This window comes from Neoarius graeffei, chromosome 5, assembly GCF_027579695.1.
Source record: "Neoarius graeffei isolate fNeoGra1 chromosome 5, fNeoGra1.pri, whole genome shotgun sequence".
Lineage (NCBI taxonomy): Eukaryota > Metazoa > Chordata > Actinopteri > Siluriformes > Ariidae > Neoarius > Neoarius graeffei.
In genome coordinates this window covers 32,109,656-32,253,834 of record NC_083573.1, presented here as the reverse complement: position 1 = coordinate 32,253,834, position 144,179 = coordinate 32,109,656, and the positions used below count along the sequence as shown (strand labels likewise).

The window sequence follows — 144,179 nt, the reverse complement described above, 5'->3', positions numbered from 1 at the left end:
TCAGCAAAACGTCAGTCAATTTGTATGAAACCATTAACTTGACACCAAACCTGGAGTCTACTTCAGTGTTCCATGGACAAGTAAAACCAAATTAAAACAGTCCATGAGATACGGAAGACTATAGGGATGTTGTAGGAGAGCAACATGTCCATGTTATATTTATAAAATTATTATACATACGGGCCACTTTTTCCATGGAATAAAAACATGTATTCTATTCCCTTCTAGCGGGTTTATCGATAACATGCAATATTATCATATTTATCCTCCATGTATTACGCCACACTCCCCAATGGAGAATGAGTGCAATATTGTTACAATATTGCACGTTGTCATGACAATGTGCAATATGCGAACATCCAATGACAAAACTTTTCTGCTGCGCATGCACACAATCATTTCTTTGTCGGCCGGGAGAGAGAAGACGACAGGGTTAATTCAGTGCTCAGTTTAAGCACTAAATAAATAAACTGAAACTAAAAAGACGCGCTGAACGCCTGAAAGGCTACCAAAACTTCATTAGATATTCTTCATGCATATTTACAAGAGAAAAACAGACCAACCAACATAAAAAAAAAAAACTGGAAAAGAGACACATCAGAGATGTAAAACTTCCATGCTAGCAAGTGACTGATAGTTTGTAAATAAACATGGCAGTGAGGTTTGCTTCATTAAAAGCGGAAGATTTAAAGAGACGGACGTGCTGAACACCTGAAAGGCTACCAAAACGTCACTGGATATTCTTCACGCATATTTACAAGAGAAAAACAGACCAATGGACATCGAAAAACTGGAAAAGAGAGCAATAGCAGAAATAAAGTTCTACTTGGAGGTGAGGAAAAGTGATGGAGACTTTTACAAGAGGACTTCACTCGTGGATTTCACTCAGAAAAACCCTTTTGTTTTGAACAACTGCGATGTAACAATTAACTACGACCAAAAGTAACTGAACTTGAACTGTCGACCTGGATATAGCTTGTATACAAGTTAGGTGGTTGTTCAGGCTTTTTGGACTTGTGCCATTTTTATTGTTAGAACTTTGACTTTGTACATTGGATTGACAGAACATTGAATTACATTCGATCAGAATCAGCATTGGTAAGTTACCCCCCTGTTCTTAACTTTCTGTAAAATCTATCATTGTTCCATCGAATGTGTATGAATAATAATAATAATAATAATAGGCTTTTTTCGTGGTCTATCAGATATATTCCATTCAGCTAATCGTCTTCAACTTGTTCAATATCATGCTAGCTGAATGAAATATATCTGATAGACCGCTCAGTGCCAGCCAATATTATTTAAATATATTTGTGCGTCAGCCTGGGGAAAAAACTCTTCACATGGTGAAATTTTATTCGACATATAGTTCTGAAAATTACAAGTTTTCCTGAAATATTTGTTTTTCTTAACCAGAAACACTCACAACTAGCACCGCTATGTGTCTCCCCCCCCTTTCTGGTTAACCCCAAAAGTGGGGGAAAAAAAAATTTAATAAAAATTCCAGCCATTTTCAGTCAGTATAGAGATCTTACAGTCATGTGACCGGAAAGTACACAACCGCCATCTTGTCGGTCAAAAACACCACTGAATACTGCTGCACTTGTGTACAGAATGGATCAATTTCAACCGACGGACTACACGGCTCATTTTTCTAATGAGCAGATAACTAGATACATGTCTAAAATAAACGATCTACAGATTTGTGACCCTTATGGCTTACCAGACGGAGTTTTCACGACCGTGTCAGTGGATATTGAACTGCCAGCGGAATACCCAGACGTGTATAATTACCTCATCAACTTTCCCTCGCTGTTCAGTGGTGAAGCACTGCGTGCCTATAAATCTCTGGACAGTTATCTTTACAGAAATTCAGGATTTGTCAGCGACTCAGATGTGGCATCTTGTAAACAAGATTCCTCATTGGATGGGTAAGTCACTTAAGTATTGAGTATAGCACTGACCAGCCGATTATAGAACAGAATAAGGTAATTCCAGATGTAATTCCAAATCGTCCGTCTTGTTTACATGGATCTGGCGTTGGAGAGGTAGAGGCTTGGCAGTGGAGGTTTGAGTGGCTGTTTTCTGAGCTTAGTCAACAGGCCGGCTCTGCCTGTAGCCTCGCTTTTGCTTCCGCTCCCGGCTCCGCCTCCTTCGCTTTGCTTCCGATAACAATCCACAGAGACCCCGCTGGTCTCACCATCTCGTCCGGAATGTTTTTTTTTTTTCCTCTCGTCTGGAATGTTGTGCATGCGATGGAAATCGCTACAAACCGTCATTTTCTGCTGGAAACCAATGTCCAGTAAGTCCATACGGTTGTAGTGGATATTGAAGTCCGGTACAGACGAACAACACGCAAAAATACACACAAAAAACATAAAAAACGTGCACAGGTCGGGAGAGCTTGTAGCCGCAGCCGTTGTAGTAGAATTGTATATAGTAGGTTTTTCCAGAAGAAAAGGCAGAAGTAACAGTAGAAGTAGAAGGCGGAATATGGCGTTTGACCGACAAGATGGCGTCTGTCACAATCTGGATCGGCTGTGACGTCACATGCAAGTGCTCCATCGGAAGTGAATATTTGATATTTGTCAGAAGGTGGTCAGAAAATTTAAAATCATAAATAAAATGTCCACTGCATTTTGGTGAAATATATTGGTGGTTTCTTAAAGCTGTACTGCCTTTCAGATTTTTCAAGCATAGGTCATAAAAAGAATTTACAAGACACCCAATTATTTTTGTTTAGTGGACCGAAAGCTACTGAATTCAAATCACACACTTCCAAATTATTTTTTTTCTAATAGAACAATTAATGAATTTAAGGCCACGTGGCCCTAAATTCTCTATTTTTTCCTGCTTCACCGTGACGCAATACAAGATACTACGTCATGCATCACATGGTGGGCTTTCCCCGTTTGTGCAAGGCATTGTGGGATACAAATTTGAAACAGGAGAGAAAGATGGAGGACGCGAGTGTGCGAATGAAACATGAAAGACCGACTACAGTAATGGAAAGCGAGAAAAAAATAAAAGATGTTAATGTTATATATGAAGGAAAGGAAACGGAGGACCAAACTAATAAATATCGGCGGTCAGCGAGCACCTCGGTGTGATCAGCTGTTCGTTTAGCAACAATGATGTAACTGTCGGTGCACGGTCAAAGGTAAACCTGCGCATGCGCACACGAACTTCCTCTGCCTGCTTGACTGCATGAAGCGAGCGATTTCATGCACGTTATTTGCTCGGGAATACACTCAAATTAAAATAACTTCCCAGCCACAGAATGGCCTGTTTTTAAGTTATTGCAGAAATAAACATATCACAATGACCAAATTTCAGAGGGAACTATATTTCAGCGATTTTATGAAATCGAAAGGCCGTCTAAAAGTTGAGGGGCTGGACAATGTCATAGGCAGGAAAACAAAAATGAAGAAATACAAGAACAATTTTGCTCAAAAACTGTTTGCCAGAATTTAAATCATCTGACAACAACTCCATGCCTCTCTCACACTGGCTCATGTTAATGTTCATGAGTCCACCATCAGGAGATCACTGAACAGCAATGGTGTGTATGACAGAGTTGCACGGAGGAAAGCTACTGCTTGCCAAAAAGAACACTGCTGCCCAACTACAGTTCACTAAAGATCACATGGACATGGAGCAGACTACTGGAAAAATTGTCTTGACAGAGGAGACAAAATAGAACTTTATGGCTTAAATGAGAAGCATTACGTTTAGGGAAGGGAAAATCCTGCATGCCAGCACAAAAACCTTATCCCATCTGTGAAACATGGTGGTGGTAGTACCATGTTTGGGCCTGGTTTGCTGCATCTGGGACAGGATGAATTACCATCATTGATGGAACAATGAATTCTGAATTATTCCAGCAAGTTCTAAAGGAAAATATCAGGACATCTGTCTGTGACCTGAATCTGAAGAGAAAGTGGGTCATGCAGCAAGACAATGACCCAAAGCACACAAGTCGTTCTACCAAAAAATGGTTAAAGAAGAATAACAATAAATGTTTTGGAATGGCCAAGTCAAAGTCCTGACCTTCATCAATAGAAAATGTGTGAGCAGTTCATGTGAGGAAACCCACCAATAATATCACAGAGTTGAAGGTGTTCCATACAGAGGAACGGGCTAAAACTCCTCCAGGCTGATGTACAGCACTGATCAACAGTTACAGGAAACATTTAGTTGCACAAGCGGCTCACGCCAGATACTAAAAGCAAAGGTTGACATACTTCTGCCACACACTGATCTGTAATATTGGATCACTTTCCAGTATAACAGGTGTATCAGATGCTCGCTGGCTGTGCTGTGAAAATTGTCCATGCAGACGCTCATCTAAGTTCCCAAAATCGGTCACTGCTTATCTCATCTCTAGCCGCTTTATCCTGTTCTACAGGGTCGCAGGCAAGCTGGAGCCTATCCCAGCTGACTACGGGCGAAAGGCGGGGTACACCCTGGACAAGTCGCCAGGTCATCACAGGGCTGACACATAGACACAGACAACCATTCACACTCACATTCACACCTACGGTCAATTTAGAGTCACCAGTTAACCTAACCTGCATGTCTTTGGACTGTGGGGGAAACCGGAGCACCCGGAGGAAACCCACGCGGACACGGGGAGAACGTGCAAACCCCGCACAGAAAGGCCCTCGCCAGCCACGGGGCTCAAACCCGGACCTTCTTGCTGCGAGGCGACAGCGCTAACCACACCACCACCATGCCGCCCGGTCACTGCTTAACTCTTGAATATTTTCTATCATTAAAAAGATTTTTAATCTCTTCTTTCCAAAGAAACTTCTCATTCAGTACTTTGTGAGTAACAGCAGGTTGAAGTTGGTACAACAGAGTTCACACTCTGCTTGCGGGACGTCGGAGAAGCTGCCAGTGCTTTTTGAGTCACGGGAAAGCGCTCAGGCGCTCTCTCTCTCTCTTCTGATCGGTTTCCGACTGGATTACTCGTCAATATCAATCAGATATCTTTTATAGGGATGTTCTCTCACCGTTTCTGATTAAGTATTCAGCAAAATTTTCCATCTGCTAGTTTTGATGTTATGCTTCATGGGAGACTTGAGTGAGTTTGCATAGCTTTACCTACTTATTTTTTCAAATCAAACCGATTCCGGTAAACAAAATAACTAGTTTAGAATATAACTGGAGCTGTTTTGATGAAAAATATTGGAGATCTTAGTGGTCGGAATGAAATCTAAAAAAACCGGAAGTTGGAAACATGAGCGTCAATTTCAGTTCAGTTAATGTGAATCTCTCAGCTTTTTCGAGGTTCGCCTTGAAAGCTGTTAATATTTATATTCTTTCATATAAACACTAGCAGGCTCTACTTTTGAGAAATACAAAGGCCTACAGAGTGCAAAGAGGGGATTAGAAATAATCTTTTATTACTTTTTTTAATTGAGCGTACTGATTTAACATTTTTACCTAATTAACAATCAATACCAACTAAATACTAATTTGCATGATTTGTTTTTATACATTTTTTTAAAATTTTGTATTCAATATACAACCGTCTATGTTCCTGCCAATTTCCATGTAAATAATATTAAGAAAAAAAACATTTGATCTCATTGGTTAATGAGGCCCATTTTGGACCATGTGATCGTCAGACACAATATTACTGCAGTTTTCTAAAAATTAAACCGTTCCTTCAAATCTTTGATTTGTAATACCTCAAGAACGGATAAACGTATTTCAGTTATGTAAAAAGTATGTTGTTCTGCCTTCAATTCTGCATTCAATGAGAGCAGTTTCAAGCACTTTGGATTGAATTTTCACCTGATATGCCTAAGGCCAAAAAAAAAAAAAAAGTGTGTTTTTTTTTTTCCGGTTACCCGACCGACCCTAATCCGTACCGCCCGACCCTAAACTTTTTTTTCGTTTTTTTCCCCCCAGTCGCGACTTTTACATATAACCCAACCACGTGAACCGGAAGCTTTTGTCACTCACTGGGAAAATCAGGGCTTTCCACAAGCGCCGGCTGCCGGCCATACAGCCGACTACACAATTAAGTCCGGCCGGCTACTTTAATGACTTATTTTTGTAGCCCACAGGCTCTAAATATTAATTTTCGATTTTAATAAAATTAAATGTTTATCTAACGGACTGACAATGTCAAACTGAACCGCACTCATTTAAGTTGTGATTCGCGCTGTTTGTACCGATAATAATCACAAATTCCCCGCAGACTTTGTTGATCAGGAGAGAGTAACTCATCCGCGGCCCCGACATGCGGTGTGCGCGCGCGCACTCGGCGGAGCCAGTAGTGTGTCAGGGCCGGCGGAGGGAACAGAAGCAGAGAGAACACTTATTTTGTCTTTCACCTAGAGACGATTCAAACTTTAAAACGGAGACAAAATTCTCCTGTGTGGATCTGGCATTCAACTTTTTTGCTAGGTTCTATACTTTTTGATCAGTCACAGATCAAACACCATGATCGCACCTGGAGAAATTCAGACTTTATAATGGGTGTCTATTGCGTTACACACCAGCGGCGCTCAGGAGTTTAGAGTGTAGGCAGCTTGAAAAAAAAAAAGCTCCAACTTTCTCATTTAAACTCTTTTCTCAGCCACAATTTTCACTCTACACACACAATTTTCTCAAAAGTTGTAGTCACACTTGTCTTGATTCACACAATGTGTCTCCCTGAGCGATAGGATTTACAGTTTTTGAATGAGAAGCCTGAAAGTAAGGAGAGGACAGCCGCGCTGCCCCATAGACTCCCATTATAAACGTGGCAGCGCTTTTACTGCAAAATCAGAAAAGTCACTTGTTTTTAACTCGCTCTAGTGTCCACATTTTTTACACTAGGGACAAAAAAATTACATGTGTGTTCATGGGAGCCTTGTAGCACTCAATGTGAAAGAATTTTGTGAATAGCTCCTTTCGTTTCCGTGTAAATCAGCGTTGTTCGAGGAGAGGGAACTCTGAGAAAAAGCGCTCTTTGCTTGTTATATTGTGTCTTTTCCCTGCACCGTTACCAAGGCGACGAGCTGCACTCAGGGAGCAGAGAGGGGCGGGGCTGCTCTCTCTCTCTCATGGTGTATTGAGCTGTTATATTTACAGAAAAATTCATGTTAAAAGGTGTCTCATGCTGCATCAGATTCATCAGAAGGTGGTAACTTAGGTGACCTGCAAAGAAATTCATTAAATTTTGTGAAATTATTCCTGTCTAAATATAGGTTATGGCAGCCATCTTGAAAAAAAAAAATTCCAAAAAAAAAAAAAAATGCCTGCCTACCGACCCTAGTTTTGAAATCTCCGTAACCGGAAACACATTTTTTTTTTTGGCCTAATAGGTTGGTCTCGTTTTTACCTCCACCAACTGTGCTGGAGGACGCCATGTTTCCCCTTCACTTGTTTGTCTATTCTCAACGTAACTCAAACAGTAGTGAACGGATTTTGATGAAATTTGGAGGAAAGGTGAGCCATGGGCCAAGGAACAATTGATTCGATTTTGATGCAAATCTGGATAGGAATGTGGATCCAGGATTTTTTTCCCCTCTGTTCCCAACGTAACTCAAAGTAGTGAGCGGATTTTGATGAAATTTGCTGTACAGCTTTAGTATTATCCTGGGTTCAAGAGATTTGGTTTTGATGTTGATAAGTGGCTTGGTGGAGGTATACACTCTACTGAATGCCCTTCTAGGTTTAACTGGGTTCTCTAGGACTTGTGTGAAAATCTGATATTTTCGCTCAAATTTATGCAAAAATTTGAAATGGTTCACAAACTTTCTAGCACCACTGTAAATCTGTAACTACATTCCTGCTACGTGTTATCTGATTATGTTGCATGGCAGTGTGTGAGAGCACGCATTACCTGACGATGTGGCATGGCAGTGCTCGTACTGAATTCAGCAGACTGTCTGCTGCTCCTCTGTGTCTGGGCTCTGGCTTCAGCAGGGAAACGCCTGCCGTCGAAAACTTCCTGTCAACATGGGAAGACCCCCATCATCAAGCCCAGGAAGTCAAGCTTAAACATACACATACACGTATGACAACCATACATATAACTTACGGATTGCTGACTTCTCTCCAGCTGAAATCGACTGGCCAATGTGAGAAGCTAAAGTCATAACTGGCGAGTTTTTTCTAAACAGGACGGAGCACAAACAGCGCCAGTAGAGGCATAATTACATCAGAGCCGATTGCATCAGTATACTGGTCTCAGTAGGAATGTTGCTAGGACATGCTCATGACCTCACCTTGTTGCTGATTGTGTGGTTCTTCTTGGTCTCCTCCAGAATGGTGATGAACTGGTGATACTCAGGGTTTCTCCAGCGACCCCAGCCTAGCAACAAGCCAACAAAAACACATGCTGATAATTACAACTCTGCCTTCTTCTGCTGGTACAGGATAGCACCATGGAGTTAAAAAACATGTACGTCAGAAGCATTCGAGTAGAAAAGGTGATTTAACAGGACTTAATTATACTTCAGGTCAAACTGAACAGCTCACCCCTCAGACACGCTACTCCCACTAAACACACCAGCACCGTGCCAACGTACTGGCTGACAGGAATGAGTTTAGTGCTGCAGATATAACCTGAAACAGAAACAAGACAATATTTCACACGTTTAACGCAGAAACTTCCGAATGGTACATTGTCTTGCAAAAGCATTCACCCCCTGTGTGTTTGTCCTGTTTTGTTGCATCGCAAGCTGGATTTAAAAAAGATTTTTGGACTGTTAGCACCATTTGATTTACACAACATGCCTACAACTTTAAAAGTGAAAAATTGTTGTTTTATTGTGACACAAACAATAAAGATGAAAAAACAGAAACCTGGAGTGTGCATAGGTATTCACCCCCTTTCATATGAAACCCCTCAATAAGAGCTGGTCCAACCAATTCACATAATTAGTTGATTAAGATCCACCTGTGAGCAATCAAAGTGTCACATGATCCGTCACATGATGTCTGTATAAAATCAACCTGTTCTGGAAGGACCCTGACTCTGCGACTCTACGAAGTGAGTAACATGAAAACCAAGGAGCCTCCAAACAGGTCAGAGACAAAGTTGTGGAGAAGTATAGCTCAGGGCTGGGTTATACAAAATATCCCAAACTTTGAATATCCCAGGGAGCGCCATTAAATCCATTATAGCAAAATGGAAAGAACATGGCACCACTACAAACCTGACAAGAGAAGGCCCCACCCAACAAAACTCAGACCAGGCAAGTAGGGCATTAATCAGAGATGCAACAAAGACACCAAAGAGAACACTGAAGGAGCTGCAAAGATCCACAGCAGAGATGGGAGTCTCTGCCCATAGGACCACTTTAAGCCATACACAGAAGAGTGGCCAGAAAAAAAGTCATTGCTTAAGAAAACATGTTTGGAGTTTGCCCAACAGCATGTGGCAGACTCCCCAAACACATGGAAGAAGATTATCTGGCCAAATGAAACCAAAATTGATCTTTTTGGCCATCATGGGAAATGCCAAGTGTGGCGCAAGAGGCGGCCACCCACCAAAACTCACAGATCGGGCAAGGAGGACATTAATCAGAGATGCAACAAAGACACCAAAGATAACACTTTACCATAAGGAGCTGCCAAGATCCACAGCGGAGATGGGAGTATCTGTCCATAGGACCACTTTAAGCCAGACACTCCACAGAGCAGGGCTTTATGGAAGAGTGGCCAGAAAAAAGCCAAAAACACGTTTGGAGTTTGCCCAACAGCATGTGGCAGACTCCCCAAACACCTGGTCAAATTAGACTAAAATTGATCTTTGTGGCCAACATGGGAAACATCATGTGTGGCGCAAACCCAACACCATTCCGACAGTGAAGCATGGTGGTGGCAGCATCATGTTGTGGGGATATTTTTAATCTGCATGGACAGAAAAGCTGGTCAGGACTGAAAGAAAGATGGATGGCACTAAATACAGGGCAATTCTGGAAGAAAACCTGTTTGAGTCAGGCAGAGGTTTGAGACTAGGACGAAGGTTCACATTCCAGCAGGAACATTTAAAATGTCTTGGAATGGCCTAGTCAATCCAATAGAGAATCTGTGGCATAACTTGAAGATTGCTGTACACCAACGCAACCCATCTAACTTGAAGGCGTTGGAGCAGTTTTGCCTTGAGGAATGGGCAAAAATCCCAGTGGCTAGGTGTGCTAAGCTAATAGAGACATACCCCAAGAGACTTGCAGCTGTAATTACAGCAAAAGGTGGCTCTACAAAATATTGACTTTGGGGCATGAATACCTATGCACGCTCCAGATTTCTGTTTTTTCATCTTGTGTCACAATAAAACAACAATTTGTACCTTTAAAACTGGTAGGAATGTTGTGTAAATCAAAATGGTGCTGACCCTCCAAATATCCATTTGCTTGTAACGCAATAAAACAGGACAAAACACTTTTGCAAGACATTATACATCGTCTTTTTCCTTACCCTTACTATACAGTTGTTAGCAGAACTTGCTAATCTCAAACCATAATAAACCTAAATGACTGTTACAAAGGCGGCACGGTGGTGTAGTGGTTAGCGCTGTCGCCTCACAGCAAGAAGGTCCTGGGTTCGAGCCCCGGGGCCGGCGAGGGCCTTTCTGTGTGGAGTTTGCATGTTCTCCCCGTGTCCGCGTGGGTTTCCTCCGGGTGCTCCGGTTTCCCCCACAGTCCAAAGACATGCAGGTTAGGTTAACTGGTGACTCTAAATTGACCGTAGGTGTGAATGTGAGTGTGAATGGTTGTCTGTGTCTATGTGTCGGCCCTGTGATGACCTGGCGACTTGTCCAGGGTGTACCCCGCCTTTCGCCCGTAGTCAGCTGGGATAGGCTCCAGCTTGCCTGCGACCCTGTAGAAGGATAAAGCGGCTAGAGATAATGAGATGAGATGGTTACAAAGCAGCTTCATTGAAATCCAGGTCTAGCTCCTGCTCCCCGAGAGGACGAGAGAAAATAACCGTGACAAGAACCAGACACGAGAGAACTCATCCTCTTCTGTGTGACGATAAATCATTAAAGTAGGCACTTGTGCAAGAGTAAATGGCAAAACTTAAGTGTGTTGAAAGGATATATTGTGAATAAGAGTCCTGCAAAGAGCCCAGGACAGTCTTCATTGCCCCTTCCACTGATGAAATACTTTTACCTCATACAGTAATGTATCATGGGATTGACAACAAGTTTTTCATTCCCACTCAGACTTCCATAACAGAAAAGTAACATATACATGTTCCAACCTGACTATACAGTGGTGCTTGAAAGTTTGTGAACCCTTTAGAATTTTCTACATTTCTGCATAAATATGACCTAAAACATCATCAGATTTTCACACAAGTCCTAAAAGTAGATAAAGGGAACCCAGTTAAACAAATGAGACAAAAATATTATACTTGGTCATTTATTTATTGAGGAAAATGATCCAATATTACACATCTGTGAGTGGCAAAAGTATTGCTTTCAGTATCTGGTGTGACCCCCTTGTCCAACAATAACTGCAACTAAACATTTCCGGTAACTGTTGATCAGTCCTGCACACCGGCTTGGAGGAATTTTAGCCCGTTCCTCCGTACAGAACAGCTTCAACTCTGGGATGTTGGTGGGTTTCCTCACATGAACTGCTCGCTTCAGGTCCTTCCACAACATTTCCATTGGATTAAGGTCAGGACTTTGACTTGGCCATTCCAAAACATTAACTTTATTCTTCTTTAACCATTCTTTGGTAGAACGACTTGTGTACGTGAACCTCTAGGATTAGCAGTTAATTTGAAGGTGAAATTAGAGTCAGGTGTTTGTCGCCCCATTGACTGAAATCAGCTGTGGATCTATCAAAGAACAGGGATCTATCAAAGTCTGATCTTCACAACACATGCTTGTGGAAGTGCATCATGACACAAACAAAGGAGATTTCTGAGGACCTCAGAAAAAGCGTTGTTGATGCTCATCAGGGTGGGAAAGGTTACAAAACCATCTCTAAAGAGTTTGGGCTCCACCAATCCACAGTCAGACAGATTGTGTACAAATGGAGGAAATTCAAGACCATTGTTACTCTCCCCAGGAGTGGTCAACCAACAAAGATCACTCCAAGAACAAGGCGTGTAATAGTTGGCGAGGTCACAAAGGACCCCAGGGTAACTTCTAAGCAACTGAAGGCCTCTCTCACATTGGCTAATGTTAATGTTCATGAGTCCACCATCAGGAGAACACTGAACAACAATGGTGTGCATGGCAGGGCTGCAAGGAGAAAGTCACTGCTCTCCAAAAATAACATTGCTGCTTGTCTGCAGTTTGCTAAAGATCACATGGACAAGCCAGAAGGCTATTGGAAAAATTTTTTGTGGACCGATGAGACCAAAATAGAACTTTTTGGTTTAAATGAGAAGCGTTATTTTTGGAGAAAGGAAAACACTGCATCCCAGAGTTGAAGCTGTTCTGTACGGAGGAACGGGCTAAAATTCCTCCAAGCCGGTGTGCAGAACTGATCAACAGTTACCGGAAACGTTTAGTTGCAGTTATTGCTGCACAAGGGGCTCACACCAGATACTGAAAGCAAAGGTTCACATACTTTTGCCACTCACAGATATGTAATATTGGATCATTTTCCTCAATAAATAAATGACCAAGTGTAATATTTTTGTCTCATTTGTTTAACTGGGTTCTTTTTATCTACTTTTAGGACTTGTCTGAAAATCCGATGGTGTTTTAGGTCATATATATGCAGAAATATAGAAAATTCTAAAGGGTTCTAAAGGGTTGTGCAAAGCCCAAGCTGAGACATTAGCTACTTAGCAACATGGCACAAGTTGAGCTGCATCACGTCTCTGTTGCGAGAGCTGACTTCCTGTTTCTGAACATTTGTTTTGTTCAAGCAAAGGCTGTTTATCAAATTTTTGCTTATATCTGCCAATGTCTTCCTTGCTTATTGCTTTGAGTTTGCCACCAGTTGCTTTACACTGAGGCAATGTGAGTAGTTCAGCCGCAATATCACTACATCATCCATTACATCACCACCAGTAACATCATGACAGATCACAACACAAAGCGTGGAAAGTGATGGTTCCAATTCCCACTAGAGCCATAACAAAACATTACTGTAAATTGTACTAGGTCGACATGGGATAGATTAACGTTTCAACTTTGCTAAATGTTTATATAGCAAACTTTTCAAGCGGATTTCTCCATTTCTGACTTTTCATAACAAGAGTGCTCGGAGAGCACAATATCCCCTGCTGGCAACTCTGCCATAACTCTGGTAAAACGCGACTGAATTGAACAAAATTGCAATATGCGTATTACCAATATATAACAAAGAATCCTGCCAAGTTTGGTGAAATTCCGCCACTAATTGTGAGAGGGAGTTGATTTCAGAAGGTGAGTATGCTTCCCGGGACAGACAGACAGACATCGCCACGACGTAATCCCCCTTCGGGCCTTTCAGCCAGCGAGGTATTAAAATTGTGAGGGAAGTTGATTTCAGAAAGCAAGCACACCTTGATGAAATTGCCAAAGTACAAGTTTGTTAATAATGAAGGGCAGAACTCTGGGAAAATCTGCCCAAATTAAACGCAATTTCAATCTGCGTATAACTGTCATACAACAAAGCCTTTTGCCAAGTTTGGTGAAATTCCGCCACTAATTGTGAGAGGAGTTGATTTCAGAAGAACGCACACCCTCATGAAATTGTCAAAGTACAAATTATTTAATCAAAGGGTCAAAACTCTGGGAAAATTTTCACAAACGAAATTAAATCGCAATCTGCGTATTACCGTCATATAACGAGACCTTTTGCCAAGCTTCAAGAAATCCATCCGAAAATTGTGAGAGGAGTTGATGTCAGAAGGCGAGTACACCTTCATGAAATTGTCAAAGCACAAGGTTGTTAATCAAGGGTCACATCTCTGGTAAAATGCGACCGAATTGAACAAAACACTATGACAAAGCACTAATGACAAAGCCTTTTGCCAAGTTTGGTGAAATTCCTCCACAAATTGTGAGAGGAGTTGATTTCAGAATGAAAACACACTCATGAAATTGTCAAAGTATAATTTTGTTAATCAAGGGCTGTAATTCTGGTAAAATGTGACCCAACTGAGCAAAATTGCAATATGCGCATTACCGACAAACAACAAACAAACAATCCTGCCAAGTTTCATGAAATTCCTCCAAAAATTGTAAGAGGAGGAGTTGATTTCAGAAGATGAGCACCCTTCCCGGGATGAACAGGCAGACGGACGGAAATTGCCACAACATAATCCCCCTTCAGGCCTTTCGGTATATTGATCAAATTTCTTGATCTGTGCATCAATGGAAAGCTTTTTTATGGCTTCCATGAAAACATAGTAACTTAATTGCGAAAATTTGAGCCATGTGACTGACAAATACGAACTCAGATCAACTATAATATTATATATATTTTTACACTTTATCCAAACAAATCCCCCAGCAAAGAAATGATTAATTTCTGATTAACTCTTTATTCATTCATGAATCAACTGACAACAGTACACACTCATCCAAATTACTTCCACGTGGTTATAGGCGTAATACGTTTGCTTTGTGGTGGTAAATCAACTATTAAAACACTATTAAACACCAAATTATTTTTGATTCACTGGAACTGTATACAAGTGGAGCTCTATTCCATGTCCACAACCACATTCTTTTAAAGGTCCCATGGCATGAAATTTTCACTTTCTGAGGTTTAACATTAAAATGAGTTCCTCTGACCTTCTTAAGTCACCCCAGTGGCTAGAAATTTCATAATGTGTAAACCAAACTATGCCCAACATTTGAGAATGGCGCGTTGATAAGCTCTTCCCTTTACTACGTCAGCAAGGGAGATGATCCCCATGGCCCCCCTCTGGATTCCCACCCACTGTATGGATTGCCCCGCCCAGTTGTAGTGAGGAGACCTTAGAGGACACAACATGACACCAGCTAAGCAAGCAAAACATGGAAATTGCGCTGTACATGGATGTGACAACACAGAAAAGAGTCTGTTTTTACTGCCGATGGGAGAGCCCCTGAAGACGCAGTGGCTTAATTTTATTTACTCCAATAATACGCCGTCGAGTCTACCTAAGACGGTGTATGTTTGTCGGAAGCATTTTCCTGAGGAATGTTTCCACAACTTGGGACAGTACAGGGCAGGTTTCGCACATCAACTGTCACTGAAGCCTGGGTCCGTACCAAGCATCCCTGCCGCATCAGCCACAAACACCGAACAAGTAAGTGTATAACTGTTAAGTCGTTTTGCCGTGTTTTAAAATCGGTGCATTTGCAATGGCTACATTAGCTGTGCAGCTAACCGCTTCCTGCAGTTAGCTAGGTACTCTGCGCTACCTCTGTTATAATAGCCAATCAAAACCGTTTTTACAGAGACACCCACATTCTTTTTTTTTTTTAAGTCACTCGTTCATTTTATTTGTTTGTTTGTTCAGTAAAAACCCAAACATTTGTTGAATTTATTTTATTTCCTCGCGTCGCACCTTAATGACGTCAGCGCGCGGTATTTTTCCCTGATTCTGGGCCGGGGTGTCGTGAGTGGCAGAGCAGCTCCATCGCTGCGATCCATTGAAAGTCACCCCTAGATCCAATCTTTTGTCGGGAGCCGAGGTCGCGCGGGCGGCCCTCCAGCGGCACCGGCCGCCCGTGGAGGCAGCGGTTCTCCCAGGGGCGAGTTGGGGGGAGGAAACGGCAAAGTCCCCACTCCTCCATGGTAAAACTGCTCAGTTTTACCATGGGCCTTAGGCTGAAAAAAACCTGACAAAGTCCCAGTTTTACCATGGGCTCAAGTTGTACCATTTTTTTTTTTTTTTTAGACAGGGCGGACGGACCAGGGCATTCGCCTGCCTGGCCGTGCCCGACGAGGAGCGCTCTCGGCCGGCTTGGGAGGCAGATGGCAGCCCCTCCCCCCATGGCACGCCCCCACCCTCCCCCGCCTCCATGCTTCTCATTAGCAAAACGACGCACTGGGAGAAGGGCTGAAATGGGGCTTTCTTCCAGGAGGCTATATCTACGTTCCGAGGGTTCATTTCGAGAAAGGCTGTGGATATAACATCTGGAAGTCTCCACGATCCCGTTTAAAGCATCAACAAACCATCATGCCATGGGACCTTTAAAAACACAGGAGAATTTAGTTTCACTCTCAGAGAAACTCTTCATGTATACACCCACTTGATACGAGACACAAACAGCTACAAGGAGGCCACCACACACACACACACACACACACACACACCCTGCGCTGAGGAATTTCCCAAACATAAGTACTACTATACACGAACAGCATTAGCATATGACTCAACTAGTATGATTAGACTTGATTAGGCCACCATTATAATCAGCACTCATAGTTAGAGGCAAATGCAATCTATCGACTGTTCACACAGCGAAGAAGCAATCAGGAGTCTCCCACCCTTGATTACCTGACACAGGAGCTGGAACACAACAAAACTGAGAATGGTTGCGGTTCTCCAAGAACCGGATTTGGAACCTTATTTGGAGTGTTAAGTGTATGAGCAAGCGGTTGTGTACCTTTCCTGTAGAGGTAGCAGAGAATGAGCGGCAAGCTGTAATAGGACAGGGAACACAGCACTGAAGCCTGGAGAGACCAAACAAACATTTTTATTACCTTCAGGACACACAAGTCTAATGTAGGGTTTATTGTCATTCTCCTATATAAAAACACACATACAGTACTGCCCAAAAAAACTCTTATACACCCCTTTTTTTTTTTTTTTAGTACAAACTTTCTTGGATTATTGTTTGACTTTTGCGTTATCAAGGTCAGTACAAAAACATTTTAGATTCCAAATATTAGTTTTCCAACACAAAATTAAACGTAGGCAGATCAGATGCTCGCTGGCCGTGCTGTGAAAATTGCGCATGCAGACGCTCATCTAAGTTCCCAAATCAGTCACTGTGTAACTCTTGAATATTTTCTCTCGTGAATACCATCATTAAAAAAAAAACAAAAACAAAAAAAACCGCTTATAATTGCTGCTTTCCAAAGAAACATATTTGGTTAAGATCTGTTCAGTGCTTTGGGAGTAATGGCAGGCTGAAGTTGGTACAACAGAGTTCACTCTGTTCGTGTGACATCGGGAAACTGCCAGTGCTTTTTGGGGTCACAGGAAAGCAGTCAGGCTCTCTCGCTCCATCTCTTCTGATCGGTTTCCGATTGGATTACTCGTCAATATCAATCAGATAACTTTTATAGGAATGTTCTCTCGCTCTCACGGTTTCTGATGAAGTATTCAGCAAACTTTTCCGCCCGCTAGTCTTGATGTTCTGCTTCACAGGAGACTTTGAAGTGAGTTTTCATAGCTTTACCTACTTATTTTTGCAAATCAAACCGATTCATGTAAATAACTAGTTTAGAATATAACTGGAGTTGTTTTGATGAAAAAGAGGTCGGAATGAGATTTTTAAAAACTGGAAGTCAGAAACGCGAGTGTCAATTTCAGTTCAGTTAATTGAAATTGTTTATTGGATGTGAATCAGTTTTTTCGAGGTTCGCTCTTGAAAGCTGTGAATATCATTTATATTCTTTCATATAAAAACACTAGTAGGCCCGACTTTTGAGAAATACAAAAGGCATACAGAACACAAAGAGGGGATTAAAAATACTTTTTTATTGAGATTACCAATTTAAAATTCATTTAATTAGCATAATTAATACAAACTTGCATAATTTGTTTTTACTAATTTTTCAAATTTTTTTTCGGTATACAACTATGTTTCTGCCAATTTCCATGTAAATATCTTGGAAAAATAGAAAAAGTTATTAAGAAAAAAAAAACATTTGATCTCATTGGTTAATGAGGCCCATTTTGCACCATGTGATCCTCAGACACAATATTACTGCAGTTTTCTAAAAATTAATCCGTTTCTTCAATCTTTGATTTGTAATACCTCAAGAATGGATAAACGTATTTTAATTCTGTATGTTGTTTTGCGGGCGGCACGATGGTGTAGTGGTTAGCACCATCACCTCACAGCAAGAAGGTCCGTGTTCGAGCCCCGTGGGTTTCCTCCGGGTGCTCCGGTTTCCCCCACAGTCCAAAGACATGCAGGTTAGGTTAACTGGTGACTCTAAGGTGGGGTTTACATTAGACCGTATCAGCGGATCATCAGATTAACGTTTTAAAAACGATTAGCGTGCACACAGCAACGCCAATACACGGATACGCTCGGCTCCGCAGGCATCCTGCGCTCCAAATCACTCCGCCCTGAACAGCGAGTGCCCTCTGGAGGGTGCGCACTCCGGCCCTGCGCAGCTCACAGAGCGCGCGAGTGGAGCGCACAAGCAGTGATTTGGGACTGAGCCGCTGTGTGTGTGATCTCAGTGCATGTCGGGCATGCGCGTCACTTACCACTTGCAAGTGGAAGGATGGCAAGCCTAAAGACAATCATAACTACACAATGGGCAGTATTTGCATCAGTATTTGCATCCTTTTATACTCTTTAATGAAAGGTGATACAAGGCGGAAGTCTGTGCCGTTTTTCAACAGTCGCGTCACATGACCAATGCCAGCGAATCAGGAAGGTGGATGTCACAGTGACGTTGTCCAATGACGACGGCAGCTAGAGCTCAGCACAGCGTATCCGCGTATTCTCAATGTTTACACAGCACCGGACCAGACACGATCTGGATTGAATACGTGGACCCTGGCGGATTCCCGTTTCCCGGCGTTTTAATGTAAACGGACAGTGCATCCGCGAAGAAAACGAGACAGATACAGTCTAATGTAAACTTGGCCTAAATTGACCGTAGGTGTGAATGTGAGTGTGAATGGTTGCCTGTGTCTATGTGTCAGCCCTGTGATGACCTGGCGACTTGTCCAGGGTGAACCCCGCCTTTCGCCCGTAGTCAGCTGGGATAGGCTCCAGCTTGCCTGCGACCCTGTAGAACAGGATAAGCAGCTACAGATAATGAGATGAGATGTTTTGCATTCAGTTCTGAATTCAAGGAGTGCAGTTTCAAACCATTTGGATTGAATTTTCACCTCATATGCCTAATAATATTATGCCTCTACAGAAACATGTTTGTATGTTCGTTAAGAAAGCCGTATATTATGTAAGTAAGAGAGCACTTTTCAGATTAAAAAAAGAAAACAATGAAGGCTGCTGGGTTTTGGTGCAAAATTACAAAGCAAGTGTGACAGTCAAAGTGTCCAGAAGAACTGTGGCTGGTTCTGTAAGATGCTCAGTAAAACCTACAGCTCGTTTCTGCATAAAACTGCACTCACTGAACCCAAGACTACTGTTTTTTTAAGCACAGGGTCATCACAACAAATAGACTTTCATTTATATTACTCTTTACAGTTTTTTTTTTTAATAAAAAGAATTTTCCCCGACACCCAATTATTTTTGTTTAGTGGACCGAAAGCTACTGAATTCAAAATCACAGACTTCCAATTTTATTATTATTATTATTTTTTTAAATAGAACAATTAAATGACTTTAGGGCCACTTGGCCTTAAATTCTCCACTATTTTTCCTGCTTCACCATGATGCAATACAAGATACTATGTCATGCATTATGTGGTGGGCTTTCCCTGTTCTCAAGGCATTGTGGGATACAAATTTGAAACAGGAGAGAAAAATGGAGGATGCGAGTGTGCGAATGAAACATGGAAGACCGACTACAGTAACGGAAAGTGAGAAGAAAAAGACGTTATGTTGTATACGAAGGAAAGGAAACGCAGGACCAAACTAATAAATAATCGGCTGTCAGTGAGCACCTCGGTGTGATCAGCTGTTCGTTTAGCGACGTTAGCATGCACATATGGACTTCCTGTCTGCGCAAACCGAGCGATTTCATGCACATTTGCTTGGGAATCCGTTCAAATTAAATAACTTCCCAGCCACAGAATGACCTGGGTTTTAAGATATTACAGAAATAAACATGCATCACAATGACCAATTTTCAGAGGGAACTAAATTTCACTGCTTTTATGAAATCGAAAGGCCGTCTAGCTTTAATTTCATCATTTTTGAGGGCATCTTTGCTCAACAGCATTTCATTGTGTTAACCCAAGTCTTTTGCACAGGACTGTATATTGAAACAATAGGTCACTTAATAAGGAACATACAGCAACACATAATACAACAGCACAATACAGAAAGTGCAAATACACATTATATAATAAACAGTCTTGATAAATACACAGGGCACTGTTGGATAAAACTTGACATTGATGCAATATATTCATAGAACAATCAATCATCCTCAGTCCCTTCCAGATGTGACATGGTGTGCACATCTTTGTTTTTCCCTGTTCTAAAATTTTTTTAAAAAAAGTCCCACTCAGGTTGAATGTGTGTGTGTTTTTTTTTTTAAATCAATAAAGTGTGATACAAATGCCACTCTTTCCATAAAAAGCTGCTGCGAGTCACTTACCCAACCAAGGATACCGTCCGTGTGTCTCTCCAAACCTCTTGGCTGGTAATCCCAACCCTGCAAATGACAGCCACATATACTGTACGTCACACTTATGCTTTAATGCTCCCTTTTCGAGACAGCCTCAGCGTCTTAGTTTTATGTACACGAATATTTATATTTGTACAGCATCACTTCACACAGATACTGGAGCTCATGTCCAGATGGTTCCTTGTTACATTGGTTCACAAATTGGGGTCCTTTGATTTTTAAAAAAAACTGGTTATAGAAGTGGGTTGTGATTTCTACCCTTCATTCATTTTCTGTAAAGCTTATCCACTGCACGTTGCAAGCAGTGGTGTAGTCTACTTTTTTGCAGTGGGTATACTCAGTGCTTGCCATGCAACCCCCCCGGGAAAAAAAAATAATACTCTCACACACATTTTTTATTTTTTTTTTTATATATATATATATATATATATATATATATATATATATATATATATATATATATATATATATATATATATATATATATATATATATATATACACACACGTACGTGTGTGTGTGTTGTGGCTATACTGTTATACTTGTACTCATCCATCTTGTAACTGTCCGATAACCTGAAAGCAACACCTCATGAGCACCATCACTGCCTAATGCATAGTAATATGAAACTGGTTTTGTGTACAGATCTACTGTATGCAAAACAAATGTGGTTTAAATGTACAAAATTTATAAAATTTTGATTCACCGTTCAACTTGAGATAAGTGGGCTTTTCCATCATTGTTTTTTTTATTTTTCATGTATCAAGAAAATTTGACATATTGACATGTAAATTAAACACACATCACACAATAATATATTTTAACATATTAAATGCATTTCTTATTTCTTATCTATTCAGCACATCAGCTTAAATGAACAAGAAAACATCCTAGATGTGCTAAAACAAATGTTTGCTTCAAAGAAGAAAATTTTAATTTAATTAACAAATACGCAATGCCCTTCAGTGTGTTAGTCCACAAGCCCTGCAAAAAAAGGTCTACAGGACTTTCCAGGTGTTTTTATATTCTGGCATTTGAGGTCTGCATTGCCTCCTTGGTTGTGTTACAGAGTGATTGCTGAGGACACTTCTGAAAACACTGAAATAGTGTCGTTTGTTTTCGTTTCATGATTTCGCAAGCTTGACTGAATGCTAGATAATGCCGCGTGGTCTGTCATGACTGAATAAGCACTGTTGCTTAGCAACTAGACCCCTTCGCATGTTTGTAAACAAACCGACCGTTGCTAGGATGCGCGCGCAGCCTGGACTCAAACAATGGCGCTGCCCATAGACCGGCATTATGAGCTGTCAGATTATGCAAAACAATTGTCGTTACAAGATCGAGAATGCTACATAAATAAGTTAACTCTAACAAGTGGACATCGCTACCGGATCCGTATTTAATTAAAGAGTGGACGGACGATGTTAGTAAGTTCCCTGGTATACAATGGCCAGATATATACTCGTACCTTATTGACAAGACTTCAGTGTTAGTTACACCCACGAAAAACTTCGTGCCTACATCATCCAACATATCCACAATGATAGTGTAAAGAGTGCAGCTAAGAGAAATCAGAGCTGCATAAAAAGCAAGAGGCAGAGAGCAGAAATGAAACTGAACGGGGCGGGAGCTACTGTAGGTTAGAGCAGTCAACGTAAGTTGGCATTTAGAGTGAGGGCACACAATTTTACCTTTCCATCCTTGCTTTAAAATTGTGATTTTCAGCATGCACAAATAACGATGGCACAAAATCTGGACTGCTTGAGTCAAGCGAGACCTCTCCTACAAACAAAATTTCATGCAAAGCTAAGTTAACATGCTAACAATATTCACTACATTGTGTAACTATGACCCAGCTAATCAGACAAACGTTACCAAAGTATTTTGCTACATCAATAAACGAAGACTAGAAAGAATAAAAAAGAAAGATTTAATAAATAGCCTGATCTTACCTGTGATGAAGTGGGCGCTGGAAACCCGCGCATTTTTGATAGTGCTTTCATCCCAGTCTACACGTTTGATGGCTTGTAGCCATAGACGTCGGCGATTTTTTTGGAATGGGTGAGATCCTGCTGGAATTCTGAACATTTTAACCCCATCACTGCTACGATTCTGACACCCGACAACACAACAACTAGGCATTTCTTCCAAATCTTTCTTCTCGTCTCTACCGTCGCTGAGGTTGCGCGCGCAATTTACTCTTACTTATTAATGACGTTTACTGCGAAGGGGTCTACAGACGGCTGGCTTGACTGACATAGCAACAGTTGCTACGGGGAGCGGAGCTCCCGGAAGGGTCAATTCTCTGCTCTTGGATCAACTCGCAACGGCTTGAGTGCTGAGTCGGGCTCTGTCAGCGTCTAATAAATGAAGCCCATAGGATTTGAATTGAATAGGCGCTTGTAGCGCTCAAGCGCGTTTGGTGAACACAGGCATCTAGGAATGGAACTGTGGAACATTCATCTGACAATGTTGACGTTGGTTTGGCCAGTTCAAATAACGAATAGATTTTTCGGTAGGCGTATGCGCATACGCAAATCACTGAGCTCTTCAGTGAATATACGGAAATCGTTGAGCTTTTCCAGTGGGCATACGGCGTATACCTGCGTATCACGTAGACTACACCACTGGTTGCAAGTAAGCGGTCAGTCCCAGTCGACACTGGGCAAGAGGCAGGATACACCTAAATCTGCATGTCTTTGGATTGTGGAAGGAAACCAGAGCACACAGAGGGAACCCACATAGGCACAGGAAGGACATGCAAACTCCACAGAGAAAGGCTGCAGTCAGCTGCAAGGTTTGAACCCAGAACCTTCTTTCTGTGAGGTGACAAACTGAACTTTGAGCGAATATGTTTGGTCAGAGGAAAGTTCAGGAAGAACACAGTCTCTATGGATACGACATACAGGGCAATCTGTGGTTGGTAGAAGAGAGCAACCGGACTTGCTTGAAGATTATTGAAGACGTTTCGCCTCTCGTCTGAAAGGCTTCCTCAGTTCTGTCTGACTAATAGGGAGTATCAAGTATTTATCCACTCATGGATCATCATAGAATCCGAATCAGAATGCTGATGGCTGCATTGTAGGTGGCTGATAAAAGATGTCACAGACACCCACCTCTGTTCAGTGACGGTTCAGACGAGAGGCGAAACGTCTTCAAGAATCTTCAAGCAAGTCCAGTTGCTCTCTTCTACCAACCACAGATTACTATGTACCTGGATGACTGAGTATCTTCACAGATATGTTTCTACGCACTTTGGGATGAGATCCCTTCGACTGGTGCGGGAGTATGAGAGGACATCCAGAAAACTGGCAGACATCTTAGCCAGAGAGGATCGTTCATTTTTGTCAACCTGGAACGACCATCACTGAACAGAGGTGGGTGTCTAAGACATCTTTTATCAGCCACCTACAATGCAGCCATCAGCATTCTGATTCGGATTCTATTATGATCCATGAGAGGATAAATACTTGATACTCCCTATTAGTCAGACAGAACTGAGGAAGCCTTTCAGACGAGAGGCGAAACGTCTTCAATAATCTTCAAGCAAGTCCAGTTGCTCTCTTCTACCAACCACAGATTACTATGTACCTGGATGACTGAGTATCTTCACAGATATGACATACAGGGCGTTTCAAAAAATTTGAGCTCATTTCACAATCTAATAACTTTGCCAATTCTCGTTCAATTGACCTCAAATGTTAACAGCATGTGTGGAAACAGGTCAAAATATGTTTAATGTTTTCTGTTTTTATATCTTTTTAGGTATAGAAATGCCATTCACTGGAAGAGAAAAGGCGTTTTGTGTGTTAGAGTACACTCGAACACAGTCGAACGAGACTGTGCAGCGTGCGTTTATGAGAGAATTCTCTAAAAAAAAAAAAAAATGCACCAACTGCAATGCAGATTTGGACACGGCACAAAAAGATAAGAGAGGAAGGCTGTGTGTGCAGGGCAAAAGGATCTGGACGACCACCAGCAGCGGAAGAGACGGTCGAGCGAGCGGGTTTGCCAATATTGAACATTTGTGAAATCATTCATGGAATCCACATAGCTTTGAATTTCTCATTCAAATTTTGAGGAATAAATCTTATATTGCTCAACATTAAGCCGGTTCAGTTTCATTTGCCTCGACTATGTAGCTTCTGGGATATTTACATCTCAAATAATGTCAAATTTTTGAAACATTCTCTATTATTGATAGACAGATAGATAGAGATATTGCTGTACGGTACATGTTTAAAAACCATTCATAAAATAAAGGTATTTTAGGTTTGAGAACTCTGTCCTACTAGACATATAAACAGGGGCACACAGGCAAGCACACACACACACACACACCAAGGAAAAGTACAGGAGGAAGTTGGAGTGGAAACTCCAACAGAACAACATGAGAGAGGTGTGGAGTGGAATGAAGACCATCACTGGTTACAACCCAACCAAAAGTGAAGGAGTGGATGGCAATGTGGAAAGGGCAAATGAGCTGAATCTTTACTTCAACAGATTCGATGGCGTGACCCCAACTAGAGCCCTGCACTCCCGCGGGACCCGACACAAAGCAGTGCGGCGCGGGACAAATTTTGAAAGCTCATTGCGGGCGCGGGCGGGAGTGCATAATGCGGGCACGGGCGGGAAAGGTGATAAGCTGCGGTCCCGCTAACTAAAAACGTGTTTAAAATAAAATTTATAAATTATTAATTTATGTCTATCATATATAATTTGTGCTGGATATTTTATTTGGCATTAATAAAAACATTTTTAGATGCCTAAATTTGCGGATGTGGTCTAATCTTGTGTACATTTCCGATTCCTTTCCACTCTTCCGTGTTTGAGATCTCTGATCATGGCAGAAGAGCAGACCATCTCTGTAAAGCCTCAGCTGTGCATGCCGCCTGGCAACGCGCACCCTCGCTATGTGTGCTAGGTGAAGGATCGGTCAGTGGAGAGCTCAGCTAAGGTCAGCATGTTTAATTTCCCCAAGCCAATGACAAGAACTTTCGTGAGAAATAACGCGAACGTCTGCATCATGCGGGATTTGCGGGCAGGAGCGGGACAAAATATGGCAGGTGCGGGCGGGAGCGGGACTGAAAATCATAATTCTTTGCGGGAGCGGGACTGCACAATGCGGGAGCGAGACTGAAAATTCTGTCCCGCGCAGACCTCTAACCCCAACCCACCACCACCAGTCTTCTGCGGGATGGCTACAACCACACACTTCACATTCTCTCCCCTCCCCCGCCTCTTCTTGCCCAACCTCATCCCCATTTCAGGACCTCGCTCGCACCTCCTCAACAGACCCCCTGGCTGAGCACACCCCCCCAAGAAACACCTTCACACCAATCATCAGCGAGGAACAAGTGAGAAGACAGCTGAAGAGACTCCATGCAGGAAAATCAGCAGGGCCAGATGGTGTTAGCCCCAGGGCCCTGAAGACCTGTGCCCTCCAGCTAAGTGCAGTACTTCAGCATGTCTTCAACATGAGCCTGGGTCTTCAGAGGGTCCCCGTGCTATGGAAGACATCATGCCTCGTCCCTGTACTGAAGAAGCCGCATCCCAGTGACCTCAAAGACTACAGGCCCGTGGCATTGACGTCACACATCATGAAGACCCTTGAGAGACTCATCCTGGAGCAGATCCGGCCTATGGTCCAACCACTTCTTGACTCTCTTCAGTTCACCTACCAGCCCCGTCTTGGAGTAGAGGACGCAATCATCTACCTGCTCAACAAAGTCTACGGCCACCTGGACAAACCAGCCAGCACTGTGAGGATCATGTTATTTTATTTCTCCAGTGCTTTTGACACCATCCGGCCAGCTCTGCTAGGTGAGAAGTTGACAGCAATGCAGGTGGATCCCCCACTGGTGTCCTGGATTGTGGATTACTTGACTGGCAGACCACAATACATGCACTTGCAGTGCTGTGTGTCAGACAGAGTGATCAGCAACATTGGGGCTCTGCAAGGGACTGTCCTTTCTCCTTTCCTTTTCACTCTCTACACCACTGATTTCAACTACTGCACGGAGACCTGCCACCTCCAGAAATGTTCTGATGACTCTGCAGTGGTTGGATGTACTGCTGGTGGTGATGAGAGCGAGTACAGGATGGTGGTGGACAACTTTGTCATGTGGAGCAGGAAGAACCACCTACAGCTCAATGTGACAAAGACGAAAGAACTGCTGGTTGATCTGAAGAGAATCAGGGCTCTGGTGAACCCTGTTAACATCCAAGGGGTCAGTGTGGACATGGTGGAGGAATACAAGTACCTGGGGGTGTACTTGGATAATAAACCGGACTGGTCCAAAAACATGGACAGGGTAGACAAAAAGGGCCAGGGCTGTCTCTATTTTCTGAGATGGTTGAGGTCCTTCAACATCTGCCGAACGATGCTGCAGATGTTCTAGGAGTCTGTGGTGGCCAGTGCCACCCTGTACGCTGTCATCTGCTGGGGCAGCGGCTTGAAGGTGAAGGACGCCAACAGACTCAATAAGATCAGGAAGGCCGACCATGTTGTAGGCGTGGAACTGGACTCTCTGACAGTGGTGTTGGAGAAGAGGACACTGTCCAAAATAAAAAAAAATCTTAGACTGTCCTTCCCACCCTCTACATTTGGAGCTGATCCTTTTTTTTTGCATTTACCTAACACTCAATGTTTCTTTTGTCATGTTTAATAAGAATAAAGATAGCATCTTGCTTTATCTGGCCTCCACTGTGGAAAATTTACTTGATTACAATGCAAATGCTTTTGTAAAATTGATTTGCATACAAAATAACTCCATCATGAAGAATTAAAGCCCCTCCTTCACAGATGAGTGAAAATATTGAATAAATTTCCTCTTTTTGATTGCTTGGGTTAAAAATGCCAAGTTATGATGACTGAATTGATTATTCACTTAAATATGAATAATCTGATACATTTTGGGTATTTGATATGGCGAAATAAGACACAATGGAAAAATCAAGAACACACCGGAAAGATGAGAATAACGGCGCTGGTAAAAGAACAGCGACTGTACCGGCTGAAGGTCGCGCGGGTCTCTGCTGCGGCATGCGAGCAACGGGACATCACTACCGCACCGGACGGAGCGCGAGGCGGGGGCGGGGCAAAATGACTGGCCGTAGATTCTATCAAAAGTTCCATCTAAATTGACCATGGTTGCAAAATATTGGCCAAAAATACGCAAACACTACGAAATATGAAAGTAAGATGAAAAAGAAACATTCTATTGCCTTATACTGCAAAATTAAACCAAAATAAAACTGTCAAAACTCACCTTTTCAGTGATAACGTCCAAACAGATCACCCGCGTAACAGAAAGACCGCAAATGGAAGCGCGATCAACTTCTAACTGTTGGAGTGGAAAATTCCATTCTACACATGCAAATTGTTAATGTGTGTCCTTCCCCGCACACAAATAACACGCTACGGTAAAAAATACACCACGACTCATTTTACAGCTCAGAAATTCATACAAGACCCGCTACCATCGTAACATATTCTGTAAGAAACATATTCTATACCGAACTTTCAGCTTTCGTTTTAAAAAACAAACTCGCAGATTTATAACTAAATGTTGATATGGCGTAGTGATTTTAAGTTACTACTTTTGGTGAGGTAGTGACCTTGACCCTGAGGCTTTCCGTTTAGATCAAAACACACGATCGTATTGGTTTTGGGTCTGCGGAAAACGGAGTTACGATGGTGATCAAATATTTTGCATGATGTTTTATTACGGTTATGATTATTCTGTGAGTGCACCAATCCTTAGGTGTATAAAGTTACAACTTAAAATACAATTAGTGATAACTGTAGACTTTTCAGTGGACTACAACCTTTTTAAGGGAATGCGATGTAGTCAACCATTTATCATGTCCCAGATCAAGCCGCCATTTTTCCACAAATTTGCAGAATTTTTGCCAAATTCTGAATATTCACATCAAAGATTTAGTTTTATCTGTATTATTTCTTTCATCATTTTATTTCAAATTAAAACCAACATCACCATTCAAAACCGTATAGTTTATTGACTGTGTGTATATTTAATGGGGTACCCCCACAGTACCCAGTTTCTGAGACAGACCCATATATGAATCATTGTATATAGAATCACTTGATTTTGCTTTTCTTCTTCTTTTGGCTGCTCCCGATTAGGGGTCGCCACAGCGGATCTTTCATCTCTGTTGCTCCCTGTCTTCTGCATCCTTCTCTACCACACCTGCCACTTTCATGTCCTCTCTCACCGCATCCATGGATCTCCTCTTTGGCCTTCCTCGTTTTCGTGTGCCTGGCAGCTTCGTCCTCAACATTCTCCTTCCAACATGCTCTGCATCTCTTCTCAGGATGTGCCCGTACCATCTCAGTCTCATCTCTCTTAGCTTCATTCCCAAGCTCTCCACATGTGCTGTCCCTCTGATGTGCTCGTTCCTTATCCTGTCCAACCTCCCATCACAAACCTTAACATCCTCAACTCCACCACCTCCAACTTTGCCTCCTGTCTCTTCGTTAAGGGTACGGTCTCCAATCCGTACATCACAGCTGGTCTCACTACTGTCTTATACATCTTACCTTTCACTTTTGCTGGGACTTTCCGATCACAAATGACTCCTGAAATCCTTCTCCAACTGCTCCACCCTGCCTGCACTCTCTTTCTCGCCTCACTATCGCAGCCCCCATTTTCCTGCACAGCTGACCCCGGGAACTTGAATTCACCAACTTTCTTTACGTTTCCTCCTTGCATCTTCACTACACTCTCATCCGCATTCTCATTGTATTCTGTTTTGCTCCTGCTCACCTTCATTCCTCTCCAAACCCAACTCAACCTCCTTTCACCACATATCACAATATCATCCGCAAACATCGTGCTCCATGGTGACTCTTGCCTCACTTCGTCCGTCAAGCTATCCATCACTATGGCAAACAAGAAAGGACTCAAAGCAGATCCTTGATGGAGTCCCACCTTCACCTTGAACCATTCAGTCGTTCCGACTGCGCACCTCACTGCTGTTTCACTGTTCTCATACATGTCTTGCACCACTCTGATATACTTCTTCACTCCACTTTCTCATACAATAAGTTTACTTAAGTTATTCACAGCTCAAAATTCGCGGTGGTCCGGTCGCCCGAGGCGACTTAATTTGTCATTTGGCAGGTAATTTCTGTCACTAGCCAGCCCGGCTGGCTAGTTGAAAAAAAATAATAAATTATATAAGTGCTGTCAAAGTTAACGCGATAATACGATCTCAATTTATCGTGATTTTAAAAAAATATATATAGTGCCGTTAACGCAAATTCTAATTTGGCCCTGCGAGTCACCCGTAGTTCCTGTTGAGGCTTGTCACGCGCTGCTTCAATAAGAGTACGTGTGAGTGATGGAGAAAGGCATAGACATATAAACTTCCTCGCCGCCATATTGGATGTGGCAAAGTGGAGATTCTTCAGCCGTCTCTGGTATAGCGTCTAGACAGTAGCCGAGAATAAAGATGCCTCATTCATGTGCTGCGTTTAACTGTACCAACAGGTTTACCGTCCAAACGAGATCACATGGGATTACCTTTCACAGGTGAGACTGGAAAAATACTTTTCAATACTGTTCCTTCAGTCTGCAGTTTCCCAGCTCATCTCCACCGGGGAGGTGTAGAGTTATAAGCAGTGAGAATTAGAGAATACAGTGTCACACTATGATGAACGTTTTTGAACGCATGATGAATGTTATGTTTTTTTCTTCTTTTATGGCAAATACTTCTCTTCAAAAGAAACTAATGAAGAGTAAAATAAAACTTTATTTTCACAGTGATATGCACTTTATTTTTCATCCCCTGGTTTTCTCATCTAATATGGAAGTTATGGATGTCAGTGGCTGTGACAAGACGTGTTATGCTCTGCAATAAAAAAAAAAATAAAATAAAAATAAAAAATTGGTACAAAGCAAGCCCATTCACTTTTTTATGCTGATAAGAGAATTACAATGGTTTTTCATGTGACAAAAATGTGCGATTAAATTGCGATTAATCGTGAGTTAACTATAACAGTCGCGACATTAATCACGATTAAATATTTTAATTGCTTGACAGCACTAATATATGTATATACATTAAGCGTGTGCCGTGTCTGTGTTAATCGATGTGTTTATCGGCAGGACGGAAAATACCGAAGAATTCCGAATCATATCGTGTACGAGTCAGGCTGTCGGCTTTTTCACTACTGCGCATGCATATAACGCATCTCGTTGAATATCGCGGTAATCACATCTCATCTCATTATCTCTAGCCACTTTATCCTGTTCTACAGGGTCGCAGGCAAGCTGGAGCCTATCCCAGCTGACTACGGGTGAAAGGCGGGGTACACCCTGGACAAGTCGCCAGGTCATCACAGGGCTGACACATATGCCGCTTTTCCACTACAAACGCGGCTGAGTCGTGCCGTGCCGAGTCGAGCTGAGTCGAGCTGAGTCGAGCTGAGCGGGGCTGTTGGAGTTGCATTTCGACTACAACCGCGCTGAACCGTGCTGGCTGGAAGTGGGTGGACACATTGGGTGGAGTTAGCGAAAGTGGGTGGACGTCACGTGATGTCGTTAAGCAGCGCAAACAGTGACATCAGTGACAGTGGCGGAACAAGTCAGAGCCGGGCCGGGGGCGGGGCAAATGACCGGGCCCTTTATTAAAGCTTATCATAACATCATTTTAGGCTACAAAATGTCCGCAACTGCGGTGTTTACCAATTTCAACACTACCGGGTGCAACTATGTTATTTAGTACATCAAGTCCTTCAAACGAACATGTAACTCAGAAACAAAAAACATTAGGATACTGTACATGGCGCATAATAAAACATCAATAGCCTATACTGCGCACATTATTTGAAGGGCATACGAATGAGCGCTCAGAGTGGTGACAGGAAGAGTCAGAAATAAAAGGAGGGCGGTGCAAACCTCACTGAATGCACTGTGTTTACCAATTTCAACACTACGGGGTGCAACTATGTTATTTTGTACATTAAGTCCTTCAAACGAACATGTAACTCAGAAACAAAAAAACATTCGGCGACATACTGTACATGGCTCATAATAAAACATCAATAGCCTACTGCGCGCATTATTTGAAGGGCATACGACGAGCCTTGCGCTCCGCGAACTCGTCCACGATGCTCTGTCTGTCACTGATTCAGTGATCTTTTAAGCGGTAGTCTCACGACCCGAATAGTAAACAATAAACATGGAGGACATGGAGTCGTTAGTGTTGCTGGTCTTGGTGCTGTGGCCAACAGATACTGGCAAGAGCGTATAGATGAGGCGAGGCGCATAAGGCTTCAGAAATTCTCGTAATTCGTAATTCTTCTTCTTCCGGGTTTGCGGTGTTTACAGATCCCAGCGCGCTCGCGGGGCGTGTGTGGGCATGTGAGGACACTCCTCCTCACCAATCAGTGCACAGGGGAGTGTCTGCTCACGCCCCCAACCTCACTCGGCACGGCTTGGCTCGCTTCATCCCCACTCCAAAACGGTGCGAGTTTTAGGGGCTAAGCAGGGCTGAAACGAGCTGAGTCGTGCTGGTTTTTGGTAGTCGAAACGCGAGCCGTGTCGGGCTGAAGTGAGCTGAAGTGAGCTGAAAAAGGGTAGTGGAAAAGGGCCAATAGACACAGACAACCATTCACACTCGCATTCACACCTACGCTCAATTTAGAGTCACCAGCAGGGCTCGAAATTAACTTTTTTTCTTTGTGTCCCCCAGTGGTCCCGAATTCTGTGTTGTATTGTCCCGAGTGGAAGCAATAGTGTCCCCATTTTTTCCTCTCTGAAATAACCAGTGGTTAATATTATATGAAGTTACTATTATATTTGCAACTATGCGATTTTGAACCCTTTATATCATTTTTACAATAAGTCACAAAACACAAGGGACACATGTCCAATACATCATCTACTTCAAAATTACAGTTATTGAATTTTCAGTTTATTAAACTTTGGTGATCTCACTGTATGAATAGATACCTGTTTATTTAAAAGGGGCCAACTAGCTCATTCAGAAAATGTTTCAACTCCCTACATCTGCAGTACACTTTAGCTGAAAATAAGACCCCTTTTATGTTCGTTTCATCTACTTATACCTTGAATATCTGTTGGCATATATAAGGCCAACTTATTTTCACCATTACCGTTATCCATTTTTATGTAATATACCTGTTGCCCCATTCAGAGATGTTTTGAAAGCCATCAGCCATACCATCAATGGATGAAATGCACACCCATGTTGCAAGCAGTACAATAGAAAGTTTGACCCAAAAAACGAAATATTTTAATCCAGTCTACAGTGTAAAATAAAGGAAAAACGCCATCCAATCATATCGAGGTACCACCTCAAAATGATTGGATACTGACATGTCAATCAGACTGAAGCCCGCGAGCAGCCCGTCCCTTCTGTGTGTGTGTGTGTGTGTATGTGTGTGTGTGTGAGAGAGAGAGAGAGAGAGAGTCACACAGAGCGCAGGATTCTCTCAGTGCGCTCCCTCCAAATAACGGGGATTTACACGAAAACGGAAGGAGATATTCACAAAATTCTTTCACAGTGAGCACCACAAGGCTCTCCTGAACACACGGATGTAATTTTTTTTTGTCTGTAGTGTAAAAAATGAGGTCACTAGAGCGAGTTAAAAACGAGTGACTTTTCTGCCACGTTTATAATGGGAGTCTATGAGGCTGCGCGGCTGTGCTCTCGTTACTTTCAGGCTTCTCATTCAAAAACTGTAAATCCTATCGCTCAGGTAGACACATTGTGTGAATCAGGACAAGTGTGGCTACTACTTTTGAGAAAATTGTGTGTGTGGAGTGAAAATTGGGGCTGAAAACACAGTTTAAATGAGAAAGTTTGAGCTATTTTCCCAAGCTCTCTACACTCTAACTTAACGAGCTCCACTGGTGTGTAACCCAATGGACACCCATTATAAAGCCGGAATTTCTCAGGCTTTATAAGGGGGAGGAGGGGTGGAGACGCGGGGGGTGGGAGTGTTTCTTTGCAAAATATGGCTTGCGGGAACCGTTATTCCAAAATCTCGTACTGCACCTTTAATGTAGAACTTTTTTTCTAGATCTATTTTTTTTTCCATTGTCCCGGGATTGTCCCAGATATGATAATTTTGTGTCCCGATGACATTTTTTATGGTCCCCGGGACGTCGGGACACCGTTAGTTTCGAGCGCTGGTCACCAGTTAACCTAACCTGCATGTCTTTGGACTGTGGGGGAAACCGGAGCACCCGGAGGAAACCCACGTGGACACGGGGAGAACATGCAAACTCCACACAGAAAGGCCCTCGCCGGCCACGAGGCTCAAATCCGGACCTTCTTGCTGTGAGGCGACAACGCTAACCACTACACCACCGTGCCGCCTATCGCGGTAATCACGTTATCAAATTCAATAGGTGTGGCCACATTATCGCCCGTTTAACCTCCTAGGGCTTAGCGGTCACATGCGTGGACAGCACTTTTTAGAAATTCGGAACAAGAATCCACATATGTGGACATACTTTTTCTCAAAAAGTACATCTTATCAAAAGATGATGCTTAGTTTTTATTCTAATCAGGTTCTAATAAGCCCAAATAGCAAAGAGAAATAAAAAAAATGCATGTAAAAAAACAGCTTGGGCCTTAGGAGGTTAAACACGTGTTTTTGGTGTTGTTTACATCTACCAAAGCTACATTGCGATGTGGAATTTTCTGAAAGGTGTACAGACGGGGACAAAGATATGAAGCGTACGAGAAGGAGACACGACAAAGGACTTATAAGCAAACGTGGGAGCAGGGTAGGCCTCGGCTGCGGTACGATTTTTATGGAATAATTAATTTTTTTCAAGTTGATTCCTAGTCAATATGAAGCTCCTAATGCTTTCTCTCTCATAAATGGTTAAATACAGAAAGCATGTCGGACATACTTTGGGTGCTATAGTCATGATAGTAAGTATATTTGCTTTCAATACTCATACACCAAGTTGCCAAGTTTTCCAATATATTATTATTTGTTGATATTATATTATGGTGCTCTGTGTTGTTCTCATTTACGTATTTAACAACAGTATCAAAATACTCGGGTCTTGAAATAAATGCACATTAGTCATGAACAATGGTAACTATTTTTGACAGAAGTAAAATTCATACGCTACCATTCAAAAGTTTGGGGTCACTTTGAAATGTCCTTATTTTTGAAAGAAAAGCACTGTTCTTTTCAATGAAGATCACGTTAAACTAATCAGAAATCCACTCTATACATTGCTAATGTGCTAAATGACTATTGTAGCTGCAAATGTCTGGTTTTTGGTGCAATATCTCCATAGGTGTATAGAGATCTTGCAGTCACGTGACCGGAAAGTACACAACCGCCATCTTGTCGGTCAAAAACACCGCTGAATACTGCTGCACTCGTGTACAGAATGGATCCATTTCAACCGACGGACTACACGGCTCATTTTTCTAATGAACAGATAACTAGATATATGTCTAAAATAAACGAGCTACAGATTAGTGACCCTTACGGCTTACCGGACGGAGTTTTCACGACCGGATTTTGAACTGCCAGCGGAATACCCGGACGTGTATAATTACCTCATTAACTTTCCCTCGCTGTTCAGTGGTGAAGCACTGCGTGCTTATAAATCTCTGGACAGTTATCTTTACAGAAATTCAGGATTTGTCAGCGACTCAGATGTGGCATCTTGTAAACAAGAATCCTCATTGGATGGGTAAGTCACTTAAGTATTGAGTATAGCACTGACCAGCCGATTATAGAATAAGGTAATTCCAGCTGTAATTCCAAATCGTCCGTCTTGTTTACATGGATCTGGCGTTGGAGAGATAGAGGCTTAGCAGTGGAGGTTTGAGTGGCTGTTTTCTGAGCTTAGTCAACAGGCCGGCTCTGCAGCCTCGCTTTTGCTTCCGCTCCCGGCACCGCCTCCTTCGCTTTGCTTCCGATAACAATCCACGGAGACCCCGCTGGTCTCACTATCTCGTCCGGAATGTTTTTTTTTTTTTTTCTCGTCCGGAATGTTGTGCATGCGATGGAAATCGCTACAAACCGTCATTTTCTGCTGGAAACCAATGTCCAGTAAGTCCATACGGTTGTAGTGGATATTGAAGTCCGGTACAGACGAACAACACGCAAAAATACACACAAAAAACATAAACGTGCACAGGTAGGGAGAGCTTGTAGCCGCAGCCGTTGTAGTAGAATTGTGTATATAGTAGGGTTTTCTAGAAGAAAAGGTAGAAGTAAAAGCAGAAGTAGAACCAGAAGTAGAAGGCGGAATATGGCGTTTGACCGACAAGATGGCGTCTGTCACAATCTGGATCGGCTGTGACGTCACATGCAAGATCTCTATACTCATACACCAGGTTGCCAAGTTTTCCAATATATTATTATTTGTTGATAATATATTATGGGGGGCGGCACGGTGGTGTAGTGGTTAGCGCTGTCGCCTCACAGCAAGAAGGTCCTGGGTTCGAGCCCCGGGGCCGGCGAGGGCCTTTCCGTGTGGAGTTTGCATGTTCTCCCCGTGTCCGCGTGGGTTTCCTCCGGGTGCTCCGGTTTCCCCCACAGTCCAAAGACATGCAGGTTAGGTTAACTGGTGACTCTAAATTGACCGTAGGTGTGAGTGTGAGTGCGAATGGTTGTCTGTGTCTATGTGTCAGCCCTGTGATGACCTGGCGACTTGTCCAGGGTGTACCCCGCCTTTCGCCCGTAGTCAGCTGGGATAGGCTCCAGCTTGCCTGCGACCCTGTAGAAGGATAAAGCGGCTAGAGATAATGAGATGAGATGAATATATTATGGTGCTCTGTGTTGTTCTCATTTACGTATTTAACAACAGTATCAAAATACTCAGGTCTTGAAATAAATGCACATTAGTCATGAACAATGGTAACTATTTTTGACAGAAGTAAAATTCATATGCTACCGTTCAAAAGTTTGGGGTCACTTTGAAATGTCCTTATTTTTGAAAGAAAAGCACTGTTCTTTTCAATGAAGATCACTTTAAACTAATCAGAAATCCACTCTATACATTGCTAATGTGCTAAATGACTATTCTAGCTGCAAATGTCTGGTTTTTGGTGCAATATCTCCATAGGTGTATAGAGACCCATTTCCAGCAACTCTCACTCCAGTGTTCTAATGGTACAATGTGTTTGCTCATTGCCTCAGAAGGCTAATGGATGATTAGAAAACCCTTGTACAATCATGTTAGCACAGCTGAAAACAGTTGAGCTCTTTAGAGAAGCTATAAAACTGACCTTCCTTTGAGCAGATTGAGTTTCTGGAGCATCACATTTGTGGGGTCGATTAAATGCTCAAAATGGCCAGAAAAATGTCTCGACTATATTTTCGATTCATTTTACAACTTATGGTGGTAAATAAAAGTGTGACTTTTCATGGAAAACACAAAATTGTCTGGGTGACCCCAAACTTTTGAACGGTAGTGTATATGAACACATTTTGGCGAGTTGAGTTGGATTTCTGTTTGGCGAGTTCCTTTGGAAGGGAACTAGTCCGGCTGGCTGGTGGAAAAATATATGAATTTCTAGGCCTGGAATTGAACTTATTTAAAATGTATTTTATTCTTTTTTCAGACGATTTTATCTTCTATTTTTAGGAGCTTGGTAGCAAATTTGAATTTCCCTCTGGGGATTAATAAAGTGATTCTGACTGGCACACAAGAGAGAATCTCGTTTCATTTTCTGTACAGGAACTGAAGTAACTGTTGTACAATTCAACTTCCTGTGTTTTTCTATTCCCCATCCTAATAAATAAACATTCACTCACCGGGATCTTGCTGTGCTTTTAAACTATCTTAGAGGTCACTGTGACAGACCTTTCAACCTTTACAACTGCCATTAGCATGCTAACTGGCTACATAAACCATTAGCATGCTAACCTGCTACATAAACCATTAGCATGTTGACAGGTTACTTTCATACTACTCAGTACACTAGTATTCTCTAGCAGTAGCGCGGTACGGAACCGAGGCTGAGAACCGGAAGTCTGTTCACTATTGGGGCTGTTTTTATTTTTCTCCTGCGATAAAGCCGAGTACATACCCTCCTTCTTGTTCTGCTCTCAGGTCTGATGTTGTCGTCCTGTAAGCGATGGATCCGGTGCAGACTGGGCCCGACCAGGCAGCGAAACCATAACCCAACGGCCATCATTCCTTAGTCGGCAACTATGGAAGCCCATATGGGTCATCGCGGTTCAGAATTTCAGCGAGTGACTCTTCCTGAACGACTCCTGGAGATGAATCGATTCTTCTTCTTCTGTCAGGTTTGATGGCAGTTTACAGGCAAAGTGTATTACCGCCATCTACTGGACTGAGGTGCAATCATCTCATCTCATCTCATCTCATTATCTCTAGCCGCTTTATAGCCCAGGAGTAATTAGGGTTCACGGGCGATTGCTCTAAGACAACGAGGGAGGCTCAGCCTCCTCTAAAAATGCCCTTATAACCAGTGGTGTAGTGGAGATTTTTAAAGTGGGGGTACGCGATTCGTGACATCATCGATTTGATATCATGTCAGAAGTGGTAGCCTTTGTTTGGTATGAATGATTTGTATAAATGGGCGGCACGGTGGTGTAGTGGTTAGCGCTGTCGCCTCACAGCAAGAAGGTCCTGGGTTCGAGCCCTGGGGCCGGCGAGGGCCTTTCTGTGCGGAGTTTGCATGTTCTCCCCGTGTCCGCGTGGGTTTCCTCCGGGTGCTCCGGTTTCCCCCACAGTCCAAAGACATGCAGGTTAGGTTAACTGGTGACTCTAAATTGACCGTAGGTGTGAATGGTTGTCTATGTGTCAGCCCTGTGATGACCTGGCGACTTGTCCAGGGTGTACCCCGCCTTTCGCCCGTAGTCAGCTGGGATAGGCTCCAGCTCGCCTGCGACCCTGTAGAACAGGATAAAGCGGCTACAGATGATGAGATTTGTATAAATGTTACGTTCTTTTAACAACACAAGAAGACACTTTTTTTTCAGACATTTTTATGTGTGCAATTTTCATTCGAGCCCTGTGATGACCTGGCGACTTGTCCAGGGTGTACCCCGCCTTTCGCCCGTAGTCAGCTGGGATAGGCTCCAGCTTGCCTGCGACCCTGTAGAAGGATAAAGCGGCTACAGATAATGAGATGAGATGAGATGAATTTTCATTCGTGTTTGTCAGTACAGCCCAACTGTTATGGCGAAAAGCCGCGGTTTATTTTGTCTCCAATAAATATGCCGAAATGGCTAAAGAGGAACAAATTCGCCTTCTCCTTCCGAATGCATCGTCGTAGACAGCACCACTCTGCTGCTGGAACTCAACATAAACCTTGCATAGGTTTAACATGGACTATCAGGCGTGAAGCCAAAATATTGGAAATTATGATTCACAAACACCTTTGTTCATGTTCGATTCATGTTCATTTGAGCCGAGCTGCATTCGGAATTCGATATTTTTACTAGCCTACTTTCTGCCGTGGCAACAGCTACAGCATGTGTCCAGAAGTTCAAAAAAAAGTCACGTCACTCACTCACATCGCATACAAACCAGCAATGGGCTGAAATTTATTATAAAAGGCACCAATCGAATAAATCAAGCATTTAGTCTGGCGCGATTGAGGCACCTGCGTATACAAAATACATGACATGCAGCCATTGGGTTAAGCCCTACCATGCACTCCTTCTTAAAGACTTGAGTATTTCTTTAAATTTATTGTCATTTCACATTTTTGGATGTACAACAAAACACTAAACAGGAAGGCCACAAAGATTATGAATTTCAAATCATATATATAATACAGTATGTGGTGAAATTATCCGCGTAAGGATAACCAGGCAGGCGATTATACACTCTTAAAACACGTGTTGAAAATAACACAACTTGCGTTGTTTTTTAACACATCTCTATGTCCAGATTGGGACAACAGAACTTTTGTTCATTTTAACACATTATGTGTGTTACCATATTCAACACAACTTTTGTGGTGTTAAACATTTCTGAAATATAACACAACTCTTGTTGAAATTAAACTTGCACAAAAGATGTGTTGATTTCCAACACATTCGTTTTAAGAGTGATCAGTTCTGTTGCCCTCTCGGTGCCGCTACCATGAACGCCCGGAAATCACGCACACACACACACATCTCGGCTGCGTTTAGAATGCATTCTACTTTGCGTCGCTACGTTTTACGTAACGTTCGATTGGGGGGGGCATTGATGATGAGCACAAAGGCACGTGTCACTAATGCCGCTTTTCCACTACCAACGCGGCTGAGTTGGGCTGAGTCGAGCTGAGTGGGGCTGTTGGAGTTGCATTTCGACTACAACCGCGCTGAACCGTGCTGGCTGGAAGTGGGTGGACACATTGGGTGGAGTTAGCGAAAGTGGGTGGACGTCACGTGATGTCGTTAAGCAGCGCAAACAGTGACATCAGTGAGCTTTTAAGCGGTAGTCTCACGACCCGGATAGTAAACAATAAACATGGAGTCGTTAGTGTTGCTGGTCTTGGTGCTGTGGCTTGTTGTCGCCGACAACGCCAGCAGATGCTGGCAAGAGCGTATAGATGAGGCGAGGCGCATAAGGCTTCAGAAATTCTCGTAATTTGTAATTCTTCTTCTTCCGGGTTTACGGTGTTTACAGATCCCAGCGTGCTCGTGGGGCGTGTGAGGACACTCCTCCTCACCAATCAGTGCACAGGGGAGTGTCTGCTCACGCCCCCAGCCCCACTCGGCTTGCTTTGGCTCGCTTCAGCCCCACTCCAAAACGGTGCGAGTTTTAGGGGCTAAGCAGGGCTGAAGCGAGCTGAGTCGTGCTGTTCTTAGATAGTCGAAACGCGAGCCGTGTCGGGCTGAAGTGAGCTGAAAAATGGCCCTTTTCCACTACCCTTTTTCAGCTCACTTCAGCCCGACACGGCTCGCGTTTCGACTACCAAAAACCAGCACGACTCAGCTCGCTTCAGCCCTGCTTAGCCCCTAAAACTCGCACCGTTTTGGAGTGGGGCTGAAGCGAGCCAAAGCGAGCCGAGTGAGGCTGGGGGCGTGAGCAGACACTCCCCTGTGCACTGATTGGTGAGGAGGCGTGTCCTCACATGCCCACACACGCCCCGCGAGCGCGCTGGGATCTGTAAACACCGCAAACCCGGAAGAAGAAGAATTACGAGAATTTCTGAAGCCTTATGCGCCTCGCCTCATCTATACGCTCTTGCCAGTATCTGTTGGCGTTGTCGGTGACAACAAGCCACAGCACCAAGACCAGCAACACTAACGACTCCATGTCCTCCATGTTTATTGTTTACTATTCGGGTCGTGAGACTACCGCTTAAAAGCTCACTGATGTCACTGTTTGCGCTGCTTAACGACATCACGTGACGTCCACCCACTTTCGCTAACTCCACCCAATGTGTCCACCCACTTCCAGCCAGCACGGTTCAGCGCGGTTGTAGTCGAAATGCAACTCCAACAGCCCCGCTCAGCTCGACTCAGCACGGCACAGCTCAGCCGCGTTTGTAGTGGAAAAGCGGCAAAAGGGTAGTGGAAAAGGGCCAATACTGTAGAACGTATAAACTCAGGCCATTGAATGACAGTTTTTTTTTTTTTTTTAATCTCACCTCGGGAGAAGTGGGTGGACGGCATACCCCCGCGTACCACGCCCACTACACCCCTGCTTATAACTAATGTGTGCGTGAGTTTTTCCCCCTCGTGACAGCGCGATGCAGCGCAGCCTCAGTGCACTTCAATGGCATTTGGGAGCTCTGCGCTTTTCAATCTCAAAATGCAAGACGGTTATTGGACAAATACTGCGAAACCAGCCGCCCACGGAGTCTCACGGACTCCCAGCCTCAGTGCACTTCAACGGCATTTGGGAGCTCTGCGCTTTTCAATCTCAAAATGCAAGACGGTGATTGGACAAACACTGCGAAAATGCCCGCCTACGGACTCCGAGCCTCACATGGGAGGGATATGGCAAAGCTTTCCGCGAGGAGACTGGTGATTGGTGAAAGCGGACGGATATTTTCTTTGATTGACAGCTTGATTCAACTATAGACAGGCAGCGGTGAATTTCAGTCCCATGCGGATTCGCAAGTGCTGTGGTGTATTGTAAGAGATCAGCTTACATTTCGATTTCATTCATTACATACGGTTTCTACCAGCTTTTTTAGTTTGTATATATTTTCACTGTAAATATAGTGTTGTCAAGTTTGCTATCTTAGTTCCAGAAATGTCGTTTATTTGAGTGACTGAACTTGAACTTGAGGGGGCTAGTCAGCTAGCAAGAAAGCTGCGCACGGATGCCAAGCATTGCTGATTTAATTTTGGCGAAGCCATTTGCCAGTCTTCCTTTCGAGGAAAAAATTAAAATTAAAGAGCAGGGTAGACCAACGCCTCAAATTGACTTGGTGAAAAAGGTAGGGAATAATACTCGTTCCTTTCAGCTCTCCTGGTACGAGAAAGTGAATTGGCTAACAGCAAGTGACCCACATCAACAACAGTAAATAGGCTACTTTAGTAATATGTCATGGATGGACCAAAAATATAGAATCTATTTAAAATGTTTATGCTGAGTATATTATATTGGAATATATATTTTTCTGGATATGAATTAAACACAGCTACAATTTGGAAAACATTTTTAAACAAAAACACAGCTGAGAACATTTCACACTACAGACCTGGATTAAAAGTGAAGGGTTATCAAAATTGTCAATAAAACATTTCTCAGTCAAAATAAGTAAAATATAGGGAAAGTGTCATTGGATGAAATGTGTGGCACCCAGCTCTACTGCTGAGGTTCCTGACAAAGAGCTGCTTTCAATAATGATCAATTTTTAAACAACATGCCACAATTTTAAAATATAAAATGTTAAAATATACCCTCCCCCAACACCACTATCATGTATATTGGACAGTAGGCTAATGGGCCAAAAGAACCTGTTATTTCACAGTTTGTGACACTGCCAACAATCAGCCAGATCAGAGGCAAGAGTATGGGCAAAATTGATGTGTTTTTTCTTTTAAAATCTGGAAATATCGTAACCGACCAGCCTCCCCTGTTTGAAAGACTACCAGCCGCCACTGATAGGGTTATACCCGGAACAAATTAGTAACAAGCTGAAAATTTCAAAATACCTTTAGGAATAACATACTAAAAGTCCCCGGAAATCCCCCTTGTGCTCTCTGAGAAATTCAAGATGGCGTCCAAAATGGCCGCCAAATGGAGATCTGCCCATAACTCAGGCCCAAAACAAAATATTAATGCAATTAAAAGGTCAGAATATATGTTTTGTAGAGTAGGAGAGTAAATTCCAACATGTGTATTAATTACATTGTGTATTAACATTATATAATAACAATGTACACATTATTATAACAGTATATTTGTGTATAGTGTGGATCCATTGGTTACTCGTTCACTCCGTATCATCCCATTCTGTTCACAAAACAACAAACACAATTACTAGGGGTTGGAGCACTTATTTTCATTAATATTAATTAAAGTAAATTGGTGGTGTAAAGGCGGCACGGTGGTGTAGTGGTTAGCGCTGTCACCTCACAGCAAGAAGGTCTGGGTTCAAGCCCCGTGGCCAGCGAGGGCCTTTCTGTGTGGAGTTTGCATGTTCTCCCCGTGTCCGCGTGGGTTTCCTCCGGTTTCCCCCACAGTCCAAAGACATGCAGGTTAGGTTAACTGGTGACTCTAAATTGACCGTAGGTGTGAATGTGAGTGTGAATGGTTGTCTGTGTCTGTGTGTCAGCCCTGTGATGACCTGGTGACTTGTCCAGGGTGTACCCCACCTTTTGCCCGTAGTCAGCTGGGATAGGCTCCAGCTTGCCTGCGACCCTGTAGAAGGATAAAGCGGCTAGAGATAATGAGATGAGATGAGATGGTGGTGTAAAATGAAAAATGGCATGTTAAAAGGTCATGCTGAGTTCAGTCATTTTTAAAAGGTCATGCTGAGTTTAGTCATTTTTTGTCCGAACACACTGGCATTGCTAGTAGTAAAGACTGGCGCTAGAAACTCAAAGATGAATTTTTTTCCACCCTTAAACAAGCTTGAATAAATTCCCTACTTCACTGATGGTACAACAAAGGTCCAAGCATTACAACTGAGGCACTGAGAAGTGTTTAAGTCTACTCATTGTTTATAAGCAAGAGCTTTTATTGAGGCAGACCTTTTTGTCATGAAAGTCGCCGGAATGTTGAAGAAGTGTACTGAAACAGCTTGCCATTGTAGTTTTAGAAGATAGAGTTCTCAAATTTAATTTCCCTTTAATATTTTATCAAAGCTTAAAGATGCATTAAATATTAAGGAAACTGATGTCTAATTGTTGTCTTACATTATGTTCATGTATGTAGGTAGCCTACTAAGCTAATCTGTCAATCATGTCAACCATCAAATTCCATGTAATTTCCACATTAATGACCTTGTAATCTTGGTTAATTTTAATTTTAACAGTGTGACAATGGTGAATTTGCATTGCTTGTATGAGAGAACATATAATTTAACATTTTAATTGCATTTATATTGTTTTATCCCTGAGATATTGAAAAATCTCCAATCAGCAGCCATTTTGGACGCCATCTTGAATTTCTCAGAGAGCACAAGGTGGATTCCCGGGGACTTTTAGTATGTTATTCCTAAGGGTATTCTGAACATATTCTGAAAAATTCAGCTTGTTACTAATTTGTTCTGGGTTGGACTCAATTTTGAGCTAATGCTCTTGGGCTATTATCCTGTTCTACAGGGTCGCAGGCAAGCTGGAGCCTATCCCAGCTGACTACGGGCGAAAGGCGGGGTACACCCTGGACAAGTCGCCAGGTCATCACAGGGCTGACACATAGACACAGACAACCATTCACACTCACATTCACACCTACGGTCAATTTAGAGTCACCAGTTAACCTAACCTGCATGTCTTTGGACTGTGGGGGAAACCGGAGCACCCGGAGGAAACCCACGCGGACACGGGGAGAACATGCAAACTCCGCACAGAAAGGCCCTCGCCGGCCCCGGGGCTCGAATCCGGACCTTCTTGCTGTAAGGTGAAAAACTAAATCCTATTTGCTAATTTTGTTTCTTTGATAAATGTTATCACAGAGGCTCCAACTTGGGAAATTGCAAAGAGGAAGATTCTCCCTCTCTGCAAGTAGCTCAGAGGGAGACAAGTTTGAGCACGGTAGGCGCGAAGTGTGTGTGTGTGTGTGTGTGTATATATATATATATATATATATATATATATATATATATATATATATATATATATGAATGATTCACCACATTTCATGTCAATTTCATGTCAATTAAATCTTATGAATAGTACAACCCTGATTCCAAAAAAGTTGGGACAAAGTACAAATTGTAAATAAAAACAGAATGCAATAATTTACAAATCTCAAAAAGTGATATTGTATTCACAATAGAACATAGACAACATATCAAATGTCGAAAGTGAGACATTTTGAAATTTCATGTCAAATATTGGCTCATTTGAAATTTCAGGACAGCAACACATCTCAAAAAAGTTGGGACAGGGGCAATAAGAGGCTGGAAAAGTTAAGGGTACAAAAAAGGAACAGCTGGAGGACCAAATTGCAACTCATTAGGTCAATTGGCAATAGGTCATTAACATGACTGGGTATAAAAAGAGCATCTTGGAGTGGCAGCGGCTCTCAGAAATAAAGATGGGAAGAGGATCACTAATCCCCCCAATTCTGCGCCGACAAATAGTGGAGCAATATCAGAAAGGAGTTCGACAGTGTAAAATTGCAAAGAGTTTGAACATATCATCTACAGTGCATAATATCATCAAAAGATTCAGAGAATCTGGAAGAATCTCTGTGTGTAAGGGTCAAGGCCGGAAAACCATACTGGGTGCCCGTGATCTTCGGGCCCTTAGACGGCACTGCATCACATACAGGCATGCTTCTGTATTGGAAATCACAAAATGGGCTCAGGAATATTTCCAGAGAACATTATCTGTGAACACAATTCACCGTGCCATCCGCCGTTGCCAGCTAAAACTCTATAGTTCAAAGAAGAAGCCGTATCTTAACACGATCCAGAAGCGCAGACATCTTCTCTGGGCCAAGGCTCATTTAAAATGGACTGTGGCAAAGTGGAAAACTGTTCTGTGGTCAGACGAATCAAAATTTGAAGTTCTTTATGGAAATCAGGGACGCCGTGTCATTCGGACTAAAGAGGAGAAGGACGACCCAAGTTGTCATCAGCGTTCAGTTCAGAAGCCTGCATCTCTGATGGTATGGGGTTGCATTAGTGCGTGTGGCATGGGCAGCTTACACATCTGGAAAGACACCATCAATGCTGAAAGGTATATCCAGGTTCTAGAGCAACATATGCTCCCATCCAGACAACGTCTCTTTCAGACCTTGCATTTTCCAACATGACAGTGCCAAACCACATACTGCATCAATTACAGCATCATGGCTGCGTAGAAGAAGGGTCCGGGTACTGAACTGGCCAGCCTGCAGTCCAGATCTTTCACCCATAGAAAACATTTGGTGCATCATAAAACGGAAGATACAACAAAAAAGACCTAAGACAGTTGAGCAACTAGAATCCTACATTAGACAAGAATGGGTTAACATTCCTATCCCTAAGCTTGAGCAACTTGTCTCCTCAGTCCCCAGATGTTTACAGGCTGTTTTAAAGAGAAAAGGGGATGTCTCACAGTGGGAAACATGAAATTTAAAATCACCTAATTTTTCTCTTTAAATGATACATTTTCTCAGTTTAAACATTTGATATGTCATCTATGTTCTATTCTGAATAAAATATGGAATTTTGAAACTTCCACATCATTGCATTCCGTTTTTATTTACAATTTGTACTTTGTCCCAACTTTTTTGGAATCGGGGTTGTAACAGATCTAGTAAATCCAGTGACTATAGACCAAACTTTAATATGTCTAAAGTAAATATTAATGTCAATAATGACTAATATAAATTGCCAATGGTAGGCCCTCTGATGATAATGTAGTAGTCCCATCAAGATTGGTGTTGCTACACCCTCCTACGATACATCTGTTAACCATTTTAATAATTACGTGATAACGTTGAAGAAATTTGCAGAAAACCACCAGGTCGTTTTCTCATAAACAAACCAGCGCTGACGTAGGATTCAGAGCGAGGTGTCCCGCACGTGACGTCACGAAAATCAGTGTTTGCCGGGAAATCCAAATGCCAAGTTTTTTCAGAGGCGGACCAATCCGCCTCAAATGGCTTGATTTCAACTGAATTTTTCTGGTATTGCACAATATAAAATAGGAGAATTACATTGATCTCGCTCCTGAATTTACCCGTGATATGCACTTTAAAATAACATGATCTACATCCTCTCTCACTCCACAAAGTTCACATTTTCCAGATGGATGTTTGTTTATAATGTATAAGCTGTTATTTAATCCAGTATGGCCTATTCTCAGTCTTGTAAACCAAACCTCCTCTCGTCTGTTTGGAATAGTTAACTGAACCTCCTCGAGAGTAGATGAATCGATTCTTGAACAAAAACAAATCCTGTTTTGCTGATCCAGAGTTTCACAACGCTGTTGAATTCTTGAAAGTATTAGTATAGGTAATCATATGGGGACGAGTAAAATAAAGGATTAATTTCACGAGTGATTTCGAAGTTTTCAAAACTTCGAAATCACGAGTGAAATTAATCCTTAATTTTACTTGGCCCCATACGATTACTTGTTTATAATATATAGCAGGAACGTAGCTGGGGGGGTTCCTGGGGTGCCCGTGACCCCCCCCCCCCCCTTGTTGGACCATACATTTTTATTAGAAAAGTGCCCACTGTAGTTTTTCTAACATTTTTTTTAAACTAGATTGTCACCTGGTGGCACGGTGGTGTAGTGGTTAGCGCTGTCGCCTCACAGCAAGGATGGTCCGGGTTCGAGCCCCGTGGCCGGCGAGGGCCTTTCTGTGCGGAGTTTGCATGTTCTCCCCGTGTCCGCGTGGGTTTCCTCCGGGTGCTCCGGTTTCCCCCACAGTCCAAAGACATGCAGGTTAGGTTAACTGGTGACTCTAAATTGACCGTAGGTGTGAATGTGAGTGTGAATGGTTGTCTGTGTCTATGTGTCAGCCCTGTGATGACCTAGCGACTTGTCCAGGGTGTACCCCGCCTTTCGCCCGTAGTCAGCTGGGATAGGCTCCAGCTTGCCCGCGACCCTGTAGAACAGGATAAAGCGGCTACAGATAATGAGATGAGATTGTCACCTCAGCCTCATTAGGGTTTCTATAACCTTGTATGGACTTCCTGTGGTTTGGGCGCGAAAACCCAGTTCTGTGCAAGTGCAACACGATCGCACTAGAAAGCATGGTCAAGCTGCCAGTGTAGCTGCAGTCTTTTTAGTTACGAATTACAAGTATTGCCTCTTGTGTTAATAATTCGCCATGTCAAAACAAGTGAAACTTTCCTTCTTCTTTCGACGTGAAGAGACACTCTTTTTTTCCATCAAAGTTGCATTCTGTTGCTTCGAAGCTAAGTTTTAGTGTGCCGTTTGTAGAACACAACATCAAGAAAACGTGGAAGAAACAGCAATAATGGAAGAGCCGGTTTCTAAGCTACCTAAAACTAGCAATTGTAATTATTTTTTGTTACATATTTTTCATGGGCGGCACGGCGGTGTAGTGGTTAGCGCTGTCGCCTCACAGCAAGAAGGTCCGGGTTCAAGCCCCGTGGCCGGTGAGGGCCTTAATGTGCGGAGTTTGCATGTTCTCCCCGTGTCCGCGTGGGTTTCCTCCGGGTGCTCCGGTTTCCCCCACAGTCCAAAGACATGCAGGTTAGGTTAACTGGTGACTCTACATTGACCGTAGGTGTGAGTGTGAATTGGTCCAGGGTGTACCCCGCCTTTCGCCTGTAGTCAGCTGGGATAGGCTCCAGCTTGCCTGCGACCCTGTAGAACAGGATAAAGTGGCTAGAGATAATGAGATGAGATGAGATATTTTTCATAGTTCTATTCTAGTACTAAGTCAAAATTTTTTATGATAAAACAGACTCAAAACAAGATGCATCATCGCCTTCGGCAGACCAAGAAACACCGGCCCAAGCGACAGTTGCCGGTGAGTGAGCTTGGTTTGCTTATGCTATGGTCGCTGTTGTTTGGTTTGATAGAATTAGTCCAAAACATTAGTAGGGTCAGTAAGCTCAACCATTCTTTTTGGTGGATGTAGGCGTTCTTGATTTGCCAGATGAAATAATCTTGAAGATTATGAAGCACCTACCGCTCTCGGCAGTGTTCCATAGCTTGTCGAGTACCTGCAAAAGGCTGCTGCAGCTATCTCACACGGCCGTGTTATGGAAACGTTTCATGTTAGAAGATACAGGACGTCCTCCTTTCTACACCATCCATAGTTTTAAGGGCATTTTTGAGAGGTACTGTACTCATTTTCACCATCTTTATTTTAACGGCAATTTTGAACAACATTTCACCTTTCAGTTTAGTAAATTCAATCTTATACAAAGTGGTCAAGCTGCCAGTGTAGCTGCAGTAGTTGCGAATTACGAGTATATCCTCGTGTTAATAATTCGCCATGTCAAAACAAGCGAAACTTTCCTCCTTTCGACTGCCAGTCAGTGTGTGGACCCCCCCCCCTTTGAAAAATCCTAGCTACGCCCCTGTATAGGGCCAAATTCATACTTAGGAAGCCATTCAAGTTCACAACATTTGTCATTCACGTTTTCTGAACCAATCAGGGCGCAAGACTATCTTGCACGTTTGAATCAGTTCCTAAAGCATCTTTCATCATGACACGACGACATGACACAAGGATTTACATCTTTCAGGATTGATCCCGGATATTTCTCTTGTCTCAGATGCCGATCCAATGCTGCCTGCGTTACTTTAAGGGAATCTGGTTCGTAGTTTTCCCCATTTTCTTTCCTCACTTCTGCATAAAACCGCGATAGCACCTTGTCTAACTCACAGCATTCATATGCCACTAGAGAGTCGTTTATTTGTCTTTCTGCAGCCCATTTCTTAAACGCGGAAAGCCAAAAATGCGTACTTTTTTTGGTATTTTCATTTTCGCTCGCAGCTTTCAATTGGTTTATCATTTCTTCGTCAAATATAGCGAAACGTGGCATTGCCGAGTCAGCCATTTTGTTGACAAAATTTGCTGATTTTTGTAACCGTAACCAAGCAACGAACTAGCCAATAGCATTTCAGAAATACAGCCCCGTGTTAAGGAAAAAAAGCCCTCCTTGATTGACCAATCAGAATTGAGTAATTTGGCCCTATGTATTATAAGGTCGGTAATTGTTGATTCATTTTCTATCACAGCAGCTCTGACAATAATTTCACCTGTGAGGTTTACAGTAATGTGCTTGTTCTAATACTTTATCATTTGTACAGTAACAGCTCTGTCACGGGATTCCCTTATCAAAAAGAAGTATACTTCAAGTTCATTTTATTAAATATACTGAAGTAAAGTTAAAGTATATTTCCTTAAGTATACTTTTGTGTACCAAGTATACTGATATCAATGTACTTACAGTATACTTGTCAGTATACTAATCTAATCTAATACTTCTTGGGACTAAATTGGCCACCTTTAGTTTATAAAAAGTATACTTTAAGTCTAAGAGAAATAAACTCTGAGTATACAACTAGTATATTTTATTTTGTACTGCAAGTATACCACAAGTAAACTTATAGTTAGGTCCATATATATTTGGACACTGACACAAATTTTGTTTTTTTTTTACCTGTTTACTGAAACATATTCAAGTTATAGTTATATAATGGACATGGACATAAAGTCCAGACTTTCAGCTTTCATTTGAGGGTATCCACATTAAAATTGGATGAAGGGTTTAGGAGTTTCAGCTCCTTAACATGTGCCAACCTGTTTTTAAAGGGACCAAAAGTAATTGGACAATTGACTCAAAGGCTATTTCATGGGCTGGTGTGGGCAATTCCTTCGTTATGTCATTCTCAATTAAGCAGATAAAAGGCCTGGAGTTGATTTGAGGTGTGGTGCTTGCATTTGGAAGATTTTGCTGTGAAGAAAGCATGCGGTCAAAGGAGCTCTCCATGCAGGTGAAACAAGCCATCCTTAAGCTGCGAAAACAGAAAAAAAAACATCTGAGAAATTGCTACAATATTAGGAGTGGCAAAATCTACAGTTTGGTACATCCTGAGAAAGAAAGAAAGAAAGCACTGGTGAACTCATCAGTGCAAAAAGACCTGGACGCCCACAGAAGACAACAGTGGTGGATGATCGCAGAATAATTTCCATGGTGAAGAGAAACCCCTTCACAACAGCCAACCAAGTGAACAACACTCTCCAGGAGGTAGGCGTATCAATATCCAAATCTACCATAAAGAGAAGACTGCATGAAAGTAAATACAGAGGGTTCACTGCACGGTGCAAGCCACTCATAAGCCTCAAGAATAAAAAGGCTAGATTGGACTTTGCTAAAAAACATCTAAAAAAGCCAGCACAGTTCTGGAATAACATTCTTTGGACAGATGAAACCAAGATCAACCTCTACCAGAATGATGGAAAGAAAAAAGTATGGCGAAGGCGTGGTACAGCTCATGATCCAAAGCATACCACATCATCTGTAAAACATGGCGGAGACAGTGTGATGGCTTGGGCATGCATGGCTGCCAGTGGCACTGGGTCACTAGTGTTTATTGATGATGTGACACAGGACAGAAGCAGCCGGATGAATTCTGAGGTATTCAGAGACATACTGTGTGCTCAAATCCAGCCAAACTGATTGGTCGGCGTTTCATAATACAGATGGACAATGACCCAAAACATAAAGCCAAAGCAACCCAGGAGTTTATTAAAGCAAAAAAGTGGAATATTCTTGAATGGCCAAGTCAGTCACCTGATCTCAACCCAGTTGAGCATGCATTTCACTTGTTAAAGACTAAACTTCAGACAGAAAGGCCCACAAACAAACAGCAACTGAAAACCGCTGCAGTAAAGGCCTGGCAGAGCATTAAAAAGGAGGAAACAGCGTCTGGTGATGTCCATGAGTTCAAGACTTCAGGCAGTCATTGCCAACAAAGGGTTTTCAACCAAGTATTAGAAATGAACATTTTATTTACAATTATTTAATTTGTCCAATTACTTTTGAGCCCCTGAAATGAAGGGATTGTGTTTAAAAAATGCTTTAGTTCCTCACATTTTTATGCAATCATTTTGTTCAACCCACTGAATTAAAGCTGAAAGTCTGAACTTCAACTGCATCTGAATTGCTTTGTTCAAAATTCATTGTGGTAATGTACAGAACCAAAATTAGAAAAATGTTGCCTCTGTCCAAATATTTATGGACCTAACTGTATATACTAATAGTTTACTAGTTCTATACTTGTCGTCCGCTCTTTAGTTTACAAAAGCATACTTCATAGTGTACTGGAAATATACTGAGTTTACTTGTTTTATACTTTTAGTCCACTTTTTAGTTTACTAAAGTATACTTTGTAGTATACTGGAAATATAATATTGGTTTACTCATTACACACTTCTAGTCCACTTTTTAGTTTATAAACATATACTTTATAGCATACTGGAAATATACTATTAGTTAATGGTTTTATACATCTAGTCCACTTTTTAGTTTTAAAGTATACTGCAATTACCCTTCTCAGTATACTATTAGTTTTCTAGCCCTAACCCTTACCTCATGCACACTACCAGTAGACAACTTAAGTTACAATGAAGTTATAAAGGTAAGAATTCACAAATTACTAACAGATATTCAGGATTAAGAACATATTCATTTTCTTATTAAATGCCACAGTATAAAAACATGGCAATGACAACTGAAATTGACATCCAAGCTCTAAAGAAAAAGAAATATATATTAAAAAAATTAATTATCTGGGCGGCACGGTGGTGTAGTGGTTAGCGCTGTCGCCTCACAGCAAGAAGGTCCGGGTTCGAGCCCCGTGGCCGGCGAGGGCCTTTCTGTGCGGAGTTTGCATGTTCTCCCCGTGTCCGCGTGGGTTTCCTCCGGGTGCTCCGGTTTCCCCCACAGTCCAAAGACATGCAGGTTAGGTTAACTGGTGACTCTAAATTGACCGTAGGTGTGAATGTGAGTGTGAATGGTTGTCTGTGTCTATGTGTCAGCCCTGTGATGACCTGGCGACTTGTCCAGGGTGAACCCCGCCTTTCACCCGTAGTCAGCTGGGATAGGCTCCAGCTTGCCTGCGACCCTGTAGGACAGGATAAAGCAGCTACAGATAATGCATGGATGGAAATTAATTATCCCACTCAGGAGAAATTAAAAAAAAAAAAAACTTGTCAACAATACTGAAGCACAACTACAGGGCAAGTACACTTAAACATAAGGCACAAATATTTTAATACTTTATTACACTTTTGTGAAGTATATCTTGATCAAGAGTTTAAGTATTAGCTTAATATACTTACTTTTCTATATACTTTTCAGTATAAGCCAGGTATACTTATGTATAACTTTATTAAGTATATCTCTGATAAGTAAATAAAAAGTCAACTGAAAGCATACGCTCTTATTTTTAGTTTAAAAGAAGTATACTAGAAGCACACTTGAATAAACTTCTTTTTTGTAAGGGTTGTATGGCAGGCGCTTGATCTGTTATAAGGTCAATGAGAAACAGATTGGGAAATGTGTTGTTATTTAAAGCTAGGTAATATTTAGAACCATTTTTGTTATATTTCTTGGAATTGCAATGACAGCAAGGAATAAATCAAATGCTCTGACAGTGGCCTACCATTTTTTACATTCATTATGATAATGTTAGGTGTTTTATTACATGTGAATGATACACGAGATAGTTGTACAATATATGACAACAATGTGCTACACTCTATCCCCAGTGCTGTCTCTTGTGGACTCGTCCTCCAGCTGTAGTCAGGCAGTGCGCGTTCATGTGTTTTGGAGGAGTGGCTTTGGAGCAGTGGCAGCTGGTCAGCAGGGGGCGCTGGAGCAGTGCTCTTCTTCCAGTTATCCAGGTGAGAAAGACGACGTGATATTAAGCATAAATTAATTAAGCAAAAGTATTTATTAAATCAAAATTGCTTACTCATCCTACTTCACCCTGTATACATATAATTATTTTAACCTGTTTTTGAACTGTATTTATTTACATTTTATGGGAACACCTATACTTCCTGTATACACTACCGTTCAAAAGTTTGGGGTCACTTTGAAATGTCCTTATTTTTGAAAGAAAAGCACTGTTCTTTTCAATGAAGATCACTTTAAACTAATCAGAAATCCGCTCTATACATTGCTAATGTGCTAAATGACTATTCTAGCTGCAAATGTCTGGTTTTTGGTGCAATATCTCCATAGGTGTATAGAGGCCCATTTCCAGCAACTCTCACTCCAGTGTTCTAATGGTACAATGTGTTTGCTCATTGCCTCAGAAGGCTAATGGATGATTAGAAAACCCTTGTACAATCATGTTAGCACAGCTGAAAACAGTTGAGCTCTTTAGAGAAGCTATAAACTGACCTTCCTTTGAGCAGATTGAGTTTCTGGAGCATCACATTTGTGGGGTCGATTAAATGCTCAAAATGGCCAGAAAAATGTCTCGACTATATTTTCGATTCATTTTACAACTTATGGTGGTAAATAAAAGTGTGACTTTTCATGGAAAACACGAAATTGTCTGGGTGACCCCAAACTTTTGAACAGTAGTGTAGTTACAATCAAATATATGCAAACACTGAGACTTGGGTGTGAAGCGTGTAGAGCACATCAGTGGGTGGATTCAGAGTAGGAAAAAAATCAACAACAAAAAAACACACATAAATAAAAGTGTGACTTTTCATGGAAAACACAAAATTGTCTGGGTGACCCCAAACTTTTGAACGGTAGTGTATGTCCACCTGCCAGGGCTCCAGCCAAATGAGTTATGTATATGGCTACACAAACTTTTTAGTCCAGCTGTTAAGCAAGAAAGAACATGGAATTGTTCGTTTTGTGATAGAAGCATGAAATTTGGCGCACTAGCTCAAGCTGATGTATATAATAATTCTAGATATGGGGGCATTTGATTCACTGTAGTTGCAAGAAAGGGTGTTCAGGTTGATGCAAATGTATGAAGGCTAATCTTCAGTGTACACCGTGATCCTTCTGTGGTGGGGATTGTAATCAGTAATGACAAGAGAGGTGCTTTTTCAATATTTTGATATCATATGATCATATGAATCCATATTAACAGCTAAAACTTTGAACTGCAAAAATGCTCTTCTGGCAGCCTTTTTATTTACTTAATACTGTATCCCTATGTCATGTGACTAATCACGTGATATCTTTGAGAACAAGAAATTCTCTATTTTTGAGGTAGACATTCAATCAATGTGTCATTTTTTGTAAGCAATCTTATAAAAATACCTTGAAAACAAAAGAAAATTCATTTAGCCTCATTTTCATGTTGGGTTGATTTTGCACATATTCCAGGGTTTAGAAGACGAATTTGAAATGCCACCATATCTAGAATTATTTTATATATCAACTTGAGTGACGGGGCAGCACGGTGGTGTGGTGGTTAGCACTGTCGCCTCACAGCAAGAAGGTTCTGGGTTCGAGCCCAGCGGCCGACGGGGGCCTTTCTGTGTGGAGTTTGCATGTTCTCCCTGTGTCCGCGTGGGTTTCCTCCGGGTGCTCTGGTTTCCCCCACAGTCCAAAGACATGCAGGTTAGGCTAATTAGTGGCTCTAAATTGACCGTAGGTGTGAATGTGAGTGTGAATGGTTGTTTGTCTCTATGTATCAGCCCTGCAATGATCTGACGACTTGTCCAGGGTGTACCCTGCCTCTTGCACATAGTCAGCTGGGATAGGCTCCAGCTTGCCTGTGACTCTGCACAGGATAAGCGGCTACAGATGATGGATGGATGGATGGATGGATGCGTATTCCAGGGTTTAGAAGCTGAATTTGAAATGCCACCTTATCTAGAATTATTTTATATATCAACTGATCTGACAACTTGTCCAGGCTGTACCCTGCCTCTTGCACATAGTCAGCTGGGATAGGCGCCAACTTGCCTGTGACTCTGCACAGGTGATGGATGGATGGATGCGTGCGTATTCCAGGGTTTAGAAACTGAATTTGAAATGCCACCTTATCTAGAATTATTTTATATATCAACTTGAGCTACTGGGCGGCATGGTGGTGTAGTGGTTAGTACTGTCGCCTAACAGCAAGAAGGTTCTGGGTTCAAGCCCAGTGGCTGATAAGGCCCTTTCTGTGTGGAGTTTGCATGTTCTCCCCGTGCCTGCGTGGGTTTCCTCCAGGTGCTCCGGTTTCCCCGACAGTCCAAAGACATGTAGTTTAGGTTAATTGGTGGCTCTAAATTGACCGTAGGAGTGAATGTGAGTGTGAATGGTTGTTTGTCTCTATGTGTTAGCCCTGTGATGATCTAGTTACTTGTTCAGGGTGTACCCCGTCTCTCGCCCATAGTCAGCTGGGATAGGCTCCAGCTCGCCTGCGACCCTGTACAGGATAAGCAGTTATGGATAATAGATGGATGGAACTTGAGCTAGTGTGCCAAATTTCATGCTTTGATCACAAAGTGAACAATTTCTCACCTTAACAGCCCGACTATTTGGAGACCAGGTGACCCGAGGCTGCGTTTTAATTGGTGGTTTCAAGATTTGGCCTGGGATGCAGCAAAGTGCTCACTGGACACACTTTCTTTTATTAGCAACCAATTGGAATTTTCAATGCTGAAAGGTATATCCAGGTTCTAGAGCAACATATGCTCCCATCCAGACGACATCTCTTTCAGGGAAGACCTTGCATTTTCCAACATGACAATGCCAAACCACATACTGCATCAATTACAGCATCATGGCTGCGTAGAAGAAGGGTCCGGGTACTGAACTGGCCAGCCTGCAGTCCAGATCTTTCACCCAAAGAAAACATTTGGCGCATCATAAAACGGAAGATACGACAAAAAAGACCTAAGACAGTTGAGCAACTCGAATCCTACATTAGACAAGAATGGGTTAACATTCCTATCCCTAAACTTGAGCAACTTGTCTCCTCAGTCCCCAGACATTTACAGACTGTTGTAAAGAGAAAAGGGGATGTCTCACAGTGGTAAACATGGCCTTGTCCCAACTTTTTTGAGATGTGTTGTTGTCATGAAATTTAAAATCACCTAATTTTTCTCTTTAAATGATACATTTTCTCAGTTTAAACATTTGATATGTCATCTATGTTCTATTCTGAATAAAATATGGAATTTTAAAACTTCCACATCATTGCATTCCGTTTTTATTTACAATTTCTACTCTGTCCCAACTTTTTTGGAATCGGGGTTGTACAATCAGAAGTCTGTGATTCGAAGTCAGTAGCTTTTGGTCCACTAAACAAAAATAATTAGGTGTCGGGGAAAATTCTTTTTATGACCTACACTTGAAAAATCTGAAAGGCAGCACAGCTTTAATTCCTCAAAATTAAAAACAAAACTAAAACTACTTATGCACTCCTAAAACTAGACTGAAATGAAAAAAAAATTGACTCAATAAGAGAAACTAATGAAAATGTCAAAACGACAATAACTCTGCCCCCCATTTATTTAGCACCAGCCACCACTGCTTTGGAGGGAGGACTAAAGGGAGGGGGTGGGATTTTTCAGCTGGATAATTTCAAAATCTAGTATACTCTTGCTGGTTTCTCCAAAATGACAGCCAAAAGAGATGTTATGTACTGCAGCATTTTTCGAAGGAGTCTCCAGAGTCAGTGTTTGTAAACTGTCAGAGATAAAACAGTTCCATTACGTTTTCCATCACAAGGAAAGTCTTGAGGGAAGAAACCTTTGTATTTTGCAGTTTTGTAGCATGACAAGCTGCAGTTTTTGGTCCAACTTTGAGAGAGAGAAGGAGAAGCTAGTAGAGGAACAATTCTTTTATGGTTGCTATAAATGTACATGACAACAGGAAGTATCTTGTTTAACAGACATTGTAACGTATAAAGGGAAAGTATGGTGTATTGTTTTTTAATATAAGAAGAATGCACTTTGGGATGCACTGTTATATGAAAATAGCTTTGGGGTGGTAACAACCTCACACCACCTCAGTTTTTTTATTTATTTTTTTTATTTTCCAAGAATAAGAATATTAACAACCACAAGGGTGGCACGGTGGTGTAGTGGTTAGCACTGTCACCTCACAGCAAGAAGGTTCTAGGTTCAAGCCCAGTGGCTGATAAGGCCCTTTCTGTGTGGAGTTTGCATGTTCTCCCCGTGCCTGCGTGGGTTTCCTCCAGGTGCTCCGGTTTCCCCGACAGTCCAAAGACATGTAGTTTAGGTTAATTGGTGGCTCTAAATTGACCGTAGGAGTGAATGTGAGTGTGAATGGTTGTTTGTCTCTATGTGTCAGCCCTGTGATGATCTAGTTACTTGTCCAGGGTGTACCCCGCCTCTCGCCCATAGTCAGCTGGGATAGGCTCCAGCTCGCCTGCGACCCTGTACAGGATAAGCAGTTATGGATAATAGATGGATGGAACTTGAGCTAGTGTGCCAAATTTCATGCTTTGATCACAAAGTGAACAATTTCTCACCTTAACAGCCCGACTATTTGGAGACCAGGTGACCCGAGGCTGCGTTTTAATTGGTGGTTTCAAGATTTGGCCTGGGATGCAGCAAAGTGCTCACCGGACACACTTTCTTTTATTAGCAACCAATTGGAATTGTTTTTAAGTTTTATTTTTCCACATGACAGTTGGACAGTTTTCATATTCACGGCTGTCACTCACTGCTGCTCGTTAGACTGGAGATTTCACAAGATGGTACCGGTATGTTCAAGTGGACCCGTGGAGAAAGAAAATTCTGTTATTTCTTTACAAAAACATCCTTTTACACAGCATACAATGGAAGAAAAAAGAGAATTAAAGAGCTTGGACCAGACCAACCCAGTTTAAACAGTGAGCAGCAGGCAAGTGATCGAGGACTCAAGGCTCCTTCTGCTCTTGGTATGACAAACAGAGCTGGATGTGGTGTGAGCAATGCGTTTTACTGCTTTCCCTGTTCGCTTTTTCAGAGTGTCAGGACCGAAACGTTGTACAGGACCTTAAACACCTTTCTGAAAAGTGCAAACGGCTCGAGGGTAGCCACAGCCATCTTGACAACTGTTTGAAGCTACGCTTCTTTGGCAGGCTTAGTGTTAATGAACGGTTAGCTGCAGGAGAGGCTGAATGCATTGGCCATGTTGTCAATGGAAAAGAGAGACAGGTGACTGAGATGACTGACTTTAACCAGAAAGTAATTGAGAAGTTTGCAGGCCAGAAGGAAAGGAAGGTAAAATTTATGTTCAAATAGTGCTAGTTTTTAAACCTAAATATTGGCATCTTTTACGTACTCTGTCTGATCAGTAAGCAGCACTCAAGTAAGAATTTACTTGGACTACGTTCTCAACACTTCACACTTTAATGTTACCGGTACGTTAATCTGTGCATTTACACTGAACGTCTTTCACACTTTGGCTGTAGAATGGGACTCCATGCATTCGGTATGCTGCTGTTGCAGTGTTTCTGGGCAACATTAGTGTCTTGTTTTTGGATTGGTTAGAAGGTGTATAATATGGGACCTTTTAATAAACAATGGTTTTGTAGATCATATTTAATGGCATGCATTATTTCACCCGACCTTGTTCTTGGCTTCTTTAAATAAAGGCTTTCCTCATAATTTGAATATCTCTTAACACAAAATAAATACCCAACTAAAACTAGCTCTTAAAAGTAGACGGCGTTTCGGTTTCGTAAAATCGGTGAAATTTAGTTCCCTCTGAAATTTGGTCATTGTGATATGTGTTTATTTCTGTAATATCTCACAAAGCCTCAGGCCATACTGTGGCTGGGAAGTTATTTCATTTGAGGGGATTCCTGAGCAAATAATGTGCATGAAATTGCGCAGTCAAGCAGACAGAGGAAGTTTGTGTGCGCATGCGCAGGTTCACCTTTGACCGTGCACTGACAGTTCCATCATTCTGTCACTAAACGAACAGCTGATCACACCGAGGTGCTCGCCGACCGCCGATATTTATTAGTTTGGTCCTGCGTTTCCTTTCCTTCGTATATAACATAACGTCTTTTCTTCTCGCTTTCCGTTACTGGAGTCGGTCTTTCACGTTTCATTCGCACATTCGCGTCCTCCATTTTTCTCTCCTGATTCAAATGTGTATCCCACAATGCCTTGCGCAAACGGGGAAAGCCCACCACATGATGCATGACATAGTATCTTGTATGAGTGAAGCAGGAAAAAATAGCAGAGAATTTAGGGCCATGTGGCCTTAAATTCATTAATTGTTCTATTTAAAAAAATAAAAATAATACATCCCCGATTCCAAAAAAGTTGGGACAAAGTACAAATTGTAAATAAAAACAGAATGCAATAATTTACAAATCTCAAAAACTGATATTGTATTCACAATAGAACATAGACAACATATCAAATGTCGAAAGTGAGACATTTTGAAATTTCATGCCAAATATTGGCTCATTTGAAATTTCACGACAGCAACACATCTCAAAAAAGTTGGGACAGGGGCAATAAGAGGCTGGAAAAGTTAAAGGTACAAAAAAGGAACAGCTGGAGGACCAAATTGCAACTCATTAGGTCAATTGGCAATAGGTCATTAACATGACTGGGTATAAAAAGAGCATCTTGGAGTGGCAGCGGCTCTCAGAAGTAAAGATGGGAAGAGGATCACCAATCCCCCTAATTCTGCGCCGACAAATAGTGGAGCAATATCAGAAAGGAGTTCGACAGTGTAAAATTGCAAAGAGTTTGAACATATCATCATCTACAGTGCATAATATCATCAAAAGATTCAGAGAATCTGGAAGAATCTCTGTGCGTAAGGGTCAAGGCCGGAAAACCATACTGGATGCCCGTGATCTTCAGGCCCTTAGACGGCACTGCATCACATACAGGCATGCTTCTGTATTGGAAATCACAAAATGGGCTCAGGAATATTTCCAGAGAACATTATCTGTGAACACAATTCACCGTGCCATCCGCCGTTGCCAGCTAAAACTCTATAGTTCAAAGAAGAAGCCGTATCTAAACGTGATCCAGAAGCGCAGACGTCTTCTCTGGGCCAAGGCTCATTTAAAATGGACTGTGGCAAAGTGGAAAACTGTTCTGTGGTCAGACGAATCAAAATTTGAAGTTCTTTATGGAAATCAGGGACGCCATGTCATTCGGACTAAAGAGGAGAAGGATGACCCAAGTTGTTATCAGCGCTCAGTTCAGAAGCCTGCATCTCTGATGGTATGGGGTTGCATTAGTGCGAGTGGCATGGGCAGCTTACACATCTGGAAAGACACCATCAATGCTGAAAGGTATATCCAGGTTCTAGAGCAACATATGCTCCCATCCAGACGACGTCTCTTTCAGGGAAGACCTTGCATTTTCCAGCATGACAATGCCAAACCACATACTGCATCAATTACAGCATCATGGCTGTGTAGAAGAAGGGTCCGGGTACTGAACTGGCCAGCCTGCAGTCCAGATCTTTCACCCATAGAAAACATTTGGCGCATCATAAAACAGAAGATACGACAAAAAAGACCTAAGACAGTTGAGCAACTCGAATCCTACATTAGACAAGAATGGGTTAACATTCCTATCCCTAAACTTGAGCAACTTGTCTCCTCAGTCCCCAGACGTTTACAGACTGTTGTAAAGAGAAAAGGGGATGTCTCACAGTGGTAAACATGGCCTTGTCCCAACTTTTTTGAGATGTGTTGTTGTCATGAAATTAGAAATCACCAAATTTTTCTCTTTAAATGATACATTTTCTCAGTTTAAACATTTGATATGTCATCTATGTTCTATTCTGAATAAAATATGGACTTTTGAAACTTCCACATCATTGCATTCCGTTTTTATTTACAATTTGTACTTTGTCCCAACTTTTTTGGAATCGGGGTTGTACAATCAGTCTGTGATTCAAAGTCAGTAGCTTTTGGTCCACTAAACAAAAATAATTAGGTGTCGGGGAAAATTCTTTTTATGACCTACACTTGAAAAATCTGAAAGGCAGCACAGCTTTAATTCCTCAAAATTAAAAACAAAACTAAAACTACTTATGCACTCCTAAAACTAGACTGAAATGAAAAAAAATTTGACTCAATAAGAGAAACTAATGAAAATGTCAAAACGACAATAACTCTGCCCCCCATTTATTTAGCACCAGCCACCACTGCTTTGGAGGGAGGACTAAAGGGAGGGGGTGGGATTTTTCAGCTGGATAATTTCAAAATCTAGTATACTCTTGCTGGTTTCTCCAAAATGACAGCCAAAAGAGATGTTATGTACTGCAGCATTTTCCGAAGGAGTCTCCAGAGTCAGTGTTTGTAAACTGTCAGAGATAAAACAGTTCCATTACGTTTTCCATCACAAGGAAAGTCTTGAGGGAAGAAACCTTTGTATTTTGCAGTTTTGTAGCATGACAAGCTGCAGTTTTTGGTCCAACTTTGAGAGAGAGAGAGAGAGAGAGAGAGAGAGAGAAAGAAGCAGAAGCGAGTAGAGGAACAATTCTTTTATGGTTGCTATAAATGTACATGACAACAGGAAGTATCTTGTTTAACAGACATTGTAATGTATAAAGGGAAAGTATGGTGTATTGTTTTTTAATATAAGAAGAATGCACTGTAATATGAAAATAGCTTTGGGGTGGTAACAACCTCACACCACCTCATTGTTTTTTTATTTTTTATTTTCCAAGAATAAGAATATTAACAACAACAAGGGCAGCACGGTGGTGTAGTGGTCAGCACTGTCACCTCACAGCAAGAAGGTTCTAGGTTCAAGCCCAGTGGCCGGCAAGGGCCTTTCTGTGCGGAGTTTGCATGTTCTCCCCGTGTCCGCGTGGGTTTCCTCCGGGTGCTCCGGTTTCCCCCACAGTCCAAAGACATGCAGGTTAGGTTAACTGGCGACTCTAAATTGACCGTAGGTGCGAATGTGAGTGTGAATGGTTGTTTGTCTCTATCAGTCAGTGCGTTTACATGCACATCCAAATCGAGCTACTGTCAGTAATCGAGCTAAGGGACCCAGCAGGGGTGCCAGAGAAATCCAATCCTACATGCACACAAGTTAATCGAGCTATTGTGTGAGGTACATTGTGCACCCAAGCTACAGGTGGCGCTACACGCCCCATCGTGTTGGTACACTTCCGGATGTCATGAAGAAGAGCTATTCAAGAGTATAAACAAAGTTATCAGCAGTGTTGCCAGATACTGCTGACGTTTTCCAGCCCAAAACATGTTCAAATCCGCCAAAATGCACTTAAAACTGCCCAATCTGGCAACACTGGCAGTTCCGTGTTCACAAGTTCCGTGCTCAAGCTGTTAGGCTTGCTCTAACAGACTGTATGGCTACAAACTGTCCTGCGCAGACCACTGTTTTGTAAGACAACTTATTGTGCACAATTGTATATTTTTCTAAAGTCCATTTTTTGCTTACAAAAAATTTTTTTTGCTTACAATTTAACTTATGTCATAATAAACACACAAAAAAGTTCAATTGTTTTGTTTTTATTGACATGCTTCAGATGTTGGACACACACACACGCATATATATATATATATATATATATATATATATATATATATATATATATATATATATACATATATATATATATATATATACACACACACTATATATATATATATATATATATATATATATATATATATATATATATATATATATATATATATAAATAAATAAAGGGGCACCCAGGAAGTACAACTCACTCTCCATACCAGAGGCACTCGAAACTGCCAAACAGCGACTAACAGCTCTGGCCACCCGGTTGAGGAGATACACCAAGGAAGGAGAGGCCAGGAGAATAAACAAGCTGTTCTCCACTGAACCAGCCAAGGTGTACTCTCAATGGCAGGGGAACAACAACCGGTCAGACCCACCAAGAGCTGAGGTGGAAAAATACTGGAAAGACATATGGGAAAGAAAGGCATCACACAACACCGATGCCCAATGGTTAGTGGACCTAAGAGCTGACCACAGCAACCTCCCAGAACAAGAACCAGTAACCATCTCAATGGCAGACGTCCAAGAAAGAGTGTCAAAGATGAAGAGCTGGACAGCACCAGGCCCCGATATGATCCATACGTACTGGCTGAAGAAGCTAACTGCATTCCATGGACGCCTAGCAGCACAGATGAACCAGCTGCTGAGGGATGGAACCCACCCAGAATGGCTAACCCAAGGCAGGACAGTCCTAATCATGAAGGACCCCCAGAAGGGACCCATCCCATCCAACTACCGGCCAATTACCTGTCTCTGCACAACATGGAAGGCCCTGTCAGGCATCATTGCGGCAAAAATGAGTAAGCATGTGGCTCAATACATGAGCGAGGCACAGAAAGGAATTGGCAGTAACACCAGAGGAGCCAAGCACCAGCTACTGGCCGATAGAACAGTCGCCCGAGACTGTAAGAAGAGACAGACCAACCTGTGCACTGCCTGGATTGACTACAAGAAAGCCTACGACTCAATGCCACACACATGGATACTGGAATGTCTGGAACTGTATAAGATCAACAGGAACCTAAGGACCTTCATACAGAACTCAATGGAAATGTGGAAGACAACCCTAGAGGCCAACTCAAAACCCATTGCCCAAGTCAACATCAAGTGCGGCATATACCAAGGAGATGCGCTATCACCACTGCTGTTCTGCATAGGCCTGAACCCCCTCAGTCAGATCATCACGAAGAGCGGCTACGGGTACCGATTCCGTAGTGGGGCAACAATCAGCCACCTGCTCTACATGGATGACATCAAGCTGTATGCCAGGAATGAGCGAGAAATAGACTCGCTGATCCACACCACCCGGATCTACAGCGATGACATAGGGATGTCATTCGGATTGGACAAGTGTGGCCGGATGGTCTCAAAGAGAGGCAAGATGATCCGGACTGAAGGGATTGACCTACCAGAGGGCAACATAGGTGATATCCAAGACAGCTACAAGTACCTTGGCATCCCACAGGCTAATGGAAACCATGAAGAGGCCACAAGGAAGTCAACCACAGCCAAATACCTCCAGAGAGTAAGGCAGGTCCTGAAAAGTCAGCTGAATGGTAAAAACAAGGTCCGAGCCATCAACATGTACGCACTACCAGTCATCAGATACCCCGCTGGTATCATAAACTGGCCAAAGGAGGAGATAGAAGCCACAGATATCAAGACTAGAAAGCTCCTCACCATGCATGGAGGGTTCCACCCCAAGTCCAGCACCCTGAGACTATACACTAAGCGGAAAGAGGGAGGCCGAGGGCTAGTGAGCGTCAAGACCACGGTCCAGGATGAAACATCGAAAATCCGAGAATACATCAGAAAGATGGCCCCAAAGGATGAACTGCTAAGTGAATGTCTCAGGCAGCAGAACCCTGATGAGAGCGCAGAGGAGGAGGAGGAACAGACAACCTGGAGAGACAAACCCCTACATGGCATGTACCACCGTCAGATAGAGGAAGTGGCTGATATCAAGAAATCCTACCAGTGGCTGGATAATGCAGGACTGACAGACAGCACAGAGGCACTAATCATGGCAGCACAAGAACAGGCCATAAGCACAAGAGCCATAGAGGCCAGGATCTACCAGAGTAGATCAGACCCAAGATGCAGACTGTGCAAAGAAGCCCCTGAAACAGTCCAGCACATAGTAGCAGGGTGTAAGATGCTAGCTGGATCAGCGTACATGGAGAGGCACAACCAAGTGGCTGGGATAGTATACAGGAACATCTGCAACCAGTATGGAATAGAAATACCCAAGTCCCAATGGGCCATACCACAGAAGGTGGCTGAGAACAACAGGGCCAAGATTCTGTGGGACTTCAGCTTCCAGACTGACAAACAGATCCTGGCTAACCAACCGGACATAGTGGTGGTGGACAAAGAGCAGAAGAGGGTGGTGGTGATAGATGTGGCGATCCCAGCTGACGCCAACATCAGGAAGAAGGAACATGAGAAACTTGAGAAGTATCAAGGGTTGAAAGAGCAGCTGGAATGGATGTGGAAGGTCAAGGGTTGCGTGGTCCCCGTGGTAGTGGGGGCACTTGGGGCAGTAACCCCCAAACTGGGAGAGTGGCTCCAGCAAATCCCAGGAACAACATCTGAAGCCTCAGTCCAGAAGAGCGCAGTCCTAGGAACATCGAAGATACTGCGCAGAACCCTCAAACTCCCAGGCCTCTGGTAGAGGACCCGAGCTTGAGGATGACATGGATACCACCCCCCCGCCGGGGGTGAGAAGGAGATTTTTTTTTAATATATATATATACACACTATATATATACACTATATATACACACTAATATATATATATATATAGTGTATATATATAGTGTATGTATATATATATATATATATATATATATATATATATATACACACACACACACACACACACACAAATACAATGACTTGTTTATGTACACAATTCACAGCTATGCAACAGCTGTACAGATGTATTTGGTGATACAGTAAGTGAGCTAAATTTTAACAGTGCAAACAATGCCACAAAAAGAAAAGATTCATGCCGTTGTCATGATTTGTTGTCATGCCGACCGAGGCTGTTGTGTTTCCCGCTTGTGGTCTCGTCACTTCCGGAAGGGGCAGTGCTGAAGTAAGTAGCTCGACTACGTAGCTCGATAGGGTTTACATGCACTAAGTAGCTCGGCTAAAATCGCATAATCTAGGTCGTGTAGCTCGATTCCGAGAACTCAAGTTCGGTTCGATTTCAGCCTAGCTAAGGTGTTTCCATGGCATTTAGAACTTCGATTTCAGTCGAGCAACGGCAGAAATTCGATTTTCTCTATGTGCATGTAAACGCACTGTATGTGTCAACCCTGTGATAACCTGGTGACTTTTCCAGGGTGTACCCTGTCTCTCGCCCATAGTCAGTTGGGATAGGCTCCAGCTTGCCTGCGACCCTGTACAGGATAAGCAGCTACAGATAATGGATGGATGGATGAATAAGAATAATAACAACAAAGGCAGCACAGTGGTGTAGTAGTTAGCGCTGTCACCTCACAGCAAAAAGGTTCTAGGTTCAAGCCCAGTGGCTGACGAGGGCTTTTCTGTGTGGAGTTTGCATGTTCTTCCTGTGTCCACGTGGGTTTCCTCCGGGTGCTCCGGTTTCCCCCACAGTCCAAAGACATGCAGATTAGGTTAATCAGTGGCTCTAAATTGACTGTACGTGTAAATGTGAGTGTGAATGGTTGTTTGTTTCTGTGTGTCAGCCCTGTGATGACCTGGCGACTTGTCCAAGGTGTACCCCGCCTCTCGCCCATAGTCAGCTGGGATAGGCTCCAGCTTGCCTGCAACCCTGCACAGAATAAGTGGCTACAGATAACGGATGGATGGATAATAATAACAACGTTCCAATTTTTTAAGTGTTTTTTTCTTTACTTATTTTTTTCTTTTCATGTTTTCAGGTTGGCTGTGCATCCGTCACCCCATCTGAGATCCTCAATAGTCTCATCTCATCTCATTATCTCTAGCCGCTTTATCCTGTTCTACAGGGTCGCAGGCAAGCTGGAGCCTATCCCAGCTGACTATGGGCGAAAGGCGGGATACACCCTGGACAAGTCGCCAGGTCATCACAGGGCTGACACATAGACACAGACAACCATTCACACTCACATTCACACCTACGGTCAATTTAGAGTCACCAGTTAACCTGACCTGCATGTCTTTGGACTGTGGGGGAAACCGGAGCACCCGGAGGAAACCCACGCGGACATGGGGAGGACATGCAAACTCCGCACAGAAAGGCCCTCGCCGGCCACGGGGCTCGAACCTGGACCTTCTTGCTGTGAGGCGACAGCGCTAACCACTACACCACTGTGCCGCCATCCTCAATAGTGTGATATCTCAAAAGCGAATGGTTGAATGTTTGTAAGCTTTATATTGAATTATCATAACCAGGAGAATTGGTAAGATTTTGGAATTGATCCAAACAAGGTCAAGGTCACAGCAAGGTCAAATGTCTGAAATATATTTTTTTCAATAGCTTCCTTCCTGTTTGCAGTATATTTCAATAGTATTTGAGACAAATTAGTGAAAAGATCTAGACTTGGTGGAGGAGTTGACACCGTTGGGTCCGAGTTCTTCTGGTTTTTATTATACAGTCAAATTTCACTTGTAGCTCAATCAGTGATGAAAATTCTGTTGTATGCTATACACTTTTTTTTAGCATGCGAACATTGCTATAGGCTACTATCATACAAATAGAATTTCTTCCTGAACCATAAAACGAGCTGCTATATAAAAAAAACTAGCTGCCAAGCCACATATTGTATTATCAACATCAAAATCAAGTCACTTGAACCAAGGATAATACTAAAGCTGTACACCAAATTTCATCAAAATCTGTTCACTGCTTTTTGAGTTATGTTGGGAACAGTCAAACAAACAAAAGAAGGCGAAAGCATAACCTCCTCCAACAAAGTTGGTGGATGTAATTACAGTATGGAACCAAACATTTGGACTAGGCTTTAGGATTCCTGCCAAGTATTTTGAATTAAAGGGATCCTCCAGCGAATTTACTCTTAAAAGTCTCATCTCATCTCATTATCTCTAGCCGCTTTATCCTTCTACAGGGTCGCAGGCAAGCTGGAGCCTATCCCAGCTGACTACGGGCGAAAGGCGGGGTACACCCTGGACAAATCGCCAGGTCATCACAGGGCTGACACATAGACACAGACAACCATTCACACTCACATTCACACCTACGCTCAATTTAGAGTCACCAGTTAACCTAACCTGCATGTCTTTGGACTGTGGGGGAAACCGGAGCACCCGGAGGAAACCCACGCGGACATGGGGAGAACATGCAAACTCCACACAGAAAGGCCCTCGCCGGCCACGGGGCTCGAACCCGGACCTTCTTGCTGTGAGGCGACAGCACTAACCACTACACCACCGTGCCGCCCCTACTCTTAAAAGTATGTTAAGTAAAAGTATTTGCAGATTTCAACAGTCAAATATTCATTTTCGAAGACTAAATAGTGTTGTAGAAAAATTTATTTTTATTAAAATACCAGATGGGCCTCCCGTGGAAGTGACATATGCGATGACGTGGCTTAGTGGAATCTTGGAGCAACTCGGCTGTTTATATCCTCTGCTTACATCGTGGTTTTGCTAGTTTTACAAGTATTTTTACTGAATTTATAGGTTTTTAAATAAGTAAAGTATGCCTCATTGCACAGCATATAGTAAATGCCAAAATGATGGTTAAAAAAAAGGATGAGAGGATATCTTTTCACCGTTTACCTGGCCAGAATCATCCGACTATTCGCAAGAAATGGATTCATGCCATCAGAAGACCTCAAAACAATCTGCCTGTGGTGCCCGACTTATACTCCGAACATTCTGAATCATCCTGTTTCGATGATTCGACGGAATTAAAAGCAAGATTAATGGGGCTTCCTAAATAAAAAGAAAGAAAAGACGATGCCGTGCCAACAATATTTGCCCATCATTCAGCTCCAAAAGTCCGCCGATGCAGTGTTGAGCGGCAACAGAGACAACAACGCTGGGAGGTTAGTTTTGACTTTGTTCTACTGTGGTCCTTTGTAGTATAATAGGGATGGATCCAGCCCAAGAATCTGACAGATGCACATTTGCAGAAATATTTTCACAGATTTTACCAGATCGCTATGGATTTTCATAGGCGTGTAGAGCATGCCGAGCCCTTTCCGAAGAGGGCAGCCACGGCCCGCTATGACCACGGCTCAGCCCGGTCTGTTGGTTGAGCGTGGTTATAGCCCACATAGTTGGCTTGCGGTAAAGTAAACAAACACCCCGTGACCGATGCCAAGTGGTGCACATATATTTCTGCACGCGCATGGGTCTGGATCCTTCCCTGGGATATTATCAGTGTCTTACCTGGTGAATTGTAATCGGTATGCCGATGCGTTGTCGGCTCTTCAGCGTATACTGGAAGAAAATACGGGTAACGAAGAAAACACCAACCTTAAAGAACAATCACTGACGGAGCATTCAGTTGAACTTCAGGTACGGTCGACTATACTCCAGATAAGAGAATTACTCAGAACATTTTGCATGAAACTCACTGATTTGAAATTTCTGAAGTTTTATTTCATGGTAGTTTCAGTTATGTGCTCGGAACGTGAACTGACCAGAAAGAGGGATGTTACTGTGTAGATGAACCAGTCAGTGTTGAACTCCAGACAGAGACAGTTGTCTTCGAAGACAAGATTATCCAGTGTTCTTTGTTGGGAGATGAAAGTGTCTCATTAGATGAGTTGTTCAAACTCTACTAGTAAAACCACGATGTAAGCAGAGGATATAAATAGCCGAATTGCTCCAAACTTCCACTAAGCCACGTCTTCACATACGTCACTTCCGCGGGAGGCCCATCTGGTATTTTAATAAAATGTAATTTTTCTAGAATGTTATTTAGTCTTAGAATATGAATGTTTGACTGTTGAAATCTACGAATACTTTTACTTAACCTAAGTTTAAGAGTAAATCCACTGAAGGATCCCTTTAATCAAACGAATCAACACTTCAATTTACTTGTAGTTTAAAAGAATCAAATCATTAATGTGATTACTAATAGAAACTAAGGAATAAATAACAGGGCACTACAGAGAATGTTGCCGAGTAACTGAGAGGATTCAAAAGTTGTATGAAAGAGGTTCAATTCATGTGACCTCCAGGTTCTCCAATTTCCTCCCACTGCCCAAGAACGTGAGGGTAGATGGATTGGGATGCTAAATTGCTCCCTAGTGGTGTAAATGACTGTGTGAATGTGGATTTGTACAGTGCTCTGTGTCCCTGACCCCTGAAGATGAAAGAATGGACATACAGTACATTAGAAAATATTTATAACACATCAAACAATAAAATACAGTCTATTGAACTTATACAGTATCTGTAAAGCCCATCACACCAAATGTCTTGTTGGTATGAATTAAATTTCATTCTAATCTTCATTGTGTCCTAATGGTGTACAAAGTTTTGAATATACATTTGCATAAACAATCCTCACAGTAGGTGATTCTGGGCAGGTTCATAGTGTACAGTGGTGCTTGAAAGTTTGTGAACCCTTTAGAATTTTCTATATTTCTGCATAAATATGACCTAAAACATCATCAGATTTTCACACAAGTCCTAAAAGTAGATAAAGAGAACCCAGTTAAACAAATGAGACAAAAAATATTGTACTTGGTCATTTATTTATTGAAGAAAATGATCCAATATTGCATATCTGTGAGTGGCAAAAGTATGTGAACCTTTGCTTTCAGTATCTGGTGTGACCCCCTTGTGCAGCAATAACTGCAACTAAATGTTTGCGGTAACTGTTGATCAGTCCTGCACACCAGCTTGGAGGAATTTTAGCCCATTCCTCCATACAGAACAGCTTCAACTCTGGGATCTTGGTGGGTTTCCTCACATGAACTGCTCGCTTCAGGTCCTTCCACAACATTTCCATTGGATTAAGGTCAGGGCTTTGACTTGGCCATTCCAAAACATTAACTTTATTCTTCTTTAACCAATCTTTGGTAGAACGACTTGTGTGCTTAGGGTTGTTGTCTTGCTGCATGAACCACCTTCTTTTGAGATTCAGTTCATGGACAGATGTCCTGACATTTTCCTTGAGAATTCGCTGGTATAATTCAGAATTCATTGTTCCATCAACGATGGCAAGCCGTCCTGGACCAGATGCAGCAAAACAAGTCCAAACCATGATACTACCACCACCATGTTTCACAGATGGGATAAGGTTCTTATGCTGGAATGCAGTGTTTTCCTTTCTCCAAACATAACACTTCTCATTTAAACCAAATATTCTATTTTCGTCTCATCCATCCACAAAAATTTTTCCAATAGCCTTCTGGATTGTTCACGTGATCTTTAGCAAACTGCAGACGAGCAGCAATATTCTTTTTGGAGAGCAGTGGCTTTCTCCTTGCAACCCTGCCATGCACACCATTGTTGTTCAGTGTTCTCCTGATGGTGGACTCATGAACATTAACATTAGCCAATGTGAGAGAGGCCTTCAGTTGCTTAGAAGTTACCCTGGGGTCCTTTATGAACTCGGCGACTATTAGATGCCTTGCTCTTGGAGTGATCTTTGTTGGTCAACCACTCCTGGGGAGGGTAACAATGGTCTTGAATTTCCTCCATTTGTACACAATCTGTCTGACTGTGCTTTGGTGGAGTCCAAACTCTTTAGAGATGGTTTTGTAACCTTTTCCCGCCTGATGAGCATCAACAATGCTTTTTCTGAGGTCCTCAGAAATCTCCTTTGTTCGTGCCATGATACACTTCCACAACCATGTGTTGTGAAGATCTGACTTTGATAGATCCCTGTTCTTCAAATAAAACAGGGCGCCCACTCACACCTGATTGTCATCCCGTTGATTGAAAACACCTGACTCTAATTTCACCTTCAAATTAACTGCTAATCCTAGAGGTTCACATACTTTTGCCACTCACAGATATGTAATATTGGATCATTTTCCTCAATAAATAAGTGGCCAAGTATAATATTTTTGTCTCATTTGTTTAACTGGGTTCTCTTTATCTACTTTTAGGACTTGTGTGAAAATCTGTTGATGTTTTAGGTCATATTTATGCAGAAATATAGAAAATTCTAAAGGGTTCACAAACTTTCAAGCACCACTGTATATCCATTCTTTCATCTTCAGGGGTCAGGGTCACAGAGCACCATACAAACCCACATTCACACAGTCATTTACACCAATAGGGAGCAATTTAGTATCCCAATCCATCTACCCTCATGTTCTTGGGCAGTGGGAAAGAACTGGAGAACCTGGAGGTCACAAACCATGAGGACTTGGGGGAGAACATGTAAAACTTTACACATACAGTAACCTGTGTTCAGGATTGACCAGAAGACCCTGGCACTGTCAGGTAGCAATGCTACCACCACCACCACCACAGTGCTCTCCTGTAAGTGTGCATCTTGAAAATAACTTTAATAACTCAGGATTTGGGTTAAAATTTATTCAAATGTCTTGGCCTTTTTTGGTTCCTGGGAGCAAACACGCCTGTTATAATTCACCACCTACAGTACATAGATTATACACCGCAAGTCTGCCTAGTGGTTAGCATGTCTGCCTCTCAACCAAGAGTTCATGAATTCTACTTGCAGTTGGGTCATACAAAAGACCATCATAAAAATGGTACTTAGATCCATCATACAGATGTGAATAGGGAGTCAAACTCTTGCAGTTACCAGAGGACTGGCCCCCCACTGTAACCCTAGCTATGTAATAGGTGAGAGGCCAAGGGCTATAGAAACAGAGATCAGCGCTACTCAATGCACCTTAAGGGCCTGGTTAGTACTGGGACAGGAGACTGTCTGGGAAGACAAGGTCCTGGCACAGGAGGGTCTTCACCTTTTTGACATTTATTATTGCAAGTCTCCTCGCGAGCTGGCCTAGTGGTTAGCGTGTCCGCCTCTCGATCAGGAGATCGCGAGTTCTACTCGCGGTCAGGTCATACTAAAGACCATCATAAAAATGGTACCTACTGCTGTCTGGCAAGGCATGCTGCAATACAGACGTGAGTGGGGAGTCAAACTCTTGTGGTTACCAGAGAACTAGCCCCCCCACTGTAACCCTAGCTATGTAATAGGCGAGAGGCTGAGGGCTACGGAAACAGAGATCAGCGCCACCCTATGCACCATATGGCACAGGAAAGGACTTTAGATTTAGACCTTGGGCAACTTGCCTTTCTGTAGCTAATGTCAAATGGGAATGGTTGTCTGTGCCTATCTGTCAGCCCTGTGATGACCTGGCGACTTGTCCAGGGTGTACCCCGCCTTTCACCCGTAGTCAGCTGGGATAGGCTCCAGCTTGCCTGCGACCCTGTAGAACAGGATAAAGCGGCTAGAGATAATGAGAATGAGATGTCAAATGGGGTACGCCACTCCTACCCATCCCTTGCACTAGCTCGTGCAACCCCATGTTTTTACCTAGCTGCATGTCTTTGAACTGTGGGAGGAGACCAGAGCACCTGGAGGAAATCCATGCAGACACAGGGAGAACACAAAAACTCCATGCAGGAAGGCCCTCATCGGCCATGAGGTTCAAATCTGGAACCTTTTTGCGGTGAGGCGACAATGCTTAGAGGGTGGCTTGGTGGTATAGTGGTTAGCACTGTTGCCTCACAGCAAGAAGGTTCTGGGTTTGAGCCCAGTGACTGACAGGGGCCCTTCTGTATGGAGTTTGCATGTTCTCCCCATGTCTGCATGCGTTTCCTCCTGGTGCTCTGGTTTCCCCCATGCAGGTAAGGCTAACTAGCTACTCTAAATTGTCCATCGGTCAAGCTTGGCGAGAGATGGGCTCCGCCAAGTTTAAATGCCCTAGACACACCAATGATGGACTGTTAAAATCTCATCAGTGGTGCCCCCACGGGCCTTGCTGACTGTGGGATGAAGAAGAAGACAGTGCTCACCACTGCACCACCTTTAATCTATCTTTTTGACATACACTACCGTTCAAAAGTTTGGGGTCACCCAGACAATTTTGTGTTTTCCATGAAAAGTCACACTTTTATTTACCACCATAAGTTGTAAAATGAATAGAAAATATAGTGAGACATTTTTCTGGCCATTTTGAGCATTTAATCGACCCCACAAATGTGATGCTCCAGAAACTCAATCTGCTCAAAGGAAGGTCAGTTTTATAGCTTCTCTAAAGAGCTAAACTGTTTTCAGCTGTGCTAACATGATTGTACAAGGGTTTTCTAATCATCCATTAGCCTTCTGAGGCAAGGAGCAAACACATTGTACCATTAGAACACTGGAGTGAGAGTTGCTGGAAATGGGCCTCTGTACACCTATGGAGATATTGCACCAAAAAACAGACATTTGCAGCTAGAATAGTCATTTAGCACATTAGCAATGTATAGAGTGGATTTCTGATTAGTTTAAAGTGATCTTCATTGAAAAGAACAGTGCTTTTCTTTCAAAAATAAGGACATTTCAAAGTGACCCCAAACTTTTGAACGGTAGTGTAGAGTATATAGTAATAGTAGCTTGACTACTGTAGAAAAAGGAGGAAATGTACATTGGTGGTCTTTATGATAATTAATTATTAAAGACAGAAAACTGGTAACAAATTCAAAACCCATAACGATGATTTTATTATGATTCATCATCAGTGTGTGCAGTTATCACCATTAGCAACACGATGTATATGTCTTCTGTGATAAACATCAAAGCTTCCATGATGGCATAAAATACATTTTCATTGGCACCTTATATTCATCCAAGTGTGTAAACTTAACCACAACACTTGTCATATCTGAAATGAAACAACACACACACACACACACACACACACACACACACACACACACACACACACACACACACACAGAAGCAGCTACGACAGAATGCTATTAACATTAATGTTGATGTAAACTGATTGATGGACTGAAAGGTTCAGTAATAGGGACAGTGACAGCACTAGATCATGTTCCTTGTGTGACTTGCAGTCAATCTTCTCTCACCTGTCCAATTCCCTGTAAACATCCGTCTCGCCTGTGAGCTTCAGATCCTGCAGAGGTGGAGGAGAGGAAAATGAAGAGGAGGGAATGGTTATAAATGAAACATGAGAGAAAGGAACAGATTCGGATTTACGGTTTGACAGACATCTGACCTAGTTCATCTGCTAATATTCCTAATATACAGTGGTGCTTGAAAGTTTGTGAACCCTTTAGAATTTTCTATATTTCTGCATAAATATGACCTAAAACATAATCAGATTTTCACACAAGTCCTAAAAGTAGACAAGGAGAACCCAATTAAACAAATGAGACAAAAATATTATACTTGGTCATTTATTTATTGAGGAAAATGATCCAATATTACATATCTGTGAGTGGCAAAAGTATGTGAACCTTTGCTTTCAGTATCTGGTGTGATCCCCCTTGTGCAGCAATAACTGCAACTAAACGTTTGCGGTAACTGTTGATCAGTCCTGCCCACCGGCTTGGAGGAATTTTAGCCCATTCCTCCGTACAGAACAGCTTCAACTCTGGGATGTTGGTGGGTTTCCTCACATGAACTGCTTGCTTCAGGTCCTTCCACAACATTTCCATTGGATTAAGGTCAGGACTTTGACTTGGCCATTCCAAAACATTAACTTTATTCTTCTTTAACCATTCTTTGGTAGAACGACTTGTGTGCTCAGGGTCGTTGTCTTGCTGCATGACCCACCTTCTCTTGAGATTCAGTTCATGGACAGATGTCCTGACATTTTCCTTTAGAATTCACTGGTATAATTCAGAATTCATTGTTCCATCAATGATGACAAGCCGTCCTGGCCCAGATGCAGCAAAACAGGCCCAAACCATGATACTACCACCACCATGTTTCACAGATGGGATAAGGCTCTTAAGCTGGAATGCAGTGTTTTTCCTTTCTCCAAACATAACGCTTCTCATTTAAACCATAATGTTCTATTTTGGTCTCATCCGTCTACAAAACATTTTTCCCAATAGTGTTCTGGCTTGTCCACGTGATCTTTAGCAAACTGCAGACAAGCAGCAATGTTGTTTTTGGAGAGCAGTAGCTTTCTCCTTGCAACCCTGCCATGCACACTATTGTTGTTCAGTGTTCTCCTGATGGTGGACTCATGAACATTAACATTAGCCAATGTGAGAGAGGCCTTCAGTCGCTTAGAAGTTACCCTGGGGTCCTTTGTGACCTCGCCGACTATTACACACCTTGCTCTTGGAGTGATCTTTGTTGGTCGACCACTCCTGGGGAGGGTAACAATGGTCTTGAATTTCCTCCATTTGTACACAATCTGTCTGACTGTGGATTGGTGGAGTCCAAACTCTTTAGAGATGGTTTTGTAACCTTTTCCCGCCTGATGAGCATCAACAATGCTTTTTCTGAGGTCCTCAGAAATCTCCTTTGTTTGTGCCATGATACACGTGTTGTGAAGATCAGACTTTGATAGATCCCTGTTCTTTAAATAAAACAGGGTGCCCGCTCACACCTGATTGTCATCCCATTGATTGAAAACACCTGACTCTAATTTCACCTTCAAATTAACTGCTAATTCTAGAGGTTCACATACTTTTGCCACTCACAGATATGTAATATTGGATCATTTTCCTCAATAAATAAATGACCAAGTATAATATTTTTGTCTCATTTGTTTAACTGGGTTCTCTTTATCTACTTTTAGGACTTGTGTGAAAACCTGATGATGTTTTAGGTCATATTCACAAACTTTCAAGCACCACTGTACAACCGGCAGGAAGCCGAGCACAGGCACTAACCCTCTCTCTCTCTCACACACACACACACACACACAACATACACATATTTAACAGATGGAAAATCCTACAGTATTGGTCTCCTTCGAGAGGCAGACACCGTGATAACTCACCATATACACGTCATTTTGTGGAAGTGTCTAGGGGAAGAAAAATAGAAACGGGGAATATGAGATTGATAAGAATGAGCGTGCTTGTGCAAAGGTGATACGTATGATATACCAGAAATCACCTGTCTCAAGTCGTCAGGATTTTCATAGATGTTCTCCACTTCTCCAGAGTAGTGAGACAGAGTACGCGTCACATCTGTAAACACCCACACCCACACAAACACTACTGACTACTGACCCCTTCCGATCTCTGTCTATCCTGACCCATCAGGGTGAGCCGCCAATATTCAGAATAAAGCCAAAAAAGACAAATGGCAGAACTGACTCTGAGGGAAGGTGCAAGGTCCTCGTCTCCATAGCAACACTCCGACAGCAACAGCAACCATGGGCACCAAAAAGAGAAGAAGAGAAAGAGACGGGAGAAGAATGGATGGCTCGGCTGTACCGTTACCGTCTAGAACAGACAGAAAGGTAGAGAAGGCAAGAGACAGGTGATGGAAAATGTAATGGGTTTCAGTCAGTGTAATGGTGTGTAGTTCTCACCAGTAGGCTGCAGCAAAGAGTTGTTGGTTGGTTCCATAGGCAGCTCGCTCACACAGCAAGGTGGCTCTGTAACACCCACAAAGAGTGAGAAAGGGAGACTTGACTCCATCCATTTCCATTAAAAAAAAAGAACACAGAGGTTATTATTACTATTATTCAGTGCCGCATCTCAGAATGTGTGCAGTGCAGTTACACACAAACCTTCTACATCAAAATGAACAAGTGAAGTGATATCATGAGAGGAAAATCCTGGGAGTTCTGAGGAGCTAGGCAGGGAGGAAGAGGTTGAATGGCATTACGTAATGTTCCTGTGCTGAGTGTATTCAAATTCCTCACACCACAATGAGGAAACAGGGCCGAGCTGGATTTCCATGCAAATAGACGTACAGCATTTCATGTATATTGCGTTTCTGTGACAACCAAGGACACTAGCAGCTATGGAACATAAAAGGTCAAATCAAAATATAATCATGGCCAATCACTTGTAGTACGATGACTCTTAAATGCCACAGTGCTGTTGAAGTCTCTAATCTGATTGGTCATTGAAGGTGCTGATTGAATTTTCTATAACCGCAGCTCTGACAGCAGTTCCAGCTGCTGTTTAGGTTTATATTCATGCACTCTTCCTAATGCGGTATTGTTTCTATGGTAACAACTTGCACAGGGACGTGTATGGTGTAGGGACGCTGCATGTAATCAAATTGACAAATATGTGTAATCACTTGAGATGGTGGAGGAGTTTCCTGTGAGGAGATGTTTGCTGTATTTAGCATTTTTGGACGGAGTCTCCAGTATTGGTGCTCTGGAGAAGTCAGAAGTAAAGGCTTTGTGGTTTCTCTGTAACATGACGATCGTCATAGAGGGTGGAGGAACAACAGTTTTTAGCTGATACACCACAAGCGATAAAAGGAACTAACTTGTTTCATGGAAATTCCACAACATTTTTCTGACGGGAGCCTTTCTGTGCGGAGTTTGCATGTTCTCCCCGTGTCTGTGTGGGTTTCCTCCGGGTGCTCCGGTTTCCCCCACAGTCCAAAGACATGCAGGTTAGGTTAATTGGTGGCTCTAAATTGACCGTAGGTGTGAATGTGAGTGTGAATGCGTGTTTGTCTCTGTGTGTCAGCCCTGTAATAACCTCGCGACTTGTCCAGGGTGTACCCCACCTCTCGCCCATAGTCAGTTGGGATAGGCTCCAGCTTGCCTGCGACCCTGCACAGGATAAGCAGTTACAGAAAATGGATGGATGGATGGATGGATGGATGGATGGATGGATGGATGGATGGATGGTCCCTCCCATGCCAGGACCTGGTCTTCCCAGGCAGTCTCCTGTCCCAGTACTAACCAGGCCCTTGAGGCATGTTGGGCAGTACCGATCTCCGTTTCAGTAGCCCACGGCCTTTCACCTATTACATAGCTGGGGTTACAGTGGGGGGCCAGTCCTCTGGCAACCACGAGAGTTTGACCCCCTACTCATATCTGTATTGTGGTGTGCCTCACCAGGTGGCAGTATGGTATGACTTTGGTATGATCCGACTGCAAGTAGAACTCATGATCTCCTGGTCGAGAGGTGGATACGCTAACCACTAGGCCAGCTCGCAGTGTCCACAACATTAAACATAACTATAAATGTAAATATTACAAGGTATGTTAGAAAAAGTAATATGTAACTGCTTCTTTTGGCTAATGCACTCATCCTTCAGACATACTGTATTTGCTTTTAAATCCACCCCAACCCTCCCACCCCCACCCATGTGAACATAGGTATCCTTGACTTGCAACCACGTGATCAAAATGTGCTACGTCATGAGCGTCTGCCATGATGGTGGATATACAAAGCAACTAGGACGGCAGCCGCTGAAAGCGTGTCTGTAAACAATGCTGAATTTTCTCAGTATTACCACAATTTGAACACTCGAGCGAAGATTTAATACAAAGAGAAGATAGATATGTGTGGTTTTGACCCATATTATTTTAAAAAGTCAGACTTGTCTGAAGATAAGACGCTTCTACCGACCATCGAGTACCCAGATATAGAGTTCTATCTGGTTCGGCTGCGGCAGAATCAAGTCTAATCTCGGACGAAACATAGCCCGTGTTCTGAGTAGGTGCCCAGTCTGGACTGGTTCTATCGTATAATTTTGCTGGCGCTCCTAGAAGCGAAATGGTCATACGTGTTAAAATGATAACAATGAGCGAGTGAAGTACGACAACAGAACGCTCATTTTATAGCAAAATTCTAGCAACATGAAATAAAATTCTTTCATGATATTATCAAGAAAGCTTTTGAATCTCAACTGAGATAAAATGATCACAGCAAACACGAGCTGTTTTGGTTTTAGCCTGTTTGATCAGCCCTGCCGATGTTGTTCAGCCGTGCTCGTCTTGTCTCCTCTCCGTACTAAGCCTCAGAGTTTCCTCGCCCTCTTTCCGAATCACGGACGGAATTCTAAAAAATCTGAATTTACCACAGTCACGCGTACTGTTGTGACAACCATATACAGCACAAAGATACAGCATAGCTAAAAGAACGCTTAAAGCAGTAGAAAAACAAAGAGAGTTGCGCACACCTATGTTTTATATGGAATGTCGCTTGACCGCGCATTTCTATATCCACCAACATGGCCGACATCCGGGTTTCTATTTTGCTTTGATGTCACTTATAATTTTAAGGATTGTGAACATTGTGACCAGTGTAGCAGTTGAAGCGTTACAGCCCTACAGAATACAGTACAGCTCCGTGTCAGAAAATCACTCAGGTTATGAAATCTGCTTTATATCTTATCGGGAATGTGATTAACAGCTTTAATAAAATTTGAATAGCTGTAATTAATGTGACAGTCTGCTGAGTAAGTGAAAGTAAAGACTTTGGAATTTGACCTTTAGTTCCCTGTGGAATTCCACTCTGACTCACGCACACAAATATAACTCATTATCGTTCACTTTCTTTCTCTCATGCTGTCTCCTCGACACATTTACCAGCAGTAATACAAAGTTTCTAGGTCAGATTCCCCTGGTGCCTATGTTTCCTTGTTTCGGTATTCCCCTGTGGCAGGATGCTTTCTGATTCCTGCTTTTGACCTCAGCCTGCCTATTTGTGGATATGATTATGGATGTGCCTGTGGTGACTGGGTCTGGCAATGCTTTGACCCTTGCTTTGGATCTGAAACAGGATTACTGGTAAAGCCTAAATGAATAGATTTTACATGTTGGAAGCCTGCAGTCTCTGGCTTCCAAGAGTTAGAGCTTCCTGGGCTCTGTTTTTCTGTCCATACGATGATTTTGTCCAATATGTTTATGCAGAAAAGAGTAAGAATCGTCGGACTTGTTTAGTTATTTACTAGCAATATTTATTTAAACCTTTTAATAATTCATATGAAGATTGTGAGATGTGTCTTGAGATATCTCCTCTTACCTGTATGAGGCATCACAGCAGTGTAGATATATTTGACTGTTTGGCCGTTTTTTAGTTTAAGAGTGCAGACGTACTGGCCGGCTGTAGCTGGGGTTATTGGGAGATCTATTGAGATGAATATCCGACCCAGAAGCCCACTTGAAGGCAGCTGGTGTTCAGGCCTCTGGATGTGCGACCATTTTACAGAAACTACTTGAGAACGCTGGGCATACGAACAGGTCAGCTGTATAGAGGAGGAGGAGGATGTGCTAGAGCCTGGACAGAGAGAGAGAGAGAGAGAGAGCAGTTCTTCAAATGTATAGAAGACAAATGACAGAAAATAAAGGGTTAAGTTGATGTGTATTCATTAGCTAGGTGGATAGCAGACCAACCAGAGCTGACCATGACTGATGCACGGTGTCTTCTTCCACTCAAATCAGAATCAATCCTGGCCTAATTGAGCCCACCAGTTTCCACAGTAATGGCAGAGCCGCCAGTACCGTCGGTGGCAACTGGCAGCAGGTGTAATTACACATAATGAGATCTTTAATGAGGCCTACTAAAAGCCATTATATTAGCTTGTGAGAAAAGAGAGGGGGTCCTTGAAAGGCAAAGACATGATGGTGAATGAAAAGCGTGAGAGGAACAAAAGAGAGAAAGCAATACGAAGGGCATGAAAACGAATGCACAAAGAATCATAGGCTGGCCACCGGTGACTGATTTCAGAACCTGTGGAATTGGGAAAACAAACCTGAGGCCAGTATTATAATTTGCATGTCCATGTGTCTGTATGAAGTGTATATGCAGTTTAAACAGCAGAAAGCCAGTGTTAAAGGAGGTGCCCAGAGGGCTTTTTAAATATACACTGTATCTCATTACCGTTTAAAACAGTCAGTACTGTGACCTGGGCAAAAACCTGGTCGTCCCTGAAGACCTCACACTGATAGCGACCTGCGTCTCTCAACTCCGGCCTCAGGAGGAAGGAGAAGTTCCCAGAAGGCACAGAGGATTGGTTGTGCAGCTGGAGGTGGGGATTAAACTGCTTCCTGGAATCCCTCCAGCGGTCAAACTGGAAGATCAGCTTTGGTTGTGCGTTCGTCTTATCTGGGCCCCACCAGTAGAGGAAGACGTAGTCACCAATGATATTGGCGCAGGGGAGTGTGACAGCTGACTGAGACAGGGCTGCCAGACTGCGCGATGGTCCTGTTGGGGAAAGAGGCACAGAAAGTAGATCAAAATAGATAGAAGAGAAATACAGGAAGAAAATCTTATTTGACTTCTCCTTTCATATCAGAATCACAGATCATGTACATTACACTTTTAGAGCAGATTTCTCAGTCGGAATGTACAGCGAACATAAAAAAAAGTCATTCTGTTTTCCGCTGAACATTAGATCGTAATATCATTAGATCAACTCAGTCTGTATCATTTCCACTTCTTCTTCAACTCACCCAAAACATCACAACTTGTGGTCTGGGACAACCCATTGGAACCCATTGGTTTTGACCAGAGATGGACAGTAAAGTACATTTACTTGAGTACTGTACTTAAGTACACTTTTTGAGTATCTGTACTTTACTTGAGTTCATTTTTTTTTGGAAACTTATGACTTTACTACATTTGAAAAGCAAATATTGTACTTTTCACTCCACTACATGTCCGTCAAGGGCCTCGTCACTATGAAGCGGTTTTGAAAGTGGATGTTTTTTCTTTTCTTTTCTAAAACGTGATGGTTTTTTCGCAGGTGACCCTGAGACAGCCCATCAGTAGGGTCACGTCACGTCCATAGACCGTATAAAATCAAGTTCAGTCATTTCTCAGCAGCGTTATTTAACATGATCAGTTGATGGCAGAATGGAAGGAGGCGGTTCTTCTGGAGAATGCACGCACCCGTGGCTTTACCTAGAACCCATGTTTCAGTTTTCTGAGAGGATTAAAGATTCATTTCATTTTAATTGTTTGCTTTGTTTACCTTAAACGAACCACATCACGGCCTACAAAAACTCGCCATTCAATCTGCAGAAGCATATTGAGGTCTGTAAAGGTTTTATTCCAAGAGAAAGCTTGCAGTGAATTGTCTGTGCTTTTAGAGCTAGCAATAATGTTGCAATAGCTATGCAGTCTGGTTCATCAAATGACTTTCTATGGATTTGCCCGCCAAGTTGCCGTAGCCTTGTCCACGGCTAACATTAACACATAGCTAGTTAACTTGGACACTGTTAGTTAGCATGTAAAAACAGAGTTACGCTAACATGAATAATGCTAACATCTGAAGTCCTTTCAGAAATATGTTTTAGCATAATCTTGCCAAATAAACAGAATGTAGAAATCTTTCTTTTCTAGTAACGTTAGTGACCCAATATGATTTTGAGTTTGAAAAGAGTTTGCGAGCATGTCAGGTGGAGTTTCACTGACTAGCTAGCTTAACATTAAACCACCATGATGGCACAGCATGCGTTCATTTTGTGAATTCACATTTCTGTCTTTGGTAACGGCATTAGGTTTTGTAAGCGTTGTGGCAATGATACAACAATGTGTTGACAGAAAATGTACTTTTAATATTTAAGTATTTTTAAAAGCAAGTACTTCAGTAAAAGTTTGACTCTCCAACTTTCACTTGTATCGGAGTAACATTTGACCAGTGGGATCTGTACTTTGACTGAAGTAATGAAGTTGGGTACTTTGTCCACCTCTAATTTTAACCAAAATAGGTTTTTGAGTTGTCAAAATGGCTTTGATGCTCCTGCACTGTCACGTCGTCATCAAAACAGAGAAGAGCACTGACACACACTGTGGGCAAAATTCTATAATGTATAAATGACCTTATATAATAGAAAGTTGCTGTAAGGGGGGATGGGTTCAGGGGATAAGTGAAGACATCTTTAAATGCTTAGAAAATAGAAAACGTCAAGAGTGAAGGGTTTTCCCAGGCCATGTACAAATATTGCAGCAAATTATTCTGGAAGTACCGAGTGTGGAGTGTACAGTACGTCTGGACCTGTCATCAGGCCAAGGGAGTTTAAATGGATAACCTAACATTAACATTGATGGACTCTCCTGCCATGGTCAACAGATGAGGGTTTTAGCGGTTTGTAGGTTAGTCTGCTAAAACTACCTACACACTGAGTGGGTGAGGTTTGTGTTGAGGCATGCCCACTCTCTCGTCCCACAGACAGCAAGAACTATGCAGCGAGTGCTACAAGTATAGCAGCTGTGGGGGGATGCAGGTTTTGTTTCGAGTTGTCCTTCCATTAAATGAGTTGCTAAACAGCTGGAGAGTCCCATCTACCCTTAGTGCTCAGTCTTTTCCATTGACCCCAGTAGCAAATTCTTCTGCGCATTAGCTGAGCTGCTATTTACCCATAGCTAGGGGTTGGACTGATGAGTGTCAGGGCATGTCCACATGCCAGTGGGCGATGAGCACTGCACCTCTGGGGCTCCAACTTGCTCCGAGAGCCCCTGCAGGTTCACCTGGGGCTGTAAGGTGTCCAGTTACCATGGTGTGCCATGAGGACACATGCAGGAGTCTTGGTAGTGGAGAAGCTGGGTACTGGCAAGAGGGACTTATGTAATTTGCCCTCCATTTCGGCGATACGGCCGAGCCAGCGGCTGCAACTAAAGCGAGAGAGTAATAGCAAGCTAAAGCTATACTACACTGCACTACAGCACTTCGTGTCACACATTGGCTGAGCTGCTATTTACCCATAGCTAGGGGTTGGACTGATGAGTGTCAGGGCATGTCCACATGCCAGTGGGCCATGAGCACTGCACCTCTGGGACTCCAACCTGCTCCGAGATCCCCTGCAGGTTCGCCTGGGGCTGTAAGGTGTCCAGTATGAGGACACATGCAGGAGTCTTGGTAGTGGAGAAGCTGGGTACTGGCAAGAAGGACTTACGTAATTTGCCCTCCATTTCGGCGATACGGCCGAGCCAGCGGCTGCAGCTAAAGCGAGAGAGTAATAGCAAGCTAAAGCTATACTACACTGCACTACAGCACTTCGCGTCACACCATCCTACAATATTAATATTAGTCCTACACAAAACGCTTAACCTCGTTAGTTACTAGTGACATCACCTGTCATGTACAGATAGAGTAGTTGTCCACTTAATAAATGTGATTTCTATTTATTTATTTTTACATCCAAAGTATTATGTTGCTCCTGCTCATTAAATGCTGTTTTGACAAGCAAATTGTATCAAATCCTAAAAGGCTCCTGATCATATTTTGCTGCTAAAATCTACAGCTTTCTGACATCCTTCCCTCCAACTGCTCATCTATAGCAGCTCATACGAGCTGATAAAATACTGGTACAGGCCCAATGGGAATTTCTTCTCAAGAAAATAGCAAGGGCAAGTCAATACGAGCGTGAGACAAACAGAAACGAAAGAGAAAGGAAAGCAAATCAGTGAGCGACGAGGCAAACAGTTTGAATTAATAGTGAAGCGGCAACAATATCATTTGGTTTGATTTACAATAATCCACAGAGCAGCTAGTCATTTTTAGAGGCATTGTTGTACAGACAGTCATATGAATAGAGTGTGTGAGTAGTGATAGCAGGGAGACAGGAAGAGAAGAAGAGGCATGAGAATGAGGATATTATTATTCAACGTAAAGGTTCCTCAGAAACGCATGACTCAAATTGAACATACTGTGTACTCTGGTGTGTGTGTGGGGGGGCTGGCTTACTGCCTACTCTCTCCATGAATACAAAATAAGTAAGTTGTAAAATATAGTCCCTAAATGTAGATCCATTAAGGAGCCAGCTGGGCTTTAGCCAGTGAGGAAGTGTGCGGAAGCATGTGGCATGATGTTTGCTTGATGATGTAGAATGTTTGGATTAGAAGAAGTCGTTTCAGGCGGAACCAGATGGTGCGAGACTGATGAGATGGCAGCGTGTGTAAGACCGGGAGCTGATCAGTGTCGAGCATGGCTGAGACAATGGAGGCAGAAAGTCTTACCATACGTAATATTTGGGAACGATGCCACTTGCTTCTCTGTGAAAAGAAAGAATGAGTGTTTACTGAGAGTTTCAATATTCAGTGGTTTTATTTTCATGCTGCCTTTAGTATAGTTGTAGTCCTTAATGTAAGTATGTATAAACAAACAAACAAATAGATAAATAGATAGATTCTTTACCATTCCACTTATGGCTGAACATTCTTACAATAAAAAAGTGCTATACAACACTTCAGCAGTGCTATTATAGGAAAATAATCAATGATAGATTGGCGTGATGCTCTTACCTCATCCACATCCATTAACGGTCACATTCAAAACAAGTTTGTTCCTGTTATCGCTTCTGTTCTACAGCTATAAACATTTCTAAACTGTTCTACCAGTCTCTTTGTTCTGTCTCTTGAAGTTAATTAGACAAAAATAAAAAAGACAGCTTGTCAAATGACCAAGAAACCGCAAAGTTGAAAAACTTTGTTACAGCTTTACAAAGCACTGACATGGGAGATTCTTTCCAAAACATCCTAAACAAACATCTCCTCCTCACTTAAAGAAAACCTTTAAACAAACCAAAAACCCTTTATTTCAAGCGTCCACGATACAAGTTCCTGTGAACAAGCTGTTACAATAGAAACGAATGAAGGACTATAAACCTGTGATTGTCCTTGCAGCCGGTACAGAAGGTGCTGACCAGTCAGAATTGGAAAGGCAATAATAGCGCCGTGGTACAAGGAGCAGCAAATGGAATTTAACTTTTGCAAATATACTGTAGTTACCTGATTGACTCGGGTTGGACTTTATGAGACAATTGATTTGTTACAGTGTCTTGCAAAAGTATTCATCCCCCTTGGTGTTTGTCCTGTTTTGTCGCATTACAAGCTAGAATGAAAATGGATGGGGGGGGGGGGGTTTAGCACCATTTGATTTACACATGTCTACCACTTTAACGGTGAAAATTATTTTATTGTGACACAAAAAATAATAAAGATGCAAAAACAGAAATCTGGAGCTTGCATAGGTATTCACCCCCCCCAAAGTCAATACTTTGTAGAGCCACCTTTTGCTGCAATTACAGCTGCAAGTCTCTCGAGGTACGTCTGTATTAGCTTAGCACATTTAGCCACTGGGATTTTTGCCCATTCCTCAAGGCAAAACTCCTTCAACTCCTTCAAGTTAGATGGGTTGCGTTGGTGTACAGCAATCTTCAAGTTATGCCACAGATTCTCAATTGGATTGAGGTCTGGGCTTTGACTAGGCCATTCCAAGACATTTAAATGTTTCCCTTTAAACCACTCCAGTGTAGCTTTAGCAGTAAGTTTAGGGTCATTGTCCTGCTGGAACACGAACCTTCGTCCCAGTCTCAAACCTCTGGCTGACTCAAACAAGTTTTCCTCCAGGATTGCCCTGTATTTAGTGCCATCCATCTTTCCTTCAGTCCTGACCAGCTTTCCTGTACCTGCAGATGAAAAACATCCCCACAGCATGATGCTGCCACCACCATGCTTCACTGTAGGAATGGTGTTCTCAGGATGTTGGGTTTGCGCCACACATGGCATTTCCCATGATGGCCAAAAAGATCAATTTTAGTCTCATCTGACCAGAGAATCTTCTTCTATGTGTTTGGGGAGTCTGCCACATGCTATTGGGCAAACTCTAAACGTGTTTTCTTAAGCAATGACTTTTTTTGACCACTCTTCCATAAAGCCCCACTCTGTGGAGTGTACGGCTTAAAGTGGTCCTATGGACAGATACTCCCATCTCTGCTGTGGATCTTTGCCGCTCCTTCAGTGTTATATTTGGTGTCTTTGTTGCATCTCTGATGAATGCTCTCCTTGCCCGGTCTGTGAGTTTTAGTGGGCGGGGCCTTCTCTTGTCAGGTTTGTAGTGGTGCCATATTCTTTCCATTTTGCTATAATGGATTTAATGGTGCTCCCTGGGATATTCAAAGTTAGGGATTTTTTTATAACCCAACCCTAATCTATACTTCTCCACAACTGTGTCTCTGACCTGTTTGGAGGCTCCTTGGTTTTCATGTTGCTTGCATAGTAGTGCTGCAGAGTCAGCGTCCTTCCAGAGCAGGTTGATTTATACAGACATCATGTGACAGATCATGTGACACTTTGATTGCACACAGGTGGATCTTAATCAACTAATTACAGTGGTGCTTGAAAGTTTGCGAACCCTTTAGAATTTTCTATATTTCTGCATAAATATGACCTAAAACATCATCAGATTTTCACACAAGTCCTAAAAGTAGAGAACCCAGTTAAACAAATGTGACAAAAAAATTCTCATCTCATTATCTCTAGCCGCTTTATCCTGTTCTACAGGGTCGCAGGCAAGCTGGAGCCTATACTTGGTCATTTATTTATTGAGGAAAATGATCTAATATTACATATCTGTGAGTGGCAAAAGTATGTGAATCTCTAGAATTAGCAGTTAATTTGAAGGTGAAATTAGAGTCAGGTGTTTTCAATCAATGGGATGACAATCAGGTGTGAGTGGGCACCCTGTTTTATTTAAAGAACAGGGATCTATCAAAGTCTGATCTTCACAACACATGTTTGTGGAAGTGTATCATGGCATGAAAAAAGGAGATTTCTGAGGACCTCAGAAAAAGTGTTATTGATGCTCATCAGGCTGGAAAAGGTTACAAAACCATCTCTAAAGAGTTTGGACTCCACCAATCCACAGTCAGACAGATTGTGTACAAATGGAGGAAATTCAAGACCATTGTTACCCTCCCCAGGAGTGGTCGACCAATGAAGATCACTCCAAGAGCAAGGCGTGTAATAGTCGGCAAGGTCACAAAGGACCCCAGGGTAACTTCTAAGCGACTGAAGGCCTCTCTCACATTGGCTAATGTTCATGAGTCCACCATCAGGAGAACACTGAACAACAATGGTGTGCATGGCAGGGCTGCAAGGAGAAAGCCACTGCTCTCCAAAAAGAACACTGCTGCTCGTCTGCAGTTTGCTAAAGATCATGTGGACAAGCCAGAACGCTATTGGGAAAAATGTTTTGTGGACGGATGAGACCAAAATGCAATGTTTTGGTTTAAATGAGAAGCGTTATCTTTGGAGAAAGGAAAACACTGCATTCCAGCATAAGAACCTTATCCCATCTGTGAAACATGGTGGTGGTAGTATCATGGTTTGGGCCCGTTTTGCTGCATCTGGGCCAGGATGGCTTGGCATCGTTGATGAAACAATGAATTCTGAATTATACCAGCGAATTCTAAAGGAAAATGTCAGGACATCTGTCCATGAACTGAATGTCAAGAGAAGGTGGGTCATGCAGCAAGACAACGACCCTAAGCACACAAGTCGTTCTACCAAAGAATGGTTAAAGAAGAATAAAGTTAATGTTTTGGAATGGCCAAGTCAAAGTTCTGACCTTAATCCAATCGAAATGTTGTGGAAGGACCTGAAGCGAGCAGTTCATGTGAGGAAACCCACCAACATCCCAGAGTTGAAGCTGTTCTGTATGGAGGAACGGGCTAAAATTCCTCCAAGCCGGTGTGCAGGACTGATCAACAGTTACTGGAAACGCTTAGTTGCAGTTATTGCTGCACAAGGGGGTCACACTAGATACTGAAAGCAATACTTTTGCCACTCACAGAGATGTTATATTGGATCATTTTCCTCAATAAATAAATGACCAAGTATAATATTTTTGTCTCATTTGTTTAACTGGGTTCTCTTTATCTACTTTTAGGACTTGTGTGAAAATGTGATGATATTTTAGGTCACATTTATGCAGAAATATAGAAAATTCTAAAGGGTTCACAAACTTTCAAGCACCACTGTATGTGACTTATGAAGTGAATTGGTTGGACCAGCTCTTATTTAGGAGTCTCATATGAAAGGGGGTGAATACCTACAGTATGCACACTCCAGATTTCTGGGTTTGTTTGTTTTTTCATCTTAATTATTGTTTGTGTCACAATAAAACAACAATTTTCACCTTTAAAGTTGTAGGCATGTTGTGTAAATCAAATGGTGCTCAGCCCCCCCCCCCCCCCCCCCCCCCCCAAAGCCTTTTTAATTCCAGCTTGTAATGCAACAAAACAGGACAAACACAAAGGGGGATGGATACTTTGGCAAGACAATGTACTTATTTGGTTTATACAGCATACTGAATTAGCATAAACAGCTTAATTTGGGAAAAATTAGCAGGGAATTCCTCCTTGTGATTTCACCACAAACATTGTGCAATAATGATCTTTCGTAAGCCTGACACCCAGTAAAAAAGTTTGGTTTTGGCGTAAAATATTTAATACAGCTAATTCTGTTGAAAAATGAGTTTTTTACTGAGCTGTGTACTTTGAGGAAATGTGAGGTTCCATCATGGTTGACTGCCAGTAATCAGGGACGCTTTGTCTCTGTATGTTTGGTCATGCTTAGTGGTAATACCATTAGTAGCTTCCATTCGAAGAGAGTATCATTCAGTATCCTAAACTCACTTGTGAGCCTAACACTCACTATATATGTCATTCTGATATTTGAGCAAGAGATCACTGACATTTACAGTACACACTGGAGATCTCCGATCAGACTCAAACAAACATTGTAATCTGTATGTTCAAATCATTATGAGCTATTTAAATTTTACTAAAATTGGAACAGCACTAAACATATTGTTGTAACACCAATCAGCCAGAACATTAAAACCACTGACAGGTGAAGTGAATAACATTGATTATCTCATTACAGTGGCACATCAAGGGGTGGGATATATCAGGCAGCAAGTGAACAGTCAGTTCACAAAGTTGATGTGTTGGGAGCAGGAAAATGGAAACAATGGAAGAAGGTGGCTCAGTGTGTGCGTCGCTTACCTGGGGAAGAGGTGGAACCAGGATGTACTATAGGAAGAAGGCAAGCCAGTGGAGGCAGTGTGATGCTCCAATGTTCTTCTGGGAACCCTTGGGTTCTGGCATTCATGTGGATGTTACTTTGACACATAACACCTGTCTAAACATTATTACAGACCAAGTACACCTCTATATGGCAACAGTACTCCCTAATGGGCTCCTGGTCCAAGCTCTGATGCTGTCCTGCTTGGACTACTGCAACTTTCTCCTTGCTGGCCTTCCAGCATCTGCCATCAGATCCCTGCAACTCATCCAGAACACTGCAGCCTGCCTGGTCTACAACCTCCCTCATTCTTCCCATGTCACCCCTCTGCTTGCCAACCTGCACTGGCTACCTGTTGCAGCTCGCATCAAATTTAAGACATTGGTGCTAGCTTACCAGACTGTCAAGGGGCTAGGGCCAACATACCTCCAGAGACTGATCCTCTCCTACATGCCAGCCAGATCCCTACGCTCTGCTACTACTGGTTGCCTGGCCCTTCCTCCTCTCTGCTCCTGCCCAGGCCACTCAAGACTGCTGTCTTTCCTGGCTCCCCGTTGGTGGAATGACCTTCCCATTGAGGTCAGAACTGCTGACTCCCTGACCACCTTTAAGCACAGACTGAAGACTCACCTCTTCAGGCTGCACCTCTCCCCTGCTTCCCTGCCCTCTGTGTAACTGCGTTTTGGTCTAGACCAACCCAGGCTGTGTACCATCTAGCCTGGGGTTAGCTGTTTTGAGTTCTCTATTTAGTTGTACTTTATATGGTTGGTTTGTTTCCTTGGCTGTTTGAGTATTGGTACTTCAACAGCATATGAAACTAGGTATTGCTGTCACTTGTTCAGTTGGCACTAGAACTTTCTTGTCTAGAAGTTCAGTACTTCGTGTACCTGACTTTTGCACTTGTTGTATGTGGATAAGAGTGTCTGCTAAATGCCATGTAATGTAATGTCATGTAATGTAATGGCAGTGGCCTCTTTCAGTAGGATAATACGATCTGGTACACTGTAAAAAATGTTCAGGAATGGTTTGAGGAACATGACAAAGAGTTTGAGGTGTTGACTTGGTCTCCAAATTCCACAGAACTTGATCTGATTGAGCATCTGCGGGATGTGCTGGACAAACAAGTCTGATCCATGGAGGCCCCAATTCACAACTTACATCTGCTGCTAACACCTTGGTGCCAGATTCCACAGCACACCTTCAGAGGTCTTGTGGAGTCCATGCCTCAATGGGTCAGAGCTGTTTTGGTGGCACAAGTGGGACTTACGCAATATTAGGCAGGTGGGTTTAATGTTATGGCTGATCAGTATATGTGCTTGTCTCATTTTTTTTTGGAGTCTGACTTCAATCACTGTTGCCTTTCCATGATCTATTGTTTTTGCTCAGAATTTAATGTTTCTGTCGAATCCTATATCACTTGTGAGCTGGAGCCATTTTATTGGCTCCTGGTATTTACACAAGTGACTTCAGGCTAAATTTTTTTTCCACACTGAAGATCAGTCCAAATGGGGGAAAAACCTCAGAGCTCATATTCTTAACACTTGTGATTGGTCTTCTGAAATATTCTCCACCCAGCCACAATAGCATCACCACCTTTTCTCAGACAACTGAATGCACTCATACTGTACACTTGTACGCTCACCGGTTTGTTAGGAAATCCTGTGCACCTGTTCATTCATGCACTTATCCAACCAGCTAAGCATGTGACAGCAGTGCAAGATATCATGTTGCTACAGGTCAAGAGCGTCAGTTAATGTTCACATCGGACATCAGAAAAACATGATCTCAGTGGTCACAGTGTTTCAGAAACTGCTGATCTCCTGGGATGTTCATACCAAGTTCTACACAGAATGGTGCGACAAACAAAAACATCTAGGGAGCAGTTCTTTGGGTGGAAAGACCTTGTTGATGAGAGAGCTCGGAGGAGAATGGTCAGACGTGTTTGAGCTAACAGGGAGGCCACAGTAACTCAAATAAGCACTACAGTTGTGGTCAGAAGTTTACATACAGTGACATGAATGTCATCTTGGATATGAATGTCGTGGCAATATTTGGGACTTCTACCACAACTGTATTTACAACCGTGGTGAGCTGAAAAGCATCTCATAACACACATGTCAAACCTTGAAGTGGATGAGCTACAACTGCAGAAGACCACATCAGGTTCCTAGCCAAGAACAGGAATCTGTTGCTACAGTGAGCAAACTTGGGGGGGGGGTCATTTTGTGTGTGAAAATCCCAGCAATTGGCAATTTTGTACTAATGCCACATGATTGGCTGATTGGATAACTGTGCTTTATGTGTGCTTTATGTCTACGTACATGTGCAAGTAGTGCACTGACAATGTCGGTCACAAGATATTGTCACCACTGCCTTCTAGCTATAGGAAATATGACCAAACATCTCGTCTTGGACCAGAAAGTCAGTGAGGAACTTCGAGGCCTGGGTCTTCTCCACTGGACTACAACATCACCGGACTCGCCTGCTGTGTCTCACCCAGAGAGGAGGCGCCGGAAGCAGTGTGAGAGGAAACAGAAGCGTGGCAAGCGTGGAGGTATCCGGGCTAGGCTAGCCGCTAGCCCGCACAGACCCGCAATACTATCCCTCATTCTGGCCAATGTACGCTCACTAAACAAAATGGATCACATAGAACTCATGCGATCTGTGCTACGTGATGTGAGGGATTGCTGTGTTTTCTCTTTACGGAATCCTGGCTGAATAACGACATCCCGGACTCTGCTATCCAGCTAGCTGGGCTAACATGCTACTGCGCTGACCAAGCCTTTATGGAAGGAGGCAAGACTCGTAGTGGGGGAGTGTGTGTTTACATCAGCGATGCTTGGTGCCGGAATGCTACTTTTGTGCACAAACACTGTTTTCCGCTAGCGGAGTTTATCATCATCAAGTGCCGACCCTTCTACCTACCAAGGGAGTTTACATCGATTCTGCTTGTCGCTGTTTACATCCCTCCCACCGCTAACACCGTTAGGAGCGAGGCACTCAGTGAACTCTACCAGGCCATCAGTGAACAACAGACAGCACACCCAGACAGATTCCTCATCACAGCAGGTGACTTCAATCACACAGACTTAAAGGTTTTACTGCCCAAATTACATCAGCATGTGGACTTTCCAATAAGAGGTGACAACTTACTGGACTTGGTGTACACAACTCACAAAAGAGCTTACAAGGCCTCCCCCCTCCCCCACCTGAGTCTCTCTGATCACAATTGAGGTTTTTCACCCACGTGACCAAGTCATGTGATGCTGCCATTTTGGACATCACGGCTCGAATCAGTTTGAATGCGAGGAAGGCGACAAACGAAAAACATAAAAGAAAAAGGAGCGAGATGCAGAAAACACCTTCACTATCCAGCGACGTAGGGCATTTACAGGGCGAGCAGAGGGAGAAGTATTTGCAAAAATTGAGGTTAGCAGGCTTAGAGAACGACGTTTACCTGCTTCCACCAGGATTGTTCACTGACATACAGAAGTACACGAAGCCCTTGTCTTTACCTGACTTTGGCCCACATGATCTGTATACCTATGTCGTTAAAAACCCATCGCCATACACAGGTATTGATCTGAAAGCGTATAAGAGTTTGGATACCTACAAATATTTTGTGTCATGCCTACATCAGTGGGTCGTCCCTGTAGCCGGTGGTCGCCATCTTATTACAGCTAAGGTTTGTTCACATTTTCATTTACTTTCGGTCCTCAGGATAAACAAAATGTTATTAAATGTCATTGAAATAACTTCTTAGTCTGTTGAGACATGGCCCGTTATAAATTTGCTGTTACCTGGCAATGACCAAGAACTGTATTATTAGGGTCGGTGTCTGTGTTGTAGCAGTGCACTAGCAGCTAGCTGTTAGCACTAGCTAATGTCAACAACATCATAGCTGGTATGTTACTGTAGCAATGTTTATGTTCAGTCATTTGGATGACTGTTAAAACCTTTCAGTCTCAAGTTTTTCCTTTACTGTATTTACTAGTTTACTGTAATTATGATCCGGCAGCTATTTACACCGGGTCCAGTGTAAATAGCTGCCGGAGCGCGCTCCGGAACCTCGGCCGGAGCACTCCGGGAGCAAGCCGGAGCGTGCTGCTTAATTTGAGGGGGAGCAAGCCGGAGTGCGCTCCGGAACCTCGGCCAGAGCACTCCGGGAACAAGCCGGAGCGTGCTCCGGAACCTCAGCCGGAGCACTCCGGGAGCAAGCTGGAGCGCGCTGCTTAATTTGAGGGGGAGCAAGCCGGAACACACTCTGGCAGCTATTTACACTGGATCCGGTGTAAATAGCTGCCGGATCATAATTACAGTAAACTAGTAAATACAGTAAAGGAAAAACTTGAGACTGAAAGGTTTTAACAGTCATCCAAATGACTGAACGTAAACATTGCTACAGTAACATACCAGCTATGATGTTGTTGACATTAGCTAGCTTGACCTTCAAAATGGCGGACACCGGGGTGTCACGTGACCCTGTGACGTCAGGTGAAAAACCTCAATACCATCATGCTGAGACCTGCATATAGACCCAGAGTGAGAGCCATCAGACCAACACAAAAGGAGGCACGTGTGTGGCCAGAGGGGGCCTCCTATGCTCTGAAAGACTGTTTTAGCCCTACACACTGGGAAATTTTCAAAGAAGCAGCCACTTACAATGACCACATAGACTTAGAGGAATACACTGAGGCCGTCACATCATATATCGCTAAATGCACTGATGATGTCACTCACTGCAAAACCATCACTGTTCGTGCTAAACAGAAGCCTTGGCTGACAGGAGAGGTTCACAGGCTCCTGCAGGCTTGAGACACAGCCAGTGACACCGCAGGTCTAACAACAGCCAGAGCCAACCTGTCCTGTGGCATCAGGGAGGCAAAACATTAGTACAGCAATAAAATATCTGGACACTTCAGCAACACCAGAGAGCACAGTCTCTCTGGCATGGCATTCAATCCCTCACAAACTACAAACCCCCACCACGGACCTGTGAGAGTGACATCACATTGCTAAACTGTCTAAATGACTTGGATGCTTTGAAACACAAAACAACACACCAGCACAGAAGACCACTCCTCCCCCGGACAAACAGGCCGTATGTCTGGATCCAGCCAGCGTGGAGAGGACCCTCTCCAGGATCAACCCACATAAGGCAGCTGGACCAGACAACATACCTGGTCGTGTTCTGAAGGACTGTGCCATGGAGCTCAGGGATGTCCTCGCTGACATCTTTAACATCTCCCTGAACCAAGCTGTTGTCCCCACATGTTTCAAAGCTACAACCATAATACTAGTGGCAAAGAAGCCCTTCCCATCTAACTATAACGACTATCAGCCCATAGCACTGACTTCCATCATCATGAAATGCTTTGAGCGACTGGTCATGCAGAACATAAAGTCCATTCTCCCTCCCTCTCATGACCCATTCCAGTTTGCATATAGGTCAAACAGGTCCATAGAGGACACTATCTCCGCTGCTCTCCACCCAGCCCTCACTCACCTGGACTCAAAGAACACCTATGTGCGAATGCTGTTCTTGGATTATAGTTGGGCATTCAACACAATCATTCCCCAGTAGCTAATACAAAAACTTGGATATTTGGGACTCAACACCTCTCTTTGTAACTGGGTGATGGACTTTCATACAGGGAGGCCACAGAACGTTTGGGTCGGCAGTAACACCTCCAGGACCATCATGCTGAGCACAGGGGCCCCACAAGGGTGTGTGCTCAGCCCGCTGCTCTTCACCCTGCTGACCCATGACTGCGTACCAATCTACAGCACCAACCACATCGTTTGCGGATGACACGACTGTGGTGGGCCTCATCACTAACAACGATGAAGCCAACTACAGGAATGAGATGAGCCAACTGGTCGAGTGGAGTAAAGACAACAATCTCCTCCTGAACGTGGAGAAGACCAAAGAGATTGTAGTCGACTTCAGGAGAGGTCACTCACAGCATCCCCCTCTGACCATCGATGGTGCTGCAGTGGAGAGGGTGAGCAGCACCAAATTCCTAGGGGTGCACATCGCTGAGGACTTCTCCTGGTCCAACAACATCGCATCACTGGCCACGAAGGCTCAAACTTGCCTCTACTTCCTCCACAAACTGAGGAGTGCACGAGTCCCACCCCCATCATGTGCTCATTCTACAGGGGCACCATTGAGAGTGTCCTCACTGGCTGCATCACCGCGTGGTACGGAGGCTGCAGTGCCTCCTGCCGGAAGACTCTGCAACGCATAGTGAACACGGCCAGCAAGATCATCGGTACCCCTCAGCCCTCCCTTACGGACACTCCCGTCTCACCTGCAGAGCCATCAGCATCGCTGGTGACACCTCCCACCCTTCACACTCACTCTTCAGCCTCCTGCCCTCGGGGAAAAGGTACTGGAGCCTCCGGGCCCGCTCCACAAGACTGCTAAACAGCTTCATCCACCAGGCTGTCAGGATGCTGAACTCTGTCCACTACCTACCCCCTACCCCTGGTCTGTAACACATTCATTCACACAAGAAAACTACCTCATCCGTTTGCACATCACACCACAAACATTAGCATTACTGCTGTATCTGCTGCTATTGCTCATTTGCCCTACTGTCATATACACCTCATAAGCTGCTCTTCTAGCACCTTCTCCGTTATTGTACTGTATTGCACTACTGCTATTTTGTACATTGTTTGATTTTAGAGTGTATTTATATATTGTTTTTCTTAAATTTTTTGTCTGCATTATCTATATTTATAAATATTTATATCTATTTTTTTTTGGTTTGTGTGTGTAATCTTTATCTGTTTTTTACAAGTACGGTGAGAGAGAAACAGCATTTCGATTCTTCTATATGTCCTGGATATATAGTGAATTGACAATAAAGAATCTTTGAACTGCATAAATGAGCAGAGTGTTCCTAATAAAGTGGCCAGTACATGTATATAAAATCTTCATTTTGCATGGCTGGACACGTATGAGTGCATATACTGTATGTGATCTAAACTGAGTATTGTGTTCAGGTGAATGTGATTTCTCACCATACACCGTCACATTGAGTGTGTAGCTGTAGACAGGTTTGCTGCTTTGGCCGTCCACAGTAATGTTGCACCTGTATGTGCCGCTGTCACTGCGGGTGACACAGGGCAGTTTGGTGAGCAGGGTGCCTGTCGAGGACACGTCAGTGAGTAACGGGGTACCGGTGTGTGAAATCCACGTCCCACCCGCTACGGCGTAAGAGGGAGAGACTTCAGCTTTCAGCCTTGCAGTACTGCTAATGGGAATGACAGGAACTGGAACTAGGGTCACTGACACACACACACAGAAATTGTAAATGATCTTTCAATTCAATATAGTAAATATTTTTATTATTGGCGGCACAGTGGTGTAGTGGTTAGCGCTGTCGCCTCACAGCAAGAAGGTCCGGGTTCGAGCCCCGTGGCCGGCGAGGGCCTTTCTGTGCGGAGTTTGCATGTTCTCCCCGTGTCCGCGTGGGTTTCCTCCGGGTGCTCCGGTTTCCCCCACAGTCCAAAGACATGCAGGTTAGGTTAACTGGTGACTCTAAATTGACCGTAGGTGTGAATGTGAGTGTGAATGGTTGTCTGTGTCTATGTGTCAGCCCTGTGATGACCTGGCGACTTGTCCAGGGTGTACCCCGCCTTTCGCCCGTAGTCAGCTGGGATAGGCTCCAGCTTGCCTGTGACCCTGTAGAACAGGATAAAGCGGCTAGAGATAATGAGATGAGATGAGATTTTTATTATTTAATTTATATACTGTATATCTCATCTCATCTCATTATCTGTAGCCGCTTTATCCTGTTCTACAGGGTCGCAGGCAAGCTGGAGCCTATCCCAGCTGACTACGGGCGAAAGGCGGGGTACACCCTGGACAAGACACCAGGTCATCACAGGGCTGACACATAGACACAGACAACCATTCACACTCACATTCACACCTACGGTCAATTTAGAGTCACCAGTTAACCTAACCTGCATGTCTTTGGACTGTGGGGGAAACCGGAGCACCCGGAGGAAACCCACGCGGACACGGGGAGAACATGCAAACTCCACACAGAAAGGCCCTCGCCGGCCCCGGGGCTCGAACCCAGGACCTTCTTGCTGTGAGGCGACAGCGCTAACCACTACACCACCGTGCCACCTATCACGGTAATCACGTTATCAAATTCAATAGATGTGGCCACATTATCGCCCGTTTTAAACACGTGTTTTTGTTGTTGTTTACATCTACATCTGCCAAAGCTACGCTGCAATGTGGAATTTCATCACTGACAAGTCGTCAGATCATTGCAGGGCTGATACATAGAGACAAACAACCATTCACACTCACATTCACGGTCAATTTAGAGCCACTAATTAGCCTAACCTGCATGTCTTTGGACTGTGGGGGAAACCCACACAGACACGGGGAGAACATGCAAACTCCGCACAGAAAGGCCCTCGCCGGCCTCGGGGCTCGAACCCGGACCTTCTTGCTGTGAGGCGACAGCGCTAACCACTACACCACTGTGCCGCCCATAATTTATATATGAGATGAGATATACATGCATACACACACAATCAAAATATGTTAGACTCCACTACTGCTTCCTGTTTTTTTTTTTTTAAATCAAAGATCAGAAAGTAATGAATTTATTCTTAACTTATTATTCAAGAATGAAGTATCTGTGTGACAAGGAACAAAATGTGAATATTATGTTCACATGTTTCATGATGCTATATTTTTGCATTCAAATGGTTACACGTGTGTTTCTAAGGTAAAGTGTTGTAATATCTACCTGTGTATAATAATTAACTCCTGGCAGGAAGTAAATTAATATTATTAAGGAAATCATTTTTACTACTGTTTTGCCTGACATAGGTGTGATCTCTTCTCCGATTAATGTAACGTAACAAAACATCTTGATAATGGACACAGGCTGTGGGCTCTTACAGCACCACTAGCAAAAACAAGCAACTGGGAGACGCAGATGAAGAAAAATTGAGTGTTGTGTGCATAACCGAGATAAAGACAGAGGGGGACTACTCAACATTTAATAACAGCCAGAAGAACAATCCTCTCTTTGAACTTCCTGCCTTCCTTCTCCAGCAGGCAAGAATAAAGTCCTCCACTTTCCACTGTGGCAGTAAATCGCAAGAAAATGTTATCGGATATTTCCAGGGTTCTGCCTGCCTGATGCATCATCTGCCTTCCATCTCCTTTAACGTTCACTGAAATCAGCGTCGTCCATTTCATCCCCTTGGCTGGCATCTTCAGCCACGTGACCTGCCTGGGAGTTACAGGGGACTCTTCAGAGCAGTGCAGGGTGACAACTGTGCCTTCTTTCACCATAATCACGTCACTCCAGGTATTATCTTAAAAAAAAAATCACATTTGTTAAGAGTATTAACAATAATGAAGGCTTGGCTAAGTTTGTATTCATATTTTGAAAGCATTGCTGGATCAATAATAAGTTCCTTAATATAAATCATTGCCACATAATGTCTTGTATTCTATCCCCATTCACTGGATATGAGCAATTGCGTGCTCTGATTGGCTACTCTACTACTAGGCTATCAGCTCATATACCGTGAGTAAAGAAAAAAAATTTCAAAATGTGTTTCTGAACCAACCGAGGATGAAATAAAAACTACTCGAAAACAAAACCCCAAAAAATACAAAAAAAAAAAAAAGCACAACAAAATATGGAATAAAGTATTTGATGTTAAGGACGTATCTTTTTATTTTTCAAGAATTATCATTATTATAGCATTTTTCACAAATTGCTCCTGTCATTTCGCCGGTTTGTTTACATTCTAAGCGGAAATGATTTTGTCGGACGTTTTGTATAAAGTTTTTTTTTTGTTGTTTTAAATCGAATTTGCAAAAAATAAAAATAAAAATGCTCTGTTTCTCAAAGTCCAGTGAATGTGGATAGAATAAAAGAATTATTCCACTCAATCTTGTTGTACATAGCTATCAGCTCATGTACGACTCGATTTTGTGGAATAATTGTTAAATATGGCGGCACGGTGGTGTAGTGGTTAGCGCTGTCGCTTCACAGCAAGAAGGTCCGGGTTCGAGCCCCGTGGCTGGCGAGGGCCTTTCTGTGCGGAGTTTGCATGTTCTCCCCGTGTCCGCGTGGGTTTCCTCCGGGTGCTCCGGTTTCCCCCACAGTCCAAAGACATGCAGGTTAGGTTAACTGGTGACTCTAAATTGACCGTAGGTGTGAATGTGAGTGTGAATGGTTGTCTGTGTCTATGTGTCAGCCCTGTGATGACCTGGCGACTTGTCCAGGGTGTACCCCGCCTGTCGCCCGTAGTCAGCTGGGATAGGCTCCAGCTTGCCTGTGACCCTGTAGAACAGGATAAAGCGGCTACAGATAATGAGATGAGATGAGATGAATTGTTAAATATGTTATGCTGAAATCATTTTAAATAATGAAGGCTTGGTCAGTTTTGAAAGAGCATTTCTTCCCAAGTTATTTTACAACTGAAGAAGCTTTAAATTTAGTTGGCCTGAGAAGCCTGGAATAAAAAATGGATGGCATGTGGATCCCTCGAGCATCACCCTTTTTTTCTTTCTAAAAATGACTTTAATATCTTACTGCCTGCCTTGCTGAAAACCCGTTTCTAACAACAGCCACATCAGGACTGAAACCGTTCTACAACACAATGACACTATTAAGATTACTCTGTAATACAAGCAGGATTTCTTGATTAGCTGCCATGGGGGTAAAAGAAGTCACACTTCACTCTTTTTCTTAACAAAAAAGACAAGAAATTTAGATTTGAAACACAGCATCAATAAAGAGTCCCATCGCTGGCTAAAACAACGAGACATTTTAACATGCTTTACTACCAAATATGGTTTTCTGTGCTTCTGTGTTTTATCAGATGACGCAGTAGGAGTCTGCGTGAGTGTGAATTTGGGAAAAGGGTTTCTTGGAATTTGGAGATGAAGAAATGAAGAACGTGTGTGAAAGCTTTGTGGGACACTGCCTGGGCAGCCAAGAATGAAAAATACACATGGATCCTTGAAACATTAATTGTTTTTGTGGTTATATTCCTTGTGCCTGTCGGCTACCATCCCTGCTGCAACCAAATGGTGCTGTGAAAACCTTGCTACAATACACCACGAATTAACCCGATTTAACTGTGGAGACGCAATAGAATTACAATTTCTGCATTAACTCCTGGAGATGTAAAGGGAGACATATTTCACAAGAAATAAGGAAATAAAAGTATTGTTAAAAGCAGTGTAATTGTCCTTAAGTATTATTTTGGAAAAGGGGTGGCACGGTGGTGTAGTGGTTAGCGCTGTCACCTCACAGCAAGAAGGTCCTGGGTTCGAGCCCCATGGCCGGCGAGGGCCTTTCTGTGCGGAGTTTGCATGTTCTCCCCGTGTCCGCGTGGGTTTCCTCCGGGTGCTCCGGTTTCCCCCACAATCCAAAGACATGCAGGTTAGGTTAACTGGTGACTCTAAATTGACCGTAGGTGTGAATGTGAGTGTGAATGGTTGTCTGTGTCTATGTGTCAGCCCTGTGATGACCTGGCGACTTGTCCAGGGTGTACCCTGCCTTTCGCCCGTAGTCAGCTGGGATAGGCTCCAGCTTGCCTGCGACCCTGTAGAACAGGATAAAGCGGCTAGAGATAATGAAATTATTTTGGAAAAGGGGCGGCACGGTGGTGTAGTGGTTAGCGCTGTCGCCTCACAGCAAGAAGGTCCGGGTTCGAGCCCCGTGGCCGGCGAGGGCCTTTCTGTGTGGAGTTTGCATGTTCTCCCTGTGTCTGCGTGGGTTTCCTCCGGGTGCTCCGGTTTCCCCCACAGTCCGAAGACATGCAGGTTAGGCTAATTGGTGGCTCTAAATTGACCGTAGGTGTGAATGTGAGCGTGAATGGTTGTGTGTGTGTCAGCCCTGTGATGATCTGGCGACTTGTCCAGGGTGTACCCCGCCTCTCACCCATAGTCAGCTGGGATAGGCTCCAGCTTGCCTGCGACCCTCTACAGGATAAGCGGTTATGGATAATGGATGGATATTATTTTGGAAAAGTCGCACTTGATTCAAGTCTTATTGAAATTCACTACTTTTACTCAAGTACATTTCCACATCCTCCTTACTTCTTTTTGACCTTCAAAAAAAAAAAAAAGTGTTGCCATGCAAAACAAATCTCGCCCAATAGCACTTATGATGAATATGAAGGAAGATATCGTGAAAAAAATAGGTACCCTATGGGTACGTTATGTTACACATACTGCTTATAAATAAAATAGTTTTCCATGTCCATACAGTAAATATAGCATATATATTTACTCTATGAGGCAGTAGCCACAAAAATGAAGCGTAATCCAAAAATGAACAATTTAAAAATCACAGAAGTAAAATATACCAAGTGTCTGTACTTTATATTATTCTACTCTTACCTCTTACAGTTTTCAAAACTGAAACCTCCGAACTGAAGCTGACATACACACGCTGTCGCCATGACCGAAACTCTTATTTCCGGGAAAAGGCCCGGCGCTAGAGCTCAATGGAATGCACTTTCCCTCTGTAATAAGCATAAACATGTCTGAAAGCAATTTCTTTAGTCTAGTCCGTAGTGGGTGAGGTAATAATAATAAATCAACAGAGTGGGGAAATTTTTATCAATGGGGTTTAAAAGTGGGTGTGGCCAAAACCCCTTCCTTTGCATATGTAAACCAACCAAGAAACCATCCGATGACAGCACAGTGTATGCAAATGAGGCAGGTAGTGATCCAATTAGTATGTTTGTGGGAGGAGTCTTAGCACTCCTGCAGTCTGAGCTCAGAGCTTTTTTTTTTTACCTTTTTGGTCACCGTGACCTTGACTGGATGACCCTCAAAATGTTGGAGGTTCTATTTGAGACCAGTGCCCATCTATCTTGAAATTTTCTTGAAGATTGGTCCAGCCGTTTTCCCGTAACGTTGCTAACAAAAAAACAAAGAAACCCGACCGAAAACAATACTTCGCCCTGCTTACTCGGTAGCGGGCGAGGTAAAAACACATTACAAATCTAAATTCAAATGCATTTAGACTTCCCTTTTTTTCCGAGTAAGATGCGGTTACTGATTCATACAGGATGAGAGATCTCATTTGCCACCCACATAAACATGAAATAGGGCGGCACGGTGGTGTAGTGGTTAGCACTGTCGCCTCACAGCAAGAAGGTCCTGGGTTCGAGCCCCGTGGCCGGCGAGGGCCTTTCTGTGCGGAGTTTGCATGTTCTCCCCGTGTCCGCGTGGGTTTCCTCCGGGTGCTCCGGTTTCCCCCACAGTCCAAAGACATGCAGGTTAGGTTAACTGGTGACTCTAAATTGACCGTAGGTGTGAATGTGAGTGTGAGTGGTTGTCTGTGTCTATGTGTCAGCCCTGTGATGACCTGGCGACTTGTCCAGGGTGTACCCCGCCTTTCGCCCGTAGTCAGCTGGGATAGGCTCCAGCTTGCCTGCGACCCTGTAGAAGGATAAAGCGGCTAGAGATAATGAGATGAGATGAGATAAACATGAAATATCAGCCTTTAAAATTCACTATCAAAGCTAAGTAAAGTATGTTGAGTTAAGTTCACTTAGCTAGTTACAGTTTGGATATTTCTTTGCTAAATTAGCTAGTTATCTTTTGTTTTGGTTGCTCATGTGCCTTCTATCGTTATCTAACCCCAAGCCAAAGTCTAGCTTTGTTTGAAATACAGTACTGTGCTAAAGCCTTAGGCACCCTTTTTTTTTACGTAGAACTTTTCTTATAGATATTCATTTGATCAATTCTGCATCACTGGATCAGTGCAACAACCAAATATTTTAGATTTCCAAACATTACTTTGCCAAAAAGAAAAAAAAATGTTTGAGAAAAAGGTTTGTATCAGTAAAGAAAGCAACGTATTACATCAGAGAAAGTTTTGTATGCAAAAAAGAGGCAAGTGTGACAGTCAAAGTGTCCAGAAGAACTGTGACAGGTTCTGGAAGACGCTCAGTAAAACCTACAGCTCCTTTCCTTATAAAACTGCACTCATTGTACTTGAGAGTACTATTTGCTTTTTACTCAAATGGTCTTCACATCAAATATTGACTTTGCTTCGTTTATAACTGTTTTGTGTTTTTCCCCCTTATTTTTGAAATCGTCTTTACTGTACAGCATTTCTTTGCACATCCCTAAGACTTCAGTACTATATATTTTTAAAACGCTCCCTTATGACTGAGATTGACTTTTACTCTTAAATACTTGAGCATGTTTAATAATGTAGATGCAATAGTTTTTGACTTTAACTCAAGTATCTTTTTGCCTCTATACTTTTTAATGGAGTCAGATTTCGATACAGTTCCCAAACTTTTACTCAAGTACACTTTCTCTGCACTTGTTCCTACTTTGGTTAGTTAACAATACACACACAATGGAGTAGTTACAAACAGGCTTGTTGTACTTGAGTCCAGGACTCTGACTCGAGTCCGACTCATGCCCTAATTTTAAGGACTCGTGACTTGACTTGGACTTGAGCACTGATGACTCGGACTTGTGCATTAACTACATTCGGACTCGTAAATTGGAGACGAGGCCTTGGATTTTTTCTTTATTTTTTTGTAACATGCCATAATAATTTGGCATAACGTATTTATATTTATATCTACATTAATTTTATACTAATTTTGTGCAAGAGAATGCACATTCACCTGTTCATACGTCATGTTCAGGAACAAACTAACGTTAATGGCATTAAAACGCCTGGAGAGAAGCCGCTAGGATTGTCTGCTTTGCTTATACAGACTTCTCGTGCAGTGGGAAAAAATGCACTGCTGTGTGTTCCATATGTAGAAGAACTATCGAGGAGACGACGGGGACAACCTCGAACTTCAACCGTCGTTTGGCAAGACTCCATACAGAGAAGGAAGTGACACACTTTGTTCATTGCCCTGTTGATAGTGGGCGGCGCTTGCTTGCTGAGCGATGAACTAGCTGGCGTTAACCCTCTCTCATGTTATTTGCCCTGTTGATAGTGGGCGGGGCTTGCTGAGTGATGAACAAGCTTTTTATCTGTAGCTTATTAACTAAAATGGGGCAGTCGAGCAGTAACGTTAGTCCGACTCAGTAGCAGAGATGCTTTCACATGAAGGCAGCAGCAGCCACCGTCAAATGGTGCGGATGGAGTCTCGTTCTCAGACTGGACTCGGACTTGAACACTGGGGACTCGAGACTGGACTCGGACTTGAGGTTTAGTGACTCGACTACAACACTGGTTACAAATATACAAATATTGTTATATATTTAAATACCAGGGCGGCACGGTGGTGTAGTGGTTAGCGCTGTCGCTTCACAGCAAGAAGGTCCGGGTTCGAGCCCCGTGGCCGGCGAGGGCCTTTCTGTGCGGAGTTTGCATGTTCTCCCCGTGTCCGCGTGGGTTTCCTCCGGGTGCTCCGGTTTCCCCCACAGTCCAAAGACATGCAGGTTAGGTTAACTGGTGACTCTAAATTGACCGTAGGTGTGAATGTGAGTGTGAATGGTTGTCTGTGTCTATGTGTCAGCCCTGTGATGACCTGGCGACTTGTCCAGGGTGTACCCCGCCTTTCGCCCGTAGTCAGCTGGGATAGGCTCCAGCTTGCCTGCGACCCTGTAGAACGGGATAAAGCGGCTACAGATAATGAGATGAGATTTAAATACCAAACGCAGTAAAAGATTAGCTGCATTAAAACATTCAAATATCTTTATTTTATTCAGGAAATAAAAGGATCGTATTGGTTTTAGATACAGAAGTTGCAGAGCTTGTTTACAGTTAGTCATCTTAATGAATTATGAATTCTTAATGAAATTTAGAATGCATATTTAGAAATTTAGATGCAGTCAGCAGTCAGGAGTATCAACTCCCTCCCTGTTCTGCCCCTCCTCCCCCCTCTGCCCCCTGCCACAGATTCTGCTCGCGCACACCCCTGCCCCTCCTTCAGCATCTGACATGTCATCCTCACAGCTTCCCCCCCCAACACACATACATACATACATCTCATCGTTCATTAATACACTGAACTCAGGGACCGCACATCTCACTTTACCGCACATCTCACTTTACCGCACATCTCACTTTACCTCGCTCATTTGCACTATTCTGCACTACCTCATCTTAACAGCTGCTAGTTTGTTTATACTGCTTATTTCATGTTTCATGTTTACCTGCTATACCTCAAGTGCCCTTGACTGTTTGGTTATTTGAACCAATTTGTGTGTGTGTGTGTGTGTGTATGAGTGTTTAGTCTACGTCTAGTTCATATCTAGAGTGTTTATACTGTTTATATTGTCTGAGTGTTTAGTCTGTGTGTAGTTCTTATCTAGTGTTTACACTGTTTATATTGTCTGAGTGTTTAGTCTGTGTGTAGTTCTTATCTAGTGTTTACACTGTTTATATTGTCTGAGTGTTTAGTCTGTCTTGTTCTTATCTAGTGTTTACAGTTTATATTGTCTGAGTGTTTAGTCTGTCTTGTTCTTATCTAGTGTTTAAAGTTTATATTGTCTGAGTGTTTAGTCTGTCTTGTTATCTAGTGTTTACACTGTTTATATTGTCTGAGTGTTTAGTCTGTCTTGTTCTTATCTAGTGTTTACACTGTTTATAATGTCTGAGTGTTTAGTCTGTCTTGTTCTTATCTAGTGTTTACACTGTTTATATTGTCTGAGTGTTTAGTGTGTCTTGTTCTTATCTAGTGTTTACACTGTTTATATTGTGAGTGTTTAGTCTGTGTGTAGTTCTTATCTAGTGTTTACACTGTTTTATATTGTCTGAGTGTTTAGTCTGTCTTGTTCTTATCTAGTGTTTACACTGTTTATATTGTCTGAGTGTTTAGTGTGTCTTGTTCTTATCTAGTGTTTACACTGTTTATATTGTGAGTGTTTAGTCTGTGTGTAGTTCTTATCTAGTGTTTACACTGTTTATATTGTCTGAGTGTTTAGTCTGTCTTGTTCTTATCTAGTGTTTACACTGTTTATATTGTCTGAGTGTTTAGTCTGTCTTGTTCTTATCTAGTGTTTACACTGTTTATATTGTCTGAGTGTTTAGTCTGTCTTGTTCTTATCTAGTGTTTACAGTTTATATTGTCTGAGTGTTTAGTCTGTCTTGTTCTTATCTAGTGTTTAAAGTTTATATTGTCTGAGTGTTTAGTCTGTCTTGTTGTTATCTAGTGTTTACACTGTTTATATTGTCTGAGTGTTTAGTCTGTCTTGTTCTTATCTAGTGTTTACACTGTTTATAATGTCTGAGTGTTTAGTCTGTCTTGTTCTTATCTAGTGTTTACACTGTTTATATTGTCTGAGTGTTTAGTGTGTCTTGTTCTTATCTAGTGTTTACACTGTTTATATTGTGAGTGTTTAGTCTGTGTGTAGTTCTTATCTAGTGTTTACACTGTTTTATATTGTCTGAGTGTTTAGTCTGTCTTGTTCTTATCTAGTGTTTACACTGTTTATATTGTCTGAGTGTTTAGTGTGTCTTGTTCTTATCTAGTGTTTACACTGTTTATATTGTCTGAGTGTTTAGTCTGTGTGTAGTTCTTATCTAGTGTTTACACTGTTTATATTGTCTGAGTGTTTAGTCTGTCTTGTTCTTATCTAGTGTTTACACTGTTTATATTGTCTGAGTGTTTAGTCTGTCTTGTTCTTATCTAGTGTTTACACTGTTTATATTGTCTGAGTGTTTAGTCTGTCTTGTTCTTATCTAGTGTTTATACTGTTTATTTTTACTGTTTATATTGTTTGAGTGTTATCTAGTTCCTATCTAGAGTGTTTATACTGTTTATATTGTTTGTTGTTTTTTTTTCAATTATTCTATTTTTATTTATTGCATTGCCTGTTTGCACCGTGGGTCAGAGAGGACTGATATTTCATCTGTGCTGTATGTCGAGCATGTAGAGCATATTTGACAATAAAGTTGACTTGACTTGACTTGAAATTTAAAAAATGATAAAGTCATTGTAAAAAAAAAAAAGGACTTAAGACACTTGGTCAGACTTCCGATGTAGTAAATGTCCATCATTCTTATAAGCCTTGGTTATAGTGTTGCAGATCGACAGTATATGCTCAATGCACACTTACTGTATGTATACACTTTTTCTGCTTCTACACAAGATATACGCTGTATAAAAAGCTCCTCGAGGGTTCTTTATGAAACTTACAGGTTCTCAGATTCCTGCTAGTACCTTTCTGATAAAGAAACATTGATGTAGGTTTCATAGGTCCTTTAATGGATCCCGTAGAAGGACGAACCAAAGAACTGTTTATTGGGTAAAATTAAAGTTCTATAGTTAACCTTTTTTTCCCCTCAAAGTGTGCAGCTATGTGATGAACAAACGAGCATTTTAGTCAATTATTTTTGCTTGAAAAATTGAACAGAATATCTTACCTCTTTGTGTAATAGATGGAAGGATAAAACTTTCACAAAAGCAAGCGAGAGCAAAAAGAAGAGAATAAGAACTCATCCTGCTATGTACTCGTTAGGATAATAAAGAGAGCCAGGTACAATGGTTTCTGGACGACATGTAGGAAGTATTTGACACTATAATGCATGCGTATGCGTGTGTGTGTGTGTTACTAAATTTGAAATTGCCAAGGCAGGACAACATGCAGGATAAGACTGACAGCTGCAAAATATGGATGTGAAAATTGCAAACTTGAACAGGAACAAACGCACAGGAAAACACACCAGTACTGTTAGGAATTGATAAACAGAACTGCACACACTTCTGTGCAGGCGATAGAAAACACACACACACACACACACACACACACACACTCCTCTCTCTCTCTCTCTCTGCAGTGTAAAAATATCTTAGTGAAGTTTAAATGCCTAAAACATATCAAATTTATCAAAAATTTCCTTCATAAGATTATTATAAAACAAACGTACAATTATTCGGACTATTTCTAGACGTAACTTTGTAATAATGTCTAGAAATGGGATTAATAATTTAATATTTGTCTTCAATTAATCTCATAATCAGAAATATGAAATACAATAGCTGGTATGGAAGATATTTTCTCATGCTACGATTATTTTTTTGTGGTGCCCAGACTGAAGTACATATCGAATGTTGTTAACTCTTATTCCTTTTAAGTCTGATTGTGCTGAACTTCAGTCACACGCTTCCCACACAAAGAATACAAATAAGGGTAAAAACCGTGTGCTAGGCAACTACTGTGTGTGTGTGTGTGTGTGTGTGTGTGTGTGTGTGTGTGTGTACTGGGCCATTGATAAGCAAGCATGAGTGAGAATTCAAGGGTCCACAGTATATCTGAACTAGTCTCTAATTCCTGGGCAAAATGCCTCTATCCCTACAAAGGTCTTTAATTAAAACTATCAGAGTTATCACCCTGCTAAGAACTTGTACCTCCTAATTACCTCTTAGTCAAAAGACCAGAGAATGACAGAGAAAGTGTTACAAAATAGAGGATGAAAGCGAAGCGGGAATGTGAAAGACAGATAGGAGGAAAATGAATTAACGAAAATTTCCGAGCTAACAAAGTAGGACAACAGTAGCTAACGAGAGCCATGACAGTGTACATATCCTGATCCCTGTGTGAACAGCGAGGGAGTGCGAGGGATTAGCTATGATAGGAAGAAGACGAGCCAGGCGTACAGAGAAATTATTCAAATGAATTCATGCTCCTTTGGTTGTTACAGTCATCAACTGAAGGTACCGGCGTTCAATTTTACACACACACACACACACACACAAAAGGTGCTAGTTTAAAGTTACCTCTGCATCATCAACTGTGCAAACTGCCACCATGTGAGATTTTGATATGGAAAATAAATAAGCGTCTCTAATTTCATAGGGATTTATGAATCTAAGGTGAAAATGTCAAAAGGTTCTCCAACAAACCACAATATATTTAAAAAAAAAAACGTGTTATCTTCTCCTCTTCTCCCTATACGCTTCCAATGCTGTGAGCTCAACACAACTGAAGGCAGCCATGAACTGAAGGTTACAGAAGCAGGGTCCAAAGGTCGCCAGTTCAATTCCCACAGCCAGCAGGAAAAATGTGAAAGGAGTTGAGTGAATGAACAGCACTTTCCCTTCCCTCTGTATCATGGCTGAAGTGCCCTTGAGCGTGGCACCTAACCCTCAACTGCTCCCTGGGCGCTGTAGCATAGCTGCCCACTGCTCTGGGTATGTGTGTGTGCTCATTGCTCACGTGTGTGTTCACTGCTTCAGATGGATTAAATGCAGAGGAGGAATTTCACAGTGCTTGAGTGTACATGCGACAAATAAAGGCTTCTTCTTACGAAGGGGCAAATTTATTCCCATTAACAGCAGACAGACCAAAAACAAAAGACCCTAAACAGGAACAACGGCTCTCCTTTCAATGTACACACCGGCGCTGCTTAGAATGCGCAGGGCTTCATCATTCTTCCCAATTATTTGTTTAATAATTTGCTCACGGGTGTTGTACAAGAAGAAACATATTGCTAATGGATGTGCACTTGAGGTGGCAAGGCACAGGCTGGAATGATTGCTTGCTTTGAGTGCTATGGCAGTTCATACCTGTATGTGATAACGGTGTCTGCAGCAGGTGGGGGGAGGGGGGCAGTGTTGCTTTGACGCACACAATAGCTCCAATACGCAAAGATTAATTGCACTCAGGAAACGGAGCCCAATTATTTCCATTTTGACGCCTACATACTGAGCAATTTCAATATCCTACTTAATATTGCCTCTACTCTACATTATATTTAGAGCAATGACACTGTAGCAGTCTAAAAAAACCAACCTTTCCGACCTCTCGAGGCTATCTGTGACATGTTATCTGTGTTGATGGAGTACTATAATCCCCACTTTTCCCTCTGTTTCCAGTTATCATTTTACCCCAGCCTGATTAGTATAGAAGCAACAACAAGAAAAAAAAGTTTTGAATGTTAAAAGACATCACTTCAGCTCAGTTTTCAGATATTCATCCAGTGCTCAGGTTTGACATTCAGTGTGCAAAATTCTCTCATTCCAAGCTTGATCGACTTTTTCCCCCCTATTCCTGGGTTGTTTGGATGCCCAAGTTGTATTTTTTCCAAAGTGAATTTGAAATTTGGCTGGATGAATATCTAGAAAAACACTGAAAGAAACCCATTTGAATGGAGAGTCTTGACTGTTTGAAAACATGAATCTAACAAGTGTTGCCAGGCAAAACAAACCACACCCGGCAGCACTTATTTTATACCTATATATTGATAATGGTAATATTTCTCAATCATCAGCTGTCAGGTTATAGTCCTATGAAAATCCATGACCTTGAGTTTGACATTTCAAAGTCATTCAAGGTCAAAGGTTATGGTGGCAACTGAAAGCCCATATGGGACTTCTGATATGTTGATAATGGTAAACATCTAGCTATCATGAACCATTTTAAAGTTATAACCCTTTGAAAACCCATGACCTTGAGTTTGACCTTTCAATGTCAAAGATCATGGTGCCAAATGAAAGCCCATATGGCACTTTCTATAAGTTGATAAGGGTAAATATCTGTCTACCATCAACTGTTTTCAAGTTATAGCCCTCTGAAAATCTGTGACCTTGAGTTTGACCTTTCAAGGTCACTCAAGGTCAAAGATCATGGTGCCAAATGAAAGGCCATATGGGAGTTCCTATATGCTCATAAAAGTAAACATTTGTCTATCGGCAACCGTTTTTGAGTTATAATGGAAAATGTTATTTTGACCAATGACCTTGACACCCCTGACTTATAACCCCCTACCACCATAGAGACTGTCCAAGCTACCCCATCATGCAGCATATGGTTGGAAGCAGAATCAAAATATGCACATTTTGGTTTTGGTTTGAAGTCAAAATAATGAATTTGAAGAAAGTTATGACAGAAAAATTATTTTGACCTTTCCAGTGATCTTGACCTTGACCTGATTACCCCCAAAATTTAAGCAGATAATCTATGGACCATTGCCCACCTACCCTGAAAATCTGAAGTCAATCGGTGCAACTGTCTAGATGCTAGATTGTTAACAGACAGACACACAAGCAAACAGACAAAAAAAAACAAACCTCACTGATTACAATACCACACCCCGCTCACTCTGTTGTGGATGAGATAAACATGTCAATCTCTGACCACTGAAATATAAGAACTTAGAATATCAGTAAGGTTAATTCAAGGTTTCGATTAAATTTCACTATCCAATTTGATTTTACATACAAATATTTATTACCGTGTGGCAGCGGGTGCGTGGTCAAGCGTCAGTTTGTGACCGGAGGGCAGAGTCAGGGAAGGTAAGTGGCAGAATCACTGCACCTGATGTCAGTTAACGTGTGTTTGTGTGTCTTCCTCAGTGACTGCGCCCTATATAAGGGGAGAGAGAGGGCAGAGGAAGGGAGCTCTCTCCCCAACCAGACGCCTTGTGTGTGTGCATGCGGGTGTAGCTGGGAGAGTGGAAAATAAAAGAGTTTTGTTGAACTCAGTTCTGGCCTGCCATCCTTCTGCTGTGCTCCACCCACCCGTCAGAATTGCTACAGTGGTGCCGAAACCCAGGAATCGGAGCACAGAGAAGAACAGCCCCATGGAGTCCTCCCCCTTCGCGGACCTGGTTCATGCCCTCGCCACGGCCCAGCAGAGCCAGCACCAGGTGCTAATCGCCCTCCGGAAGGAGCAGGAGCAAAGGTTCGAGGCCCTGGTGCTGGTGCAGCAGGAAGATCGTCAGATGTTCCGGCACCTCCTTGCGTCGGCGAGGTCCACCACCTCCACCGCCGCGGGCCCTCCCCACCTCACCCTAACAAAGATGGGCCCGCACGACGGCCCTGAGGCCTTCCTCAAGCTCTTTGAGCAGGCAGCAGAGGCCTCGGGCTGGCTGATGGAACAGCGCGCGGCACGCCTCCTCCCCCTGCTAACAGGCAAGGCGCAGCTGGCGGTGCTACAGCTCCCCGCAGACAGCCGGCTGGTCTACGCGGACCTCCACCGGGCCATCCTCCAGCGTGTGGGACGCACCCCTGAACAACATCGACAGCGCTTCCGTGCTCTGCGCCTGGAGGAAGCCGGCTGGCCGTTCGCATTTGGCCAGCAACTCCGGGATGCCTGCTGGCGGTGGCTGAGGGCTGACAACCGTGACGCCAAGGGAATCGTTGATCTGGTGGTACTGGAACAGTTCATCGCCCGACTACCCGAAGGGACCGCGGAGTGGGTCCAGTGCCATCAGCCGGCGTCACTGGATCAGGCCATCGAGCTGGCGGAGGACCATTTGGCGGCTGTTCCGACGGCAGGACAGCAGATCTCCTCTTCTCCCCACTCCTCTCTCTCTCTCTCCCCCTCCCCTTCTGTGTCTCGTCCTTGCCCCGTTCCCCCACCGCAGAGGCGGGGGCTGGCTCCACCCCAGCCGACCCACTGCACCCGCGGTGCCCTCCCATTTCCCGCTTCCGTGTCTGTCTCTTCCCCCCCTCAGGTGAGTGAGCCCCAGAGTACCGGTGCAGAGAGAAAGCCCGGGCCAGTTTGCTGGCGCTGTGGGGAGCCGGGGCACCTCCAGCAGCAGTGCTTGGCAATGGAGGTGGTCCGGATCCCCGATGCACCAGGAGCCGCCCTTGATTGGGCCGGAGCGTATCACATACCGGTGAGTGTCCAAGGGGATACATATCAGGCGTTGGTGGACTCTGGCTGTAATCAGACCTCAAGCCACCAAAACCTGGTGCAAGACGAGGCATTAGGGTGAGCACAATTGATGAAGGTGTTGTGTGTGCATGGGGATGTTCACAACTACCCTTTAGCGTCAGTCCACATTCTTTTTCGAGGGGAAAAATTTAGTGTAAAGATGGCGGTTATTCCTCGCCTTACCCACTCAATAATTTTGGGGACTGATTGGCCGGGATTTTGGGAGTTAATGAGGCATTTAGTGAAGAGTGGGCCCTGCCGTAGTTCAGCAGGGGGAGGTCCCGGTGTGGCATTGGCGGGAGCAGCTGTCACAGAGCCGTCTATGTCATCTCTGCGTCAGAGCGAGGAGCCGCAGACTCCTCCTCCTTCTCTCGGGGAATCCCTCATGGATTTCCCGTTAGAACAGTCGTGGGACGAGACTCTGCGGCATGTGTTTGACCAAGTGAGAGTAATCGATGGTCAAACGCTCCAGCCAAGTGCCACTCCGTCCTTCCCCTATTTCTCCATTATGCGAGATAGATTATACCGAGTGACGCAGGACACTCAGACTAAGGAGCCAATTACACAGCTTTTGATTCCAAAGAGCCGCCGGGAATTGGCATTCCTGGCGGCTCACTTTAATCCCATGGCTGGACACTTGGGGCAGGATAAGACACTAGCCTGAATAATGGCCCAGTTCTATTGGCCAGGGATTCGCGGCGATGTCCATAGGTGGTGTACGGCATGCCGCGAATGCCAGTTAGTAAATCCAGCGGCCATTCCAAAAGCGCCTTTGTGCCCTCTATCATTAATCGAGACCCTGTTCAAAAGAATTGGGATGGATCTCGTCGGGCCATTAGATCGGTCAACACGAGGGAATTGCTTTATTTTAGTTCTGGTGGACTATGCAACGCGATACCTGGAAGCAGTGCCTCTTCACAATATCTCAGCACGCAGTATTGCAGAGGCGCTCTTCTGTGTCATCTCCCGAGTCGGAATCCCCAAAAAGATTCTGACTGATCAAGGCACCTCGTTTATGTCACGCACACTGAGCGAACTGTATGGGTTATTGGGAATTAAACCGATCTGCACCAGCGTTTATCACCCACAAACGGACGGTTTAGTCGAATGGTTCAATCACACACTCAAGAATGTAATTAAAAAATTTGTTCGCGAGGACGCATGCAATTGGGATAAATGGCTCGAAGCCCTGTTATTTGCAGTGCGAGAGATCCCACAAGCCTCCAAGGGGTTCTCCCCATTCGAATTATTATATGGGTGTAAGCCACGTGGCATCCTAGATGTTCTGTGAGAAAATTGGGAAGAGGGACCTTCCCCCAGCAAAAATGAAATTCAATACGTTATTGACCTCCGCGCAAAACTCCACACAATTATCCCAGGAGAATTTGCGGCAGGCCCAAGAACGGCAAACCCGCCAGTACGACAGGGGTACGCACCTTAGGGAGTTCGCACCAGGAGATAAGGTACTCGTACTGTTGCCCACATCGAGCTCCAAATTGATCGCCAAGTGGCAAGGACCCTTTGAGGTCACACGGCGAGTTGGGGACGTCGACTATGAGGTGAGGCGAACAGACAGGGGTGGAGCGCTACAGATTTACCACCTCAATCTACTCAAACTCTGGAATGAGGAGGTCCCCGTGGCGTTGGTGTCGGTGGTTCCGGAGAAGGCGGAGCTGGGGCCGGAGGTTCAAAAGGGAACATTGACATCGTGTACCTCTCCGGTCCCCTGTGGAGACCACCTCTCCCCGACCCAACTCACGGAGGTTGCCCAGTTGCAGACCGAATTTTCGGACGTGTTCTTGCCCCTGCCCGGCCGCACCAACCTCATAGAACACCACATCGAGACGCCCCCAGGGGTGGTAGTGTGCAGCCGCCCTTACAGGCTACCCAAACACAAGAAAAAAGTGGTTCGGGAAGAACTTGAGGCCATGCTCGAAATGGGCATCGTCGAGGAGTCCCACAGTGACTGGAGCAGCCCGGTGGTCTTGGTTCGCAAGGCCGACGGGTCGGTCCGGTTCTGTGTGGATTATAGAAAAGTCAATGCAGTGTCTAAATTCGATTCATACCCAATGCCTCGTATTGACGAGTTGCTCGATCGATTAGGCACGGCTCGCTTTTACTCGACACTGGATTTAACAAAGGGTTATTGCCAGATCCCCTTGACTCCACTATCCCAAGAAAAAAAACAGCCTTTTCCACACCTTTTGGCTTACACCAATTTGTTACACTTCCTTTTGGGCTGTTTGGGGCACCCGCTACGTTCCAGTGGCTTATGGACAGGGTCCTCTGCCCCCACGCCACCTACTTGGATACATCCGGCCGCATACTTGGATGATATTATAATCTATAGTAATGACTGGCCGCGGCATTTAGAACACCTAAGGGCCGTCCTTAGGTCGCTGAGGCGAGCAGGTCTCATGGCCAACCCAAAGAAGTGTGCGATTGGGCGGGTGGAAGTACAGTATCTGGGCTTCCACTTGGGCAGTGGGCAGGTACGTCCCCAAATTAACAAGACAGCAGCGATTGCGGCCTGCCCGAGGCCTAAGACCAAAAAGGGGGTGAGACAGTTTCTGGGGCTGGCTGGCTACTATCGGAGGTTTATACCTAATTATTCGGACGTCACCAGCCCGCTGACTGATCTCACTAAAAAGGGGGCACCAGATCTGGTCCAGTGGATGGAGCAATGCCAGCGGGCTTTTTCTGAGGTGAAGGCTGCACTTTGTGGGGGGCCACTGTTGCACTCCCCTGACTTCACTCTCCCCTTTATGTTGCAGACAGATGCGTCGGACAGAGGGCTGGAGGCTGTTTTGTCCCAGGAAATGGAGGGGGAGGATCGTCCAGTGTTGTATATCAGCAGAAAGCTGTCGGTGCGTGAGGGGCGCTACAGCACCATCGAGAAAGAGTGCCTAGCCATCAAGTGGGCAGTCCTCGCCCTCCGCTACTACCTGCTGGGCTCACTCTCTGTTCGGACCACGCGCCCCTCCAGTGGCTCCACCGCATGAAGGATGCCAACGCACGGATCACCCGTTGGTATCTGGCACTCCAGCCCTTTAACTTCAAGGTGATCCACAGGCCGGGGGCGCAGATGGTCGTGGTGGCCTTCCTCTCCCGTCGGGGGGGGGAGTCGGTTGCAGGTCGGACAGCCGCCCAGCCTGAGTCGGGCGGTGGGGGTATGTGGCAGCGGGGGTGTGGTCAAGCGTCGGTTTGTGACTGGAGGGCGGAGTCAGGGAAGGTAAGTGGCAGAATCACTGCACCTGATGTCAGTTAACATGTGTTTGTGTGTCTTCCCCAGTGACCGCACCCTATATAAGGAGAGAGAGGGCAGAGGAAGGGAGGTCTCTCCCCAACCAGACGCCTTGTGTGTGTGCGTGCGGGTGTGGCTGGGAGAGTGGAAAATAAGTACACTGAAAAGTGGAAAATAAAAGAGTTTTGTTGAACTCAGTTCTGGCCTGCCATCCTTCTGTGCTCCACCCACCCGTCAGAATTGCTACATACCATTTTTTGTTCTTTGAAGTCACATGACATTAGAGTAAAGACTACACACAGTATACTTATGTACCTGTGTTGATTTCTGGGAAACACAGGTTATCTTCTAGAACCAGTTTACTTTGTGTGTGTGTGTGTGTGTGTGTGTGTGTGTGTGTGTGTGTGTGTGTGTGTGTGTTTTAATTTGCTTTGCATCAAGGCTCTGTGACAAGTTAATTGCCTCCCTACTTCCTATACAGCTCACAAAAGCTTTCCTTGTCACCTGAAGGGTACATCTAGCTTACTGTTACCTTTTAGAAGAAGAAGAAGCCAAGCCTTTTCACATGTACACTCAAGCACAGACTTAAGCACACAATGAAATTTCTCCACTGCATTTAACCCATCTGAAGCAGTGAACACTCACAGGTGAGTAATGAACACACACACATAACCAGAGCAGTGGGCAGCTATGCTATAGCACCTAGGGAGCAGTTGGGGTTCGGTGCCCTGCTCAAGGGCACTTCAGTCCAACCTCAGGCCATGGCTGCCCCATGTTAACCTAACCACATGTCTGTGAACTGTGGGGGAAACTGGAGAACCCGAAGGAAACCCATGCTGACATGGGGAGAACATGCAAACTCCACACAGAAAGGGCTTGAACTCAGATCCATCTTGCTGTAAGGTGGCAATGCTAACTACTACACTGTAAAACTTTTCACTGTGAATTTACAGTAATTAAGAAGAAAACCTTTATTCGCCACATGCACACTTCAAGCACAGTGAAATTCATCCTCTGCATTTAACCCATCTGAAGCAGTGAACACACGTGTGCACACACACCCAGAGCAGTGGGCAGCCCAGAGCACCCGGGGAGCAGTCAGGGGTTCGGTACCTTGCTCAAGGGCACCTCAGCCCAAGGCTGCCCCACGTCAACCTAACTGCATGTCTTTGGATTGTGGGGGAAACTGGAGCACCCGGAGGAAACCCACGCAGACACGGGAAGAACATGCAAACTCCACACAGAAAGGCTCTCGCCGGCCGCTAGGTTTGAACCCGGAACCTTCTTGCTGTGAGGTAACCGTGCTAACCACTACACCACCGTGCCGCCCTGGCAGCTTTGCCAGCAAAGTACTGTATTTTTTTTTTTACAGTTCCTTACTATATTTTAGAATTACAGTATTTTACTAGAAATAAATGTACAGTTCTTTACTGTATTCTTGTAAATTTGCAGCACAATACTGGTCAGTTTTGTCGATAAATTACTGTATATTTACAGTATGTAAGCAGTGTTTGAATCTACAATACTGTAGATTCAAATACAGCTTACATACTGTAAATACACAGTAATTTGCTGAAAAAACTATCAGTAAATAATAATAATAATAATAATAATAATAATAATAATGGGACAATATTCATTATGCAGTTCCTTCTCAACTATTTCCTGAAATTAAAAACAAAACAGTGCAACAACCGATACCTGAATAAACCTCAACTCCCTGCCTGCTATTGTTTCTTTGCTTCATTCGTTTGAAAGATTTACAATTTTTAATTTAAATGACAGTGCATACAATATTTGGTAACTTGCACTGACAATTTTAATTATTTATTTGTCTGTATTTAGAAAAGCACATCAAACTAGCTGTTTTTAATTAACCTGTTGCGGAACAGCAGTAGTCCAGTTTGCATGAATATTTCAGCAGGGAAGTGAATGGGGCAGATCCAGGAAAATGGGAGGGGGGAGTGACATCAACCCAGTAAGGGCGGGGGGCCGGCAGAGGCTCAGTTCCCAAGACTCAGGGGATTTCAAGCAGATATTCTTCAGAACTGTTGCAAAAATCAACATCTCTCACAGACCTATCCAGCTTTTGTCATAAAAATCAAAGTGAGGCTCACCCCAAATGGCACGTGTACCATGTACATACACAGGGTATAGTGAGTACAGGGATACCCTATTAATGAACACGAGCAGTAGTGAGAATAGTGTGTGTACCGCAGTAAGTCTGCTGCAGCATTTTATAATTTTGGCTTGTGAACATGTGTGTTAACGATACCATAAACATAAAAGGATGCCACACACCCTTTACATGGAGGCTACAGTGCAGTCTGGGAATACAGTATGTTATTACATTGTGGGAAATGAGGAATTTTAAGCAGGCTGTCACTGGAAAGACAAGTCTGAAATGTTGTCTGTTCGTCCAAATTTCAGCCTGTCCAATGACGGGCCAAAGGCTTGGAACAATGCAGCCGGGGGTCCAGGGCCCTAAGCTGAAGGGCTTTAGATGCCTGGAGATGGTGTCTCAGCTATTTCCAGGCATATTTCTGTGATCTTCAAAGGCCAAATTACACTAAACATTAGTTGCTAATGACAGTACAAATTGAATATAATTTACAAGAAAATGTCAGAAGATTCAAGAAAAACCTGCTTAAAGAAAACAGTAGCGCACACAGGTCAGCTCCATGTCTAGAAAAAAGTATGGAATGCAAGGATGTTCCAGTTGGTTACAACTTATTGGTACTCATATATAGGTACTATAATAACGCTCATGAACATTATATCAACAATGACTATTTTTATACTAAGTCGATAAGAAATTTAGTAATTAACAATACAACTATTCTTACATAACAGAGTTAAAATTTTGAGTATGAGATTCCAAGTAAGTTTGCAACAAAATGACTCAAAACTAGACACGGTCATATCATTTGGCATTTAGACTAAAATCTGCTGGACTAGAACTTAGAAAATAGAAGAAAACACAGTGAAAGAGAAACCAATGGAAACCAATAGAGTGAAAGTGATTATCATGCCGTTTCCATGGGAACAGTCTTTTATGAATATGTAAGTGGGCGCTCAGTGCCCCGACTCAGGTGTGACTGAGTAAGGTGACAAGTTTTATGTTTCATCTAATTTAGGTAATTTAAAAATATAATATTATTTGGCAGTGGGCACATAGGAACGTATAAAGTATAGCGTTTCTGTCAATATGTTTATCATGCTTGTATGATAAAAAACTTGCGAAGATAGTGAACACAAAACAATTATACTGTTTCTATTTTACTGAAAAGTGTAAAACTTGAGCTCCAACAGTTTGAAGAAGAAAAGACACTGGGTTTCATCACTGAATGAGTGAGTGAGGGAGTAAATAAGTGAGATAGGGTATGGGTGTGTGTGTGTGTGAGATCAGATAAAGCCCCACTTGAAGTCACTGAGCTTCTTGAGGGTGCATACATGCAGATTCACTGACGTTGCCTTCTTTTTGACCATCATCTCACTCTTCTTGCTCTGCACTTTCTTATGGCATGCTTTTGTGCCCCTCTCAGGATGGATGCCAATCCAGGTTCTGAAAAACATTGCAGGATGAAAAAACAAGATGAGCTGTGAGCTACTGCTCACTTGCGTATCCCCCCACTCTCACTTATATCAGAATGCAAGCAATCGAAGGAATAGGACACTTATTATGAATGTTGACTTCAACAAATAATGAACCCTGAAACAAGTAAGTAAAGAGCAGTGTCTCTCCCCAGGGATTTCAAATAGCATCCTGGGAAACTGGCATTCTGAAATAGCATTTTGCTTCTTGAAATAGCGTCAAAATCCACCCTGTATGTTTCGTAAATACATTCAGTCGGTAAACAGGAAGTGGATGTGGGACAGACCTGAAAATGGTATACATGGGATAGAACCTCAAGCTGAAGCTCGGTACCAAATATTATATCATCTCATTATCTCTAGCCACTTTATCCTGTTCTACAGGGTCGCAGGCAAGCTGGAGCCTATCCCAGCTGACTACGGGCGAAAGGCGGGGTACACCCTGGACAAGTCGCCAGGTCATCACAGGGCTGACACATAGACACAGACAACCATTCACACTCACATTCACACCTACGGTCAATTTAGAGTCACCAGTTAACCTAACCTGCATGTCTTCGGACTGTGGGGGAAACCGGAGCACCCAGAGGAAACCCACGCGGACACGGGAAGAACATGCAAACTCCGCACAGAAAGGCCCTCGCCGGCCATGGGGCTCGAACCCGGACCTTCTTGCTGTGAGGCGACAGCGCTAACCACTACACCACCGTGCCGCCCCACCAAATATCAAGCAAGTATGATTTGTAGTTGCTGAGAAAAGTGTTACAAAAACTTTGTAAATCCAAGGTATATGTTTTGTAAATGGGTCCATCTCAGAAACTGGTCTCTCATTTGGGACATTATGGTCAAAAAATAAATTTTCTAATTTTACTTTTTTTTTTGCATTTACCTAAGACTCAATGTTTCTTTTGTCATGTTTAATAAGAATAAAGATAGTATCTTGCTTTATCTGGCCTCCACTGTGGAAAAATTTTTTGATTAAATTCAAATGCTTTTGTAAAATTGATTTCCATATAAAATAACTCCATCATGAAGAATTAAAGCCCCTCCTTCACAGATGAGTGAAAATGTTGAATAAATTTCCTCTTTTTGATTACTTGGGTTAAAAATGCCAAGTTATGATGACTGAATTGATTATTCACTTAAATATGAATAATATGATACATTTTGGGTATTTGATATGGTGAAATAGGACACAATGGAAAAATCAAGAACACACCGGAAAGATGAGAATAACGGCAGTGGTAAAAGAACAGCGACTGTACCGGCTGAAGGTCGGCCGGGTCTCTGCTGCGGCGCGCGAGCAACGGGACATCACTACCACACCGGACGGAGTGCAAGGCAGGGGCGGGGCAAAATGACTGGCCATAGATTCTATCAAAAGTTCCATCTAAATTGACCATGGTTGCAAAATATTGGCCAAAAATACGCAAACACTACGAAATATGAAAGTAAGATGAAAAAGAAACATTCTATTGCCTTATACTGCAAGACTAAAACAAAATAAAACTGTCAACTCACCTTTTCAGCGATAACGTCCAAACAGATCACCCGCGTAACAGAAAGACCGCAAATGGAAGCACGATCAACTTCTAACTGTTGGAGTGGAAAATTCCATTCTACACATGCAAATTGTTAATGTGTGTCCTTCCCCGCACACAAATAACACGCTACGATAAAAAATAGACCACAACTCATTTTATAGCTCAGAAATTCATACAAGACCAGCTACCATCGTAACATATTCTGTAAGAAACATATTCTATACCGAACTTTCAGCTTTCGTTTTAAACAACAAAATCGCAGATTTATAACTAAATTTTGATACAGCGTAGTGATTTTAAGTTCCTACTTTTGGTGAGGTAGTGACCTTGACCCTGAGGCTTTCCGTTTAGATCAAAACACACGATCGTATTGGTTTTGGGTATGCAGAAAACGGAGTTACGACGGTGATCAAATATTTTGCATGATGTTTTATTACGGTTATGATTATTCTGTGAGCGCACCAATCCTTAGGTGTATAAAGTTACAACTTAAAATACAATTAGTGATAACTGTAGACTTTTCAGTGGACTACAACCTTTTTAAGGGAATGCGATGTAGTCAACCATTTATTATGTCCCAGATCAAGCTGCCATTTTTCCACAAATTTGCAGAATTTTTGCCAAATTCTGAATAGAGTATTCACATCAAAGATTTAGTTTTATCTGTATTATTTCTTTCATCATTTTATTTCAAATTAAAACCAAATCACCATTCAAAACTGTATAGTTTATTGACTGTGAGTATATTTAATGAGGTACCCCCACAGTACCCAGTTTCTGAGACAGACCCAAATACATTCAGTCAGTAAACAGGAAGTCAATGTGCGACAGACCTGAAAATGGTATACACGGTATAGAACCCCAAGCTGAAGCTTGGTACCAAATATCAAGCAGTTGTGATTTGTAGTTACTGAGAAAAGTGTTACAATTTTTTGTAAATCCACCCTGTATATTTCGTAAATACATTCAGTTGGTAAACAGGAAGTCGATGTGGGACAGACCTGAAAACAGTATACATGGTATAGAACCCCAAGCTGACGTTTGGTACCAAGTAGCTATGATTTGTGGTTGCTGAGAAAAAGGGTGTTTAAAATGGACAGAGATACAGACGGACGGATGGACGGACAGAGGTAAACCAGTACACCCCCCCTCCTTTGGAGTGGGGGTATAATAAAAATTCTTCTTTCAGGTGACATTAATCTGTGAATGTGACATATCAAACAAGAACCTGTTCAGTACAAAGTAGTGGTCCAGAATATTGAACCATATGATTATCACATTTCACTAAGTTGGTATGTATCAATTCACACCAGTTGAAAAGAAGAATGTGATGGAAAGGAAATAGTATCAGCCAGAATGATATTAGTTGAGGTAGCAGTAACATGTATAGTTGCTCTTCTTATGTCAGAGGCACCAGTGGTTATCACTAGGTTATTGGACAACAACAATGTATGAAGAAAAGTCAAATCATGTCAAGCTGTGTGTTACAGTATGTGTAGAAAAAGCTTCTAGCTCTGAATGAATTCCAGTGTGCACGCTGCATCCTGTTGATACTGAAGATTGAAATTGTAGTAGGACAAGAAGACCAGAACAAAGGAGGTTCCTTCACACAGCACCTCTTTTTCTCTGCTCATCATCCATCGCTGGTTAGTCTGCGTCATTGGACCTAAAAGAAAGATTAGATTATAAACATCAGCGTTACTAGAAATGGCAAAAATAATTGAATCAATCACTTCTGGTTGATTGTCATATGAATACAAAGTGTGGCAAGTCAATTACTTAAAAATTTAGTTTGATAACATGAAAAAGAACATGTGACCAGTAGTATTGCTTTAATCAGAGGTGGACAAAGTACCCAAGTTAATTACTTAAGTCAAAGTACAGATCCCACTGGTCAAATGTTACTCCGATACAAGTGAAAGTTGTCCAGTCAAATTTTTACTTAAGTTAAATCAGGGAAGTACAACCCCAATTCCAAAAAAGTTGGGACAAAGTACAAATTGTAAATAAAAACGGAATTTTCTTATGCTTCACAAATGCAAATTTTGTTTCACGGTTATGACTACTGTACAGAGTTCACAATGAAACATTTTGGAAAATGAAATGATAACCAAGCACTGAAGTGAAAGATCATTACATAAAAAAGCTAAATGAATTGTAATCTCTTACTTTTTTCTTTTTTTACAGGGAAGAAATTACATGGCCAACAAACCTGACATTTTGATAACCATAATGTACTTTATTATAAAATTAACATTAGCTTACAGTGGCACAAATAACAAAAATAGTGAATTAGAACATGGTTCTAGAAAGGTCATAGAAAAAAAAATCTTTTCTGGCTCTTCTTGCCAATTGTGGAAAACAAAACACTTAGACTTACTACCTCACATTATAGTTATCTTCTAGCAAAAAAAAAGTGTTGTGTTAATGTTAATGTAAACCGAGACAAAATGCTGACATGCACTTATTTTAGCTAACGTTAACTAGCTAACTAGAGCGGCGGCTACAATTATCGACATCTTAACCATCTTTTGGCCGTTGCAAAAGTGGAAAAGACTTTCAATACGTAAATTGTGCATGAATAATTACTCAAACTTCGACTGGAAAAAAATGAGTTGATTCCCGATTACTTAGCATATCAGATCACGTGACACCATTCCACAAGTATTGGCACCTTTGTTCACAGTTAACGACACTGTTTCACAATTATCGACATCCAGACGATCATTTATAAAAATAAATAAATAAATAATTGGTATGTGGTATTAAGTGAACAAAACATAGTTTTTTGTTTAAAATTTGTTTTACATAGACTTATATTCAGTACAAAATATCTTTCATATAAATTAGTGCTGTCAAAAATGTCACGTTATTAACGCGTTAACTTGACTCAATTTTAACAGCGATAATTTTTTTATCGCGAGATTAACGCTCTGTGACATGATGTAGGTTTTTCATAAGCTTTTGAAACTGCCAGGAACTTGGAACAGAGACTTTGCTTAGAAAAACGATAGCAGCTAGACTGTAATGCCACGCCCCGCACAGCCAGAGTCCTCTGCCCTCCTTCCCCCCCCCAAAGAATCAGCGCGGGCAGGGCGCCCTAGTAGAGATGGGATTTATGGCTCTTTGATGGGATCCGCATCTTTGTGATCCGTTCTTTGAAAAGAGCCGTTCAAAAGACTGGCTCATTTGGGTCTTTTTAAATATTTATTCAGTTTTAAGAAGACAGCGTCTAAAGAAGCCAGATCCCTCTGAACTGTAAACTCAATGCTATCCCAGAAATCCTTCCTGTAATATGCAAATTTGGCCGCCTCTGATTGGACAGCGCGACGCATCAACAGGCAGAAAGTGTAAAAGTACAAAATGTGTTAAGTGAGCTGAAACAGTAAAGATCAGATTCAATGCAATATTTATCAACGAACAACTTAAAGTTAATATAATAGTGTACTTTATATTATAATCAAGCATGTCAAGCCTACCGTCACTGTGTAACCTGTCTCTCTGATTAGAGTTGTAGACTAACTCAAGCAGTAGATCACTTCACTCATGGTTCTTTTGCTAGCCCCGGTGCTCGGATTAGGTTTCATTTTGCAGTGGCTGTGTCAAGACATGTGTAACACTTCTGTATGCGGGGGTGGAGCACAGAGGACGGCAGGACAGAGATCGGGTTCAAAATAGGCTTTATTGCCACACTTTTCAGTGATTTTTTCTACTTGGAGCAGGCTTCACTCTTAAATAATTCCTAATATAAGGGTGCTGACCCAAATGTGCAACTCAATTTCCAAAGAAAAAGGCCGCACCTTGCATATAATGTCCTTTTATTGCACAAACGCATTTCGGCATGTGCCTTCCTCAGTGTGCAACAATGTAACCACAAAAACACTTTTATATACCCACACCCATTACCACACCCCATTACAACAAACCAATGACAATGAAGTATTTAGATCATGTGTCAAAATAATCCTTAAATTGGAAAAATACATTCACAAAACATTACAGACATTATGTGCATATTTACAATTATGCAATGCAGTATAGCCATCAGTACATTATTACCTTCATAAAAAACAAGTCAGGGATAGCTCTTCATTCATCCCATTCGGTATACACGTATTCAAATTAAAAATATACCACGCCTCTCGCTGTAAGAGATGGTTCTCTCTATTTCCCCCTCGTGGAGACCTGTAAACCATCTCTAATCCCATAAATTTCAACATATTAGCGTCATGGCCAGCAGACTGGAAATGCCTTGCCACAGATGATTTTTCATCGTTTTTTCTTATTGAGCATTTATGTTCAAAAATTCTCGGTTTTAACTGTCTCTTCGTTTTACCCACATAAAGTATTCCACAAGGACAAGTCAAAAGATAAACGACAAAGGTAGACAAACAAGTAATTCTTCCCTTGACTTTGTACGTTTTTCCTGTTTTGGAGTGCGTGAATTCTTTTTCTGTAAGCATAAAGTTACATGCTGCACAGTTAAAACATTTGAAATTACCTTGTGAAACACATGGAGGAAAAGATAAAAACGGTTGAGTGAATGCAGGGAAGTGCGACCGCACTAGTTTATCACGCAGACTTGGCGCTCTTTTGTAACAACTGCGTGGTAGATCCTGAAAAGAATTACCAATATTTGGGTCACTCTGCAGAATATGCCAATGCCGTTGTACAATAGTTTTCAAATCATTTGAGATGTGACCATACGTGGATACTAGAGTGACAGGAGGAATAATGTTAGAACGGTTATGTCTAGCGCTATTAGTAAGTAGATCTGAGCGCTGAATATTGCGCACACGCTCTAAGCAATTGTCCAACAAGTGGCCCGCATATCCCCTGTCACGGAATCTTTCGCACAGTTCCCCTGCTTGTTGCTCAAATACTGCCTCGTTGTTACAAATCCTGCGCACTCTCAACAATTGACTATAAGGTAAACTACGTTTAAGAGAAGGTGGATGGTAACTCTGATAATGTAAAAAGGTGTTGCGATCAGTATCTTTACGATATATTTCAGTATACAAGACATTGTCAACCTTTTTCACGGCATGCCATTTTTGGATGTTTTGGTGAAAAAGGTTGACAATGTCTTGTATACTGAAATATATCATAAAGATACTGATCGCAACACCTTTTTACATTATCAGAGTTACCATCCACCTTCTCTTAAACGTAGTTTACCTTATAGTCAATTGTTGAGAGTGCGCAGGATTTGTAACAACGAGGCAGTATTTGAGCAACAAGCAGGGGAACTGTGCGAAAGATTCCGCGACAGGGGATATGCGGGCCACTTGTTGGACAATTGCTTAGAGCGTGTGCGCAATATTCAGCGCTCAGATCTACTTACTAATAGCGCTAGACATAACCGTTCTAACATTATTCCTCCTGTCACTCTAGTATCCACGTATGGTCACATCTCAAATGATTTGAAAACTATTGTACAACGGCATTGGCATATTCTGCAGAGTGACCCAAATATTGGTAATTCTTTTCAGGATCTACCACGCAGTTGTTACAAAAGAGCGCCAAGTCTGCGTGATAAACTAGTGCGGTCGCACTTCCCTGCATTCACTCAACCGTTTTTATCTTTTCCTCCACGTGTTTCACAAGGTAATTTCAAATGTTTTAACTGTGCAGCATGTAACTTTATGCTTACAGAAAAAGAATTCACGCACTCCAAAACAGGAAAAACGTACAAAGTCAAGGGAAGAATTACTTGTTTGTCTACCTTTGTCGTTTATCTTTTGACTTGTCCTTGTGGAATACTTTATGTGGGTAAAACGAAGAGACAGTTAAAACCGAGAATTTTTGAACATAAATGCTCAATAAGAAAAAACGATGAAAAATCATCTGTGGCAAGGCATTTCCAGTCTGCTGGCCATGACGCTAATATGTTGAAATTTATGGGATTAGAGATGGTTTACAGGTCTCCACGAGGGGGAAATAGAGAGAACCATCTCTTACAGCGAGAGGCGTGGTATATTTTTAATTTGAATACGTGTATACCGAATGGGATGAATGAAGAGCTATCCCTGACTTGTTTTTTATGACGGTAATAATGTACTGATGGCTATACTGCATTGCATAATTGTAAATATGCACATAATGTCTGTAATGTTTTGTGAATGTATTTTTCCAATTGAAGGATTATTTTGACACATGATCTAAATACTTCATTGTCATTGGTTTGTTGTAATGGGGTGTGGTAATGGGTGTGGGTATATAAAAGTGTTTTTGTGGTTACATTGTTGCACACTGAGGAAGGCACACGCCGAAACGCGTTTGTGCAATAAAAGGACATTATATGCAAGGTGCACACTTTTCAGTGAACAATTTCAACACCAAACAACACACACAACTGGCATCTAGTTCAGGGATGAGCTCCTCTGTTCTCGCTCTCCCTCCTTAAGTAGGGCGCAGTCACTGGGAAGACACAAATAGGTTAATTGCTTTCAGGTGTAGTGATTCTGCCACTTACCTTCCCTGACTCCGCCCTCCTGTCACAGACCGACGCTTGACCACGCCCCCACTGCCACATACCCCCACCGCCCGACTCAGGCTGGGCGGCCGTCCGGCCTGCAGCCGACTCCCCCCCCCCCCTTGACGGGAGAGGAAGTCCGCCATGACCATCTGCGCCCCCGGCCTGTGGACCACCTTGAAATTAAAGGGTTAGAGTGCCAGATACCAACGGGTGATCCACGCATTGGCATCCTTCATGCGGTGGAGCCACTGGAGGGGCGCGTGGTCCGAACAGAGGGTGAAAGGGCGCCCCAGCAGGTAGTACCGGAGGGCGAGGACCGCCCACTTGATGGCCAGACATTCTTTCTCTATGGTGCTGTAGTGCCCCTCACGCACCGACAGCTTCCTGCTGATGTACAGGACGGGGCGGTCCTCCCCCTCCACCTCCTGGGACAAAACCGCCCCCAGCCCTCTGTCCGATGCATCGGTCTGCAACATAAAGGGGAGAGAAAAGTCAGGGGAGTGTAAAAGTGGCCCCCCACACAGTGCAGCCTTTACCTCAGAAAAAGCCCACTGGCATTGCTCCGTCCACTGGACCGGATCTGGTGCCCCCTTTTTAGTGAGATCAGTCAGCGGGCTGGTGACGTCCGAATAATTAGGTATAAACCTACGGTAATAGCCAGCCAGCCCCAGGAACTGTCTCACCCCCTTTTTGGTCTTGGGCCTCGGGCAGGCCGCAATTGCTGCCATCTTATTAATTTGGGGACGCACCTGCCCGTTGCCCAAGTGGAAGCCCAGATATCGTACTTCCACCTGCCCAATCGCACACTTCTTTGGGTTGGCTGTGAGCCCCGCTCGCCTCAGTGACCTAAGGACGGCCCTCAGATGTTCAAGGTGCCGCTGCCAGTCATTACTATAGATGATGATGTCATCTAAATACGCGGCCGCATAAGTGGCGTGAGGGCGGAGGACTCTGTCCATCAGCCGCTGAAACGTAGCGGGCGCCCCAAACAGCCCAAACGGAAGGGTGACAAATTGGTGTAAACCAAATGGTGTGGAAAAGGCCGTTTTTTCTCGGGATAGTGGAGTCAAGGGGATCTGCCATTATCCCTTCGTCAAATCCAGCGTCGAATAAAAGCGAGCAGTGCCAAGTCGATCGAGCAACTCATCAATACGAGGCATTGGGTACGCGTCGAATTTAGACACCGCGTTGACTTTTCTGTAGTCCACACAGAACCGGACCGACCCGTCGGCCTTGGGTACTAAGACCACCGGGCTGCTCCAGTCACTGTGGGACTCCTCGACGATGCCCATTTCGAGCATGGTCTCAAGTTCTTCCTGAACCACCTTTTTTTTGTGCTCGGGTAGTCTGTAAGGGCGGCTATGCACTACTACCCCTGGGGGCGTCTCTATGTGGTGCTCTATGAGATTAGTGCGACCGGGCAGGGGCGTGAACACATCCGAAAACTCGGCCTGCAACTGGGCGACCTCCGTGAGCTGGGTCGGGGAGAGGTGGTCTCCACAGGGGACCGGAGGGGTACGTGATGTCAATGCCCCTTTTTGAACCTCCGGCCCCAGCTCCGCCTTCTCCGGAACCACCGACACCAACGCCACGGGGACCTCCTCCTTCCAGAGTTTAAGGAGATTGAGGTGGTAAATTTGTAGCGCCCCACCCCTGTCTGTTTGCCTCACCTCGCAGTCGACGTCCCCGACTCACCGTGTGACCTCAAAGGGACCTTGCCACTTGGCGATCAATTTGGAGCTCGAAGTGGGCAACAGTACGAGTACTTTATCTCCCTGGGTGAACTCCCTAAGGTGCGTACCCTTGTTGTACAGGCGGGCTTGCTGTTCCTGGGCCTGCCGCAAATTTTCCTGGGTTAGGTGGGTGAGCGTGTGGAGTTTTGCGCGCAGGTCCATAATGTATTGAATTTCATTCTTGCTTTGTGAAGGACCCTCCTCCCAATTTTCCCGCAGCACGTCTAAGATGCCACGCGGCTTACGCCCATATAATAATTCGAACGGGGAGAACTCCGTGGAGGCTTGGGGAACCTCTCGCACTGAGAACAACAAGGGTTTGAGCCACTTATCCCAATTACGTGCGTCCTCACTTACGAATTTTTTTATGATATTTTTGAGGGTGCGGTTGAACCGTTCCACTAAACCGTCCGTTTGTGGGTGATACACACTGGTGCGGATCGGCTTAATCCCCAATAACCCATACAGTTCGCGTAGTGTTCGTGACATAAATGTAGTGCCTTGATCAGTCAGAATCTCTTTCGGGATTCTGACTCGGGAGATGACGCGGAAAAGTGCCTCTGCAATACTGCATGCTGAGATATTGCGCTGCTTCCGGGAAATCGCGTTGCATAGTCCACCAGAACTAATATAAAGCGGTACCCTCATGCTGACCGATCTAATAGCCCGACGAGATCCATCCCAATTCTTTCAAACGGGGTCTCGATCAACGGAAGAGGGTGCAAAGGCGCTTTTGGAATGGCCGCTGGATTTACTAACTGGCATTCGCAGTATGCCGTACACCACCTACGAACATCGCCGCAAATCCCCGGCCAATAGAATCGGGCCATTATTCGGGCTAATGTTTTATCCTGCCCCAAGTGTCCAGCCATGGGATTAAAGTGAGCCGCCTGGAATACCAATTCCCGGTGGCTCTTTGGAATCAAAAGCTGCGTGACTCGCTCTTTAGTTTGATTGTCCTGCGTCACTCGGTATAATCTATCCTTCATAATCGCGAAGTAAGGGAAGGACGGTGTGGCGTTCGGCTGGAGCATTTGACCATTGATTACTCTCACTTGGTCAAACGCATGTTGCAGAGTCTCATCTCGTGATTGTTCTAATGGGAAATCCGCGAGGGATTCCCCAATAGAGAGAGGAGGAGCCGGTGGCTCCTCACTCTGACGCGGAGATAACGTAGACGGCTCTGTGACAGCTGCTCCCGCCAAAGCGACACCGGGACCTCCCCCTGTCAAATGGCAGGACCCACTCCTTACTAGGCGTGTCATCAAACCCCGAAATCCCGGCCAATCAGTCCCCAAAATTAAAGAGTGGGTAAGGCGAGGATTAACCGCTGCCTTCACTATAGATTTTTCCCCTCTGAAAAAAATGTGGACTGACACCAAAGGGTAGCTATGAACATCCCCGTGCACACACAACACCTTCACCTCCTGTGCTCCCCCCAATGCCTCGTTTTGAACCAGGCTTTGGTGAATTGAGGTCTGATTACAACCCGAATCCACCTTGGATACTCACTGGTATGCGATACGCTCCGGCCCGATCGAGGGCGGCTTCTGGCGTGTCGGGGATCCAAACCACCACTCCCACCTCTATTGCCGTGCACTGCCGTTGGAGGTGGCCCGGTTCCCCGCAGCGCCAGCAAACCGGCCCGGGCTTTCCCTCTGCACCGGTGATCTGGGGCTCACTCACCTGAGGGGGGGAGAGACAGACACAGAAGGGAGAAACGGGAGGGCACCGCGGGTGCGGCGGGCCGGCTGGGGTGGTGCCGGCCCCCGCCTCCGCGGTGGGGGAATGGGGCGAGGACAGGACACAGGAGGAGGGGGAGAGAGAGAAGAGGAGAGAAGAGGCTGTCTGCTGTCCTGCCGCCGGAACAGCCGCCAAATGGTCCTCCGCCAGCTCGATGGCCTGATCCAGCGACGCCGGCCGGTGGCACTGGACCCACTCCGCGGTTCCTGCTGGCAAGCGTGCGACGAACTGCTCCAGCACCACCTGATCGACGATCTCCTCGGTGTCGCGGTTGTTGGCCCTCAGCCACCGCCAGCAGGCGTCCCGGAGTTGCTGGCCAAACGCGAACGGCTGGCCAACTTCCTGGAAGCGCTGACGCTGCTGATCAGGGGTGTGCCCCACATGCTGGAGGATGGCCCGGCGAAGGTCCGCGTAGGCCAGCCGGCGGTCGGCGGGGGGCTGTAGCGTGGCCAGCTGTGCCTCTCCCGTTAGCAGGGGGAGGAGGTGCGCCGCGCGCTGCTCCATCGGCCACCCCGAGGTCTCCGCGACTTGCTCGAAGAGCGTGATGAATGCCTCGGGGTCGTCCTGCGGGCCCATCTTTGTTAGGGTGAGGGGGGATGGGCCCGCGGAGGGAGTGTTGGTGGACCCCGCCGACGCGAGGAGGTGCCGGAACGCCTGTCGATCTTCTTGTTGAGCCAACACCAGGGCCTCGAACCGCTGTTCTTGCTCCTTTCGGAGGGTGAGTAGCGCCTGGTGCTGGCTTTGCTGGGCCGTGGTGAGGGCGTGGACCAGTTCAGCGAACGGGGAGGACTCCATGGGGCTGTTAGGCTGCTGTGCTCCAGGTCCCGGGTTTCGGCACCACTGTAACACTTCTGTATACGCGGGTGGAGCACAGAGGACGGCAGGACAGAGATTGGGTTCAAAATAGGCTTTATTGCCACACTTTTCAGTGAACAATTTCAACACCAAACAACACACACAACTGGCGTCTAGTTCAGGGATGAGCTCCTCTGCTCTCGCTCTCCCTCCTTAAGTAGGGCGCGGTCACTGGGAAGACACACAAACAGGTTAATTGCTCTCAGGTGTAGTGATTCTGCCACTTACCTTCCCTGACTCCACCCTCCTGTCACAGACCGGTGCTTGACCACGCCCCCGCTGCCACAACGTGTTATGCTTTGCAATAAAAAAAACCATTGGTACAAAACAAGCCCATTCACATTTTTATGCTGATAAGAGAATTACAATGGTTTTTCATGTGACAAAAATGTGCGATTAAATTGCGATTAATTGCGAGTTAACTATGACAGTCGCAACATTAATCACGATTAAATATTTTAATCGCTTGACAGCACTAATATAAATATATAGATGTCGGTGTTTACGTAAATGAGGAAGTAATTCTAAATGTTTGTAAACAAATTAACTGATCATGTTTAACCTGGGGGCGGCACGGTGGTGTAGTGGTTAGCGCTGTCGCCTCACAGCAAGAAGGTCCTGGGTTCGAGCCCCGGGGCTGGCGAGGGCCTTTCTGTGTGGAGTTTGCATGTTCTCCCCGTGTCCGCGTGGGTTTCCTCCAGGTGCTCCGGTTTCCCCCACAGTCCAAAGACATGCAGGTTAGGTTAACTGGTGACTCTAAATTGACCGCAAGTGTGAATGTGAGTGTGAATGGTTGTCTGTGTCTATGTGTCAGCCCTGTGATGACCTGGCGACTTGTCCAGGGTGTACCCCGCCTTTCGCCCGTAGTCAGCTGGGATAGGCTCCAGCTTGCCTGTGACCCTGTAGAAGGATAAAGCGGCTAGAGATGAGATGAGATGTTTAACCTGTCAGAAAATCTTTTTGTTCCACTTTGTACCCACTTTCTAAGTATTTTTGTGGATCACATTTTGTTAATCATTCGTTGTTGCTTGTATTAATTTCTAGTTTTGTAGTTTACCAATAAATGTCAACAGGCAACTGACATTGTAACCGCATGAGAATCCATGTCAAAGGTCGCATCTCATTCCTCAAACCAAAATATAAAATGTCTACTGATATTGTAATATGCGGTAGATATTCACAACAAACTGCACAAAAATATTTTCTGAATGGAAGAGAAAAATCTGAATATTTCAAACGTAATTTTTTTACATGTAATTATTTTATAAGAACTGGCACCTTATTGTGGTGGAGGGGTTTGTGTGCTTGAATGATCCTAGGAGCTACCGTATGTTGTCGGGGGCATTACACCCCTGTTAGGGTCTCCCAAGGCAGACAGGTCCTAGGTGACAGGCCAGACTAAGAGCAATTCACCAAAACCCTTATGGATAATAAAAGATCAAGGACCGTGACGTCGGCCGGTATGGCGCAGCCAGGGCCCCACCCTGGAGCCAGGCCCGGGGTTGGGGCTCGTATGCGAGCCCTTGGTGGCCGGCCTGGCCGGGCTCAGCCCGAAGCGGTGACGTGGGCCCAACCTCCTGTGGGTTAACCACCCACAGAGGTAGCCATAGGGGGCTGGTGCAGTGTGGATTGAGCGGCAGTCAAAGGCAGGGGCCTTGATGACCTGATCCCCGAACACAGCGGCTAGTTGTTGGGACATGGAATGTCACTTCGCTGGGGGGGAAAGAGCCTGAGCTTGTGTGGGAGGTTGAGAGGTACCGGCTAGAGATAGTCGGGCTCACCTCCACACACAGCTTGGGCTCCGGAACCCAGCTCCTCGAGAGGGGCTGGACTCTCCACTTCTCTGGAGTCGCCCACGGTGAGCGGCGATGGGCTGGTGTGGGCTTGCTTATAGCTCCTCAGCTCAGCCGCCATGTGTTGGAGTTTACCCCAGTGAATGAGAGGGTCTCCTCTCTGCGCCTTTGGATCGGGGAGAGGGCTCTTGCTGTTGTTTGTGCCTATGGGCCGAATAGCAGTATAGGAGTATCCGGCCTTCTTGGAGTCCCTGGGAGAGGTACTGAGAGGTGCTCAGACTGGGGACTCCATTGTTCTACTGGGGGACTTCAACACTCACATGGGCGATGACAGTGACACCTGGAGGGGCATGATTGGGAGGAACGGCCTCCCCAATCTGAACCCGAGTGGTGTTTTGTTATTGGACTTCAGTGCTAGTCACGGTTTGTGCATAACAAACACCATGTTTGAGCATAGGGGTGTCCATAAGTACACATGGCACCAGGACACCTTAGGTCGGAGGTCAATGATCGACTTTGTTGTCGTTTCATCTGATCTCCGGCCTTATGTACACTCAGGTGAAGAGAGGGGCTGAGCTGTCAACTGATCACCACCTGGTGGTGAGTTGGATCCGCTGGCGGAGGAGGAAGCCAGACAGACCTGGCAGGCCCAAACGTATGGTGAGGGTCTGCTGGGAACGTCTGGCCGAGCACTTTGTTGGGGAGGTCTTTAACTCCCACCTCCGGGAGAGCTTCTCCCAGCTTCCGAGGGAGGCGGGGGACATTGAGTCTGAGTGGACCATGTTCTCTACCTCCATTGTAGACGCAGCTGTTCGGAGCTGTGGCTACAAGGTCTCCGGTGCCTGTCGTGGCGGCAATCCCCGAACCCGGTGGTGGACACCGGAAGTAAGGGATGCTGTCAAGCCAAAGATGGAGTCCTATCAGGCCATGTTGGCCTCCAGGACTCCTGAGGCAGCTGACGGGTATTGGCAGGCCAGGCGTGCCGCAGCTCGGGCAGTTGCGGAGGCAAAAACTCGGAACTAGGAGGAGTTCGGTGAGGCCATGGAGGAGGACTATCGATCGGCCTCGAAGAAATTCTGGCAAACCGTCCAGTGCCTCAGGAGGGGGAAGCAGTACTCTGCCAACACTGTTTACAGTGCGGGTGGGGAGCTGTTGACCTTGACTGGGGACATTGTCGGGCGGTGGAAGGAATACTTCGAGGATCTCCTCAATCCCACCGTCACGTCTTCCATTGAGGAAGCGGAGGCTGATGACCAGGGTTAGACTCGCCCATTACCCAAGCCGAAGTCACTGATGTGGTTTGCAAGCTCCTCGGTGGCAAGGCACCAGGGGTGGATGAGATCCGCCCTGAGTATCTCAAGTCTCTGGATGTTGTAGGGCTGTCTTGGCTGACACGCCTCTGCAACATTGTGTGGTGGTCGGGGACAGTGCCTCTGGAGTAGCAGACTGGGGTGGTGGTCCCTCTTTTTAAGAAAGGGGACCGGAGAGTGTGCTCCAATTATAGGGGAATCACACTGTGGCAGCGGGGGCATGGTCAAGTGTCGGTCTGTGAAGGGAAGGTGGAGTCAGGGAAGGTAAGTGGCAGAATCATTGCACCTGACGGGAATTAACCTGTGTTTGTGTGTCTTCCCCAGTGACCACTCCCTATAAGAGGAGAGGGAGAGCAGAGGAAGGGAGCTCTCTCGACCAGAACACGTGTGTGTGGCGTGTGTGTGTATGAGCAAACACGTAAAAGCTGAAAATCTGAAAATAAAAGAGTTATTGAGAACTCAGTTCTGGCCTGCCGTGCTTCTGTGCTCCACCCACCTGGTATAATACAACAGTGGTGCTGAAACCCGGGACAGTGCAGAAGGGAACGGCCACATGGAGTCCTCCCCCTTCCAGGACCTGGTCCATGCCCTCGCCATGGCCCAACAGAGCCAGCACCAGGCGCTGATCACCCTCCGGAAGGAGCAAGAACAATGCTTCAAAGCCCTGGTGCTGGCGCAACAGGAAGATCGCCAGGCATTCCGGCACCTTCTCGCGTCAGTGGGGGCCTCGATCACCACCGCCGCGGACCCTCCCCACCTCACCCTAATGAAGATGGATCCGCAGGACGACCCTGAAGCCTTCCTCACTCTTTTTGAGCAGGCAGCTGAGGCGTGGGGTTGGCTGGTGGAACAACGCGCAGCGCGCCTCCTCCCCCTGCTAACGGGCGAGGCACAGCTGGCCGTGCTACAGCCCCCCGCCGACAGCCAGCTGGGCTACGTGGACCTTCGCAGGGCCATCCTCCAGCATGTGGGTCACACCCCAGAGCAGCAGCAGCAGTGCTTCCGTGCACTGCGCCTGGAGGAGGTCGGCCGGCCGTTCGCGTTTGGCCAGCAACTCCGGGATGCCTGCCAGGGGTGGCTGAGTGCCGACAACCGCGATGCTGAGGGAATCATTGATCTGGTGGCGCTGGAGCAATTAATTCATCGCTCGACTTCTGGAAGGAACTGCGGAGTGGGTCCAGTGCCATCGCCCGGCATCACTGGATCAGGTCATCGAGCTGGCGGAAGACCATATGGCGGCTGTTCCGATGGCAGGACAGCGTGTCTCCCCTTCTCCCCTCTCCTGTCTCTCTCTCCCCCCCTTCTGTTCCTTATCCTCGCCCCATTCCCCCACCACGGAGGTGGGGGCCGGCTCCACCCCAGCCGGCCCGCCGCACCTGCGGTGTCCTACGATTTCCTACTTCCGTGTCTGTGTCTTCCCCCCCTCAGGTGAGTGATCTCCGGAACACCAGTGCAGAGACAGAGCCTGGGCCGGTATGCTGGCGCTACGGGGAACCGGGGCACCTCCAGAATCAGTTTTCGGCAATGGAGGTGGGCGTGATGGTCCGGATCCCCGACGCCCCAGGGACCGCCCTCGATCGGGCTGGAGCATATCGCATACCGGTGAGTATTCAAGGGGATATGTATCAGGCTTTGGTGGACTCCGGCTGTAATCAGACCTCAATCCACCAAAGCCTGGTGCAAGATGAAGCATTGGGCAGAGCACAATTGGTGAAGGTGTTGTGTGCGCATGGGGATGTTCACAACTACCCTTTAGTGTCGGTCCACATTCTATTTCGAGGGGAGAAATTTAGAGTACAGGCGGCGGTTATTCCTCGCCTTACCCACTTGATAATTTTGGGGACTGATTGGCCGGGATTCAGGGAATTAATGACACATTTAGTGAAGAGTGGGGCCTGCCATAATTTAGCGGGGGGAGGTCCTGGTGTGGCTTTGGTGGGAGCAGCTGTCACAGAGCCGTCCACGTCATCACCGCGTCAGAGTGAGGAGCAGCAGGCTCCTCCTCCCTCTCTTGGGGAATCCCTCGTGGATTTCCCATTAGAGCACTCATGAGACGAGACTCTGTGGCATGCGTTTGACCAAGTGAGAGTAATTGATGGTCAAACGCTCCAGCCAAACGCCACCCTGTCCTTCCCCTATTTCTCCATTTTTAAGGATAGATTATACCAAGTGACGCAGGACACTCAGACTAAGGAGCCAATAACACAGCTTTTGATCCCAAAGAGCCGCCGGGCATCTATATTCCAGGCGGCTCACTTCAATCCCATGGCCGGACACTTAGGGCAGGATAAGACACTAGCCCAAATAATGGCCAGGTTCTATTGGCCAGGGATTCGCGGCGATGTCCATAGGTGGTGTACGGCGTGCCGCGAACACCAGTTAGTAAATCCAGCGGCCATCCCAAAAGCGCCTCTGCGCCCTCTGCCATTAATTGAGACCCCATTCGAAAGAATTGGGATGGATCTCGTCGGGCCATTAGATTGATCAACATGAGGATATCACTTTATTTTAGCTCTGGTGAACTATGCAACGCGATATCTGGAAGCAGTGCCTCTTCGCAATATCTCAGCACGCAGTATTGCGGAAGCACTCTTCCGCGTCATCTCCCGAGTCAGAATCCCCAAAGAGTTTCTGACTGATCAAGGCACTAGGTTTATGTCACGCACACTGCGCGAACTGTAGATGTGCTGCATGAAAATTGGGAGGAGGGAACTTCACCAAGTAAAAATGAAATTCAGTACATTATCGACCTGCGCGCCAAACTCCATACCCTAACGCACTTAACCCAGGAGAATTTGCGGCAGGCCCAAGAATGTCAAGTCTGTCTGTACAACAGGGGCACGTGCCTTAGGGAGTTCACACCGGGAGATAAAGTACTCGTGTTGTTGCCCACGTCGAGCTCCAAATTAATCGCCAAGTGGCAAGGACCCTTTGAGGTCACACGGCGAGTTGGGGACGTCGACTATGAGGTGAGGCGAACGGACAGGGGTGGGGCGTTACAGATTTACCACCTCAATCTGTTAAAACTTTGGAATGAGGAGGTCCCCGTGGCGTTGGTGTCGGTAGTTCCAGAGAAGGCGGAGCTGGGGCCGGAGGTTCAAAAGGGAAAATTGACATCGCCCACCGCTCCGGTCCCCTGTGGAGACCACCTCTCTCCAACCCAGCTCACGGAGGTAGCCCAGTTGCAAACAGAATTTTCTGACGTGTTTTCGCCCCTGCCTGGCTGCACCCACCTCATAGAACACCACATTGAGATGCCCCCGGGGGTAGTAGTGCGCAGCCGCCCTTACAGACTGCCTGAACACAAGAAAAAGGTGGTTAGGGAAGAACTCGAGGCCATGCTCAAAATGGGCATCGTCAAGGAGTCCCACAGTGACTAGAGCAGCCCAGTTGTCTTGGTTCCCAAGGCTGATGGGTCGGTCTGGTTCTGTGTGGACTATAGAAAAGTCAACACGGTGTCCAAGTTTGACGCATACCCAATGCCTCATATTGACAAGTTGCTCAATCGACTAGGCATGGCTCGCTTTTATTCAACACTGGAATTGACAAAGGGATATTGGCAGATCCCCTTGACTCCGCTATCCTGAGAGAAAATGGCCTTTTCCACACCGTTTGGCTTACACCAGTTCATCACACTTCCTTTTGGGCTGTTTGGGGCGCACGCTCCATTCCAGCGGCTTATGGATAGGGTCCTCCGCCCCCAAGCCACCTATGCGACTGCATACCTGGATGACATTATTATTTACAGTAATGACTGGCCACGGCACCTAGAGCACCTAAGGGCTGTCCTTGGGTCGCTGAGGCGAGCGAGACTCACAGACAACCCGAAGAAGTGTGCAATTGGGCTGGTGGAAGTACGGTATCTGGACTTTCACTTGGGCAATGGGCAGGTGCGTCCCCAAATCAATAAGACAGCAGTGATTGCGGCCTGCCCGAGGCCCAAGACCAAAAAGGGGGTGAGACAGTTCCTGGGGCTGGCTGGCTACTATCATAGGTTTATACCTAATTATTCGGACGTCACCAGCTCGCTGACAGATCTCACTAGAAAGGGGGCACCATCCAGTCCAGTGGACGGAGCAATGCCAGCGGGCTTTCTCTAAGGTAAAGGCTGCACTGTGTGGGGGCCACTATTACACTCCCCTGACTTTTCTCTCCCCTTTGTTTTGCAGACAGATACATCGGACAGAGGGCTGGGGGCTGTTCTGTTCCAGGAGGTGGAGGAGGAGGACCGTCCAGTGCTGTACATCAGCTGCAAGCTATCGGTGCGCGAGGGCAGGTACAGCACCATAGAGAAGGAATGCCTTGCCATCAAGTGGGCGGTCTTTGCCCTCCGCTACTACCTGCTGGGGTGCGCTTTCACCATCTGGTCAGACCACTCGCCCCTGCAGTGGCCCCACCGCATGAAGGATGCCAACACGCGGATCACCCATTGGTATCTGGCACTCCAGCCGTTTAAGTTCGAGGTGGTCCACAGGCCGGGGGCGCAGATGGTCGTGGCGGATTTCCTCTCCCGTTGGGGGGAGTCACCTGCAGGCTGGACGGCTCCCCGGCCTGAGTCAGGTGGTAGGGGTATGTGGCAGTGGGGGCGTGGTCAAGCATCAGTCTGTGAAGGGAGGGCAGAGTCAGGGAAGGCAAGCGGCAGAATCACTGCACCTGATGGGAATTAACCTGTGTTTGTGTGTCTTCCCTAGTGACCGCGCCCTATAAGAGGAGAGGGAGAGTAGAGGAAGGGAGCTCTCCCGACCAGAACACGTGTGTGTGGCGTGTGTGTGTATGAGCGAACGTGTAAAAGCTGAAAAGCTGAAAATAAAAGAGTTACTGAGAACTCAGTTCTGGCCTGCCGTGCTTCTGTGCTCCACCCACCTGGTATAATACAACACACACTTCTCAGCCTCCCCGGGAAGGTTTACTCCAGGGTACAGGAGAAGAGAATTCAGCCAATAGTCGAACCTCGGATCCAGGAGGAACAATGTGGTTTTTGTCCTGGTCGTGGAACACTGGACCAGCTCTATAGCCTTCATAGAGTGCTCGAGGGTTCATGGGAGTTTGCCCAACCAGTCCACATGTGCTTTGTGGATCTGGAGAAGGCATTCGACTGTGTCCCTCATGGTATTCTGTGGGGGGTGCTTCGGGAGTATGGTGTTCGGGGCTCTTTGCTAAGGGCTGTCCGGTCCCTGTACGAACGGAGCAGGAGTCTGGTTCGCATTGCTGGCAGTAAGTCAGACCTGTTCCCAGTGCATGTTGGACTCCGGCAGGGCTGCCCTTTGTCACTGGTTCTGTTCATAATTTTTATGGACAGAATTTCTAGGCGCAGCCAGGGGCCGGAAAGAATCCTGTTTGGGAACCACAGGATTTCATCTCTGCTTTTTGCAGATGATGTTGTCCTGTTGGCTTCTTCAAACCAGGACCTTCAGCATGCACTGGGGCGGTTTGCAGTCGAGTGTGAAGTGGCTAGGATGAGAATCAGCACCTCCAAGTCCGAGGCCATGGTTCTCGACCGGAAAAGAGTGGCTTGCCCTCTCCAGGTTGGTGGAGAAGTCCTGCCTCAAGTGAAGGAGTTTAAGTATCTCGGGATCTTGTTCACGAGTGAGGGAAGGATAGAGCGTGAGATCGACAGGCGGATCGGTGCAGCCGCCGCAGTGATGCGGTCGCTTTACCGGTCCGTCGTGGTGAAGAAGGAGCTGAGCCAAAAGGTGAAGCTCTCGATTTATTGGTCGATCTACATTCCGACTCTCACCTATGGTTATGAGCTTTGGGTAATGACCGAAAGAACAAGAACGCGGATACAAGCGGATGAAATGAGTTTCCTTCGCAGGGTGGCTGGGCACTCCCTTAGAGATAGGGTGAGAAGCACAGTCACTTGGGAGGAGCTCGGCGCAGAGCCGCTGCTCCTCCACATCGAGATGAAATCAGCTGAGGTGGCTCAGGCATCTCTTTCGGATGCCTCCTGGATGCCTCCCTGGGGAGGTGTTCCAGGCATGTCCCCCCGGGAGGAGGCCCTGGGGAAGACCCAGGACACGCTGGAGGGATTATGTCTCTCGGCTGGCCTGGGAACGCTTCAATGTTCTTCCTGAGGAGCTGGCCGAGGTGTCTGGGGAAAGGGAAGTTTGGGCTTCCATGCTCAGACTGCTGCCTCCGTGACCCGGCCCCGGATAAGCGGATGAAGACAAGACGAGAATTTAATTCTGGTCTAATTCTATTTATTGCAATTGGATTCCAAATTCTCTATAAACATTCCATTCTGTTATGGATCAGAAAAAAAATTAAAATCACAGCACTTTTATTTTTTTTTTAAAAGTACTTCATCTGCTTCAACAATGTTACACAAAGATCGATCCATAACAGTTGTAAATGTCCCTTAATTCCACAGGGTGTCGATAATGGTGGACACCGGTGAAAGTGATCACTATTATCAACACCTCACGTGATTCTCAAACGCACGTTTAGATACAAAATGGCGACTGTCGAATGAAAGAGTAAGAAACAAAGTAGGTTTTGACGAGGAGATCATGAAATATCAGTGAATTTGATCAGTAAAAACATGTCCATGATCTTTCCACCGTGCTTACCTGCGATGATAACGTCCGGGTTTTCCTCAAATTGCTGATTGTGATTTTTTTTTATTGGTAAATCTGAAAAGGTGTCGATAATTATGGACTGTCGATAATTGTAGATTGGAGCTACCACTTTAACTAACTAGTTGACATTAACTAGTGTTTACTTATTGAGGTAATTTTAATTCTCTAACTAATTCTTTTTGGTAATCTGGAAAACACAAAGCACTGGACTTACTACCTCAGCACATTAGTCAGTATAATAAAACCACCTTCCAGCAAAAGCAACGGAGTTGTTTTAATGTTGTAAACTGAGACAAATGTGCTAATTTTAGCTAGGTAGAACACTGCAAATGTGAAGCTTTTCAACAGCTGTTCTGACAGAAAATTCAATTGGAGGAAGTCTCTATTTTTTTTACTTCAATGACAAGGATAATGGGAAAAAAAAAGGTGACTTACTCAGAGAAGGTTGAGGTGTCCGTGCGGCTCTGGACATCTGTGACAAAAGGCTGAGCAGGTTGTAGTGCGGCTGTGGCTTTGTGGTGGCAGAGACCGGCTGGCAGATGTGCTCCAAGATTGAAATCAACAAAAAGAAAACACAAGCTGCAAAACCATCTTTTATAAGACAACAAAAACATCTTGTTACATCGGTTAACTTTTAAATGTTTGAACCCGCACTTTTCTTTCACCTTCCCAAGATGCTTAGCTGTTTACAGTAAATTACTGTAAATAATGGCCTTCTTTTAAAGTACTGTAATTACCTTTTTTTCTCCCAGGTTGCACTGCACTTTACACTATGATACTGTATGACATGCATACAGCAGAATACTGTTAAGATTTCATTTACATCAAAGTTTTACAGTGCTGCCCATGGTATTTTAGTATGTATATGTTACCTATGAAAGTGCACGCAGTGTACCTTTTAAGCTTTACTCCAAAAGTGCATTACCATTTTACTTCATGCAAAACTCCAGCTTAAAGATACATGATAAAGGTACAATAGATAAGGATAGGGGCGGCACGGTGGTGTAGTGGTTAGCACTGTCGCCTCACAGCAAGAAGGTCCTGGGTTCGAGCCCAGCGGCCGGTGAGGGCCTTTCTGTGTGGAGTTTGCATGTTTTCCCTGTGTCTGTGTGGGTTTCCTCCAGATGTTCCGGTTTCCCCCACAGTCCA

The 144,179-nt window shown here is 43.9% G+C and overlaps 2 protein-coding genes across 4 annotated transcripts in view; both read right to left on the bottom strand.

Annotated features, from left to right (window-relative positions):
- The window catches only part of abhd16a (abhydrolase domain containing 16A, phospholipase), a 59,524-nt gene extending 21,845 nt beyond the window's left edge, over positions 1-37,679 (bottom strand). Inside the window, exons 1-7 of the mRNA XM_060921556.1 lie at positions 37,476-37,679; positions 20,379-20,435; positions 16,508-16,574; positions 8,482-8,568; positions 8,229-8,314; positions 8,042-8,115; positions 7,844-7,951 (exon numbers count right to left, since the gene is read on the bottom strand). Coding sequence (XP_060777539.1) covers positions 7,844-7,951; positions 8,042-8,115; positions 8,229-8,314; positions 8,482-8,568; positions 16,508-16,574; positions 20,379-20,435; positions 37,476-37,583 — 587 coding nt within the window. The 5' untranslated portion in view covers positions 37,584-37,679. The remainder of the gene's footprint in view (positions 1-7,843; positions 7,952-8,041; positions 8,116-8,228; positions 8,315-8,481; positions 8,569-16,507; positions 16,575-20,378; positions 20,436-37,475) is intronic.
- Positions 37,680-74,524: 36,845 nt separating this feature from the next.
- Positions 74,525-143,778, bottom strand: g6fl (g6f-like). Of its 3 annotated transcripts, none has more exons than XM_060921554.1 (14): positions 143,466-143,778; positions 124,157-124,206; positions 120,872-120,967; positions 99,590-99,913; positions 97,583-97,849; positions 85,700-85,735; positions 81,620-81,943; positions 80,762-81,016; positions 77,350-77,415; positions 77,132-77,260; positions 76,929-77,002; positions 76,810-76,836; positions 74,918-74,964; positions 74,525-74,709 (listed from the first exon to the last, which is right to left on the bottom strand). In XM_060921554.1, exons 4-14 carry the CDS (start codon positions 99,888-99,890, stop codon positions 74,688-74,690), a joined length of 1,548 nt encoding a protein of 515 aa, XP_060777537.1. In that variant the 5' UTR covers positions 99,891-99,913; positions 120,872-120,967; positions 124,157-124,206; positions 143,466-143,778; the 3' UTR covers positions 74,525-74,687. The 3 variants fall into 3 exon arrangements, with proteins under 3 accessions (XP_060777537.1, XP_060777538.1, XP_060777536.1); XM_060921555.1 differs by lacking the exon at positions 143,466-143,778 and adding an exon at positions 133,578-133,622; XM_060921553.1 differs by lacking the exons at positions 120,872-120,967; positions 124,157-124,206; positions 143,466-143,778 and adding an exon at positions 108,922-109,067.
- Positions 143,779-144,179: the final 401 nt, after the last annotated feature.

Bases quoted from the DNA above. Each gene is read 5' to 3' on its own strand.
- g6fl (XM_060921553.1), bottom strand. From the start codon at position 108,997: ATGAGTTCTTATTCTCTTCTTTTTGCTCTCGCTTGCTTTTGTGAAAGT. The intron at 99,914-108,921 runs GTAAGATATTCT...TTTTTTTTTAAG, and splicing joins TCCATCTATTACACAAAGAG to ATAATACCTGGAGTGACGTG. The intron at 77,261-77,349 runs GTGAGAACTACA...TGTCTGTTCTAG, and splicing joins CTCTTTGCTGCAGCCTACTG to ACGGTAACGGTACAGCCGAG.